General features: G+C 41.8%; 3 protein-coding genes, 2 pseudogenes and 5 gene segments (V, D, J or C); 7 read left to right on the forward strand and 3 right to left on the reverse strand.

Moving 5' to 3' along the window:
- Positions 1-3,150: 3,150 nt before the first annotated feature.
- LOC129819840 (transmembrane protein 79-like) lies at positions 3,151-12,013 on the reverse strand. The gene is made up of 5 exons (XM_055876471.1): positions 11,855-12,013; positions 10,438-11,334; positions 9,603-9,797; positions 9,161-9,389; positions 3,151-4,585 (listed from the first exon to the last, which is right to left on the reverse strand). The coding sequence occupies exons 2-5, from the start codon at positions 11,144-11,146 to the stop codon at positions 4,393-4,395; spliced, it is 1,326 nt and encodes a 441-aa protein (XP_055732446.1). The 5' UTR covers positions 11,147-11,334; positions 11,855-12,013; the 3' UTR covers positions 3,151-4,392.
- A 2,039-nt stretch (positions 12,014-14,052) lies between these two features.
- Positions 14,053-20,564, forward strand: LOC129819474 (protein misato homolog 1-like; annotated as a pseudogene).
- A 797-nt stretch (positions 20,565-21,361) lies between these two features.
- On the forward strand, positions 21,362-23,027 carry LOC129819841 (leukotriene B4 receptor 1-like). Its single transcript, XM_055876472.1, has one exon. It carries the CDS (start codon positions 21,781-21,783, stop codon positions 22,666-22,668), a length of 888 nt encoding a protein of 295 aa, XP_055732447.1. The 5' UTR covers positions 21,362-21,780; the 3' UTR covers positions 22,669-23,027.
- An 18,620-nt stretch (positions 23,028-41,647) lies between these two features.
- LOC129819475 (C3a anaphylatoxin chemotactic receptor-like) lies at positions 41,648-46,745 on the forward strand (annotated as a pseudogene).
- Positions 46,746-56,294: 9,549 nt separating this feature from the next.
- Positions 56,295-58,006, forward strand: LOC129819847 (immunoglobulin kappa variable 3-11-like). The segment is given in 2 exon segments: positions 56,295-56,400; positions 56,599-58,006. Coding segments are annotated over 2 exon segments (372 nt in total).
- Positions 58,007-58,148: 142 nt separating this feature from the next.
- On the reverse strand, positions 58,149-60,440 carry LOC129819845 (Ig kappa-b4 chain C region-like). The segment is given in 2 exon segments: positions 58,149-58,748; positions 60,199-60,440. Coding segments are annotated over 2 exon segments (528 nt in total).
- Positions 60,441-70,002: 9,562 nt separating this feature from the next.
- LOC129819846 (immunoglobulin kappa variable 3-15-like) lies at positions 70,003-71,778 on the forward strand. The segment is given in 2 exon segments: positions 70,003-70,110; positions 70,302-71,778. Coding segments are annotated over 2 exon segments (417 nt in total).
- Positions 71,779-71,864: 86 nt separating this feature from the next.
- On the reverse strand, positions 71,865-87,186 carry LOC129819843 (Ig kappa chain V region Mem5-like). The segment is given in 4 exon segments: positions 71,865-72,465; positions 73,501-73,542; positions 86,661-86,960; positions 87,120-87,186. Coding segments are annotated over 4 exon segments (717 nt in total).
- On the forward strand, positions 76,556-77,302 carry LOC129819848 (immunoglobulin kappa variable 1-39-like). The segment is given in 2 exon segments: positions 76,556-76,653; positions 76,831-77,302. Coding segments are annotated over 2 exon segments (372 nt in total).
- Positions 87,187-90,376: 3,190 nt separating the features above from the next.
- LOC129819842 (uncharacterized) lies at positions 90,377-100,576 on the forward strand. 3 transcript variants are annotated; one of them, XM_055876474.1, is made up of 3 exons: positions 90,377-91,422; positions 91,515-96,593; positions 97,124-100,576. In XM_055876474.1, exon 3 carries the CDS (start codon positions 98,431-98,433, stop codon positions 100,048-100,050), a length of 1,620 nt encoding a protein of 539 aa, XP_055732449.1. In that variant the 5' UTR covers positions 90,377-91,422; positions 91,515-96,593; positions 97,124-98,430; the 3' UTR covers positions 100,051-100,576. The 3 variants fall into 3 exon arrangements, with proteins under 3 accessions (XP_055732449.1, XP_055732450.1, XP_055732448.1); XM_055876475.1 differs by having other exon boundaries at positions 90,377-91,110; positions 91,181-96,593; XM_055876473.1 differs by having other exon boundaries at positions 90,377-96,593.
- The last annotated feature ends 24,592 nt before the right edge of the window (positions 100,577-125,168 follow it).

Genomic DNA, 125,168 nt, shown 5'->3' on the forward strand with positions numbered 1-125,168 from the left:
TTGAAGTCTGAAGTTTACATACACTTAGGTTGTAGTCATTAACTCATTTTTCAACCACTCCACAAATTTCTTGTTAACAAACTATAGTTTTGGCAAGTCGGTTAGGACATCTACTTCGTGCATGACAAGTAATTTTTCCAACGATTGTTTAGACAGATTATTTCACTTATAATTCACTATCACAATTCCAGTGGGTCAGAAGATTACATACACTAAGTTGACTGTGCCTTTTAAACAGTTTGGAAAATTCCAGAAAATTGTCATGGCTTTAGAAGCTTCTGATAGGCTAATTGACATCAATTGGAGGTGATCTGTGGATGTATTTCAAGGCCTACCTTCAAACTTAATGCCTCTTTGCTTGACATCATGGGAAAATCAAAAGAAATGTCCAAACAATTGTAGACCTCCACAAGTCTGGTTTATCCTTGGGAGCAATTTCCAAACGCCTGAAGATACCACGTTCATCTGTACAAACAATTGTACGCAAGTATAAACACCATGGGACCACGCAGCTGCCATACCGCTCAGGAAGGAGATGCGTTCTGTCTCCTAGAGATAAACGTACTTTGGTGCGAAAAGTGCAAATCCCAGAACAACAGAAAAGGACCTTGTGAAGATGCTGGAGGAAACAGGTACAAACGTATCTATATCCACAGTAAAACGAGTCATATATCGACATAACCTGAAAGGCCGCTCAGCAAGGATGAAGCCACTCCTCCAAACTTGCCATAAAAAAAGCCAGACTACGGTTCGCAACTGCACATTGGGACAAAGATCGTACTTTTTTGAGAAATGTCCTCTGGTCTGATGAAACAAAAATAGAACTGTTTGGCCATAATGACATCCTTATGTTTGGTGGAAAAAGGGGGAGGCTGCAAGCCGAAGAACAAAATCCCAACCGTGAAGCACGGGGGTGGCAGCATCATGTTGTGCTGGTGCTTTGCTGCAGGAGGGACTGGTGCACTTCACAAAATAATGGCATCATGAGGCAGGAAAATTATGTGGATATATTGAAGCAACATCTCAAGACATCAGTCAGGAAGTTAAAGCTTAGTGACCCCAAGCATACTTCCAAAGTTGTGGCAAAATGGCTTAAGGACAAAAGAATCAAGGTATTGTAGTGGCCATCACAAATCCCTGACCTCAATCCCATTAAAGATTTGTGGGCAGAACTGAAAAAGCATGTGCAAGCAAGGAGGCCTACAAGCCTGACTCAGTTACACCAGCTCTGTCAGGAGGAATGGGCCAAAATTCACCCAACTTATTGTGGGAAGCTTGTGGAAGGCTACCTAAAACGTTTGACCCAAGTTAAACAATTTAAAGCAATACACTCAATTAGTATTTGGTAGCATGTAAACTTCTGACCCACTGGGAATGTTTTGAAAGAAATAAAAGTTGAAATAAATCACTCTACTATTATTCTGACATTTCACATTCTTAAAATAAAAAGTGGTGATCCTAACTGACCTAAGACGGGGAATTCTTACTAGGATTAAATGTCAGGAATTGTGAAAAACTGAGTTGAATTATATTTGGCTAATGTGCATGTACTTTTCTGACTTCAACTGTATATGTACACTACCATTCAAAAGTTTGGGGGTCACTTAGAAATGTCAGTTAGAAGCTGCCAGTTGAGGACTTGTGAGGTGTCTGTTTTTCAAACTAGACACTAATGTACTTGTCCTCTTGACTAGTTGTGCACCGGTGCCTTTCACTCCTTTCTATTCTGGTTAGAGCCAGTTTGCGCTGTTCTGTGAAGGGAGTAGTACACAGCTTTGTACGAGATCTTCAGTTTCTTGGAAATTCCTCGCATGGAATAGCCTTCATTTCTCAGAACAAGAATAGACTGACGAGTTTCAGAAGAAAGGTCTTTGTTTCTGGCCATTTTGAGCCTGTAATCGAACCCACAAATGCCGATACTTAACTAGTCTAAACGCTGACAGTTTTATTCTTTCTTTAAATCAGAACAACAGTTTTCAGCTGTGCTAACATAATTGCATAAGGGTTTTCTAATGATCAATTAGCCTTTTAAAATGATAAACTTGGATTAGCTAACACAACGTGTCATTGGAACACAGGATTGATGGTTGCCGATAATGGGCCTATGCCTATGTAGATATTAAAAAAAAAAAATTAGCTGTTTCCAGCTACAACAGTCATTTACAACATTGTCTACACTGTATTTCTGATCAATTTGATGGACAAAAAAAAAGTTGCATTTCTTTCAAAAACAAGGACATTTCTAAGTGACCCCAAACTTTTGAACGGTAGTTTATATATATTTTTTAATCCCATCCCCCGTCCCTGCAGGAGGACTTTTGCCTTTTGGTAGAACATTATTGTAAATAAGAATTTGTTCTTAACCATCTTAAAGGTTAAATTAACAAAAATGTTGAACTTCCATCCTCTCAGGCGCACAATGTATTAATTTATTGTTGGATCAGAATCGCTGTTATAATCATTGGCCAGTATTGAGAATTAAGTAAAACCACAAGTCCAAATCCCTATCTCCATCCATGGCTAATTCAGGAAAGGGCCAATTTTAGCTAGCCATCGGAGGACAACGAGATGCAACAATTCAAGTTTTACTTCTGTCAATGACGTTTGTTTTCTGATGTGATTGGTCTGAAGCCAAATCCAAACTGGCTTCCCTTAACACTTTTTTTGGGGGCGTGCAAGGACCATTCACAGCTGAGCTCACTCAGTTTAGCTCAACACTGATTGGCTATTATTTTATACTTTTATCAAGGGGGGCCAAATGCTTGTTGACTTCCCTTGCATTCAATGCTATGGGCTGCAACAATGTCATACTCTTTTTGACAATACAGCATCATATGCTACGCATACTGAGAGAGGGGCGCTGTCTCGTTCGCTTTCTCCAGTGAGATACATTTCCTTCGATTTGCAAGAGGCTGAATGTATGAAACACAGACTAAAGATACAACATAACGTATGTTTTTCTTGGTCAATTCCTTGGGGGAGCATGGCTTCCCTTGGCAACCATGGTATTCATGGTTGCCAAGGGAAGCCATGCTCCCCCAAGGAATTGTGTGGCTTCCCTTGGCAACCATGAATACACACCACTGCTTTTGAACTAGTTACGGTCAATCCTTGTCTCATCCTTTGGCTTCATGATGTCATGACAAAATGCAAGATTAGTAGCTGCTTTATTATGTGAATCACATCATTCCATTAGGACAGTGTAAACATTGAAAGATAATATCCAAAAGGAATACAACAATTTATGAGCTGTCTGCCATATACAAACAGGACAATGTATGTGCATTGGTTATGGTACTGTACAGACATAATTAACATAATGCATTCTTAAATAGCTATCAATAAAATATTCTTCCTTCCCATTCATTGTGGGGGTAGTAAATGCTGTACTATTGTAGAAATTAAAGAAATGTAAACATTGCACAGTTGAAGAAATAATAATATCCACATTGATTTGATGTTTTATAAATTAAAAAAAAAGTCAACTCTGCAATAGGTTCATACTATAATGTTGGTAGTTAAGTCTTCATACATTTTAATAACTTGGGGAAAACCACCCCCTTCAGGATGTACTGTATAGTGCAGACTAGTCATGTCATCATAGCTCATTATGAAACCTTTCAGTGAGGCTCTGGACCATCCTTCACCAAAGACATGAGATTAGAATAAAACAATTCTAGTTCGTAAGGATGTACTGCACAAAGTTGTGTTTTAGGCAACAAACGGAGAAAAACAGACAAACAAGAATAATTATGTCCAATAATAATTATTTTTTAAATGCTAATTTTTCTTTGCTACATTCAAAAAAAAAAAGTTTGACGTTGTGTGCCTAATGAACACAACCCAGGCCTTACATGTCTTATTTCATGGATGGTCCATTCCTCTTTGGCTCATGTATGGCATAAGACACTTTATATCACAATCCTTCAACTACAGGTAACTTCATTGGGTTGGCTAACTGTTACTAGCCTCACGTCATCTTAATGCATTGCCCAGCTCTTCATAAACCATTGTTCAATGTGGTTCCAGATGAAGGACATGAAATCCAAGCTGAGGCACTTGATTCTTCTTCTTCCAAACAAACACCATGACAATGAGTGGGTGCCAACAATTGTCTAACTATTCAGTAGGGCAAACCACTGGGGAACTTGTGTGTTATATTGTTGAGAACAGACTTACATCTCGGCATGTAGAGTAAGGAATACATTCCTATCTGCAAGGTTGCACAACGTTTGTCTAAGGAACGTGCCTCTGGTCTATCAGAAGGCAAAGTGTACATATACCTACAGTATCATAAGTTACATGGTAATATCTAATCGTTTCAGTTCTAAGTGTCTAGGGACTGGGGGTCCATTTAATCTTCAGGATTGGGCGTATCTACTCCTCTTCCCCCTAGCCCCACCAACTCTGCCTGGGAGGTGGGGCGGTGGTGGCTGGGGCCACATCAAAGACAGCCCCTTCACTGAGTGACGAGCACACAAAGTAGAGGTTGGCGCCCAACATGACCAGTATGGGCAGGAAGGAGAGGCCGAAGCCCAAACCCCTCACACTGCTGCCTAGGGACAAGCACACCCAGTAGATCAGCCTGTAGGGTGAGAGATCACAACAAGGTCAGCCACTTGGGTCACACACACCCAGTAGATCAGCCTATAGAAGAAGTGACATTGGGTGAGTTTGTTTTGCATGGTCCATGGAGATAAAATACAGAGAATGTATGTAAAACCGTACAGTACCAGTTAAAAGTTTGGACACACCTACTCATTCAAGGATTTCTTTATTTTTACTATTTTCACATTGTAGAATAGTGAAGACATCAAAATAACACATATGGAATCATGTAGTAACCAAAGAAAAGTGTTAAACAAAACAAAATATTGTATGTTTGAGATTCTAAGTATCCACCCTTTGCCTTGACAGCTTTGCACATTCTCTCAACCAACTTCATGAGGAATGCTTTTCCAACAGTCTTGAAGGAGTTCCCACATATGCGGAGCACTTGTTGGCTGCTTTTCCTTCACTCTGCGGTCCAACTCATCCCAAACCATCTCAATTGGGTTGAGGTCGGGTGATTGTGGAGGCCAGGTCATCAGATGCAGCACTCCATCACTCTCATTCTTGGTCAAATTGCCCTTACACAGCCTAGAGGTATGTTTTGCATCATTGTTCTGTTAAAAACGAATGATAGTCCCACTAAGCACAAACCAAATGGGATGGTGAATCACTACAGAATGCTGTGGTAGCCATGCTGGTTAAGTGTGCCTTGAATTCTAAATGAATCAGGGTGTCACTAGCAAAACACCCCCACGCTCCACGGTGGGAACCACATTTGCGGAGATCTAACGTTCACCTGCTCCGCCTCTCAAATTTGGACTCAACAGACCAAAGGACAGATTTCCACCTGTCTAATGTCCATTGCTCATGTTTCTTAGCCTAAGCAAGTCTCTTCTTATTGGTGTCCTTTAGTAGCGGCTATGGAACCCTGACCTGTTCACCGGACGTGCTACCTGTCCCAGACCTGCTGTTTTCAACTCTCTAGAGACAGCAGGAGCGGTAGAGATACTCTTAATGATCGTCGATGAAAAGCCAACTGACATTTACTCCTGAGGTTCTGACTTGTTGCACCCTCGACAACCACTGTGATTATTATTATTTGACCATGCTGGTCATTTATGAACATTTGAACATCTTGGCCATGTTCTGTTATCTCCACCCGGCACAGCCAGAAGAGGACTGGCCACCCATCAGCCTGGTTCCCCTCTAGGTTTCTTCCTAGGTTTTGGCCTTTCTAGGGAGTTCGTAGAAGGTGTAGAAGCCACCGTGCTTCTACACCTGCATTGCTTGCTGTTTGGGGTTTTAGGCTGGGTTTCTGTACAGCACTTTTAGATATCCGCTGATGTAAGAAGGGCTATATAAATACATTTGATTTGATTTAGTGGTTTCTTTGCAGAAATTCAATAATGATGGCCTGATTCACACAGTCTCCTCTGAACAGTTTATGTTGATGTGTCTGTTACTTGAACTCTGTGAAGCATTTATTTGGGCTGCAATCTGAGGTGCAGTTAACTCTAATGAACTTGTCCTCTGCAGCAGAGGTAACTCTGGGGTCTTCCTTTCCTGCGGCAGTCCTCATGAGAGCCAGTTTCATCATTGCGCTTGATGGTTTTGGCGACTGCATTTGAAGAAACCTTCAAAGTTCTTGAAACTTTCAGGATTGACTGACCTTCATGTCTTCAAGTAATGATGGACTGTCGTTTCTCTTTGCTTATTTGAGCTGTTCTTGCCCCAATATGGACTTGGTCTTTTAACAAATATGACTATCTTGTCACAACACAACTGATTTGCTCAAACGCATTAAGGAAAGAAATTCCACAAATTAACTTTTAACAAGGCATACCAGTTAATTGAAATGCTTTCCAGGTGACTACCTCATGAAGCTGGTTGAGATAATGCCAAGAGTGTGCAAAGCTGTCATCAAGGCAAAGGGTGGCTACTTTGAAGAATCATCAAATATAAAATGTATTTTGATTTGTTTAAAGCTTTTTTAGTTACTACATGATTCCATGTGTCATTTCATCGTTTTGATGTCTTCACTATTATTCTACAATGTATAAAATAGTAAAAATAAAGAAAAACCCTGGAATAAGTAGGCGTGTCCAAACTTTGACTGGTACTGTAAGTGTTTACAAACATTATTAGGTTAGAAAAGATAAGGATAACAATGTTGGGTGAAGGTATGGATCGGTGATAAGCAATGTTCCCTCTGGGACTGGCACGCAGAATAAATATTAGCCCACAGAGAGAAGCACGAGATTAAACTTCACTCTAGAGCAGTGGTCACCTACCGGTCGATCCAAGGCATTCCTAGTCAAACATTTCTGCAAAAAAACAACGCAGTAACGTAGTAACGCAGTAACGTAGCAGGCAAAAAAGAAAGCTACAGCAAAGTTTATACTGTGAGATTTCAAGATGTGTAAAACCATGACTAGAGAGACACTCAACAAATACAGCAAAGAGCTGCTGTTTGAGTGAGTTCATGTTTAACTTCTTACTCAGCACTGTCAACACTTCTATAAGCCATAAAATGCACATTCTTCCTATTTCCACTCAGTGCTCCAACAAGCACTGCAGCAGTAATGAATGAGTAGGAAAGTGTATCTATAGGCTTGCGCTGTTGTTATTATTAGCGGATTGGGTCATTTTTAGTATCGAGGAATATTTAACTTTCTCTGTTCATAGGAGTGACATGAATTTGTGCATGAGGCAGAAATTATGCAGTGCTACTGGAGTTGCCATCAGCTGGAAGACTGTCCCTTTTTGGTCAGTGTCAGTGAAGGAAAGGGAGAGCGGAGGGATGTTGATAGGCAGACCCTCGAGTCTGCTGCTCTCTCCCTCTGCTGACCATCAGATGTAGGCACAATCAGCTCAGTAAAATACAAATAAAAAGCGAATTATTTGGTTGTGCCTCACAGGGTAATATAACAACAGATCTATTACAGGTGTTATCATATAGCATACCTCAAATTTTTAAATATACATTTTTTAAATGGCCCGAACAACAATCCCTTGGCAGGGCAACTCATTGCTTCAGTACTCTTTTTAATTGGTTAATGTTGCATAGGCGTACATTTTTTAAGTCATGTGTAAAAATAATCTGAGTGGTAGATCTCAGCTTGCATTTGGACTCAGAAAGTGGTCTTGACTCAGAAAAGTTTGGTGACCACTGTTCTAGAGTTTTCCCTGTTAACACGATCAATGTTTCCCTTTACTGTGGCAATTGTGATCTAATCAATGGAATATTAGTCACTTTCAATGCAACATACTGAAACAAAAAACTTTGCAAGAGATTTTATTGTAGGCAGAACACATCGGAATAGGATTCTATTGCATTGACAAGTGGCATAAACAATCAGAGCTGCAGTATCCTTATATGCAAATAGACCATTGCCATATATGGATCTGTGCCATTTACTTTGAACTGGACTGTGTCTACAGCATGAGCGGTCGTGAGTAGATGTGCTCGTTTTGAGATCAGCGAGAGAGCTGCACATAGCCACATGCACATTTTGTTCATATCCTTTGCTAGTTTGTGAGTTATTAGCCCAGTTTTTGATCATTTGTAGTCAGCGACAGGGGAGTGATTTCCTCATACATGATCATAAAACATGTACATTTCTTGAAAAGCGAGTCAGGTAAAAAGCGAGTCAGGTAAAGAGCTTTTTTATTTGTCTTAAAGGGGCAGTGTTGTATTTTGAGAAAGGTTTGAATTAGCTAAGTAGCCAATAGGCAGAGGGTAGCATAATTTGTCTGATTCTCTGTAATAATGATTTGGGATTAATAATGCATTTTATTTTGTAAAGTGGTTTCTTGCATCAAACTACATTTTCAGTGGATAAACAGGTTCATGTCAAGCCCTGCATGTTTTTTTCCCCCAAAAGTCTCATGGAATGTAGGTTTACACTGAACACCAAACATTGGCTGCTACTGTGGGCTGAACATGTATGATGAAATCCTGGTTGAGATTGAACAACGAAACAGCACAGCAAGTAAGTGAAAGAAATAGGTTTTGATTATGTTTTACTGGTAATGGGGACATACGTAAATGCCAACAAAATAACTTTTTGGTCAGTGTGTGTTTCAGCTATTTAACTGTACTAGAATGCTTAAAAGGCTGCTACATTTTAAAAATATGTTACCGGTATAATTTTTTGGGACAAGGAACATATCGGTCAAAAATGTCATACCGGTGCATCCCTATGCGCAACACAACCCATTCCGCACCCACGAAGCAGGGTTACCTATCCCTCCACAAAAGCCATGTCCCTTGTTGAAAAAGGGGAACAATGGCTGCATTTTAGGCTGACTGGGCATGCAGTACAATCTCAAAACTATCTAGTGATTCCACATCGGCTACATCTCTGCTAACTGCACAGTGAATGCACATAACCAGAATACACAGGAATAATTATCATTGAACTACCACATCGAATTATGGTAATGTTTGTGTGTCAATTCATCCCGTAAGGGATGGGATGAAAATTGGCGATTTGACATGAAAAATAACATTTTCATTCATTCATTCATACAAATAAACATAAAACGCAGAACGCACTGCCACCACTGAGACTGAGTAGTGAACACACACACACACACAGGCACTCACCTGCCGAAGGCAAAAACGATGGTGAGCAGGGGCACCATCTTGAGCAGGTCCTGGCTGATGTAGGTGGCCATGACGGCCAGCTGCAGGAAGTAGAGTAGGAAGAGGGAGAGCGAGTCGCCCACGTAGTGCCGGTGGACTGCCACCTCCCGGCTCTCCTCCCCCACCTTGGCCTCGTAGAGGGGTGTCAGGGCGCCGTAGCGCAGCCGCGCCAACCCCTGCACCAGCACACCTGGGAGTTGGGAGGGGGGAGAAGAGATGGGTGGAGGGAAGAGGAAGACAGTGCAGGGGGGAGACCGAGGTAGAGGAAGATTGGGAGAGTACCAAAAGTGATAAAAACATTAGCATTGCCAAGAGCAAAGAAGTAACACACATTTAGTCTATTCAATCATCTCTAATAGGTGATAACATATCACAGCCCAACTCTAACAGTCCACAGTCTTACCTAGCATAATGGGTATGACAGCAAAGAAGGAGCAGCGCAGTGTGTACACCAGTCTGAGAGGGGCGCTGTCCAGGGGTGGGGCATCAAAGGGCAAAAGGGCATAGCCGCCCCACACAAGTAGAGGGAAGAGAACAGCTGCAGCACCAATGCCCAGGCCAAGTTTCAGAACATCCCCACAACTACCACCACACATATCTAAATAACAGAGGAATCTGGGGTCAATAAAACTACAGCCAAACCTGGGGAAAATTGTGTTTTTAAGATACAATAACTTGAAAAGTATGGATAAAATAAAATAAAACAGCCATTTCTTTGGTCGATGACGATAGGAAATATATGTAGACTTCTTATTATGCTGCCTCATATTTTACATGACAATTTTCATACCAATTTCTCACAACAGGAAAGAGATTCATTTTTACATTTTATTCACATAGCTGACACTCTTATCCAGAGCGACTTTCATCTTAAGATAGCTAGGTGGGACAACCACATATCACAGTAAGTACATTTTCCCACAATAAAGTAGCTGTCAGGGGTGAGGAGGGAGTGCTGTGGGATTATTTCAGATACTCTTTGAAGAGTTAGGGTTTCAGATGTTTTTGGGAGATGGGCAGGAACTCTGTTGTGTCCTAGCTTCAGGAGGAAGCTGGTTCCACCATTGGGGTGTCATTAGATCTAAAACATGTCTAATCAGAGAGGAAAAGATCAGATAAAACGATAATGTAATCTACATTTTTTAGAATCCAGTTGTGTTGATATACTGTTTATTGAACTACTATACCCCAATTACCCCAATTAGTATTAATGGTACTGGTTCGGCACTGGTACGTACGTGTGTAGTTGTCCGGCTCCTCTGTCCACTGTGGGTAGTAGAGTACTGGTGGGGCTGTTGGTGTCTGGGGCTCTAAGAAAGGTCTCTTCTCAGTATCCATCTCCCCATATTTGCTATTTTCGAGTGGGAACTCCTCCCCTTTGCTGGATGGACGCACTATCACTGTCGGAGTGAAGACCTGCGCAACCTTCTCTGGCATCCAATTCACTGGGCCGTCCTCCCCCTCTTCCTCATCATCTGCAAGCGAACCATCCATGTCCTCACCTTTGCCTCCCTCCACCTCATCATCTCTCCATCGCTCTCCCTCTGGCATGCTCTCTCTCCATTTTGCCTTTCGCTCACTCTCTGGCTGGCTCTCCTGTCCCTCCAGAAGCTCTGTGCTCCCTCCTATCCTCTCTACCTCTCTCTCCTCCTCCTCCTCCTCCTCCTCCTCCCCTTCAGCTCCCTCACTCTCGGACACCACACCTCCTTTCTCTCCCTCTCTGTCACCCAGCCACAGCAAAGTGCTAGGCTCCAAGGCAGCTGAGCTGGTTGCCTTTTTCGCCTCTTGCTTCTCATCCTCTTCCCCCTTCTCTTCTTCCATCCTCCTGTGCTCTAGGCCCTGTTGTTCTGCTCCAGGTGTTTGAGGTCCTGCAGCAGTAGACCCACTGGTTTTAGAAGGCCCTCCGGCTCTGTCTTCATCTGGATTTAAAGTCAGGTGCACGGACATCACCGTTTCTCACCCGTCTCTGTCTGTATGATATTCCTGTCTAGGCTGTGTTGTGTGTGCAATTATTGGCCAGTGTGTCTTTCTGCAAACTAACTATTTACTTTTCAGTTTCAACATTTACAATTATATTCCATAAAACAAGTTGGTGCCAAACCTCATTCTCATAAGGTCAAGTCCTATTGATTCACCTGAAAGGGAAGAGTGATAAAACAATGGTTTTCCGGCACACAGTAAAACAATCCATTTGATAAGCTAATGAGCTGAGAGTCATCAGTGAGCATTGAACTTTGAATCTTTAAATGGATGAAGTGTACCTTCCTCTACGGAGTGCGATTTATCAACATTCTAATGCCCACTGCACGCACGAGAGACATTTTGATTTATATTCTAGATTTATACTACTAGTAGCCTACCAATGAGATGCAGTTGAGATAGGAAAAACCTATTCCTACTTGAATTTAGGCCTAGTACGGAAACAGATTACTTTAAAATGAAGCAATGTCGCAATAACTTGTTTTGTGGGTCTGGTTTAGAGTATCTGATTTTGCGACAACATTGCGTTCTCCGTTTCCTCACTATGTCCATATCGCAAAAACGTTTTTGTGGGTCTCTGGTCTCCAGATACTGGACCTTATCCGACCTATCCAGTGCCATCAAATCCATGACATAAGGAACTTTGAACTGATGTAGTTAGTTAGACTGACTTACCCGACGTCTAGGCTGCATGCTGCTCCATAAGATTAAAATAGCAAAAACGTGGAATTGGCCCAGGAAGTGTTTTTCAGACTTTTGTAGTAATGTGAAACTCGAGTAAGGTTGGGTTGTTTGACAGGTGCGGCAAGGTAAATCATTGCAGGAAAGTTTTTGTGGTTGCTCATATCATGTGATAACTCCACCCACGATGACGTTTCGTTTTGTAGTAGGCCACAGCGCAATTTCTTTTTTATTATTTTGTTATTTTTAAACAATGGCGATGCCTCTCATAATTAGGCTGTATAGGCTACCCATAATTGTATTATAGCACTGCCTATTTCATTGTCTAAATACATATTAAATACATATTCTCAACATGCATTTATAATAATTACACTATTCAAACATAGATTTTCATAAATCGCAGGTAGGTTTATTACTATACCGCTTGTCTATCGACAGTCTACTGTACAAGGAGGAGACTGTCCCACTGCGGTCCTGTAATCCATACTGGGGCGGCAGGTAGTTTAGTGTTTAGAGCGTTTGACTACTAACCGAAAGGTTGCAAGATTGAGTCCCCGAGCTGACTGTTCCTAGGCCATCATTGAAAATAAGATTTTGTTCATGACTGATTTACCTAGTCAATTAAAGGTAAAATACTAAAGTGCTGCACGTTTGCCTCCACGGCGATACCGAACAATTATTTTAATTTAACCTTTATTTAAACAGGCAGTCACATTGAGACTAAACATCTATTTTACAAGAGAGCCCTGTATACATTAATATAAAACAAGATAATAAAACATACACATATGTGTATAAAACAATATAATTCAGCACACAATGACAAAATGAACACTATTTTGAAAAACGGTTCAAAGAGCGAATCATATTCGTTCATGTACTTCTTATTAGCCAATAGTAGACGCTATTGCCTTCATCAAGGGTGGGCTCCTTCTGAAACTTGCACCTGTTAAAGTGATCTATAAATCTGTTGTCATGTTTGCTTGCCATGATGGAGCATCATATTCCATATTCTAAGAAATCTTTTAAAATTAACAAATTTATGCATTTGTGATTTATTTTTGATTAGAAACTGGATGGTTCGAGCCCTGAATGCTGATTGGCTGATAGCCGTGGTATATCAGACTGTATACAACGGATATGACAAAAGGTTTAGTTTTACTGCTCTAATTACGTTGGTAACCAGTTTATAATAGCAATAAGGCTCCTCGGGGGTTTGTGATATATGGCCAATATACCACGCCTAAGAGTCGTGCATAAGAACAGCCCTTGGCCGTGGTATATTGGCCATATACCACACCTCCTCGGGCCTTATTGCTTATTTACCTCATAGACCTTAGGATGGGTAGCATGTTTAGAGAAGTCAACTCGGGCACTATTCTAACTTCGTCTGCACACATTGGTGGAATTTACAGGTTGATACCCATCTGCATGTGTTCTATGGCAATTCTGGAAACTGATGATTTTTTTTGCAAGCTAGCTACCTACTCTTTTAGCTAATCACATGTGCAGTATAGTCTATAGTTTATGCCTGCCCATACCATAACCAAATCGCCAACATGGGGCACTCTGTTCACTTTGTTCACAACGTTGACATCAGCAAACCGCTTGTCGACACGACACCATAAACGTGGTCTGCGGTTGTGAGGCCAGTTGGATGTCCTGCCAAATTCTCTAAAATGACTATGGTAGAGAAATTAACATTACATTCTCTGGCAACAGCTCTGGTGGACATTCCTGCAGTCAACATGCCAATTGTACCCTCCCTCAAAAGTTGAGACATCTGTGGCATTGTGTTGTGTGAAAAAACGACACATTTTAGAGTGGCCTTTTGACGCCAGCACAAGGTGCTCCTGTGTAATGATCATGCTGTTTAATCAGCTTCTTGATATGCCACACCTGTCAGGTGGATAGATTATCTTGCCAAAGGCGAAATGCTCACTAACAGGGATGTAAACAAATTTGTGCACACAATTTGAGAGAAATAAGCTTTTTGTGCATATGGAAAATCATGAGGATCTTTTATTTCAGCTCATGAAACATGGGACCAACACTTTACATGTTGTGTTTATATTTTTGTTCAGTGTAGATTACAATAATCCAAGTAGCTAGCTAACACAACAAGGAGAGAGAGAAAAAATAGCTAGATGTTTTGGTAGAAATAGCTATGTAACTCTGCTGTGAGGGCGATGGCAGTGATGGTATGTTTATTATGCAGGGACCTTCATGTTTTAGTATGGTCAGTTTGTCTGTCTTCTTAAAAATGGACAATTGGTGTTCAGTGCACCTCTCTTTGCAACATGGGAGGTGACACATTGAATAACCATTTGTCTTTGCATGAGTTGACAGTATACATAACAAATCATATGCTATGAATGTAAATCTTGACATCATACCTTTTCCTCTTGCTCCCTCTCTCTCCTTCTGTTTGTATTGCACCAGGATGTCTCGCGGACCTACGACCCAGACGTGCCCCCAGGTCCTTCTGTGTTTGAAGAACAGCAATTATTGGGCAGGTGTAACAGGTCGAGCTCCAGAATGATGTTCTCACCTACACCCCCTGCCTGATCACCATGGACCTCAAAGGTAACCCATGGTAACCAGCAGGGCATCATTCAGAAGAGCACCACGTTGCCGAAATGTTCTGAAGCACTCAACTTCTTCCTTGAAATGTCACACAGATGGTTTGCTGAATGTCTCTTAGAGGTCACAGATTGAGTAAACATGTTGTGTTGAAGGTTTTTACAAAGTTTGCCACAATTACAGTGTACATCTTTAGGTATGACAGGGACATTTTTACATTTAAGTCATTTAGCAGACGCTCTTATCCAGAGCGACTTACAAGTACATACATGCATATATATTTTTTTTTGTACTGGTCCCCCGTGGGAAACGAACCCACAACCCTGGCGTTGCAAGCGCCATGCTCTACCAACTGAGCCACACGGGACATAAATGGACACTAGAGGTGCATATCATTGGAGTAAGAGGATAACTACAGGGGTAGATATAGATTGAAAAACAAGGTTGGTTACATTTAAATACTACATAAACATCCTCTCTGTCCATTCTACTGGTAGCCTTCAGATGCTGAAACAGGAGGGGAGTCTCTATGAGCCTGGGAAGGATCCCACCGCTGTCACATGGTGCGTTTGTCTGTTTGTGTGTGTGTGTGCCTGCAATGTAATGGTGCACAAAGAGAGCCCGCCAACAAATGACTCCTTCCTCCCAGACCTGGACAAGCTAGACGTATGACACACAAGCACCATGCACACTACGTCTCTTTCCTAACGTTTAAAAAAAAATAAGATAGCCCAAAAACAACCCCTAGCCTTTAACCCCTTAGCCGATTGCATGTCTGAAGGAACCAGATAGGTGTAAACAATATTGCCGAAACTCCCTGAATACTGTTGGAAGGCTAGGTGGAGCCGCCTCCATATTACTTACACCTGCCCAATAATTGCTGTTCTTCAAACACAGAAGGGTCGGGGCTCAGTGCAAGAAAATTGGAGTTGTTCTTGGACCAGGCATAACACTTCTCATTAAAGTGTCTCATTCTGACAGTTCATTCTCTGTCCAGAAGGGAGAGTTATTGGCTGAGGTTGATTTTGACCCAACTCCAGTGCCTCACTGTTCCGGTAAGGGTCGAAAAACAAAGCGTTTTGCCACAGTGCAGGTGCTCTGTGGCAAAAAAAAAGTGATTTATAAGTTAGCATACTATTATGGGTGTAAACCTGTATGACCAGAAATGTGGTAAAAGAGGATCAGACCAAGAAACGAGCCACTCTCTGTCACTCACACACTTCCTTTTCACCGAACCGTGTTTCCTGTGTAGTGGCTGTTGCCATGGAGACGTTGAACAGCCGCTTGGAGCGCGCTCAGAAGGGCTACCGGCTGGAGAGCAATGTGAGGGTATGATCGGACTTCTTGAGGATCCACCTGCACCCTCACACAATCTGTCATCCACGAGTACAACCACGATGGGTGAGAGCAAATAGTAACAGCCAAAAATAGTAACAGCCAAAGATACACACCCAAAGAGTTGACGAGGTGGAGAACAGATAATGGACTTGAAATATTATTAAGAAAGTCACACACGCTACATTATTCTCAGTGCCTTTCTTAGGGTACATACAGTCATTATGTGGCTGGGTCGACTCCAATTATTTTACACTGAGTACGTTTTCCGCCTACCATAGAGCTAAAAACATTAAAGACAGTGTTGTCCAATCAGACATTAGCCAAGGTGCAAACAAGACCAGCCTCCTGCATATTCCTCCGGCAACAACAAGTGTGGCAATTGTACTCAATGCCAGTACACCAAACGTATGAAAAGTCCCAAGACTGGGTCGAGACATAAAAATCTACAGTACCATCAATTGTAATTCTCGCAATGTGATCTATGTGATTCGCTGCCTGTGCGGCTTATTTTACGTTGGAGTTAAGCACTAGGTGGCAAAATTGACTACAGCACACCACAGCCTGAGTACCAACCTGCATGGTCTACCACACTGTCGCCCATTAGCACCACCAGCTGAAGAGAGTTTTCTCCCTAATTGTCATCCCCATGCCCTATATGAACTTGTCCATTCCCTTTGTGATTATTCTGAAGAAGGTATTTTAATCTTTTAAACGTGTCTAATAAAACGATGTATTGGTAAGCGAGCGTTGCGCCTTTTCCTGTCCAATGATGTCCACACAGAGTGTGTTTCCCATATACCACAGCAGAACTAACTTGGAATTCTTAGGAAAATAACTTCATTTTGGCATTGTGTCTCTAGGGAGGCCCACAATCTGGACGCGTTTGGCCAGGGGGAGGCTCTGCTTCAGGGCTCAGTGCTGGAGGATCTAGAGGACAGACTAAACTTCTTCATAGAGGGCTACCTACAGGTAACTGACTGGTGATCCTCTACACTGACTCTCCATTACGGGTTATCACCAACCCTCGTTCTGGAAAGTACAAGACTGGAATATCTAAAAAGACCCATATCCATCCAAATATACTTTGTTCTTTACAAAGGCCCCATTTGGTACAATCACTCCTTGAATTACTGATTTTCATCCGTTTGTCATCTCTCCTTTCTCCCTTCCTTCTGCCATCCCTCTCCCTCCCAGCGGTTCCAGGTGCTGTGTGACCTGGCCGATGGCTACTCAGGCCTGGGTTCAAAGGTCACGGAGATGCTGCAGGACTCCTATGGGGGACGGGGCATCCTGAGCTGGGGACTTGCACCTGTTAGTCACCCAGACACAGTGAGTGACAAGAGGGAGGTTGTTTGCAGTGTGTTTTCAGGCAGTTCCTCAGTTAGCGCTGTTTTTTTCAACAGGGTCATGTTCATCAGGGCATACAATGAAAAACACTTTGCAATGGAAAATTAGCATTTCTTATTGTCCAGGTAATCCCTTCCTGTTTCAATCAACTTTCTTCCGTTTGGTGCCTAATGAACATGACCCAGGTGTTTGCCATGTAATGCCATTGGTCTTATTCTCCTTAAGCTTGCAGATAGAACTGTCATTCATAGAGCTCAGCTGAGATCTGCGGTTGTCTTGTTTTTATTTCACAATTTGCTACTGATTTAATGTAATAAGGTTGTCCGTCTCTCATAGAGTATTTGGGTTTTATGCGCAACTATTGTCTGGTGTTGTGAATAAGTACAGCTGCCAAAGCGCTCGTATAGTGCTATGACATTGTGTAGCTTTCCTCGGACCCTGATGGAGCTCTACCACCTGTTGAATTACTCCTTAGGCATGGTCCACATGGCCAGTAACAGCTCCTTCTTCTGCCCTTTAACCCTGAAAGGTGGGCTAGGCAGAACCTAGGAAGAAACCTAGAGAGGAACCAGGCTATGAGGGGTGGCCAGTCCTCTTCTGGCTGTGCCGGGTGGAGATTATAACAGAACATGGACAAGATGTTCAAATGTTCATAGATGACCATCCGGAACAAATAATAATAATCACAGTGGTTGTAGAGGGTGCAACAAGTCCTCAGCAGTCCAATCCCTGTACCTTTTGCAGAATATCAGTCTGTCCCTGATGTTTTTCCTGGAGAGAAGTGCCTTCTTTGCTGCCCTTCTTGACACCAGGCCATTCTCAAAGTCTTCGCCTCACTGTGTGTGCAGATGCACTCACACCTGCCTGCTGCCATTCCTGAGCAAGCTCTGTACTGGTGGCGCCCCAATCCCGCAGCTGAATCAACTTTAGGAGACGGTCCTGGCGCTTACTGGACTTTCTTGGGCGCCCTGAAGCCTTGTTCACAACAATTGAACCGCTCTCCTTGAAGTTCTTGATGATCCGATAAATGGTTGATTTAGGTGCAATCTTCCTGGCAGCAATATCCTTGCCTGTGAAGCCCTTTTTGTGCAAAGCAATGAGGCCGGCACGTGTTTCCTTGCAGGTAACCATGGTTGACAGAGGAAGAACAATGATTCCAAGCACCACCCTCCTTTTGAAGCTTCCAGTCTGTTATTCGAACTCAATCAGCATGACAGAGTGATCTCCAGCCTTGTTCCTTGTCAACACTCACACCTGTGTTAACGAGAGAATCACTGACATGTCAGCTGGTCATGTCAGCTGGTCCTTTTGTGGCAGGGCTGAAATGCAGTGGAAATGTTTTGGGGGGATTCAGTTCATTTGCATGGCAAATGAGGGACTTTGCAATTAATTGCAATTCATCTGATCCCTCTTCATAACATTCTGGAGCATATGCAAATTGCCATCATACAAACTGAGGCAGCAGACTTTGTGAAAATTTATATTTGTGTCATTCTCAAAACTTTTGGCCACGACTGTAGTGCAAATGATTGACATCGCTCTCTCCCATTGTTGCTTGAGAGGATTTTTACTGTTTTTATATGCCACCCTGAAGATGTCCGACAACCCCAGAAATGAGTGTGTGTGTGTGTGTTTCTTTCTGTCTCCTCCAGCCGTCACTCTGGTACCACTCCAGTTCTGTTCTGGCTCTGGACTCCCTCACTGTGCCCTACTGGCTGCAGTACGACAGCGCACCCATGTGGGAGTTTGCTGACGCACGGGAGAAAGGTGAGCGCTGGGCGCTTTCTTTGACCAGGTCTCTACTATATGTCAGAAAATGCTGTATCCCAATGAGACTAATCTCGTTAAATAAAAAACTAAGGTTTAATCAGGTACAAGTACTGGTTGGCTTCAGTTATCCCCCTCAAAGAACATTTTGAAGGGATTGTCCAGGACACAAGATAATCATTATGTCTTCCCCACATAGCCTACTATACATTTAACAGGTTTACTGTGTGTGTGAGACATCCGGGTTGTAGTCTGTTCTCTTCCGTTTGGTGCCTAATGAACATGACCGAGGTGTGTGTGTTTGTGTGTGTGTATGTTTCTCAGGTGGTGGCTGCATACGGAGCCCTCCCCTTTCCTATGGCGCAGGGCAGCTCTCTCCCTGACACCCTGGATGACTGCGCAAACGCGTTGCTGTGGCTACCCCTATCGGCTTGCCCCGAGCAGGGCGACGGCCACTGCTTCGGTCAATCGGTGACCCTCAAGGGTTTAGAGTTGCAGTGTCTGGTTAGGTGAGTCAAAGAACATGGCTGTTATGTTACTGTTGCATTACTCTGTCGACTGCAAGTGTATTTCTGGGGCATGGAGGCCTATGTGTACCAGTGGAGGCTGCTGAGGGGAGGACGGCTCATAATAATGGCTGGAACGGAGCGAATGGAATGGCAAACACATGGAGACCATGTTTGTATTTGATACCATTCCACTAATTCTGCTCCAGCCATTACCACAAGCCCATTCACCCCAATTAAGGTGCCACCAACCTCCTGTGATATGTACATCTGGGTATTCCAACACATTCCCCCAACTGTAACTGTAAATCTAATCCTGATGTTTCTGGTCCGTTTATCTTACTGTGGTTTGTCCTGTCTCTCTCACTCTCTGGATCTCTGTCTGCCCTTATCAAAGTCTGTCTCTATCTGACTCGGTCCAAGCCTCTGTTTCTGCTATCAAGTTTTATTAGTGGTATGTACAGGATACACATGGTGTACACTTTCCAATGAAATGCTCACTTGCAGGTTCCGTCTCGACAATGTAACAACAATTATAATAAATAGCAATATGAACATAAAGTAAATGGCTCAGTAGAATGAAATATATGTTTTTTTGTATAATACAGGAAGGCAAAATCTATAGTACAATATTTACACATGTATCAGGGAAGGGGGATTGGGGGTCAAGTGTTTTAGATTTGGTAGTAGTATAATAGTAAAAGCCCTGTTATCTGGCTACACAAGTGATTTCTATGTGGATATTCAACCCTTTGTCTTTCTCCACGTCAGTCAGTTCTATTTCTCTCACTGTGCCCAGATCTCTGCCTCACAATATCTATCACTAAATAAGTCTATTCTATTTTCATGCCTCACTATGCTTGTATCCAACAGTCTCTCTCATTATTGGCAGGTCCTTCCCTCTAACATTATCTTACTCTCTTCCGCAGCGTGGTCCCTTAGTCTTCTCCCTCCAGGTGCTCACCTCCCTGCAGTCGTCTCCGGCCCTGGGCCCGTGGCTGTTGGAGCTGCAGCGCGGTGCCAGCGCCCTGGACCCCCGCCGCATTTCCCCCAGCTTCCTCTCCCGGGGGCCTGAGCTGGCCGACTTTCAGGAGTCTAGGGAGCAACTCGGTCGACTGGTTCGCTGTTACCGCGACGATAGCAGAGGCATGATGCGATGATCAATTGACTGACATCCACAAGAGTCATTTTCTCTTTTCTGTCTTCTGCATTGTTAGCCCAGAACGATTCTGCACACTCCATACCATCCGAATAGATGGGTCTTGATTGACCGCGACTGGAATTGACAGACCCACCCGTCCACATTGTATAGTGATCATACAGACTCACTGAGACTTTATAAGGATTGTGAATTCTGGTTGGAAACAATGGACTCGCTGTTTGAGATGGTGACAGAACTTTTAAGATAAAATATTGAGATTTTAATTGACAAAGGATAATAGTTGGACAGTGAAACTAAATCCGTGTGAAATAAGAGAGAAAATAGGGTGATAGAATAAGGAAAGGTCGATGAAGGGAGAATATGGTAGATTATATATGAGAACTGATAGTCACTTCCCCATAAGGTTTCAGAGTTTATTCGCCATGTGCACAGGATACAACAGGTGTAAAACATTAGTGAAATTCTTACTTTGATCTCTTTCCCAACAATGCAGTGATAAAATAATAAAAAAAACACAAGAATGTAAGTGTGTGTATACATGAATGTTAATCATACAAATGTCCAGTTGTCAATAGTTTCCCATATTGGGATAACATAAGATGGCAGTCATGGTAAATGTATGCTAGAATCTGTGGCAGGGAGGAAATTAAGTGCAATTATGTTTGAAATGTAGTTTTTCTATTCATGCCACTAGCTGGCAGCATTGAAGTATGGACATAAATTCACGGACAGGTAAGAAAAAGCTGTTCCTTTAAGCACCAGCAACACCGAGATGGATTAAATCCATTACGCATTCATTTCTGTAAAAAGTTCAAATCATTTACACAATTTAAAATAATTAACATTAAGAATAATTTAATGGGGGGAAAAAATATTGAAAGATCTGTGTGGCTGGCCCCTTACATCTACAATCGGCGTTCGATGTTTTGCCTATAGCTTGAAAATATCTTCTCTGTCGTGTCTATTTGTGAGACTCGGGTTCGCTATAGCCTGAATGACAAAATGGAAAGTATCTGACTGTTAACCACACACCCACACCTCATTCGGAGGAAGCTGGCCAGAAGCAGTTAACCCATATCGCGTTTCATATTATCACGATGACAAGAGATCAAGAGAAGAGAAACTTGCGAGGATTTCAAAAACGAGAAACAAATAATTAGATGCCTAAAGTCTGTCTTCCAGATAGCTATTAGATCTATTATCTTTCACCGACCATGGACAACCTCAACTCCTCCAACACCTCCAGCTTGGACCCCACCTCCCCGGATTCGGGCCGCCTGATTTCGAGCATTGTCCTGGGGTTGTGCTGTGCGTTGGGCCTCCCTGGTAACATAGCTGTCCTGGTGTTCATCCTGCGCGGCTCGTCCCGACGCCCCAACTTTACCCTGTGTCTCATACTGAACCTGGCGTCCTCCGACATCTTATGCCTGGCCACCGTGCCCATGTGGATTTATACTCTCCTGCACGGCTGGACTCTGGGCAGTGCCACCTGCAAGCTAGCCACCTTCCTGCTCTACCTCAGCCTGTACGCGAACGTGCTAACGGTCACTCTACTCGGTGTCCAGCGCTATCTCCAGGTGTTATACCCGCAAATGTGGAACCGGCTGGGGCGCAAGGGGAAGGCGGCGCTGGTCCTGGCTCTGTGGGGGCTCGCCTGCGCCCTGACTGCCCCCGCCGTGACCACTCGCTATGTGGGTGATGGAGAGCTCAAGTGCCGGAGACACAGTGGATCCGATGCTGAAAGAGTAGCGGTCCTCATCTTGGAGACCTTTCTGGGGTTTGTGGTCCCATTCTTTGTGCTGGTCACGTCCTACTGCTGCCTCCACCGGCGGGTGAACCAGACGGCGCTGTTCAACAGCGCCAGGTTGACGCGGCTGGTCACCAGTGTGCTGGTCGCCTTCTTAGTCCTCTGGGTCCCCGTGCACATCGTCAACATGGTGGACATTGCCGGCATGGTGCTGCGGGCTTCCCGGCCAGAGGCGTCGGCAGCGCTGCTGCGCCACAGGAGCGCGGCAGCACGTGTCGTCCGGAGCTTCACATTTGTCAACAGCTGCCTGGACCCCTTCCTGTACGCCTTCGCCTCACGGAGGAACTGGAAGTAGCCCAAGTGGGAAGCAGGCCACAAAAATCGGATGTCTGAAGTCGTCCTCTGCAGGTGCGACTAAAGGGATGTGACTGGCATGCCAACCCATAACTCTAACCCTCACCCTACCTATAACCAAACCCCCTAACCGTAACACGTCCTTTCACCCCTGCTATTTGTCCTCAACAAAATTCACATTATTTGGTTGCTGAATCTGGGTCTGTATAGCCTGAACTTTCTGTGTATCCATAGGGTAGCCTAGATTAGTCCCTTTGGTGATCCATCTCCCTTCAAGCTTGACCACCATTGGTGAAATCCTAAATGATATTGCTTCTGTGAGCTTTCTCATGCATAAATAAATTGGTAATGTTTTCATGATTAACTAGATTTTTGGTTTCTCTTGCAGTACATGTCGGCTACTTTTGCTTTGGTTCAGAGGAGCCCCAATTCCCCAATCTAAAAAAATCAACTAGGGCATGTTTGATTAGCAAACTAAAAATATGTTTGCATTAAATGAATTAATCGTGTTTATGTTCATTTAAATGATTCATTGTTTGTTGTACATGACTCAAAGAAAATCCTGATGAATTAAATTTATTCATGTCAATCCAATGAGAATGAGGTCCCTCAAAACAATGACTCTGGTATGGTTAGCTATTGCGCATGCTCCAAGCCCACCGGATGCACAAAAAGTTCGTACAAGCGGGAGTGTGACGTTTCATGGACGAATAACCAGGACGTGCAAGAGTACTTTCACCTAATCATTTGGCATCCTTGATATTAAGGGTAAGTAATTCAGACATATCTACATGCATTTATTTAGTTCAATAGGGTGAGTGATAAATAGTTATTCGACATTTGTGAGACATTTCTCAGTTAGGGGGTGTTTAAGTTACTGTTAGTCATTCTTCAATGTCCAGAGAAGCTGAAGTTATTGCGTAACACGAATCAACGGACCCATATGTTGCGTTTCCTGCCTAAGAAATAAATGTTAATGTATGACGACGTCTCTCTACCGGCGTTTTGTGATGGCTCTTCAAGTTTTTCAGCTAGGAGCCAGGCTAAATAGCTTAATAACCAGAGGACCGTTTTCTGCCTCTGTGACATCACATTAGCTCATCAGTAGGATATTTTCCTTTGTATTTGGTCAGTCATGGAAATCATATTTGGCCTTTTTTACAATTTTTGAATATTGAATCTATTTAATTAGGTGAAATATTGCATGTTGTTTTTCTGCTCTCTGGTCCTATATATTAAGGTTGAGTAACAGTCTTCACATTTCAGTGTATGTAATTATAGATATTGTAATACTTATTCACAATATAAATATTACTTCTGTTGTATTAACTTTTTAAAATAATTTCTCTTTTTACCAGATACATCACAAAATATAGCAGTGTACTCATGCCCTGAGATTTGTATGCACCTCCTCGACAATACATGGTAAGTTCATATTTTTGTCTATTATTATCTGTTATCATATTTACACTTGAGTTTTAATGATTTAGCTGAAATGCCATGTTAAATATTTTGTTAACTTCTTTATTTTGTATTTGAGGAAATACGGTATATTTATTTTTATCATTTGCTAGACTAATTTTGCTAGGCTAATTGACATAATGTGGGTCAATTGGAGGTGTACCTGTGGATGTATTTCAAGGCCTACCTTCAAACTCAGTGCCTCTTTGCTTGACATCATGGGAAAATTAAAAGAAACCAGCCAAGACCTCAGAAAAGAAATTGTAGACCTCCACAAGTCTGGTTCATCCTTGGGAGCAATTTCCAAACGCCTGAAGATACCACGTGCATCGGTACAAACAATAGTATGCAAGTATAAACACCATGGGACCACGCAGCCGTCATACCGCTCAGGAAGGAGACGCGTTCTGTCTCCTAGAGATGAACGTACTCTGGTGCGAAAAGTGCAAATCAATCCCAGAACAACAACAAAGGACCTTGTGAAGATGCTGGAGGAAACAGGTAAAGTATCTATATCCACAGTAAAACGAGTCCTATATCGACATAACCTGAAAGGCCGCACAGCAAGGAAGAAGCCACTGCTCCAAATCCGCCATAAAAAAGCCAGACAATGGTTTGCAACTGCACATGGGGACAAAGATCGTACTTTTTGGAGAAATGTCCTCTGGTCTGATGAAACAAAAATAGAACTGTTTGGCCATAATGACCATCATTATGTTTGGAGGAAAAAGGGGGATGCTTGCAAGGCGAAGAACACCATCCCAACCGTGAAGCATGGGGGTGGCAGCATCATGTTGTGGGGATGCTTTGCTGCATGAGTGACTGGTGCACGTCAATAAATAGATGAGGGAGGAAAATTATGTGGATATATTGAAGCAACATCTCAAGATATCAGTTACGAAGTTAAAGCTTGGCCGCAAATGGGTCTTCCAAACGGACAATGACGCCAAGCATACTTCCAAAGTTGTGGCAAAATGGCTTCAGGACAACAAAATCAAGGTATTGGAGTGGCCATCACAAAGCCCTGACCTCAATCCTATAGAAAATGTGTGGGCAGAACTGAAAAAGCGTGTGCGAGCAAGGAGGCCTACAAACCTGACTCAGTTACACCAGCTCTGTCAGGAGGAATGGGCCAAAATTCACCCAACTTATTGTGGGAAGGTTGTGGAAGGCTACCCGACACGTTCGACCCAAGTTAAACAATTTAGAGGCAATGCTACCAAATACTGATTGAGTGTATGTAAACTTCTGACCCACAGGGAATGTGATGAAATAAATAAAAGCTGAAATAAATCATTCTCTCTACTACTATTCTGACATTTCACATTCTTAAAATAAAGTGGTGATCCTAACTGACCTAAAACAGGGAATATTTACTAGGATTAAATGTCAGGAATTGTGAAACTGAGTTTAAATGTATTTGGCTAAGGTGTATGTAAACTTCCGACTTCAACTGTATATGTAAATTGTCCATGCACATTCAAGACGTGGAGTGGACTCAACACCCATGTCTATAAAGCTCATTCATCTCAGTTTACACAGACAGCTTCCAGTTCAGTAAATCAAATCAAATCAAATCAAATTTTATTAGTCACATACACATGGTTAGCAGATGTTAATGCGAGTGTAGCGAAATGCTTGTGCTTCTAGTTCCGACAATGCAGTAATAACCAACAGTAATCTAACCTAACAATTCCACAACTACTACCTTACACACACACACAAGTGTAAAGGGATAAAGAATATGTACATAAAGATATATGAATGAGTGGTGGTACAGAACGGCATGGCAGATGCAGTAGATGGTATAGAGTACGGTATATACATATGAGATGAGTACTGTAGGGTATGTAAACATAAAGTGGCATAGTTTAAAGTGGCTAGTGGTACATGTATTACATAAAGATGGCAAGATGCAGTAGATGATATAGAGTACAGTATATACATATGAGATGGGTAATGTAGGGTATGTAAACATTGTATTAAGTGGCATTGTTTAAAGTGGCTAGTGGTACATTTTTACATAATTTCCATCAATTCCCATTTTTAAAGTGGCTGGAGTTGAGTCAGTATGTTGGCAGCGGCCGCTAAATGTTAGTGGTGGCTGTTTAACAGTCTGATGGCCTTGAGATAGAAGCTGTTTTTCAGTCTCTCGGTCCCTGCTTTGATGCACCTGTACTGACCTCGCCTTCTGGATGATAGCGGGGTGAACAGGCAGTGGCTTGGGTGGTTGTTGTCCTTGATGATCTTTATGGCCTTCCTGTGACATCGGGTGGTGTAGGTGTCCTGGAGGGCAGGTAGTTTGCCCCTGGTGATGCGTTCTGCAGACCTCACTACCCTCTGGAGAGCCTTACGGTTGTGGGCGGAGCAGTTGCCGTACCAGGCGGTGATACAGCCCGACAGGATGCTCTCGATTGTGCATCTGTAGAAGTTTGTGAGTGCTTTTGGTGACAAGCCGAATTTCTTCAGCCTCCTGAGGTTGAAGAGGCGCTGCTGCGCCTTCTTCACAACGCTGTCTGTGTGGGTGGACCAATTCAGTTTGTCCGTGATGTGTACACCGAGGAACTTAAAACTTTCCACCTTCTCCACTACTGACCCGTCGATGTGGATAGGGGGGTGCTCCCTCTGCTGTTTCCTGAAGTCCACAATCATCTCCTTTGTTTTGTTGACGTTGAGTGTGAGGTTATTTTCCTGACACCACACTCCGAGGGCCCTCACCTCCTCCCTGTAGGCCGTCTCGTCGTTGTTGGTAATCAAGCCTACCACTGTAGTGTCATCCGCAAACTTGATGATTGAGTTGGAGGCGTGCATGGCCACGCAGTCGTGGGAGAACAGGGAGTACAGGAGAGGGCTCAGAACGCACCCTTGTGGGGCCCCAGTGTTGAGGATCAGCGGGGTGGAGATGTTGTTACCTACCCTCACCACCTGGGGGCGGCCCGTCAGGAAGTCCAGGACCCAGTTGCACAGGGCGGGGTCGAGACCCAGGGTCTCGAGCTTGATGACGAGTTTGGAGGGTACTATGGTGTTAAATGCTGAGCTGTAATCGATGAACAGCATTCTCACATGGGTATTCCTCTTGTCCAGATGGGTTAGGGCAGTGTGGTTGCGATTGCGTCGTCTGTGGACCTATTGGGTCGGTAAGCAAATTGGAGTGGGTCTAGGGTGTCCGGTAGGGTGGAGGTGATATGGTCCTTGACTAGTCTCTCAAAGCACTTCATGATGACGGAAGTGAGTGCTACGGGGCGGTAGTCGTTTAGCTCAGTTACCTTAGCTTTCTTGGGAACAGGAACAATGGTGGCCCTCTTGAAGCATGTGGGAACAGCAGACTGGGATAAGGATTGATTGAATATGTCCGTAAACACACCAGCCAGCTGGTCTGCGCATGCTCTGAGGACGCGGCTGGGAATGCCGTCTGGGCCTGCAGCCTTGCGAGGGTTAACACGTTTAAATGTTTTACTCACCTCGGCTGCAGTGAAGGAGAGCCCGCAGGTTTTGGTAGGGGGCCGTGTCAGTGGCACTGTATTGTCCTCAAAGCGGGCAAAAAAGTTGTTTAGCCTGTCTGGGAGCAAGACATCCTGGTCCGCGACGGGGCTGGTTTTCTTTTTGTAATCCGTGATTGACTGTAGACCCTGCCACATACCTCTTGTGTCTGAGCTGTTGAATTGCGACTCGATTTTGTCTCTGTACTGAGACTTAGCCTGTTTGATTGCCTTGCGGAGAGAATAGCTACACTGTTTGTATTCGGTCATGCTTCCGGTCACCTTGCCCTGGTTAAAAGCAGTGGTTCGCGCTTTCAGTTTCACGCGAATGCTGCCGTCAATCCACGGTTTCTGGTTTGGGAATGTTTTTATCGTTGCTGTGGGTACGACATCGTCAATGCACTTCCTAATGAACTCGCTCACCGAATCAGCATATTCGTCAATATTGTTGTTGGACGCGATGCGGAACATATTCCAATCCGCGTGATCGAAGCAGTCTTGAAGCGTGGATTCAGATTGGTCGGACCAGCGTTGAACAGACCTGAGCGCGGGAGCTTGTTGTTTGAGTTTCTGTTTGTAGGCTGGAATCAACAAAATGGAGTCGTGGTCAGCTTTTCCGAAAGGGGGGCGGGGGAGGGCCTTATAAGCGTCGCGGAAATTAGTATAACAATGGTCTAGTGTTTTTCCAGCCCTGGTAGCACAATCGATATGCTGATAGAATTTAGGGAGTTTTGTTTTTAGATTAGCCTTGTTAAAATCCCCAGCTACGATGAATGCAGCCTCAGGGTGTGTGGTTTCCAGTTTACAAAGAGTCAGATAAAGTTCGTTCAGGGCCATCGATGTGTCTGCTTGGGGGGGAATATATACGGCTGTGATTATGATTGAAGAGAATTCCCTTGGTAGATAATGCGGTCGACATTTGATTGTGAGGAGTTCTAGATCAGGTGAACAGAATGACTTGAGTTCCTGTGTGTTGTTATGATGATCACACCACTTCTCGTTAATCATAAGGCATACCCCCCCGCCCCTCTTCTTACCGGAAAGATGTTTGTTTCTGTCGGCGCGATGCATGAAGAAACCAGCTGGCTGCACCGACTCCGTTAGCGTCCCTTGAGTTAGCCATGTTTCCGTGAAGCAGAGCACGTTGCAATCCCTGATGTCTCTCTGGAATGCTACCCGTGCTCGGATTTCATCAACCTTATTGTCAAGAGACTGGACATTGGCGAGTAGTATGCTAGGGAGTGGAGCGCGATGTGCCCGTCTCCGAAGCCTGACCACGAGACCGCCTCGTTTTCCCTTTTTTCGGCGTCGCACAGGGTCGCCGGCTGGGATCAGATCCATTGTATTGGGTGGAAGGCAAAACACTGGATCCGTTTCGGGAAAGTCATATTCCTGGTAGGAACGATGATGAGTTGACGTTAATCGTATATTCAGTAGTTCCTCCCGACTGTATGTAATGAAACCTAAGATTACCTGGGGTACCGATGTAAGAAATAACACGTAAAAAAACAAAATACTGCATATTTTCCAAGGAACGCGAAGCGAGGCGGCCATCTCTTTTCGGCGCCGGAACTTAAATGCGTTTAAATGCGAGGTATGTGAATGCAGTGACCTCTCCACAGAGAGAGATTTTTGTTGTTGTTGTTGTTCATATTGGAACACATCTGCGAAGTAACGAGACTGTGTGTTTCTTGGTTGCACATTCAAGATAAATATTTAGAGTACATTTTATACACACAAAAAGAGGAAGCATCATCCACACACAGAAACATTTAAAAGCCAGTGTAGTTGTGTTTGTGCAAGTGTCAGATACCTCTGATAATGTGAGGGCTGGCTGTTCTGCTGATGTATCATATGGTAAAGTTGAAACTGAGTCAGTGACAGAAAGTGATGACGGTGCTGTTGAAAATCTGCCAGAACTAATTGAGTGGAAAATAGCAGTAATATTGTTGAAATTTAAACGTATATTTCATATTCCAGCAAAAGGATTAGATTAGTTATTGGAAGAGTTGCATTTTTAAAAATTCAGCTTGTGTGCCTGTCACAAAGCGTACAGTTACAGAAATGTTCAAAAGCCATAACCTCCATATGGGTCAGGCTGTTATTGAAGATCTTGCTAATTCTGCGTGTGTTTCTAACCCTGTGGCTAAAATTTTGGGAAAGTGCGTCCCTCTTGCCACTTATAAAAGAGAACATTACTACAAGCAATTTTTTTAATCTGTTTACCAAAGGAGGTCATTTCAGTACATCCCTTTATTGCAGGAAATACTGAGTCACAATACATTGCTGGATAAAGTGAAGGACAAATAGATCAGCGGGTTTACAGGTCTTTTCGAGATGGTGAGCATTATAAAACAAATAGCTTTCTAGCTGTTGAGGAGTTGATCATTTGTCCTGGCTAAATTCCCAATCTGGCCCTCAACCATCACGGTCACCTAATAATCCCCAGTTTACAATTGGCTCATTCATCCCCCTCCTCTCCCCTGTAACTATTCCCCAGGTCGTTGCTGCAAATGAGAACGTGTTCTCAGTCAACTTACCTGGTAAAATAACGGTAAAATAATTTTTTTTTCTTTTTTTTTTTTCTCCATAACTTTATATTGATGATTTTGAGGTTTTGTAATCCTCTTGGGACCTCACGCAAAAAGCATAAGCTTTGTTGTGCATATTGGGTCTTGGACAATTTGCCTCCTGGCTCTCATTCTGCTCATTCATTTATTTGGCTGTTCTTTGTAAAAGGGAAGATTTGAGGACATTTGGGTTTGAAAAAGTGTTGGATCCACTTGTGAAAGATCTGGTAATTTTGGAGCAACATGGTGTGTTCATCAGTCAGTTGAACGAGTGTATCAAAGGCACTGTGAGTTGCGTAATCGCTGACAACCTAGGAGCCCATGAACTGGCAGGTTTTGTAGAACGGTTTTTCTGGTGAATACATCTGTAGATTCTGCACAGCTAAGAAATCAGAAGTTCAGTCATTGTCTGCTGGTGTTTTTGAGCGTAGAACACAGGAACTTCATGAAGCACTTTTGAAGTGTTCACTGGAAACAGCATGTGCGTGCTGTGGAGTTAAACAGGATTATATTGTGAGTAGGAATCTCACCTATTTTCATGTCACTGCAGGCTACCCTTCAGATGTAGCACATGATCTATTTGAGGGCATAATACCGGTGGAGCTTGCTCATTGTTTTTCTCTTTTGATCTCAAAGTATTTCACCTTAGAAAAAACGTATCAATTTGATCCAAATGTTTGAGTACAAATGGGAAGATAAAACCGATCGGCCTCACGCAATACCACAGACTTTCTCAGTAAAAAAGAATTGGTGGAAATGCACATGAAAATTGGTTCTCTGCTTCGATTGTTGCCTCTGATTATCCTCTGGAACAAGTGGACCCATAATCAGAGGCAACAATCGAAGCAGAGAACCAATTTTCATGTGCATTTCCACCAATTATTTTTTACTAAGAAAGTCTGTGGTATTGCGTGAGGCCGATTTGGTTTTATATTCCCATTTGTACTCAAACTTTTGGATCAAATTGATACGTTTTTTTTCTAAGGTGAAATACTTTGAGATCAAAACTAGACTCAGAAAATGTATTTATTGTCAGATTTTACTCCACAGAACACAGACCTTGAATCCACACTTCCATGGAGCAAACTGTGATGGGAGTGTATGTCATACAGAAGGAGGGTGCGGAGCCTGGAGGTGACCCCGAGGTCCTCGGTGGTTTGGGGAACATTGCGATGACTTGTTTATTTGGACTGATATAATGTTTGGTCCTAAGCTACCCACCAGAGCTCAAATGCACTTTTGAACTCCTGCAGAAGATTCTTCTAAATCTGGACGGGCAGAGGTTGTCGTCCAAGGCACAATTCCTAAAAAAAACAAGCTTCTGGAGTGAGTAAGCTTGAAGAAGACTGATAGAAGCCTGGTATTTGTACATATCTCTGCAATGCAGATTTTTTTATGTTTAACTTTGAAAGTTCAAAATTAGAGGTCATAAAAATGTTCAAAAGGACTATTTCATTTAGTTTGCTCAAAGGAATGAGAGTAAGATTGTCTCATAGGTTGAAGTCTCCTACGTTTTGTGTGTGGGTGGAGCAGACACAGAGCAGTGTTGTTGAACACATGTTAAATAGGATGAATACATCATTAATGGTTATAGCCCCCTTAAAATGTAGTATTTGTATTTACAATGATTTGAATATTTTTTTTATCAACATAGCAAAAAATTTTGCAAGCAACATTACTGTAATGCTTCACTACTTCTGATTCATAAAAAAAACAAAAAATGCAATGCACACGTGTAGATTGTAATAATTCAGTGTTTTAAAACGGTGTTAAAATGCATATTGTTGCAGTCATGCACACATCTTTCTGGATTATTTGTCAACTTTGTTTTTATTATGGGCCAAGTATATTTTGTAGGTTCCAATGTATATTTTATTGCATTTTTATAAATGTGTTTTAAGAAGTTTAATTGTTGCATGACAGAAGTCATGCTCAAATCCTAAAAGATTGTTTTAAGGCTGTTTTCTTAATGAGCCTCGATTTATTTGTTGGAAAAATATTCTACATGCATTTGTTACAAAAGTTGAAAAAAATTGTTGAACCTTAAATGACAGAAGTGCACACATTTTGCAAGACTATTTGTAAACTCGGTTTTCTTGAAGCCACTGCGCTTAGGATTTGGAAGTGAATACAGCATTCCCAATTGCATAATTATATGGTTGATATTTGACACAAACAAAAAATCTATGTGGTGTTCAAATAACACAATCAAGACAAATAGATTTTTTCAGTAGTAACTGACATATTGTGGAGATGTGTAAAAAAAAAAAAAGACTGTAGAGATAATGATGGTAAAGATCTGGTGTAATGTTAGGTCCACAGGAGGTCAGTGTCTCCATTTGTGTAATCCTTCTCCACTGAGTGAACATCGTTTTGGAAGTTCTATAGTCTCCTACATGCATTGCTGTGGGTGGAACGGTTCAACATGTACCCGCTATTTACGCAACTCATTTAATCCTCTTGGTCTCTTAGCTTTGAAGTTTGCGTCAACCATCCTTCAGAACAGTGTGTTTGCAATTAGGACTGTTGGTTTGTATTCTCAGGTGGCATGGAGGTAAATTGAGGTCTGCTAATATAACTAAAGGGACGTTTAGCATGAGATGGTTAAAGGGGAGAAAGCTGAGAAGAACAGGGATCTTGGCAGCTATATGTTAAAGTCAAATATTAAATAAAATATCAAATGGTTTTGCATGTTGTCCTTTTTTATGTATGTTAGTGTATCTTTGGTAATTTAATTACAATGAATGCTTACTTGCAATGAAAACAACACTAATTGAGACATAAGATTGACATTAGTTTAACAGACAACCTATACTAGTTCATACAACAAGCCTGAATGTTGTTGTACTGAAGTGTTTGACCCATGTAAACTGAAATTAATTTCACTAGACTAAGTCAAAATATTGTTATTCAATAAAAGGCTAATTAGTTGAATGTAAATATTAACATGACATTTCACCCACAAATCTATGTGGTGTTCAAATAACACAATCAAGACACATTGATTTTCCTTGATTTGTTTAGATGTAATATCGGTAGAATGATTAAATTACTTTCATCCAATGATAATTTTTTTTGAGTGCATAAAGTGTCAGATTATTTTGTCATACTTGTGAAGTTGACTCATTTGAGCACTGAGCACAGTGGAGAAACACTAGTTCTAATGAACAACATTTCTGCCTAAATAGATCAATAAGAGCATGCAATTCAAACCTTGCACCACTCTGATGTCCAACATGGGTTCAACCACGTCAGTTTCAGTCTAAGCCACAACAAGAAGTGAGACAACTTGCCGAAACTGCCAAACAAAATTGTTTGGAGAACTTGGTAGAACTTGTGATGTCAGATGTAGCAACACATTTGGTGAACGGGCAGACAACTTTATCCCCACCCAAAGAACCAATTTTTTTTCAAAATGAGAGAAAAGGCTAAATCCTCAACATATGCGGATACTGTAAACCACACTGTAAACCGTATTCAACACTATAGGCTATATTTCCTTATAAATGAGAAGCCCTCAACACCTCTGATATGAGGTATGACTGTCAGTCCTGCCTCCTATCTTTAGTCCCCAGTGTAGATGCAAGGATTGACACACCATGAGATTGACATGATACTGTAGTTTAAAACATATTTTGAAACTAGAAACAGTTTTTTGGGGTTATGATAGGGTGGTGAAAAGCATGAGCTGACACCCCAAAATTGTTTGTAGAGGTGCTGACTAATGGAAGGTAAACTGTATAAAAATAAGTTACACACTACATATGCTCCCAACAATTGAATGGTTATATAGAATGTGTGACTTTCTTTTTATACGGTTCTGGGGGACCTTGAAGATATTTTTTCTTTGAAAATCATTTTGGCACATTTCTTCAGATGTTAAGTGGTATATTTTCAAAACTAAGTACAAAACCCCATTATCTATTTTTTTTATTTTTTATTTATCCATTATTTTACTAGGTAAGTTGACTGAGAACACGTTCTCATTTGCAGCAACAACCTGGGGAATAGTTACAGGGGAGAGGAGGGGGATGAATGAGCCAATTGTAAACTGGGGATTATTAGGTGACCGTGATGGTTGAGGGCCAGATTGGGAATTTAGCCACGGCACCGGGGTTAACACCCCTACTCTTACGATAAGTGCCATGGGATCTTTAATGACCTCAGAGAGTCAGGACACCCGTTTAACGTCCCATCCAAAAGACAGCACCTTACACAGAGCAGTGTCCCCAATCACTGCCCTGGGGCATTGGGATCTTTGTTTAGACCAGAGGAAAGAGTGCCTCGTACTGGCCCTCCAACACCACTTCCAGCAGCATCTGGTCTCCCATCCAGGGACTGACCAGGACCAACCCTGCTTAGCTTCAGAAGCAAGCCAGCAGTGGTATGCAGGGTGGTATGCTGCTGACATACGTTCAGATCTTGTTCAGAACTTGTTTTGATTATCCAGTCATTGGGGTTTCATACATTTAACCTGAGTCATTCATGCAAAATCAAAGTTTTCCGTGACATACCATGAGAACATTTTGTTGAGTCACCAATACATCAGATAAGAAGGCTCAACATTTAGTCATTTAACTATGATTTAATCAAATAGCAAAACAATACAATATGCACATTTCTAAACTGTTCTTTTTGAAATGCTGAATAGAAAGAATAGTAGATATAGTCATTTCCACACAATATTTGACTATAACTTGACATGCACAATGTTTTAAATCATTTGTATCCAATGGCAGGATGTGAGCATGTTGGGAAATGCCAGTCTTACAGTTTTATCCTAATACAGTACATACTGTATGTAGGACAAATCATCAGAAAAAGGGTATTGTGAAGCAGTTGGCCGATGTAAAACTAGCACAGTGTTGTATGCCATTTCTGACCCATGCAACATTGTACAAGAACACCTTTTCTACTGATACAGTATCGCCTGTCTCTCTGCTTGAAATTCCTCCGTTTACAGTGTAGCAATGATATTCAGATAATGAGTGGAATATATTGTTATATACAACTCAGGTATTTCAGTAGTGCATTGTACACTACACTATCATTTCAAATGGTAGCACATAGTGATACTTTCCACTGTCCTATTGAAGTACGCTGGCTGATAGAGAATGCTGATGTAGTATTTACAGCCACATCCATGTATGGTTAGGTTTTACCTTCCAACGTAAATTGATGTCAAATTGATACATTTATGAGGTCGAAATCTAGAAATGTTCAGTGTTCAGCAGTTATTAAACTATATAAGTACAACTAGGCGCTACATCATTTTGGTTTGGTAGTTTTCAGTTTTGAGAAGTTTGATTAAGTGATAGTTAATTGTATTGTTGAACAAGTGACAAGAAAATCATATCAAAAGTAAGTGAATTTTGCAGTTTGAAAAGCAGATACTTACACTGAAGAACAAAAATATAAACGCACAACATGTAAAGGGTTGGTCCCATGTTTCATGAGCTGAAATAAAATATCTCAGAAAATGCACAAAGCTTATTTCTCTCAAATTTTGTGCACGAATGCGTTTACATACCTCTTAGTGAGCATTTATCCTTTTCAAAGATAACATTAGCCATTTTGATGATCTGTTTAGATGTTTGTGCGTGGAGTTGTGAAAATGTACCACATTTGTGAAAATTGCACCAAAGTGATTGAAGAAAACTTAAGTAAAACACCAACTATACACGTCAGCTAGACTGCCATTACACACTGTGGTCAGAGGAGGGCGACAGAGCTCCACTACTGTCCCTCATGAGAAGGTTTGAAGGAAATAGAGGCAGAAATACTACTGCTCAGCTTCATTGACCTTCTCCTGGGACTGACACCCACTGTTGAGGGACATCAAACACTGTGTGGGCGAGTCAAACTAGGCCCCATTTAATAAAAAGTTCTTACAATGTGTGGTTTGTCTATGATTTTAGTATTCTCAGATTTGATACAATTTAGGCTGCCTCCATATTCTTCATACCTTTTCATAGAGGACAGTTGTGGAGCTCTGTCACCCTCCTCTAACCACAGTGTGTAATGGCAGTCTGTGTGATGTTTTTTATTTTTATTTTATCTTTATTTAACTAGGCAAGTCAGTTAAGAAAAAAATCTTAATTTCAATGACGGCCTAGGAACAGTGGGATAACTGCCTTTTTCAGGGGCAGAATGACAGATTTTTACCTTGTCAGCTCAGGGATTCAATCTTGCAACCTTTCAGTTACATGTCCAACGCTCTAACCACTAGGATGCCGTTTTCTTCAATCACTTTGGTTCAATTTTCACACGTATGTGGTACATTGTCACAACTCTAAGCACAAACATTTAAACTGATCATCAAAATGGCTCATGTTTCAAAACTCTAAGCACATTTTTAACTGACTGAGTACAACTGGAACACGCTGTCGTACACGTCGATCCAGATCATCTCAAACATGCCATCTGAACAAGATGGCTCTGACGGAGATGGCAGCATCGCGACAAGCTCTTAGGAATCTTTGCAGTATTTTTTTTTTTTTATGTACTATTATTTGCTTAGGAAATGTTTTGTGTCATTACATATAGCAGGGAAGAACTATTGGATATTAGAGCGACAGTATCTTACCAGAAGTACCAGCATTACGACCAGGAATACGACTTCCCTGGAGCAGATCCTTTGTTCGGCGGAGGAGAGGCCCTCGAGGCGGCCTGCTGATTCAATTTAGGAGACACGCACACCCCCCACTACTTCCGAGTATATTACTCGCTAATGTTCAGTCTTTGGATAAGAAAGTTGATGAGCTTAGAGGAAGGGTTTCTTTCCAGAGAGACATTGGGGCCTGTAACATACTTTGTTTCACGGAAACATGGCTCTCTCAGGATACTCTGTCGGAGTCGGTAACGCCAGCAGGATTCTCACTACATCGTGCAGACAGGAATAAATATATTTCCGGGAAGCAGAAGGGCGGAGGGGTGTGTTTCATGATTAACGGCTCATGGTGTAATTCTAGGAACGTACAGGAACTCAAGTCCTTTTTGTTCACCCGATCTAGAATACCTCACAATTATATGCCGACCATATTATCTCCCAAGAGAATTCTCCTCTGTCATTGCCACGGCCATTTACATCGCACCTCAAGCCGATACCTCGACAGCCCTCAAAGAACTTCACTGGACTTTATGCAAATCGGAAACCATATATCCTGAGGCTGCATTTATTGTAGCTGGGGATTTTAACAAAGCACATCTGAGGACTAGGCTGCCGAAGTTCTATCAACATATCGACTGTACTACTCGCCCTGCTAAGACTCTCGACCATTGCTATTCAATCTTCCGGAATGCTTACAAGGCACTCCCCCGCCCTCCTTTCGGCAAATCTGACCACAACTCCTTCTTGCTCCTCCCGTCCTATAGGCAGAGACACAAACAGAAACTACCTGTGCTTCGAACTATTCAATGCTGGTCTGACCAATCGGAATCCACTCTTCAGGATTGTTTTGATCACGTGAACTGGGATATGTTCCAGGTAGCTTGCGAAAATAATCTAGACGCATACACGGATACGGTGACTGAGTTTATAAAGAAGTGTATAGGAGATGTAGTACCCACTGTGACTATTAAAACCTACCCTAACCAGAAACCGTGGATAGATGGTAGAATTCGTGCGAAACTGAAAGCACAAACCTCCGCATTTAACCACGGCAAGGTGAATGGTAATGTGGCAGAATATAAAGAGTGCAATTATTCACTCCGCAAGGCAATCAAACAAGCTGTACGTCTGTATAGAGTTAAAGTGGAGTCGCAATTCAATGGCTCAGACATGAGACGTATGTGGCAGGGACTACAGACAATCACGGACTACAAAAGGAAAACCAGCCACGTCGCTGAGACCAACGTCTTGCTTCCGGACAGGCTAAACACATTCTTTGAGGATAACATAGTGCCACCGACGCGGCATGCTATCAAGGACTGTGGGCTCTCCTTCTCCGTGGACGATTTCAGTAAAACATTTAAATGTGTTAACCCTCGCAAGGCTGCCAGCCCAGGCGGCATCCCTAGCCGCGTCCTCAGAGAATGTGCAAACCAGCTGGCTGGTGTGTTTACAGGCATGTTCAATCTCTACCTATCCCAGCCTGCTGTCCCCGATGGCCACCACTCTTCCTGTACCCAAGAAGGCAAAGGCAACTGAACTTAATGGCTATCGCCCCCTAGGCACTCACCTCTGTCATCATGGAGTGCTTTGAGAGACTTCAAGGATCATATCACCTCTACCTTACCTGCCACCCTAGATCCACTTCAATTTGCTTACCGCCCCAATAGATCCACAGACGATGCAATCGCCATCACACTGCCCACTGCCCTATCCCACCTGGACAAGAGGAATACCTATGTAAGAATGCTGTTTATTGACTATAGCTCAGCATTCAACACCATAGTACCCTCCAAGCTCATCATTAAGCTAGAGGTCTGAACCCCGCCCTGTGCAAATGGGTGCTAGACTTTCTGACGGGCCGCCCCCAGCTGGTGAAGGTAGGAAACATCACCTCTACTCCGCTGATCCCACAAGGGTGTGAGCTGAGCCCCCTCCTGAACTCCCTGTTCACCCATGACTGCGTGGCCAAGCACGCCTCCAACTCAGACGACACAACAGTAGTAGTCGTCCTCCTGGGTGGCGCAGTGGTCTAGGGCACTGCATCGCAGTGCTAGCTGTGCCACCAGAGTCTCTGGGTTCGCGCCCAGGCAGGGCTGGGTTCGCGCCCCGGCTCTGTCGCAGCCGGCCGCAACCGGGAGGTCCGTGGGGCGATGCACAATTGGCATAGCGTCGTCCGGGTTAGGGAGGGTTTGGCCGGTAGGGATATCCTTGTCTCAGTATGTAAAATGTAATAAAAAATGTATGCACTCTACTGTAAGTCGCTCTGGATAAGAGCGTCTGCTAAATGAATAAAATGTAAATGTAGTAGGCTTGATAACCAATGATGACGAGACAGCCTACAGGGAGGAGATGAGGGCTCGGAGTGTGGTGCCTGGAAAACAACCTCTCATTCAACGTCAACAAAACAAAGGAGATGATTGTGGACTTCAGGAAACAGCAGAGGGTGCACCCCCCTATCTACATCGATGGGACCACAGTGGAGAAGGTGGAAAGCTTCAAGTTCCTTGGCGTACACATCACTGACAAACTGAAATGGACCACCCACACAGACAGTGTGGTGAAGAAATTGCAACATATCCTTTGCAACCTCAGGAGGCTAAAGACATTTGGCTTGTCACCTAAAACCCTCACAAACTTTTACAGATGCACAATTGAAAGTATCCTGTCAGGCTGTATCACTGCCTGGTACAGAAACTGCACCGCCCGCAACCACAAGGCTCTCCAGAGGGTGGTACGGTCTGCACAACGCATTACCGGGGGCAAACTACCTGCCCTCCAGGATACCTACAGCACCTGATGTCACAGGAAGGCCAAAAAGATCATCAAGGAAATCAACCCGAGACACTGCTTGTTCACCCCGCTATCATCCAGAAGGCGAGGTCGGTACAGGTGCATCAAAGCAGGGACCGAGAGACTGAAAAACAGACTGTTAAACAGCCATCACTTGCACATTAGAAGCTGCTGCCTATAGGCATAGACCAGAAATCACTGGCCACTTTAAGGAATGGAACGCTAGTCACTTTAATAATGTTTACATATCTGGCATTACTCGTTGAATATGTATAAACTGAATTCTATACTATTCTACGTTATTTTAGTAACTTAATGTTTACATAAGTGGCATTGCTCATCTCATCTGTATATACTGTTTTTTGCTGTATGAATATAGTCTTCATTAATTCCTACTTAGATTTGTGTGTATTGGGTATATGTTGTGTAATTTGTTAGAAATTACTTGTTAGATATTACTGCACTGTCGGAGCTAGAAGCACAAGCATTTCGCTACACCCGCAATAACATCTGCTAATCACGTGTATGCGACCCAATTTTTTAAATTTGATTTTGATTGCATTTAGGCCTACTATTGGAAACTTGACTTATTTCATCTCTCTCTCTCTCTGTAATGTGCACATGTGTGCACACACATACATTTGCATAAAATATGAGATATTTGCATAGTTGTCCTGCCTCATTGCTCCACATACTTTTAAAACCCCAGTGTTGATCAGGGACTGTTCACTCCTTTCAGAGCCACTGACACGCAGCACAATGATGATGTCACTGATTCTACTGCTGGGAACACTGGGAGTTACACATTCATTAATTTAACATTTAGATTGATAGGCTATGCTTTACAATATGCTTGTTGTTATGATAACCTTACTAATCAGCCTTTCTTCACTCTTGTTTATTTTTCAGAATCATCAGCAGATATAATTCTCACCCAGTCTCCTAAATCTCAGTCTGTTAGTCCAGGAGAGACTGTCTCTATCAGCTGTACAGCCAGTTCAAGTACTGGTAATCATCTCCACTGGTACCTGCAGAAACCTGGAGAAGCTCCTAAACTCCTGGTTTATTCTGCTACAACCCGTCAGTCTGGGATTCCAGGTCGTTTCAGTGGGAGTGGATCTGGTAGTTCATATACTCATTACACTCTGACCATCAGTGGAGTCCAGGCTGAAGATGCAGCAGATTATTACTGTCAGCAGAGTAACAGCTTTCCATTCACACAGTGTTAGAACGTCGTACAAAAACCTCCTTCAGCTAAAGAGGAACTGTTCTGACTCAACAGCTGCAGAGCTACAGAGTCTCCTGTATTCTACAGTATTCTAAACTCCAAATAATCTAAATATGAAACTACAATACAATAATGTAATTGGTTAGACTATGGATCATGATACTGTACATATCTCTCATTATATTAAACAAACATTTTCAATCTTTGTTTACACACCAGGACCATTAAGGATACAGAGCTGTAGAAAATATTGTTTTTAAGGACATGTTGAACAAAATTCTGAATAGGTTTAGATTTTGTGCCCATTTCAGTACACAATAGCATGAATGTTGAACCTGCCCAAACCCAACTTCCCAACTATTCATGCCCTACTCAACTTCTATACCCCTCCAACTCTGAGAGTGAATACAGTCATATCGATTGCATTCAAGAAGTACTATTTTGACATTAATAAGAGACAGTATATCTGTCACAAGTAAATTTAGTTCACGTAGCCATATAAAGACCTGAGAGTGAAGTCCCCAATTTGCATGTTATGCAAAGTCCAGCGTGAAGTCTGGTTTCCCCAGCCCTAGTCAGCCCTAGTCAGACACACAGCTGCCCCAGTCCCAGAGGGTTGAGGCTGGGAGATTGTGAGCTGTGGTGGGGTTGAAACTCAGATTTGGATGAGCAGGGTAACACTCCCAGAATAGAGCAGTACCATGGCCAGATGTTTACCTGTCCCCAGAGTGTTCCATTGAGCTTGGAGCAATTGGCTTCAGTATTGGCAACATCCAGAGCCATATATTTAGAGTTAGGCCAACTTTTAGAATTTGCAATATTGTTCTAATTAAGTGATAATGCTTGGGAAGCCGGTGTTTGGAGGATATTTTGACACAACTGTTGTTAGGGCCGAGATGAAGGTGAGATAACAATGCTGTGTAACTGTAATATTCAGTTACATAGCATTGTTTAAATATCCCCCATGTAATGTTAATGGGGAGCTACTATGCCTGCCACATAATGTTGAAGTGTCATGTAAATGCATCATAATGCAGAAACCTCAGTGTCCTCTTTAAAACATGGTTCTGGTAACATCATAAAGACTGGGGAGTCTAGAGAACATGTCTTCAGTATTAGTATCACTGTAGATATCATTTTGACTGGTATTATATTTGGCCCAATCAGTCAAGCTTTCTTGGAGAGAGGTTCATTAACTGAAATGTATCAGTAACATTATTTTCCATGGCAGAGCTCTCCATTTCCTATAGTCCACGACCAGCTCCTGTGTCTTGCTCACATTGAGAGAGAGGTTGTTGTCCTGGCACCATACTGCCAAGTCTCTGTCATCCTCCCTATAGGCTGTTTCATCGTTTTCAGTCATCAGGCCTACCAATGTTGTGTCGTCATCAAACTTACTGATAGTGTTGAAGTCATGCCCAGCCATGCAGTCGTGGGTGAACAGGGAGTACAGAAGGGGACTAAGCATGCACCCCCAAGGGGCCCCAGTGTTGGGGAGCGTGGCAGATGTGTTGTTACCTAACCTTTCTACCTGTTGGCGGCCAGTCAGAAAGTCCAGGATCCAGATGCAGAGGGACGTGTTTAGTCCCAGGGTGAGGAGCTTTGTGGGCACTATGGTGTTGAATGCTGTGCTGTAGTCAATGAACAGCATTCTCACATAGGTGTTCCTTTTGTCCAGGTGCGAAAGGGCAGTGTGGAGTGCGATTGATATTGCGTCATCTGTGGATCTCTTGGGGCTTTATGTGAGTTTGAGTGGGTCTAGGGTTTCTGGCATGATCGTGTAGATGTGAGCCATGACCAGCCTTTCAAAGCACTTCATGGCTACCGACCTGAGTGCTACAGGGCGGGAATCATTCAGGCAAGTTAACTTCGCTTTCTTGGGCGCAGGGACTATGGTGGTGTGTTTGAAACATATAGGTATTACAGATTCAGCCAGGGAGAGGTTGAAAATGTCAGTGAAGACACTTGGTCCACGCATGCTTTGAGTACACGTTCTGGTAATCCGTCTGGCCCGCGGCTTTGTGAATGTTGACCTGTCTAAAGGTCTTGCTGACATCGGCTACCGAGAGCGTGATCACACAGTCGTCCGGAATAGCTGGTGCTCTCATGCAAGCTTCAGTGTTGCTTGCCTCGAAGCGAGCATAAAAGGCATTTAGCTCGTCTGGTAGGCTCCCGTCACTGGGCAGCTCACGGCTGGGTTTCCCTTTGTAGTCCGTAATAGTTTTCGGGCCCTGCCACATCCGACAAGCATCAGAACCGGTGTAGTAGGATTCAATCTTAGTCCTGTATTGACACTTTGCCTGTTTGATGGTTCGTCTGAGGGCATAGCGGGATTTCTTATAAGTGTCCGGATTAGTGTCCCGCTCCTTGAAAGCGGCAGCTTTAGCCTTTAGCTCGGTGCGGATGTTGCCCGTAATCCATGGCTTCTGGTCATAAAGATCAAAATGTCTAATGGTAAAACTCATTAAATAATGATATCCAGGCAAACAATTTAAAATATTGAACATCTTTATTATTTCAACATGTCAGAACCAAGAGCATTAAAGCAATAAGGCACGTGATACATGTGATATGAAAGCCAAACAGATCTATTTGACATCAGTATCAGATATATATTCTGTTGTTTGTTCCACTATGATAAAAGCTCCAGCTGGAGGAAGGATTCCTACCCAGGATCCAGCCCAGCATTAGACCAGTGTGCCTGTATTGCTGGAACAAACAGAATCAGAGGTGCAGTATAAAAGCCACGGTATAAAAGTGATAATTCGGAGGTCTGTGTTCTCTGGAAAATAATACAACTCCATAAAAGGTAAGTTCCACTCCACTAGCGTATCGTGAAAGACACCATCCAAGTCATTCATTATTTTCCATAGAACACATAGCTCTTCGTTGATTCTCTTAATCACACCTTGTAGCACAACAAAATGTGCAATAAGCCACACAAGTCCACATTTGATCATAGTTATTGATAAAAAGATCAGTCAGCAGTATTTGTCAAAGGTGGCACCCTTACAGGACCAGGTAAAGAGTGCCCCCACCTCCGATTCTCCCTAGTAACTGGTTCCTTCTCGGGTGCACCACGGAGCAAACACATGCTAGGCAGGATGCTACATACTCTCGTGTGTACAAACAATATCATCAGTGGTGGAGAGAGAGAGTGTCGAGTGAAACACACAGCGGTAGATTTTATTTTAGCTGCTGGTGATGGGCAGGACTAGCAGGAGTGGTTGGGAGATTGAGAACCTATCCAGCTGGCTAGCTAAAGCCAACTTAATAACAACTTAATAATTAGGTAGGTTTGTAAATGGATTTGATCAAGCTATGTAGCCTATTGATTCCTTCTTGGATAAATACAAAAATGTTTTGTTTCTTTGTTATACTAGCCACTTAGCAATGTTGTTAAGTTGGCTTTAGCTAGCCAGCTGGATAGGTTCTCAATCTCCCAACCACATAATTAGCTAACAAGTTAGAGTAGCTTGTCTATCTTTGCTGGCATGCCTGCTGCCAAGGTTGCTAGACTTTAGAAAATGCTTAATTCTTGGCTTATGACACTATAGGCTACATGTTGACTCCAATGCTTCACACAGACATCAGTGGCATTGTGTTGTGTGACAAAACTGCACAATTTAGAGTAGCCTTTTATTATCCCCAGCACAAGATGCACCTGTGTAATGATCATGCTGTTTAATCAGCTTCTTGATGTCACACCTGTCGGGTGGATGGATTATTTTAGCAAAGGAGAAATGCTCACTAACAGGAATGTAAACAAATTTGTACTGAACATATTAGAGAGATAAGCTTTTTGTGCGTTTAGAAAAGTTCTGGGATCTTTTATTTCAGCTCATTAAATGTTGTTCAGTATACACGGAATTAGGCAGAATGATTATGGCTCTAGATTACAGGAAAAAGCTGATTCAGGTGTTTGAAAAATGCTCCATTTCCTCACATACTTCATGCCCCGTCTAAAATAATTGGTGCCTGAGACAGTAGAGTCAGAGATAATGTTAAGCCCATAGAGACTGACGACATCATCTCTTGGTGAGGATGATGGTCATGGAGCTAATAGTGTTCCTCTGTGGAGGAAGGCCTGCTCTGGTGATGCTGGGAAACACTAGCAATAACATGACTCTCTTCAGTCTGTGCTGCTGCTCACCTCCAGCTGCTACTGGAACGGTAATTAATGCCATTTACTGAAGCAGACACTTCTATCCAAAGCGACTTACAGCCATGCGTGTTTCAAAAGGTGGAAAATGACAGGTTCTTTTGGATCTGGGTTGAGCAGGCAGAGTTAAGTAGAGACCAAACACAAAACCCCCAGTCTCAACATGAAATAAATAATTGGGCATTGTTTACAAGTTTACATTTTCAGCATAATGCCCATAATGCAACACACTTTGGAAAACGTGAACAATGATGGTCATGGTCTTGATGAAACTGGTCCGCTCGAACGTGCTCATTTCCTGTCTTCTGCATTGTCAGCCTAGAACGAATAGATTGGTCTAGATTCACTGTGACGAGTATTGACAGACCCACCCATCCACATTGTATAGTCATCAGAGGATCTGATCGAGATCATACAGACTCAATGAGACTTGATAAGGATTGGGGATTCTGGTTGGAAAGAATGGACTGGCTGTTTGAGATGTTGACAGTTACTGTAAAAGGTTGAGGTTTCAACTGACAAAAGATAATATTTGGACAGTGAAACTAACTCAATCATGAAATAAAGGAGAGAAAAAATAGAGGGATAGAAGAATGAAAGGTCAATGAAGAGATGAAGGAAGAATGTCGGTAGACTATATATGAGAACTGATAGTCGCTTCCCACTCTTTATACAAATGAACAGTTATTGTCAATAGCTTCCCAAATTAAGATAACATAAGATAGCAGTCATCATGGTAGATTTATGCTGGAATCTGTGGCAGGGAGGACATTTAAAGCGCAATCATTGGTTCTTATGGTTCACCACTAACACAAAAATCCCTCTCTCTCACTCGCTGGCTTGCACACACAGACACACAGACACACGCACACACACACACTCAGCTCAGCTTTCTAGTGTACAAATGTTTTTATGCCGGGAAACAACGAATTAGATGTCTGAAGTCTGCTGTCTTCCAGATAGCTCTTAGATCTCTTATCTTATTCTTTCACTGACCTTGGAGAACCTCAACTCCTCCAACATCTCCAGCTTGGACCCCACCTCCAAGATTTAGAGCATTGTCCTGGGGCTGTGCTGTGCACTGGGCCTCCCTGGTAACATAACTGTCATTGTGGTCATACTGCGCCACTCACTCCAACGCCCCAACTTTACTCTGTGCCTTATGCTGAACCTGGCGTCCTCCGACATCCCGTGCCTGACCAAGGTGCTTGTGTCGATCTATACTCTCCTGCACGGCTGGACTCTGGGCCATGTAGCCTGCAAGCTAGCCACCTTCCTGCTATCCCTCAGCCTGTACACTAACGTGCTAACGGTCACTCTATTCTGTGTCCAGCGCTACATCCAGGTGCTATACCCGCAGATGTGGAACCAGCTGGGGCGCAAGGGGGAGGTGGTGCTCCTCTTGGCCCTGTGGGGGTTCACATGCGGCCTGACGTGACCTCTCCCCGCCGTGACCTCTCACGAAGTGCGTGATGAGTGATGCCGACACACGGGCTCCGATGCTGAAAGACTAGCGGTCCTCGTCTTGGAGACCCTTCTGGAGTCCATGGTCCCGTTCTCTATGCTGGTCACGTCCTACTGCTTCCTCCACCGGTGGGTGAACCAGACTGCGCTGTTCAGCAGTGCCATGTTGACGCGGCTGGTCACCAGTGTGGTGGTTGCATTCTTCATTCTTTGGATCCCTGTGAGCTAACCCTCACTCTACCCATGACAAAACCCCTTAACCCCAACCGCAACAAATTAGGGTTCTCCCAAAAATAAAACATTTTAAAGTGTTTTTGCTTGGTTTTTAGAGCAGCCAATTTAGCTATTTTGTCCTCAATAAAACCCACATTTTGGGTTGCTGACTCTGGGTCTGTATAGCCTACTTTCTATGTATCCATATGGCAGCCTAGATTTGTTATTTTGGTGACCTATCTCCCTTCAAGCTTGACCTCTATTGGTCAAATCCTAAATTGTAATGCTTCTGTCAGCTTTCAAATGCATAAATAAATACACTTTATTTCACAAATACATTGATTTGTTGTTAGAGTACATGTACTTCTGCTTTGGTTCAGAGGAGCTCCAACTTCCCATAAAGTGTTAAACTACTTCAAAATCTTGACAGGTATTTTAGCATTGAGCACAATGGAGAAACACTCTAAATGTATGTAACAACATTTCTGGCTAAATAGATCAATAAAAACATGCATTTCATACCTTACACCACTCTGATGCCCAACATGGGTTCAACAATGGCCGTTTCAGTTTGAACTCCAACAAGAAGTAACCAACACTGCCAAGCATTTTGCATCATCATGATGATGTGGCTGGAGACACATTTTTGTTAAAAAGTCCAATACTTTGACAACTTGACTACTGACACTCAAACATTTTGGGACTGTATCAACAGTGGGCTAATGAAATAAATAATATATATATACACTGCTCAAAAAAATAAAGGGAACACTTAAACAACACAATGTAACTCCAAGTCAATCACACTTCTGTGAAATCAAACTGTCCACTTAGGAAGCAACACTGATTGACAATAAATTTCACATGCTGTTGTGCAAATGGAATAGACAAAAGGTGGAAATTATAGGCAATTAGCAAGACACCCCCCAAAACAGGAGTGATTCTGCAGGTGGTGACCACAGACCACTTCTCAGTTCCTATGCTTCCTGGCTGATGTTTTGGTCACTTTTGAATGCTGGCGGTGCTCTCACTCTAGTGGTAGCATGAGACGGAGTCTACAACCCACACAAGTGGCTCAGGTAGTGCAGTTCATCCAGGATGGCACATCAATGCGAACTGTGGCAAAAAGGTTTGCTGTGTCTGTCAGCGTAGTGTCCAGAGCATGCAGGCGCTACCAGGAGACAGGCCAGTACATCAGGAGACGTGGAGGAGGCCGTAGGAGGGCAACAACCCAGCAGCAGGACCGGTACCTCCGCCTTTGTGCAAGGAGGTGCACTGCCAGAGTCCTGCAAAATGACCTCCAGCAGGCCACAAATGTGCATGTGTCAGCATATGGTCTCACAAGGGGTCTGAGGATCTCATCTCGGTACCTAATGGCAGTCAGGCTACCTCTGGCGAGCACATGGAGGGCTGTGCTGCCCCACAAAGAAATGCCACCCCACACCATGACTGACCCATCGCTAAACCGGTCATGCTGGAGGATGTTGCAGGCAGCAGAACGTTCTCCACGGCGTCTCCAGACTCTGTCACGTCTGTCACATGTGCTCATGTGCTCAGTGTGAACCTGCTTTCATCTGTGAAGAGCACAGGGCGCCAGTGGCGAATTTGCCAATCTTGGTGTTCTCTGGCAAATGCCAAACGTCCTGCACGGTGTTGGGCTGTAAGCACAACCCCCACCTGTGGACGTCGGGCCCTCATACCACCCTCATGGAGTCTGTTTCTGACCGTTTGAGCAGACACATGCACATTTGTGGCCTGCGGGAGGTCATTTTGCAGGGCGCTGGCAGTGCACCTCCTTGCACAAAGGCGGAGGTACCGGTCCTGCTGCTGGGTTGTTGCCCTCCTACGGCCTCCTCCACGTCTCCTGATGTACTGGCCTGTCTCCTGGTAGCGCCTGCATGCTCTGGACACTACGCTGACAGACACAGCAAACCTTTTTGCCACAGTTCGCATTGATGTGCCATCCTGGATGAACTGCACTACCTGAGCCACTTGTGTGGGTTGTAGACTCCGTCTCATGCTACCACTAGAGTGAGAGCACCGCCAGCATTCAAAAGTGACCAAAACATCAGCCAGGAAGCATAGGAACTGAGAAGTGGTCTGTGGTCACCACCTGCAGAATCACTCCTGTTTTGGGGGGTGTCTTGCTAATTGCCTATAATTTCCACCTTTTGTCTATTCCATTTGCACAACAGCATGTGAAATTTATTGTCAATCAGTGTTGCTTCCTAAGTGGACAGTTTGATTTACCAGAAGTGTCATTGACTTGGAGTTACATTGTGTTGTTTAAGTGTTCCCTTTATTTTTTTGAGCAGTGTATATTTTGAGTGAAGTTCCCCTTTAAGTAAAACACCCACTCTACACATCATACAGACTGCCATTATGTACTGTGGTCAGAGGAGGGCGACAGTCTGAAGGAGACAAAATCAGCTATTCTACTTTTAAAGGGGAAATCAGCAGTTGCTTCATCTTTTTTTGGACTCATAAATGAATTAAATGTTCCCATTGATTCTTAAAGAGTATACTGTAACTTACAAATGCCTCATGAGCTTAGTTTAACTGTTGTACCCCATCAGAACAGAAAATAGAAGCTTGTTGTATTCCACTATATAGCCAACATTTTTTCATTTTATTATAATTTTGTTATCATGAATGGCCAGTCCTTTCTCCTTTCTCCAGCCACATCCCTCAGCTTTTTACCGAAAGAGGAGAGTAGAAAACTTTTTGTGATTGTTTCAACTTCTGATTTCCGCTTTAAGCTTCATTTACCTTCTGAGACTGACAACCACTTTTGAGAGACATCAACCACGGTGTAAGTGGATCAAACTAGGCCTCATTTAAGATAAAGTTATAGTATATATTGTGTGGTTTAGGATTTTAGTATTCTCAAATCAAATCAAACTTGATTTGTCACATGCGCCGAATACAAGTGTAGACTTTACCGTGAAATGCTTACTTACAAGCCCTTAACCAACAGTGCAGTTCAAGAAGAGTTAAGAAAATAATTACCAAGTAGACTCAAATAGAAAGTAATAATAAAAAGTAACACAGTAAGAATAACAATAACGAGGCTATATACAATGGGCACCGGTACCGAGTCAGTGTGCGGGTGTACAGGTTAGTTGAGGTAATTTGTAAATGTAGGTGTGGGTGAAGTGACTATGCATAGATAATAAAACAGCGAGTAGCAGCAAAAGGGAGGTGTACAAAAAGGTGGTGTACAAAAGGGAGGGAGGGGGACCAATGTAAATTGTTCGGTGGCGATTTTATTAATTGTTCAGCAGTCTTTCTTATGACTTGGGGGTAGAAGCTGTTAAGGAGCCTTTTGGTCCTAAACTTGGCACTCCGGTACCGCTTGCCGTGCGGTAGCAGAGAAAACAGTCTATAACTTGGGTGACAGGGGTCTCTGACAATTGTATGGGCTTTCCTCTGACACTTCCTATTATATAGGTTCTGGATGGCAGGAAGCTTGACCCAGTGATGTACTGGGCCGTTCGCATTACCCTCTGTAGAGCCTTACGGTCAGATGCCAAGCAGTTGCCATACCAGGCGGTGATGCAACCGGTCAGGATGCTCTCGATGGTGCAGCTGTAGAACCTTTTGAGGATCTGGGGACCCATGCCAAATCTTTTCAGTCTGCTGAGGGGGAAAAGGTTTTGTCGTGCTCTCTTCACGACTGTCTTGGTATGTTTGGACCCATGTGGACACCAAGGACACCAAGGAACTTAAAACTCAAGACCGGCTACACTACTGTCACACCCTGACCTTAGAGATCCTTTTTATGTCTCTATTTTGGTTGGTTAGGGTGTGAGTTGGGGTGGGAATTCTATGTTGTGTTCTATGTTGTCTAGTTCTATGTGTTTGGCCGGGTGTGGTTCTCAATCAGAGGCAGCTGTCTATCGTTGTCTCTGATTGAGAACCATACTTAGGTAGCCTTTTCCCACCTGTGTTTGTGGGTAGTTGTTTTCTGTTTTGTGTGTTTTCACCTTACAGAACTGTTTCGTTGTTTCGTTCACTGTCTTTGTTGTTTTTGTTGTCATTCAGTGTTCAGTTTATTTAATTAAATTACAATGAATACTTATCACGCTGCATGTTGGTCCGATGATTCCTATTCCTCATCATCAGATGAGGAGAGTCGTTACAACTCCAGCCCCGTCGATGTAAATGGGGACCTGTTCGGCCTGCCTTTTCCTGTAGTCCATGATCAGCTCCTTTGTCTTGCTCACATTGAGGGAGAGGTTGTTGTCCTGGCACCACACTGACAGTTCTCTGACCTCCTCCCTATAGTCCGTCTCATCGTTGACGGTGATCAGGCTTACCACTGTTGTGTCGTCAGCAAACTTAATGATGGTGTTAGATTCGGGTTTGGCCACGCAGTCGTGGGTGAACAGGGAATACAGGAGGGGACTAAGTACACACCCCCGAGCGGCCGGCCCGTCAGGAAGTCCAGGATCCAGTTGCAGAGAGAGGTGTTTAGTCCCAGAGTCCTTAGCTTAGTGGTGAGCTTCGTGGGCACTATGGTGTTGAACGCTGAGCTGTAGTCAATGAACAGCATTCTCACATAGGTCTTCCTTTTGTCCAGGTGAGAAAGGGCAGTCTGTAGTGCAATTGATATTGCGTCATCTGTGGATTTGTTGGGGCGGTATGCAAATTGGAGCGGGTCTAGGGTGTCCGGGAGGATGCTGTTGCCAGCCATGACCAGCCTTTCAAAGCACTTCATGGCTACTGACGTGAGTGCCACAAGGCGGTAATCAATTAGGCATGTTACCTTCGCTTCCTTGGGCACAGGGACTATGGTGGTCTGCTTGAAACATGTAGGTATTACAGACTCGGTCAGGGAGAGGTTGAAAATGTCAGTGAAGACACTTGACAGTTGGTCCACGCATGCTTTGAGTAAACGTCCTGGTAATCCATCTGGCCTAGCGGCTTTGTGAATGTTGATCTGTTTAAAAGTTTTGTTCACATCGGCTACTGAGAGCGTTATCACCAAGAACAGCTGGTGCTCTCATGCATGCTTCAGTGTTGCTTGCCTCGAAGCGAGCATAAAATAAATTTAGCTCGTCTGCAAGGCTGGCGTCACTGGCCAGCTCGCGTCTGGGTTTCCCTTTGTAGTCCGTATAGTTTTCAAGCTCTGCCACATCCGACGAGCGTCAGAACCGGTGTAGTAGGATTCAATCTTAATCCTGTATTGACGCTTTGCTTGTTTGATGGTTCATCTGAGGGCATAGTGGGATTTCTTATCAGCGTCCAGATTAGTCTCACAGTAGGCCTAACTTTGAAAATTGCTGACTTCATTTATCTGTGTGTGTGCACGTGCACGTTGCGTGTATTTGTGTAAATGATGAAAGCTTTGCATATCTGTCCTGCCTCACTGCTTCTCGAACTTTTAAAACCCCAGTGTTGATCAGTGACTGTTCACTCCTTTCAGAGCCACTGACACGCAGCACAATGATGATGTCACTGATTCTACTGCTGGGAACACTGGGGCTCCTTGTTCAGGGTGAGAAACACTTTGACTAACTTTGATTCATGATGGGTTTGGCTTCAGATTTAAACTTAGCTTGTGAATATTGCAGATCATTTTTTTTAATCTTCTGGTTTTGCCTGATATATTTCATGATAGTATTTGGAAAATTAGCCATCTCTATTTGTTTTGATAACCTTACTAATCCGCCATTCTTCACATTTGTTTTATTTTTCAGAATCATCAGGAGATATAATTCTGACCCAGTCTCCTAAATCTCAGTCTGTTAGTCCAGGAGAGTCTGTCTCTATCAGCTGTACAGCCAGTTCAAGTACTGGTAATAATCTCCAGTGGTACCTGCAGAAACCTGGAGAAGCTCCCAAACTTCTGGTTTATCATGGTACAACCCGTCAGTCTGGCATTCCAGGTCGTTTCAGTGGGAGTGGATCTGGTAGTTCATATACTCATTACACTCTGACCATCAGTGGAGTCCAGGCTGAAGATGCAGGAGATTACTACTGTCAGCAGGGTGGTTATTCTCCATTCACACAGTGTTAGAACGTCGTACAAAAACCTCCTTCAGCTAAAGAGGAACTGCTCTGACTCAACAGCTGCAGAGTCTCCCATATTCTAAAATACTCTTAACACCAATTCTTCGAAATATGACACATACTGTACATATCTCTCAATATATTCTCCAAAAAATTGTAATCTTTGTAAACACACTGGGACCACTAAGGATACAGAGCTGTAGAAATGCTTTCTTTTGAAGGACATGTTAAGCAAAATTCAGAATAGGTTTATATTTATGCTTTGATATCATATCGGAGGTAGCACCCATTTCAGAATGCAATAGCATGAATGTTAAACCTGTCCAAAACCAACTATTCATGCCCTACTCAACTTCTATACCCCTCCAATCTTGAAAGAGTGAATACAGTCATATCGTTTGCATTCAAGAGGTACCACTTTGATATCATTGTGATACAGTATATCTGTCACAAAGAAATGTAGTTCACGTAGCCATATAAAGACCTGAGAGTGAAGTCCCAAACTTGAACGTTATGCAAAGTCCAGCGTGAAGTCTGGTTTCCCCAGCCCTTATCAGTCCTAGTCAGACACACACAGCTGCCCCAGTCCCAGAGGGTTTGAGGCTGGGAGATTGTGAGCTGTGGTATCGCTAAAAGTAATATTTGCTTGAGCAGGGTTACTGCAACACTCCCAGAATAGAGCAGCACCGTGGCCAGATGTTTACCTGTCCCCAGAGAGTTCCTGTGAGTTTAGAGAACATGTCTTCAGTATTAGTAACATCATGTAAACCAGTGTGTTTAGAGCACATGGTTTCAGTATTAGTAACATCATGAAAACCAGTGGGTTTAGAGCACATGGTTTCAGTATTAGTAACATCATGAAAACCAGTGGGTTTAGAGCACATGGTTTCAGTATTAGTAACATCATGAAAACCAGTGGGTTTAGAGCACATGGTTTCAGTATTAGTAACATCATGTAAACCAGTGGGTTTAGAGCACATGGTTTCAGTATTAGTAACATCATGTAAACCAGTGGGTTTAGAGCACATGGTTTCAGTATTAGTAACATCATGTAAACCAGTGGGTTTCGAGCACATGGTTTCAGTATTAGTAACATCATGAAGACCAGTGGGTTTATAATATGTCTTCAGTATTAGTAACATCATGTAAACCAGTGAGTTTAGAACACATGGTTTCAGTATTAGTAACATCATGAAGACCAGTGGGTTTAGAGCACATGGTTTCAGTATTAGTAACATCATGAAGACCAGTGGGTTTATAATATGTCTTCAGTATTAGTAACATCATGTAAACCAGTGAGTTTAGACCACATGGTTTCAGTATTAGTAACATCATGAATACCAGTGGGTTTAGACCACATGGTTTCAGTATTAGTAACATCATGAAGACCAGTGGGTTTAGACCACATGGTTTCAGTATTAGTAACATCATGAAGACCAGTGGGTTTAGAGTACATAGCTTCAGTATGAGTTGTACTGTAGATATCCTTTTGACTGGTACCAAATGTGGCCCAATCAGCTAAGCATTCATTCAGAGAGGTTCATTAACTGAAATGTATCAGTAGCATTATTTTTCACGATACCTGTGTGGATCTATACTCTCCTGGACGTCTGGACTCTGCAAGCTAGCCACCATCCTGCTCTACCTCAGCCTGTACGCTATCATGCTATTTGTCACTCCAGGTGCTCTACCTGCAAATGTGGATCCGGCTGGTGCGCAAGGGGGAGGTGGCACTGCTCCTGGCCCGGTGGGGGCTCGCATGCGTCCTGACTGCCCCCGCTGTGACCACTCGTGAAGTGGTCGATGAGTGCCACTGAGACACAGGCTGGGGTTCATGATTCCGTTTTCTGTGCTGGTCACATCCTACTGCTGCCTCCACAGGCTGGTGAACCAAGTTGACGCAGCAGATCACCAGTGTAGTGGTTGCATTCTTCATCCTCTGGATCCCTGTGATCCATCAACGTAGTGGACATCGCCGGAATGGTGCTGTGTCTGTCTGAAGTTGGTCTCTGCAGGTTTGACTAAAGGAATGTGGCGGGCATGCCAACCCATAACTCTAACCCTCACCCTACCCATAACCAAACCCCTTAAGCCTAACCGTAACAAATTAGAGTACTCACAAAACAAAAACAAACGTAAGGTGTTTTGGTTTGGTGTTTAGAGCAGACAATTTTGCTATTTTGTCCTCAACAAACCCCACTTTTTGGGTTGCTGACTCTGGGTCTGTATAGCCTAGAATCATAGGATAGCCGAGATTAGTTCCTTTGGTGGTCTACCTCCCTTCAAGTATGACCTCCATTGGTCAAATCCTACATTCTATTATGTCTGTCAGCTTTCAAATGCATAAATAAATGGATTTAGTTTTCATGAATATATTGATTTGTTGTTTATCTTACAGTACATCTACTTCTGCTCTGGTTCAGAGGAGCCCCAACATCCCATAAAGTGTTGGACAATTTCATCATACTTGTGAAGTTGCCTCATTCTATGTCAAAATCTTGACAGGCATTTGAGCAGTGAGCACAATGGAAAAACCCACTCAAGATCTATGCAACAACATTTCTGCCTAAATAGATCAATAAAAGAACGCATTTCAAACCTCAAACCAGTCTGATGCCCAACATGGGTTCAACCATGTCAGTTTCAGTCTAAACCTCAACAAGAAATTACCAACACTGCCAAGCATCATGATGATGAGGCTGGAGACACTTTTCTTCTTAAAGTCCATGATTTTGTCAACTTGACGACTGACATGCAAAACATTTTAGGACTGTGTCAATAGTGGACTAATGACAAAATGTCCAAAAGATAATTTTTGAGTGAAGTTCCCCTTTAAGTAAAACACCACTCTACTCATCATACAGACTGTCATTACACACTGTGGTCAGAGCAGGACGACAGAACACCAGTACTGTCCACCATTAGAAGGTTTGAAGGATACAGAAGCAGCTGTTCAACTTTTAAAAAGGCAATCAGCGGTTCAGCTACATTTAAAAGGAAATCAGCTACATTTATTTTGTACTCATAAATTAATTAAATGTTCCCATTGATTCTTGAAGAATATACTGTAACTTATAAATGTATAAATGTCTCATGAGCTTAGTTTAACTGTCGTACCCCATCAAAATGGAAAATATAAGCTTGTTGGATTCCAATGTTTGTAAACAAATTAAATGTCAACAAACACCATATAGCCTAAAATAAATCTAATTGTATTATAATTTTTGTGTCATGGAAGGCCAGTCCTTACATCCATAACCCTGTCGATGAATTTGAGAGTGGTTACATTTCTCCAGCCACATCCCACAGCTTTCTACCGAAACAGGGACGTTGAAAATGCTTTGCTATTGCCGTTTTAAATTTGATTGACCTTCTGAGACTGACAACCACTGTTGAGGGACATAAACCACTGTGTCAGCGGGTCAAACTAGGCCTCATTTAAGGCATAGTTGTTCAAATCTGTCGTTTTTTATTTTAGTATTCTCAAATTTGATATATAGTAGGCATACCTTTGGAAACTGATGACTTCATTTATCTGTGTGTGTGCACAGGTGCACAGTGTGTGTATTTGCGTAAAAGATGAACGATTTGCATAGCTGCCCTTTCTCATTGCTCCACAAACTTTTAAAACCCCAGTGTTGATCAGGGACTGTTCACTCCTTTCAGAGCCACTGACACGCAGCACAATGATGATGTCACTGATTCTACTGCTGGGGACACTGGGGCTCCTTGTTCAGGGTGAGAGACACTTTGACCAACTTGGATTCATGATTTGGCTTCAGAATTAAACTTAATTTGTGAATATTGAAGATAATAATAAAAACAAATCATCTGGTTCTGCCTGAAGTTTCATGATAGAATTTGGACGATTAGCAATGTCTATTTGTTGTGATAACCTTACTAATCTACCTTTCTTCACTTTTGTTTATTTTTCAGAATCATCAGGAGATATAATTCTCACTCAGTCTCCTAAATCTCAGTCTGTTAGTCCAGGAGAGTCTGTCTCTATCAGCTGTACAGCCAGTTCAGATATTAGTGGTTATCTCAACTGGTACCTGCAGAAACCTGGAGAAGCTCCTAATCTCCTGGTTTATTATGCTACAACCCGTCAGTCTGGGATTCCAGGTCGTTTCAGTGGGAGTGGATCTGGTAGTTCATATACTCATTACACTCTGACCATCAGTGGAGTCCAGGCTGAAGATGCAGCAGATTACTACTGTCAGCAGAGGAAAAGCTTTCCGTTCACACAGTGTTAGAACGTCATACAAAAACCTCCCTCAGCTAAAGAGGAACTGTTCTAAACCATATTCTAAAGTATTCTAAACACCAATTCATCACAATATGACACTACAATAATGTAATTGGTTAGACTTGTCTATGGACTATGATACTGTACATATCTCTCAGTATATTCTGCAAAAATGTTAAATCTTTGTTTAACACACTGGGACCACTAAGGATACAGAGCTGTAGAAAATGCTTTCTTTTAAAAAACATGTTGAACAAAATTCAGAATAGGTTTAGATTTTTTTTTCACGCTTTGATTTTTCTTGATATTGTAAGAAGCACTCATTTCATTACACAATAGCATGAATGTGGATCCTGTCCGAACCCAACTATTCATGCCCTGCTCAACTTCTATACCCCTCCAACCTTGAAAGAGTGAATACAGTCATATTGATTCCAATCAAGAAGTACTACTTTAATAAGATTATTATACATGTGTCACAAATAAATGCAGTCTACATACTGTATACGAAGCCATAAAAAAAAGGTGAATTCCCCAATTTAAACGTTATGCAAAGTCCAGTGTAAAGTCTGCTTCCCCAGCCCATGTTCAGTTCTTTAGTCAGACACACAGCTGCCCCAGTCCCAGAGGATTTGAGGCTGAGTGATTGTGAACTCTGGTTGGGTTGAAACTCAGATTTGCATGGGCAGGATGACCGCAACACTCCCAGAATAGAGCAGTACCATGGCCAGATGTTCACCTGTTAACAGAGAGTTCCATTGAGCTTGGAGCACATGGCTTCAGTATTGGCAACATCCAGAGTCGAATATTTAGAGAGTTAGGCCAACTTTTAGAGTTTAATATTGTTCTAATTATAGACATTCAGTTACACAGCATTGTTGTAATGTTAATGGGGAGCAACTATGCCTGCCACAGAATGTTGAAGTGTCATGTAAATACATCATAATGCAGAAACCTTAATGTCCTATTTAATACATGGTTCTGGTAACATCATAAAGACTGGGGAGTCTAGAGAACATGGCTTCAGTATTAGTATCACTGTAGATATTATTTTGACTGGCACCAAATGTGGCCCAATGAACCAAACATTCATTGAGAGAGGTTGATTGAGCAAAATGTTCTTGTAAAATCACTTTCCAAGGTAGAGAGCTAACCATTCTATATGAAACTGCAATAAATCAAAAGATCTCAATGTCTAATGGTAAAACTCATTAAATAATGATATCCAGGCAAACCATTTAAAATATTGAATGTCTTTATTATCTCAACATGTCAGAAGCAACAGCATTACAGTAATAAGGTTCAGAACACATGTGATATGAAGCAGAGCAGATCTATTTGACATCAGAATAAGACATATATTCTGTTATTTGTTCCATTATGCTAAAAGCTCCAGCTGGAGGAAGGATTCCCACACAGGATCCAGCCCAGCATTAGACCAGTGTGCTGGTATTGCTGGAACAGTAAGAAGGAGAGTGCAGAGTAAAAACAGTGGAGTCAGAGGGGGGAACTCATTAATCAGAACACTGGTCTCTCCTCAGTGTCTCAGAGAGAGGAGACTGGGAGCCCTGGGTGGCCTCACAGGTCACAGAGCCCAACTTCTTCCACTGGTCAACAGGGAGGGTCAGGGTGCTGCTCCAGCTGTAGTGGCCGTCCTTCTCCAGGACCCCGGGGCTCCCGGTCACCTCCCAGGTGTTGCTGCTGCTACCGTCCACCTTCCAGCTCAGCTTCCAGTCTGAGGGGAAGCCCTTGTTGGCCAGGCACATGAGAGTGGCCTTGCCCTGCTGCAGCTCCACACTGGAGGGGGGCAGGACTGTCAAGGTGGGACGAACATCCCCTAAAAGACAGGTAGGAAGTTAAAGAGAGGGGAACTTTCAATCAATCATCAGACTGATATGACAATAATGATGCAGTAGTTTTACATCTCAGATGTAAATGAAGGCTTTGTCCATCAGTGTGTTTCTGTTCCTCAAACAAACAGACAGTTAGTTTATCATTCTTTATGTCACTCTTTCACTTCCCTTTGAGTAGCTACTGAAGCATATTAGAACTACATGAGATGACTGAAAATACATTGAACTATCTTCAAAATGGAACTATTTAAAATGTGAAATATTTCAGCACACTCCTCCATTGTAATGGAATAAACTCCTAGGAATCAAACTGCATTTCATTATTATTTATTATTATCATTATTTTAAAGAACATTTCACAGAATGTATGAAAAATTCTTAAATTATGAATTAAATTACAATTGGTTGATAATATGCCTATGCTGAAGAAATAAATTCCAGTTGTCTGTAAACATCTAACAATGATATACATTTAATTTAAAAGACACACTAAAACATTTCGTTTTAATTTATCGAAAGAAAATGAATAAAGTTATGTGTAATTTACAAGATATTATATCAAATTGTAAATAAACCTATATTCATATGAACAGCAGAAAAGCTGGACTTCGCAAGACAGCAAGTATTTTCAATAGACTGCAAATAGAAAATAAAACAGCAAATGTGATCAAGTAAGATAGCAAAATAGTAAATAGCAAATAGATAGCAAAGCTAAGCAAAACGTTGCAGCTGAATGCTGAAGGAGTACATTTAAGTTGAATATAACCATCTTACAACAATTATTTACATTTAAAAGACACATTTAAATGAATTGAATAGTGATATTATTTACGAGAATGTGTCTGTAAACCAAAAGTAATAGCTTCAAATTTGAGGTTTAACTAAAATATATTTTTACACAAATGGGGACTCATATGAAGAGAATAACTCTTTTACCAAAAACATAACTATGCATAGCATTTATTTCAGTTTTAATCTTAGTTTCTTCTCTCACAAGATCATCAATGCATCTATATGCAAGGTCAGAACATTTTCTTTATTAGAGGTAGGTAAACTTACTTCCAACATCCAGTCTAGTGCCTCCACCAAAAGTGTACCACAGTGATACAATCTCATTCAGCGGTCGTACAAAAACCTCTGACACTCTAAAGACACTGCTTTTGCTCTTTGTAAATATACATTTATCTAAACCACTCTGATTTCAACAGTATCCCTGTTCCAAATGAATACACACTGTATTACCTTGTTTGATATATTACATCTTGAATAGGCATTTTAATTTAACTCAATTTACAACTAAGGAAAATAAATGCGAAACAAATTCTCCAAATATATATATACATTTCTACTTTCTATTTAAGGGAGTTGTAATATTGTTAAGAAAAGGTATTAGATTTTGATACCAGAGGTCAAGATATAGAACTGAATACTTACTGCCAACACTCAGTTTGGTCCCTCCACCGAAAGTCAACCACAGTGATGAAGTCTGATTGACTGGCTGTACAAAAACCTCCAGACAGACACAGAGGGGAATGATAACAGAGACATGGAGCTGAACACTGAATTCTGCATTGTAACTGATGCCCCCTACTGGTACACTCTGGAACTCCAGTAGACTGGACACATTCACGTTCCCCATTAAACTTCCAACAGTATGAAAACTGCTGTGGATTATGCTGATATACAGTGACTTCAGAAAGTTTTCACAGCCTTTGACTTCTTCTACATTTTGTTGTCTAACAGCCTGAATTGAATGGGGACTTTTTAAGATAGTTAAAGAGTGTGATGGCTGTGATAGGAGAAAACTGAGCATGGATCAACAACATTATACGGTAGTTACTCCTCAATACAGTACTAACCTACATGACAGAGTGAAAAGAAGGAAGCCTGTGCAGAATACAAATATTCCAAAACATTCATCCTGTTTGTAATAAGGCACTAAAGTAAAACTGCAAAAATGTGGCAGAGAAATTAACTTTATGTCCTGAATACAAAGTGTTATGTTTGGGGCAAATCCAATAAAACACATCACTGAGTACCACTCTTCATATTTTCAAGCATGGTGGAGGCTCCATGTTATGGGTATGCTTGTCATCGGCAAGGACTCTAGAGTTTTTGGGGGGGATAAATTAAATGGAATAGAGCTAAGCACAGGCAACATCGTAGAGGAAAAGTTGGTTCAGTCTGCTTTCCACCAGAAACTGGGAGACAAATTCATCTTTCAGCAGGACAATAACTTAAAACACAAGACCAAATATACACTGGAGTTCCTTACCAAGATGACATTGAATGTTTCTGAGTGGCCTTTAAGTAGTTACAGTTTTGAACTTAGATCGTTAACAAAAATATGACAATCCAGTAGAATCCCATCTTGTTACAAAACAAAATGTGGAAAAAGTCACATAAGTCCTTATTTTTTACATTATTATTAATAAAAAGATCTGTCAGCTGTATTTTGCGGAGGAGTCACACTGTCTGGAACATTCTCCCTAGTAAGTGGTACCTGCTCCACGGAGCAAGCATATGTTAGGCAGGACGTTAGATACTCTAGTGTGTTCAAACAGTATCGTCAGCGTTTGATTGATTTTAGCTGCCGGTTATGGGCGGGACATGCAGAAGGTATGTTTGTATTTTAATTTGATCAAGCTATGTAGCCTTTTGATTCATTCTTGATGAATAAATACAACGGAAATGTTTTGTTGATTCTTTGTAATACTCGCCACCTAGCAATTTTATCAGGTTGGCTTTAGCTAGCCAGCTAGAAAGGTTCTCAATCTCCCGTCCTCATAATTAGCTATCAATCTCTTGCCCTCAGAACAGCCCAGCCTCAATTCGTCGGGGCATGGACCCTACAAGGTGTTGAAAGTGTTCCACAAGGATGCTGGCCCATGTTGACTCCAATGCTTGTCACAGTTGTGTTAAGTTGGCTGGATGTCCTTTGAGTGGTGGACCATTCTTGAAACAAAAGTTGAGCATGAAAAACACAGCAACGTTGCAGTTCTTAACATAAACCGGTGTGCCTGGCACCTACTACCTACCATACCCCATTCAAAGGCGATTCAATCTTTTGTTTTGCCATTCACCTTCTGAATGGCACATAATACACAATCCATGTCTCAATTGTCTCAAGGCTTAAAAATGCTTCTTTAACTTGTGTCCTCCCCTTCATCTACACGGATTGAAGTGGATTTAACAAGTGACATAAATAAAGGATCATAGCTTTCATCTAGATTCACATGTTCAGTCCTTATCATGGAAAGAGCAGGTGTCCTTAATGTTTTGTACACTCAGTGGAAGGTGATTTGTAGATCTGTCAGTCGGCATTCGCCTGCACTGTCTGCTGCAATGTCGAACATGTAAGGATCGACGCTGGAGATGAGAAGCAGATACAGGGAGTGAACATTTAATAACCACGGACAGGAACAGAAAACAGAAACAACAATAATGCTGACACGGGGACAAAACAGAGCAAACAGACAGATATAGGGAAGGCAATGAAAACGTGAAGGAGTCCAGGTGAGTACAATGCGCGCTGATGCGCGTAATTATGGTGACCGGTGTGCGTAATGAAAGGCCTGGCGCCCTCGAGAGCCAGAGAAGGAGAGCGGGAGCAGGCGTGACAGAACAAACCCAAGGAGGAATGTTGTGGGAGGTGCCTCTGCGACAGTTGAAGTAAGCATGTCTCCAACCCCCATATCACACACTCACAAACTGAAAAGATGTGTGTACATTGAACAATCAATTGGTGAGAGAGGGATTTAAGTATCACATTTATTTGTACATATCCACTGTGTACATGATTTGTGGCAAATCTGTTTCAATCATGTCTCTGGTCACTTTCACGTGGGTCAAACAAAAACATCCTAATGATTGGTAGATAATAGAGTCTCCCGCATTGCAGGCGATGGCTGCAAGTTACAACTGGTGAGGAGGAACTGCAGAAACTTGCAGTCGACTACAGTCAAAACTTCATGACCTTTGATGATATGGTTTTTGTAAAGTTCATGCAGTTGTTATGTAGGCTCAAGTCAGAATTTTGCAATGTTGAACAAACCCAAGGAGTGAAGTTGTGGGAGGTGACAGATGCACCTCAGTGCAACATGGCAGTGTTGTCATTGTTTATAAATGTTTTTCTTCATAATGTTGAAATGAACATGTCTCCAAGCCCCAGATCACACACTCACAAACTGAAAAGATGTGTGTACATTGAACAATCAATTGGTGAGAGAGAGACTCAAGTCTCACATACATTTTTATGTGTCCACTGTCTACTTGATTTGTAGCAAAGCTGCTTCAGTCATTGCATAGTCGTCTGAGGTTCTGATCACGTTCATAAACACTCAGTGAGACTTCAGAAGGATTATGAATTCTGCTTGGAATGAATGGACTGGCTGTTTGAGATGGTGACAGTTACTGTAAAAGGTTGAGGTTTCAACTGACAAAAGATAATATTTGGACAGTGAATCTAACTCAATCATGAAATAAAGGAGAGAAAACTTGAGGGATAGAAGAAGGAAAGGTCAATGATGAGATGAAGGGAGAATGCCTGTAGACTATATATGAATACTGATAGTATCTTCCCACTCTGTGTATCTGCAGATAAATGTGCTTTATACAAATTACCAGTTATTGTCAATAGCGTCCCAAATTAAGATAACATAAGACAGCAGTCAATTACAGTTGTTTCTGAATGCTTAAACACTAACAGTGATTCTTAAAGCACTATCTCTGAAACCATTAACACTTGTAGCCAATGCATTTACCAAGTGAGCCAAACTGAATGCACGTTCTCTGCTTACACTCAGGTTGTAATTTTATAACACACTTCTAGCAAAACTGTATACATTGGTCTCTACATTGCTACACTATTTCACCAATTGCCTTTCCACATTGACACATGTGAAAAACTTTCAGACAAGGAGTTCACTTACAAGTCAGAGCTTGAGCATTATAAATAGGCCACATGTAAATATTTGGTTTAGACAACAATGGAGGCCAATATTACGTGTCAGAGATTGTTTTAAATGGTATCTGTGAAAGACAAACAATTTAGTTTCCATTTTGTTTACTTTCTGTTCACTTTATTGCATTAGTAAGCCCTCAAATGATACTTTAGCCTTTTTTTGCTACATAGGTCATTTTTTCAATTATTTTCCATTGGACAAAAGATTTAACCCACATGTTGGCTTAGTTTTTTTATGCCAAACTAACAATGTCTTACTGTATTTAAATTATTTTATTTGATTTCAACTAACTTATGTTTAAATTCAATTATTACTATTGGTATAGTAAGAGGGGTGAGAACTAGAGGATGAGGAGGTGAAGAAGTAAGAGGAGGAGGAGGTGAAGTAGGACGGGGGAGAAAGAGAGGACGGGGAAGAAGAGGAAGCAGAAGGGGAGTCAAGAACACAATAACTGATGAAATCAGAGCAACTGTGGTTGACCATGTTGTCAACCATGGGATGAGCAGGAGGGAGGCTGGGCAACAGGTTCAACCAAATCTGAGCCGTTATACTGTTGCAGGTATCATCCAGATATTTCTAAATGAGAACCAGTAAGTAACTTAGTGCTGTCGTCTTACTGGTACAGTAATATGTACTGTACTTTCATAATGAGAAGGTACTATCACTAAAACCATTCAAATGTTTTTACAGAACTGCAGCAAAACCAGTATCTGGTGGTCGACTGTTCCCCCCAGAGCAGGAGACCCCCATTGTAAATATGGTCATTGTAAATAACTGCATCAGACTGAGAGAACTGCAGGACCACATAATGGCAGATAACACCCTATTCCAAAATGTCAACAGAGTGAGTCTCTCTGCACTGTCTCGTCTACTGAAACATAATACACTTAGGATGAAGCAGCTGTACAGAGTACCTTTGGAAAGAAACTCAGACCGTGTAAAACAACTGAGATATGAATATGTAAGCTATACTATCTTATCATTGGTGCTGGATCTGGAAGTGTATGGTGCTACATCATATTGACTGATCCCTGTCTTTTCCTATTGTGCTACATTGTTTTTGGAGCTAGAAGCAGATGCAGTGCATCATGAGCTAATATATGTCGACGAGGCAGGTTTCAACCTTGCAAAAACAAGGGGCCGCGGCAGAAATATAATCGGACACCGTGCCATCATCAACGTCCCGGGACAACGTGATGGCAACAAAAGAATGTGTGCGGCTATTAGTCAAAACGGCGTCCTTCACCATCATGTAATCCTAGGCCTATACAACACTGCACACATTATCACCTTTCTGGACACCCTCCACAACAGACTAATCCCTAATGACCAGGGGCCAGATCAGCCCAGGTACGTTATCATCTGGGACAATGTTAGTTTCCACCAGGCTGCTGTGGTCTGCAATTGGTTCACAGGTGAACCTCTTTTATCGCACTGAATCTCCCCCCATAATCTCCGTTCTTGAATCCTATTAAAGACTATTCTTCTCTGAATGGCGTTGGAAGGTGTATGATAGCCAGCCCCACCAACGCATACCCTTTCTACAGGCAATGGAGGAGGCTTGTGGAGAAATCGATCAGGGGTCATGCCAGGCCTGGATACAGCACTCCAGGCGATACTTTCTATGCTGCCTAGCTCAAGACAACATCACATGTGATGTGGATGAAGTCTTATGGCCAGACCCATAAAGAAGGCGAGATGTAGCCTCATTTTCTTCTTTCCTTTTTTCCCCTAGCACAAATGTTTTTGTTTTCTTCTACTGCACTTTTGGTGTTTGAGGAGTGTTAGAACATTTTGAGAACTTTTCCCCCTTATTTGTATTGATAGTGTGTTACGTTCGGAATACACATCCATACTTTACACATTTGGATACCTGTGTGTATGTGTGTTTACTACATGTATGACAAAACTTTATTGCAAACTGCTATGCCCTGCACACAGAAAAAGAAAAAGACACAAGTGTTTTTAATTTATATATCAGTGCGTAGTTGGTGCTTCGTGCTTATTCAAATGATGGTATGTGTGTACTGTATTGACGCAAAAAAATGTTTTTAAGAGTTTGAAGAGCTTTGCAAGAATTGTTTGCTTTTCAAGAGATGTATAATGTTTTGCTGGTTTGGTGTAAAGTTTTGTGGTTAGTGTGTAGAGTTTAGCAAAAAATAGCCTATGGTTTCAAAGATAGTGACTAAGCAATCAGATAAAAATGCAAAAGCAATCATCCCACTGGGCACAGATGTCAATTCAATGTCTGTTCCACGTTGGTTCAACTTAATTTCATTGAAATAATGTGGAAACGTGGCGCAGCGGTCTAAGGCACTGCATCGCAGTGCTTGAGGCATCAATACAGTCCAGGGTTCGATCTGGGCGTACAGTTGGCCTAGCGTTGTCTGGGATAGGGGAGAGTTTGGCCTGCCGGGATTTCCTTGTCCCATCACGCTCTAGTGACTCCTTGTGGTGCGCCGTGCGCCTGCAAGCTGACTTCGGGCGCCTGCAAGCTGACTTTGGGCGCCTGCAATTTGACTTCAGTCACCAGCTGGACAGTGTTACCTCCAACACGTTGGTGCGGCTGGCTTCTGGGTTAAGCGAGCAGTGTGTCAAGAAACAGTGGGGCTTGGCAGGGGTGTGTTTTGGAGGACGCATGGCTCTCGACCTTCGCAAGAATGTAACTACCAATTGGATATCACAAAAATTGTGGGGGAAAAAATAAAACACACACAGACAGACAGACAGACAGCTCATCAGGAGGAATCTGACCAGAGGTAGTTAACCCACACCTTTCACTTATTATCACTCTATGACATGAGATCAAGAGAAGAGAAAAACGTTTTTTAAATTCAAGCAGACTCTGTTTTCTAGTGCAGAGACTGTTTTAACAGTATAACTTTTCCTTGAGAAACAAAGAATTTGATGTCTATAGTCTACTGTCTGCCAGATAGCTCTTAGATCTCTTATCTTTCATCGACCATGGAGCACCTGAACTCCTCCAACACCTCCAGCATGGACACCACCTCCCCGGATTTAGGTCGCTTGATTTCGAACATCGTCCTGGGGCTGTGATGTACACTGGGCCTCCCTGGTAACACAGCGGATCTGGTGGTCATTCTGCGCAGCTCGTCCCGACGCCCCAACTTTGCCCTGTGCCTCATGCTGAACCTGGCGTCCTCCAACATCTTGTATATGGCCACGATACCTGTGTGGATCTATACTCTCCTGCCTGGCTGGACTCCGGGCCACCTGCAAGCTGTCTGTATAGCCTGTACTTTCTAGGTATCCATAGGAAAGCCTAGATATGTTCCTTTGGTAATCCAACCCACATTCAAGCTTGACCTCCATTGGTCAAATCCTAAATTGTATTGCTTCTCATATTTCCCATTCATGAATAAATAGATTTTGTTTTCATGAATAAAAATATATTTTATTTCTCTTACAGTATGCTACATAGAGGCTACTTCTGTTTTCGTTCAGACGAGCTACAACTTTCCAAAAAGTGTTTAACTACCTCATCACACTTGTTAAGTTGCCTCATTCTATGTCAAAATCTAGACAGGTATTTTTAGCATTGAGCACAATGGAAAAACATATTAGATCTATGCAACAACATTTCTGCCTAAATACATCAATAAAAGCATGCATTTCCTACCTTACACCACTCTGATGCCCAACATGGTTTCAACAATGTACATTTCAAGAAGTGAGACAACTTGCCAACACTGCCAAACAAAATGTTTCTGGACCAAAGAAAGGTAGCAATTGCCCATATACTGTATGTCAGATGTAACACATTTGGTACACGGACAGACAACTTTATCCCCACCCAAAGGACAATGTCTTTCGGTTCAAAATGAGAAAAAGGCTAAATGGTGGAGCTCCACTACTGTCTACCATGAAAAGGTTTGAAGGACGTAGAGGCAGCAATTATTATTATTATTTACCTTTTTTTAACTGGGCAAGTCAGTTAAGAACAAATTCTTATTTACAATGACAACCTACCGGTTACAGTGGGTTAACAGCCTTGTTCAGGGGCAGAACTAAATATTTGTAGCTTGTCAGCTCAGGGATTCAATCCAGCAATATTTTGGCTACTGGCCCAACGCTCAAACCACTAGAATACCTGCCGCCCCAATTCTACTGTTAAGCTTCATTTAATTCTTGCGAATATAGGGGGTGCTGTTTTGACTTAGCATAAATTGGTCTCCAGATTAAACTGCCTAGTACTCAATTCTTGCTCGTACAATATGCATATTATTATTATTATTGGATAGAAAACACTCTATAGTTTCTATAACCGTTGGAATTATGTCTCTGAGTGAAACAGAACTCATTCTACAGCACTGTTCATGACAGGGAGTGAGATTTCAGAAATCTTGTTCCCAGGTCAGTTGTAATGTCCCTGTGAATGCTATGGGGATACAAACACTGCCTACGTCTTCCTCTAGATGTCAGTAAGTGGTGACAATTTGAATGGAGTCGATTGCGCAATCAGGGCCTGTATAAAAGACCAAAGACCGGAAGTACATTTCTTTTCGTCTCTGCGCCTGACGCACGATGGACGTCGGACTGGCCTCATTCCAAGCTGTTGTTTAGCCAGTAATATATCTCCGGTCATGTTTTTACTCGTTATAGGTGTTAAAAACATCATAAGGTAGTTAATTTAAACCGTTTTATAGCAATTTATATTCGTTTAGTGCGATTTTATGGCATTTCTGTGTGACGCACTTCGAAGAGCTGGGCACTTTTCTAGTACATGCTGAACGTTAGTGGCCATTTCGACGGGACAAGAGGACATCTTTCGACCAAAAGACGATTAGACCGGAGAAAGGATTCATTGCCCAAGATTCTGATGGCAGTTCAGCTAATAGTAAGAACTATTTATGATGATAAATCGTTGTTCTGTCGAAAAATGTTAAACGCATATGCCGCCATTTTCTTTGGGGTAGCTTTGCTTTGGCGCACCCTGTATTGAACAGTAAGGATAATTTTAAAAATGTAATTCAGCGATTGCATTAAGAACTAAATTGTCTTTCAATCGCTGTCCACCCTGTATTTTTTAGTCAAGTTTATGAGTATTTATGCATTAGACTAGATCACTGTCCAATATGGCGCCCGACATTTTCTGACCAGCTTGGCTACTTTTCTCATTGTATAACCACGATTTTGGTGGCTAAATATGCACATTTTCGAAAAAACTCTATATGTATGTTGTAATATGATGTTACAGGAGTGTCATCTGAAGAATTCTGAGAAGGTTAGTGAAAAAATTAATACATTTTGGTGGTGATAATGCTATCGCTCTTTTTGCCGTGAATCAATGCTGGGGTAATGTTTGGACATGTGGTATGCTAATATAACGATTTATTGTGTTTTCGCTGTAAGACACTTAGAAAATCTGAAATATTGTCTGGATTCACAGGATCTGTGTCTTTCAATTAGTGTACGCTGTGTATTTTTAAGAAATGTTTTATGATTAGTAATTAGGTAATACACGTTGCTCTCTGTATTTATTCTAGTCAAGTTGTGATGGTGGGTGCAATTGTAAACTATGATTTCTACCTGAAATATGCACATTTTTCTAACAAAACCTATCCTATACAATAAATATGTTATCAGACTGTCATCTGATGAGTTTTTTTCTTGGTTAGTGGCTATCAATATCTTTATTTGGCCGAATTGGTGATAGCTACTGGTGGAGAGAAAAAATGGTGGACAAAGAAAAATGGTGTCTTTTGCTAACGTGGTTAGCTAATAGATTTACATATTGTGTCTTCCCTGTAAAACATTTTACAAATCAGAAATGATTGCTGGATTCACAAGAAGTGGATCTTTCATCTGGTATCTTGGACTTGTGATTGAATGATATTTAGATGCTACTATTTACTTGTGACGCTATGCTAGCTATGCTATTCAGCTTTTTTACTGGTGGGGGAGGTGGGGGTGCTCCCGGATCCGGGTTTCTGAGTCGGTAGAAGTTCATTTAACTTCTCCTAGGACATCAAACATTGTGTGGGCGAATCAAACTAGGCCCCATTTAAGAAATAGTTGTTACAATGTGTGGTTTGTCTATGATTTTAGTATTCTCAGATTTGATATACAGTAAGCATACTTTTGGAAACTGGCGACTAAGTTTATCTGTGTGTGTGTGTGTGTGTGTGTGTGTGTGTGTGTGTGTGTGTGTGTGTGTGTGTGTGTGTGTGTGTGTGTGCGCGCGCACACATTTGCATAAAAGATGAAAGCTTTGCATAGCTGTCCTGCCTCATTGCTCCACATACTTTTAAAACCCCAGTGTTGATCACTGACTGTTCACTCCTTTCAGAGCCACTGACACGCAGCACAATGATGATGTCACTGATTATACTGCTGGGGACACTGGGGCTCCTTCTTCAGGGTGAGATACACTTTGACTAACTTTGATTCATATTTGGTTTGGCTTCAGATTTAAACTTAGTTTGTGAATTTTACATGACAGTAGTTTTTAAAACATTCTAACATTTAGATTGATAGGCTATGCTTTACAATATCATTGTTGCTGTGATAACCTTACTAATAAATCTTTCTTCGCTTTTGTTTATTTTTCAGAATCATCAGCAGATATAATCCTGACCCAGTCTCCTAAATCTCAGTCTGTTCGCCCAGGAGAGTCTGTCTCTATCAGCTGTACAGCCAGTTCAAGTACTGGTAATAATCTCCAGTGGTACCTGCAGAAACCTGGAGAAGCTCCTAAACTCCTGGTTTATTCTGCTACAACCCGTCAGTCTGGGATTCCAGGTCGTTTCAGTGGGAGTAGATCTGGTAGTTCATATACTCATTACACTCTGACCATCAGTGGAGTCCAGGCTGAAGATGCAGCAGATTACTACTGTCAGCAGGGTGCCAGTTATCCGTTCACACAGTGTTGGAACGTCGTACAAAAACCTCCCCCAGCTAAAGAGGAACTGCTCTGACTCAACAGCTGCAGAACTACAGAGTCTCCCATATTCTAAAGTATTCTAAACACCAATTCATCACAATATGACACGACAATAATGTAATTGGTTAGACTTGTCTATGGACTATGATACTGTACATATCTCTCATTATATTCTGCAAAAATGTTAAATCTTTGTTTAACACACTGGGACCACTTAGGATACAGAGCTGTAGAAAATGCTTTCTTTTGAAGGACATGTTGAACAAAATTCAGAATAGGTTAAGATTTTTTTTCACGTTTTGATTTATCTTGATATTGTAAGAAGCAGTCATTTCATTACACAATAGCAGGAATGTGGATCCTGTCCGAACCCAACTATTCATGCCCTGCTCAACTTCAACCTTGAAGGAGTGAATACAGTCATATCGATTCCATTCAAGATGTACTACTTTATTAATAAGATTATTATACATGTCACAAATAAATGTAGTCTACATACTGTATACAAAGCCATTAGAAGACTGTGAATTTCCCAATTTGAACATTATGCAAAGTCCAGTGTAAAGTCGGCCAGCCCATGTTCAGATCTTTAGTCAGACACACAGCTGCCCCAGTCCCAGAGGATTTGAGGCTGAGTGATTGTGATCTCTGGTTGGCTTGAAACTCAGATTTACATGGGCAGGGTGACCGCAACACTCCCAGAATAGAGCAGTACCATGGCCAGATGTTCACCTGTTAACAGAGAGTTCCATTGAGCTTGGAGCACATGGCTTCAGTATTGGCAACATCCAGAGTCATATATTTAGAGAGTTAGGCCAACTTTTAGAGTTTGATTATTGTTCTAATTCTAGACATTCAGTTACACAGCATTGTTGTAATGTTAATGGGGAGCTACTATGCCTGCCACAGAATGTTGAAGTGTCATGTAAATATATCATAATGCAGAAACCTCAGTGTCCTCTTTAAAACATGGTTCTGGTAAAATCATAAAGACTGATAAGTCTAGAGAACATGGCTTCAGTATTAGTATCACTGTAGATATCATTTTGACAGGCACCAAATGTGGCCCAACCAGCCAAACATTCATTGAGAGAGGTTGATTGTGTAAAATGTTCTTGTAAAATCACTTTCCTGGACAGAGAGCTCACCATTCTTTATGAAAATGCAATAAATCATAAATATCTCAATGTCTACTGGTAAAACTCATTAAATAATGATATCCAGGCAAACCATTTAAAATATTGAATGTCTTTATTATCTCAACATGTCAGAAGCAACAGCATTACAGTAATAAGGTTCAGAACACATGTGATATGAAGCAGAGCAGATCTATTTGACATCAGAATAAGACATATATTCTGTTATTTGTTCCATTATGCTAAAAGCTCCAGCTGGAGGAAGGATTCCCACACAGGATCCAGCCCAGCATTAGACCAGTGTGCTGGTATTGCTGGAACAGTAAGAAGGAGAGGTGCAGAGTAAAAACAGTGGAGTCAGAGGGGGGAACTCATTAATCAGAACACTGGTCTCTCCTCAGTGTCTCAGAGAGAGGAGACTGGGAGCCCTGGGTGGCCTCACAGGTCACAGAGCCCACCTTCATCCACTGGTCGACAGGGAGGGTCAGGGTGCTGCTCCAGCTGTAGTGGCCGTCCTTCTCCAGGACCCCGGGGCTCCCGGTCTCCTCCCAGGTGTTACTGCTGCTACCGTCCACCTTCCAGCTCAGCTTCCAGTCCGAGGGGAAGCCCTTGTTGGCCAGGCACATGAGAGTGGCCTTGCCCTGCTGCAGCTCCACACTGGAGGGGGACAGGACCGTCAGGGTGGGACGAACGTCACCTAGAAGACAGGTGGGACGTTAGGGCAAGGGGAACTTTCAATCAATCACCAGACTGATACGACAATAATGATGCAGCAGTTTTACATCTTAGATGTAAATGAAGGCTTTGTCCATCAGTAGGTTTCTGTTCCTCAAACAAACAGACAGTTAGTTTATCATTCTTTATGTCACTCTTTCACTTCCCTTTGAGTAGCTACTGAAGCATATTAGAACTACATGAGATGACTGAAAATACAATCAACTATCTTCAAAATTGTACTATTTAAAATTTGAAATATGTTAGCATACTTTCCTTATTATAATGGAATAAAATCCTATGAATCAAACTGCATTTCATTATTAATTAATATGATTGTTGTGTAGAACGTTCAACAGAATGTATGAACAATTCTTAAATTATGAATTGATTTAAAATCAGTTGATAAAATGCCAGTGCTGAGGAAGTAGATTCCAGTTGACTTTAAACATCTAACAATATTATACATTTAATTAAAAGACTCACTAAAACATTTAAAAGTTTTAATTTAAATTAATTCATTATAGTTGTGTAATTTAAAAAGACAATCTATCACAAAATGAAAATAAACGTATATTGATATGAACAGCAGAACAGCCTGATTTCGCAAGACAGCAAGACTTTTCAACAGATAGCAAATAACATATAAAATGGCATATAAAATAGCAAATGAGATCAAATTTGATAGCAAAATAGGAAATAGGAAAATTAAAGCAAAACTAAGCAATAATTTGCAGCTGAATGCCGAAGGAGTACATTTAAGTTGAATATAACCACTTTAAAACAATTTTATACAATTAAAAGACATGAAAATAAAATGAATACTGATATGATTTACGAGACAGGGTCTTTTAATCCAAATGAATAGCTTAATATTTGAGGTCTAACGAAAAGGTATAATCAGCTATTCACACAAATTGTGACTCGTGATCATGCATAGTATTTATAACATTTTGTATCTTAGTTTCTTGTCTCATAAGATCATCGATGCATCCATACAGTATGCAATGCAACTTACTTCCAACATCCAGTCTAGTGCCTCCACCGAAAGTGAACCACAGTGATACAATCTCATTCAGCGGTCGTACAAAAACCTCTGACACTGTAGAGACACTGCTTTTGCTCTTTGTAAAGCTACATTTATCTAAACCACTCTGATTTCAACAGTATCTCTGTTCCAAATGAATACACACTGTTCTACCTTGTTTGATATATTATCCCTTGAAAAATCATTTTAATTTAACTATATTTACAATTAAGGAAAATAAATTCAACAAAAATTCTCCAAAAATAAATATACATTTCTACTTTCTATTTAAGGGAGTTGTAATATTGTTAAGAAAAGGTATTAGATTTTGATACCAGAGGTCAAGATATAGAACTGAATACTTACTGCCAACACTCAGTTTGGTCCCTCCACCGAAAGTCAACCACAGTGATGAAGTCTGATTGACTGGCTGTACAAAAACCTCCAGACAGACACAGAGGGGAATGATAACAGAGACATGGAGCTGAACACTGAATTCTGCATTGTAACTGATGCCCCCTACTGGTACACTCTGGAACTCCAGTAGACTGGACACATTCACGTTCCCCATTAAACTTCCAACAGTATGAAAACTGATGTGGATTATGTTGATAACAGTGACTTCAGAAATTTTTCACAGCCCTTTACTTTTTCAAGAAATTTAAGATTTGAGATGTTGTGTACCTGGCAAGCACACAATACCCCATAATATCAAAGTGGAATTATGTGTTTTGAATTGGTTTACTAATTAATAAAAAATGAAAAGCTGAAATGTCTTGAGTCAATAAGTATTCAAGCCCTTTGTTATGGCAAGCCTAAATAAGTTCAGGAGTACAAATGGGCTTAACAAGTCACATAATACCTTTCATGGACTCACTCCGTGTGCAATAATAGTGTTTAACATGATTTTTAAACAACTACCTCATCTCTGTACCCCACACATACAATTATGTCCCTCAGTCGAGCAGTGAATTTCAAACACAGATTTAACCAGAAAGACCAGGGAGGTTTTCCAATGTTTCATAAAGAAGTGCACCTATTGGTAATGGGTAAAAATAAAAAAGAAGACATTGCATATCCCTTTGACCATAGTGAAGTTATTAACTACACTTTGGATGGTATATATTTTTTCAGGATAAATTAAACGGAATAGAGCTAAGCACAAACAAAATCCTAGAAGAAAACCTGTTTCAGTCTGCTTTCAAACAGACACTGGGAGAAAAATGCATCTTTCAGTAGGAAAATAACCTAAAACACAAGGCCAAATATACACTGGAGTTTCTTGCCATGTTGACTGAATGTTTCTGTGTGGCCTACATGTAGTTACAGTTTTGACTTAAATCTGATTGAAAATCTATGGCAAGACTTGAAAATGGCTGTCTAGCTATGATCAACAACCAACTTGACAGAGCTTGAAGAATTTATGAATGAATAATGTGCACATATTGTAAAATCCAGGTGTGCAACACTCTTAGAGACTTACCCAGAAAGACACCCAGCTGTAATCACTGCCAACGGCCAAAGGCATGTATTGACTCAGTGATGTAAATACTTATGTAATCAAGTTAAGAGCGTTTGCTAAACGAGTCTGCTAAATGACTAAATGTAATAGTAATTTTTCATTTTTCATAAATGTTTTACAAATGTTAGAATTCTTCTTCCATTTTGACATTACAGTATTTTGTGTAGATCGAGGACCAAAATGACAAAACCTTTTTTTATACCACTGCACTGTTGAATACATGTTTCTGATTGGCTTGAAGGGCATTCTAAAGCTTGCATTATTTAATTGATTACGCCCGAGAAGCCGGTGTTTGGAGGATATATTGTCACTGGTGTTGTTAAGAATTCGAATTTGAATATTGAAACAATGTTGCAAATGTCGAAGAGACACACAGCAAGGTTTTACAAATCTCTGCTTTTAAAAACGAAATGTTAGTCTGAAATAAATGTGAGACAAAGTCTAGATACTTTTTATAGTGGTGATCAAGTTTATAAATTGGCTGGCTGGGCTGACGAGACAATGGGTTGAGCAGTCAGGTGGAACAGAGTAAAAGGCACCACTCTGATGCCCAACATGGGTTCAACCATGCCAGTTTCTGTCTAAGCCACAACAACAAGTGAGACAACTTGCCGACACTGCCCAACAACATTACCATATACTGTATTTCAGATGTAACAACACCTGGTACACGGACAAACTACTTTATCCCCACCTAAAGGACAATGCCTTTCGGTTCAAAATGAGAAAAATGCTAAGTCCTCAATATTTATACTGTAAACCTTGTATTCAACACTATAAGCTATATTTCTTTGTGAAAGAGAAGCCCTCAAGACCTCTGATATGACTCTGTCAGTCCTCCCTCCCTCTGCCACCTATCATTAGTCCCCAGTGTTGATGCAAGGAATGACAATACATGAGATCGACACGATACTGTAATTTAAAACATACTGTTTTTGATTATGATAGGGTGACGCACACCCCAAAATGTTTTGTATAGGTGCTGAAAGTCCAAAGTAAACTGTATAAAAAAGAAAGAAGGAAAGTTGCTCACTGCATATGCTCCCAACAATTGAATGGGTATATGGAGTGTGTGACCTTCTTTTTAATACGGATCTGGGGGACCTTAAACTTAAAGTAAAACACCCGCTCTACACATCACACAAACTGCCATTACACAGTCTGGTCAGAGGAGGGAGACAGAGCACCACTACTGTCCATCTTGAGAAGGTTTGAAACATATAGATGCAGCAATTCTACTGTTAAGCTTAATTGACCTTCTGAGACTGACAACCACTGTTGAGGGACATAAACCACTGTGTAAGTGAGTCAAAGTAGGCCTCATTTAAGATATAGTTGTTACATTGTGTGGTTTACGATTTTAATATTCTCAAATATGATACAAAGTAGGCCAACCTTTAGAAACTGCTGACATCATTTATCTGTGTATGAACACAAGCACAGTGTGTGTATTTGCATTAAATATGAAAGCTTTGTATAGTTGTCCTGCCTCATTGCTCTTCATACTTTAAATAACCCAGTGTTGATCAGTGACTGTTCACTCCTTTCAGAGCCACTGACACGCAGCACAATGATGATGTCACTGATTCTACTGCTGTGGACACTGGGGCTCCTTGTTCAGGGTGAGAGACACTTTGACAATTTTGATTCATTAACGATTTGGCTTCAGAGTTACACTTCATTTGTTAATTTGACAGTTTTTTATTTAACATATTGCATAAAAAGCTATGCTTTACGATATGCTTGTTGTTGTGATAACCTTATTAATCAGTCATTCTTCACTTTTGTTTATCTTTCAGAATCATCAGCAGATATAATTCTGACCCAGTCTCCTAAATCTCAGTCTGTTAGTCCAGGAGAGACTGTTTCTATCAGCTGTACAGCCAGTTCAAGTACTCGTAATTATCTCCACTGGTACCTGCAGAAACCTGGTGAAGCTCCTAAACTCCTGGTTTATTCTACTACAACCCGTCAGTCTGGGATTCCAGGTCGTTTCAGTGGGAGTGGATCTGGTAGTTCATATACTCATTACACTCTGACCATCAGTGGAGTCCTGGCTGAAGATGCAGCAGATTACTACTGTCAGCAGAGTGGCAGCACTCCATTCACACAGTGTTAGAACGTCATACAAAAACCTCCCTCAGCTAAAGAGGAACTGTTCTGACTCAACAGCTGCAGAGCTACAGAGTCTCCTGTATTCTAAAGTATTCTAAACACGAATTCTTCGAAGTATCACACCCTTTGTAATCACACTCTTTGACCTTTTCCACATTTTATTGTTTAACAGACAGAATTTAAATTGGAATAAATTGAGATTTTGTGGAACTACACAAAATACCCCATATTGTCGAAGTGGAATTATGTATTTAATTTTTTTTACAAAAGATTTAAAAATGAAAAGCTGAAATGGCGTGAGTCAATAAGTATTCAACCCCTTTGTTATGACAAGCCTAAATAAGTTTGTCAGTAAAAATGTGCTTAACAAGTCACATGACAAGTTGCATGGACTCACTCTTTCTGCAATAATAGTTTTTCAAATGTTTTTTAAATGACTGGCTCCTCTCTAACTTTATGTCCTGAATACAAAGTGTTATGTTTGGGGAAAATCCAACAAAACACATCACTGACTACCACTCTTCATATTTTCAAGCATGGTGGTGGCTGCATCATATTATGGGTATGCTTGTCATCGGCAAGGACTAGGGAGTTTTTGGGGGATAAATGAAACGGAATAGAGCTAAGCATAGGCAAAATCCTAGAGGCAAACCTGGTTCAGCCTGCTTTCCAACAGACACTGGTAGACAAATTCCCCATTCAGCAGGACAATAACCTAAAACACAAGGCCAAATATACACTGGAGTTGCCTACCAAGACGACATTGAATGTTCCTGAGTGGCATACATATAATTATAGATTTGACTTAAAATTACAATTAAATCTATTTTTCACTTAGATAGTCGACAAAAATGGACAATTAAATCCATCTGAGTCCCACCTTGCTACACAACAAAATGTGGAAAATGTCACACAAGTCCAAATTCTTACATAGTTATTTATAAAAAAGATCTGTTAGCGGTATTTTGCGGAGGAGGCACTCTGACTGCAACAGCCAAATAGTCCCCCCCCCCCCACCATTGTCCCTAGTAAGTTGTTCCTGCACAACGGAGCAAACATATGCTAGGCAGGACCCTAGATTCTCTACAGCGTGAAAACAGTATCATCATCGTTTTATTAGATTTTAGCTCTCCTGTGATGGGCAGGACTCGCAGGATATATGTTTGTAAATGAATTTGATCAAGCTATGTAGCCTTTTGATTCCTTAATGGATGAATAAATACAACTAAAATGTTGTATTGTTTCTTGGTAATACTAGCCACCTATCAATTTTATTAAGTTGGCTTCAGCTAGCCATCTTGATGGGTTCCTCATCTCCCAACCTCATAATTAGCTACCAAGCCAGTTCAGGCTATCAATGAAGATAGAGCAGCTAGTCTAACTACCTTAGCTGGCACGCCTGCTGGCAAGGTTACTGGACATTAGAATTGCTTTCATTCTTGGGTTATGACACTATACACTGAGTGTACAAAACATTAAGGACACTTTCCTAACATTGAGCGGTAAGGCAACAGCAACCAACTGTAAACAAAAGTCAAGGGGATTGTTCGAGAGGATCAAAACCGTAATGTATCATGGGTAAATTGTGACTGACTGACCTACAAATAATAATGAGACGTTATTTATGACGGAAGGTGATTTGTAGATCAGTCAGTCGCCTAAATGCCGAACAAGCCCAAGGAGTGAAGTTGGGGAGAGGTGCACCTGCAAAAAAAAAATCTTCATAATGTCGAAATATACATGTCTCTAACCCACATATCACACAGTCACAACCTGAAAATGTACAATCAATTAGTGAGAGAGAGACTCAAATAATCACATGAATTGTGGAAAGGCTGTTTCAGTCATGTCTTTAGTCACATTCACATGGGTCAAACAAAAACACCCTAATGATTGGTTGACAATAGAGCCTCCCACAACGCAGGCGACGGCTGCAATTTGCACATTTTGAGGAGTAACTGCAGAAACTTACAGTCAACTACAGTCAAAACCTCATGACCTTTGATCACATGGTTTTTGTAAAGTTTACCCAGTAGGCGGAAATCTGATTTTTTTATCCCCGTAATACAACACACTTTGGATGGTCACCGAGATCACAAAAGTGATACGCTCGAACACACATATGTTCTCTTTTCTGTCTTCTACATTGTTAGAACGAATAGATTCACTGCGACTAATATTGACAGACCCACCCATCCATATTGTATGTGGATCTGATCGCCTTCATACAGACTCAGTGAGACTTGATTATGAATTAAGGATTATGAATTCTGGTTGAAAATAATGGACTGGCTGTTTGAGATTTTGACAGTTACAGTAAAAAGTTTTAACTGACAAAAGATAATATTTGGACAGTGAAACTAAATCATGAAATATAGGAGAGAAAGAATAGGGGGATAGAAGAAGGAATGGTCAATGAAGAGATGAAGGGATAATCCCTGTAGACTAAATATGAGAACTGATAGTCGCTTCTCCCTATATGTGTATCTGCAAATAAATGTGCTTTATGCAAATGTACAGTTGTTGTCAATAGCTTCCCAAATGAAGATAACATAAGATAGCAGTCATGGTAGATTTATGCTTGAATCTGTGGCAGGGAGGAAATTCTATCATCCCACTGGGCACAGATGTCAATTCAATGTCTGTTCCACATTGGTTCAACATAATGTCATTGAAATGACATGGAAACAACGTTGATTCAACCAGTGTGTGACCAGTGGCATGTTTGAAATGTTCTTCTACCCTTATCACCCTTATCTTACCACTAGATGGCAGCATTGAAGCATATCCATACATTCACGGACACAGATGGATGAAATGCATGAAGAATTCATTACTCATCCATTTATCCGTCAAAAGTTAAAATCAACTTTTTACACACTGTTAAAGTCAAAGGAAAATGATGAATTCATAATGATGGTAAAATATACAAAACGTAGAGGCTGGCCCCTAGACACATCCACAATCTGCAGTAGAAGTTTTGCCCCTTATACTGTATACTGAACAAAAATATAAATGCAACATGCAAAGTCTTGGTCCCATGTTCAATGAGCTGAATTAAAGGATTCCAGAAATTGTCCATGAGCACAAAAAAGCTTATTTCTCTCAAATGTTGTGCTCAAATTTGTTTACATCCTAGTTAATTAGCATTTCTCCTTTACCAAGAGAATATATCCACCTGACAGGTGTGGCATAACAATAAGCTGATTAAACAGCATGATTATTACACAGGTGCAGCGTTTGCTGGGGAAAATAAAAGGCCACTCTAAAATGTGCAGTTCTGTCACACAACCAAATGTCTCAAGTTTGGGGGACCGTGCAATTGGCATTCTGACTGCAGGAATGCCCACCAGAGCTTTTGCGAGATAATTAAATGTTCATGTCTCTACACTAAGCCGCATCCAATGTAGTTTCAGAGAATTTGGCAGCACTTCCAACCAGCCTCACAACTGCAGACCACGTGTATGGTGTCGTGTGGGCGAGCGGTTTGTTGATGTCAACGTTGTGACAGAGTGCTCCATGGTGGCAGTGGGGTTATGGAAAAGGCGTTCCCCAACCTTTTGCCAAAAAGTTGGAATCACAGAATCGTCTAGATGTCATCATTGTATGCTGTAGCGTTAAGATTTCCCTGGAACTAAGGGGCCTATGCAGAACAATGAAAAACAATTCCAGATCAGTATTCCCTCTCCACCAAACTTTACAGTTGGCACTCTGCATTGGAGCAGGTAGCATTCTCCTGGCATCCGCCAAACCCAGATTCGTTTGTCGGACTGCCAGATGGTGAAGTGTGAGTCATCAAATCAAAATCAAATCAAATCAAATTTATTTATATAGCCCTTCTTAAATCAGCTGATATCTCAAAGTGCTGTACAGAAACCCAACCTAAAACCCCAAACAGCAAGCAATGCAGGTGTAGAAGCATGGTGGCTAGGAAAAACTCTCTAGAAAGGCCAAAACCTAGGAAGAAACCTAGAGAGGAACAAGGCTATGAGGGGTGGCCAGTCCTCTTCTGGCTGTGCCGTTTGGAGATTATAACAGAACATGGCCAAGATGTTTAAATGTTCATAAATTACCAGCATGGTCAAATAATAATAATCACAGTAGTTGTCGAGGGTGCAGCAAGTCAGCACCTCAGGAGTAAATGTCAGTTGGCTTTTCGTAGCCGATCATTAAGAGTATCTCTACCGCTCTTGCAGTCTCTAGAGAGTTGAAAACAGCAGGTCTGGGACAGGTAGCATGTCCTGTGAACAGGTCAGGGTTCCATAGCCGCAGGCAGAACAGTTGAAACTGGAGCAGCAGCACGGCCAGGTGGACTGGGGACAGCAAGGAGTCATCATGCCAGGTAGTCCTGAGGCATGGTCCTAGGGCTCAGGTCCTCCGAGAGAGAGAAAGAAAGAGAGAAAGAGAGAATTAGAGAGAGCATACTTAAATTCACACAGGACACCGGATAAGACAGGAGAAGTACTCCAGATATAACAAACTGACCCTAGCCCCTCGACACATAAACTACTGCAGCATAAATACTGGAGGCTGAGACAGGAGGGGTCAGGAGACACTGTGGCCCCATCCGATGATACCCCCGGACAGGGCCAAACAGGAAGGATATAACCCCACACACTTTGCCAAAGCACAGCCCCCACACCACTAGAGGGATATCTTCAACCACCAACTTACCATCCTGAGACAAGGCCGAGTATAGCCCACAAAGATCTCCGCCATGGCACAACCCAAGGGGGGGGCGCCAAGACAGGAAGATCACGGTAGTGACTCAACCCACTCAAGTGACGCACCCCTCCTAGGGACGGCATGAAAGAGCACCAGTAAGCCAGTGACTCAGCCCCTGTAATCGGGTTAGAGGCAGAGAATCCCAGTGGAGAGAGGGGAACCGGCCAGGCAGAGACAGCAAGGGCGGTTCGTTGCTCCAGTGCCTTTCCGTTCACCTACACACTCCTGGGCCAGATTACACTCAATCATATGACCCACTGAAGAGATGAGTCTTCAGTAAAGACTTAAAGGTTGAGACCGAGTCTACGTCTCTCACATGGGTAGGCAGACCATTCCATAAAAATGGAGCTCTATAGGAAAAAGCCCTCCAGAGAACGCTTGGAATTGCGCATGGTGATCTTATGCTTGTGCTCCATTTCATGAATCTCCCCAAAAACAGTTATTTTGCTGACATTGATTCCAGAGGCAGTGTGGAATTCCGTAGTCAGTGTTGCAACCGAGGAAAAGACGAATTTTATGCACTACGCGCTTCAGCACTCAGCGGTTCCTTTCTGTGAGCTTGTGTGGCCTACCACTTCGCGGATGAGCTGTTGCTGCTCCTAGACGTTTCCAGTTTACAATAACAATACTGAGCAATTGGGGGAGAAGGTGGTGACCAAGGTGGTCAGGGTGGTGACCAAGAACCCAATGGTCACTCTGACGGACCTCCAGATTTCCTCTGTGGAAATGGGAGAACCTTCCAGAAGGACAACCATCTCTGTAGCACTCCACCAACTAGGCCATTATGGTAGAGGGGCCAGACGGAACCCACTGCTCAGTAAAAGGCACATAAAATTAAAAACTTGGATTAGCTAACACAACGTGCCATTGGAACACAGGAGTGATGGTTGCTGATCATGGGCCTCTGTACACCTATGTAGATATTCCATTTAAAAAATCAGCCGTTTCTAGTTACAATAGTCATTTACAACATTAACAATGTCTACACTGTATTTCTGATCAATTTGATGTTATTTTAATGGACAAAAAATGTGCTTTTCTTTCAAGAACAAGGACATTTCGAAGTGACCCCAAACTTTTGAACGGTAGTGTATGTTTTTTCAGCAATAGGTTATGATTAATGAGCCCTGCACTCAAACACCTCTCCCTCTTACTGATCCAGCACTACTACCACACTGGTCTGGTGCTGGGCTGGGCCTTACTCCAGAAAATCTGTCTGATTCGGATGTCAAAGATCTGCTCTGCTTTCTTACATTTGTTATAATCTGTATTCCTGTAATGTTGTTGGATCTGACATGTTGACATAATAAATACTTTTTCCATCCTTAATATTGTTGCCTGGATATCCTTATCAAATGAGTTTTACCATTATACATGGAGATATTTATGACCCATAGTAAATTGTTTTACTAATACATTTCAGTCTATAAACCTCTCTCAAAAAATACATGGCTTTTTGGGCCAAATTTGGTACCCCTCAAAATGATATCTGCAGCGATAGTAAAGCTATGTGCTCTAAACTAGATGTTCATGAATATACCAAAACATAAAGCCATGTGCTTTAAACTCACTACAACCCATACAAATCAGCTGGGCTTGACAATCTGGACCCCCTATTTCTGAAACTGTCCGCCGCCATTGTGGCACCCCCTATTACCAGCCTGTTCAACCTCTCCTTAAGTATCATCTGAGATCCCCAAGGATTGGAAAGCTGCCGCTGTCATCCCCCTCTTCAAAGGGGGAGACACCCTGGACCCAAACTGTTACAGACCTATATCCATCCTGCCCTGCCTAGCTAAGGTCTTCGAAAGCCAAGTCAACAAACAGATCACTGACCATCTCGAATCCCACCGTACCTTCTCCGCTGTGCAATCCGGTTTCCGAGCCGGTCACGGGTGCACCTCAGCCACGCTCAAGGTACTAAACGATATCATAACCGCCATCGATAAAAGACATTACTGTGCAGCCGTCTTCATCGACCTGGCCAAGGCTTTCGACTCTGTCAATCACCATATTCTTATCGGCAGATTCAATAGCCTCGGTTTTTCTAATGACTGCCTTGCCTGGTTCACCAACTACTTTGCAGACAGAGTTGTTGGTGTGTCAAATCGGAGGGCATGTTGTCCGGTCCTCTGGCAGTCTCTATGGGGGTACCACAGGGTTCAATTCTCGGGCCGACTCTTTTCTCTGTATACATCAATGATGTTGCTCTTGCTGCGGGCGATTCCCTGATCCACCTCTACGCAGACGACACCATTCTGTATACTTCCGGCCCTTCCCTGGACACTGTGCTATCTAACCTCCAAACGAGCTTCAATGCCATACAACACTCCTTCCGTGGCCTCCAACTGCTCTTAAACGCTAGTAAAACCAAATGCATGCTTTTCAACCGTTCGCTGCCTGCACCCGCACGCCCGACTAGCATCACCACCCTGGACGGTTCCGACCTAGAATATGTGGACATCTATAAGTACCTAGGTGTCTGGCTAGACAGCAAACTCTCCTTCCAGACTCATATCAAACATCTCCAATCCAAAATCAAATCTAGAGTCGGCTTTCTATTCCGGAACAAAGCCTCCTTCACTCACGCCGCCAAACTTACCCTAGTAAAACTGACTATCCTACCGATCCTCGACTTCGGCGATGTCATCTACAAAATAGCTTCCAATACTCTACTCAGCAAACTGGATGCAGTTTATCACAGTGCCATCCGTTTTGTTACTAAAGCACCTTATACGACCCACCACTGCGACCTGTATGCCCTAGTCGGCTGGCCCTTGCTACATGTTCGTCGTCAGACCCACTGGCTCCAGGTCATCTACAAGGCTATGCTAGGTAAAGTGCCGCCTTATCTCAGTTCACTGGTCACGATGGCTACACCCACCCGTAGCACGCGCTCCAGCAGGTGTATCTCACTGATCATCCCTAAAGCCAAAACCTCATTTGGACGCCTTTCCTTCCAGTTCTCTGCTGCCTGCGACTGGAACGAATTGCAAAAATCTCTGAAGTTGGAGACTTTTATCTCCCTCAACAACTTTAAAAATCTGCTATCCGAGCAGCTAACCGATCGCTGCAGCTGTACATAGTCCATCTGTAAACTACCCACCCAATTTACCTACCTCACCCCCATACTGCTTTTATTTACTTACTTTTCTGCTCTTTTGCACACCAGTATCTCTTCTTGCACATGATCATCTGATGATTTATCACTCCAGTGTTAATCTGCTAAATTGTAATTATTCGATTTATTGCCTACCTCATGCCTTTTGCACACATTGTATATAGATTCTCTTTTTTCTACCATGTTATTGACTTGTTTATTGTTTACTCCATGTGTAACTCTGTGTTGTTGTCTGTTCACACTGCTATGCTTTATCTTGGCCAGGTCGCAGTTGCAAATGAGAACTTGTTCTCAACTAGCCTACCTGGTTAAATAAAGGTGAAATAAAAAAATTAAAAAAATAGTCTTCATGATTTTACAAATACGGAAGCCATGATTGATACCTATATTGAAGAATTCACTGATTACTCTCTGGGGACAGGTGAACATCGGGCCTCGGTACTGCTCTATTCTGGGAGTGTGGCAGTCAATTTGGCCATGCAAATTTGAGTTTCCACTCCACCACAATCCCCTGAAGTCAAATCCTCTGCGACTGGGACAGCTGTATATTTGACTAGAGAACTGAACATGGGCTGTGGAAGCAGACTTTACACTGGACTTTGTATAATGCTGAAATGGGGAAATTTACTCAAGGGTATTTTGATGGGTTTTATACTGTATGGTTAACTTTGTGCATTTATGTATGTACTGTTTAATCATTTGAAAGGGGTGCTTCTTAAATTGGAATGAATATGACTACTGTCACTCTTTCAGGGTTGAAGGGGTGTAGAAGTTGGGTAGGGACAGTGTCATGAATAGTTGAGTTGGGTCAGACAGGTTCAACTTTCAGAGATCAGTCATGAACAGCGGTAAATCAGTACCTGATGTCCTGAACATAACAGGCAATTTATCCCAATCTTTACTTATAACACTTCATTCAGCATCTTCTTCAAAAGAGAAGCTTCCTCTACAGCTCAGTATCCTCCGTGTTCCAGTGTGTTTGTGAATGAAGCTCCAGAGAGAAGAGTGTTCCAAACTAGAGTTGCAATCCAGCAGGACTCCACTGGAAGTCTCCCTTCCTCATACTGACCAGAGATCAGAGGAGCCCCAGCCATGAACACAACCAATAGGAGATAGAAACACACAGACAGAGACAAAAACACACTTTACAACTCACAGTTAAGACATGTGTTAACATTAGGAGATAAAATGTATCACATAACTGACTTTAGTTGTGAATACAAAAACATAAACCTTACTTGTTTTATTTTCAAATTCAAATATTGATTCAATGTGTAGGACCTATCTGGGTTGGGGTCAAATAGATTTCTATGTATTAAATTCAACACTGATATTCATTTACGTTTTATAATTCAAAATTATATATTTTTTTAATTAATGAGATGTGCAGTATTCATTTTAATTTTCCAAATTATACAATTATTGAATCTATGAAAATAAACTATGAAAATAGCCTGATTGCAATGCTTTACATTTTTTTGCATAATACCTTGAAAGAGAATCCTTTATAGTCTAGATGCTAAACAAGTTTAATCGTATGATTGATAATGTGTCATATTTTGATGAAGTTCTCTACAGTTTTAGTAGTTCTGCAGCTGTTGAGTCAGGGCAGTTCCCCTTTAGCTGAAGGAGGTTTTTGTACGACGTTCTAACACTGTGTGAACGGATTGCTGTAACTCTGCTGACAGTAATAATCTGCTGCATCTTCAGCCTGGACTCCACTGATGGTCAGAGTGTAATGAGTATATGAACTACCAGATCCACTCCCACTGAAACGACCTGGAATCCCAGACTGACGGGTTGTGGCAGAATAAACCAGGAGTTTGGGAGCTTCTCCAGGTTTCTGCAGGTACCAGTGGAGATGATTACCAGTACTTGAACTGGCTGTACAGCTGATAGAGACAGTCTCTCCTGGACTAACAGACTGAGATTTAGGAGACTGAGTCAGGATTATATCTGCAGATGATTCTGAAAATTAAAGTGAAGAAAGCTGATTAGTAAGGTTATCACAACAAATAGACATTGATAATCTTCCGAAGCCTATCATGAAACATATCAGTCAAAAATAAATCATTAAATCTGAAGCTAAACCAAACATGAATAAAAGTTGGTCAAAGTGTCTCTCACCCTGAACAAGGAGCCCCAGTGTCCCCAGCAGTAGAATCAGTGACATCATCATTGTGCTGTGTGTCAGTGGCTCTGAAAGGAGTGAACAGTCACTGATCAACACTGGGGTTTTAAAAGTATGTGGAGCAATGAGGCAGGACAACTATGCAAATGTCCCATATTTTACACAAATGCGTGCGTGTATTCATGCACACACTCTAATGTCCTCATGTAGTTACATATGCTGCTTGCTTGATTTGAGCAAAGCAAGTCCAGACAGAGGTATGAAGCCGGCCACTTAATGTTGCCTCGTCCTTGAGCTCCCTCTCTAGCGTGGGTCCATTTGGTCAATCTTTAGCCTTGCATATAGAGGTTATTAAAAATGTGTTTTAACATAGATTTTTCATGAGTTTGTAAAGCCACAACCACTTGGAGTCAGTGAGAATACAGCACTTGTTTACACTGTTTCGTTTAAGTGTGTTTGTTTAAGCAAACAGATACAGAGTGTAGCTGAGTCAGTAACACCACAAGTCTAGTCCACATATTGTCCCTGAGCCGGAGGCCGGAGTTCACTTCCCCATTTCTGAACCCCCTCTCCTCCCTTATCTGTGTTCCCAACTGTCTGAATAGAAAAAAAGAAACAAAAAGAAAAGAGGGAGAGGTGTGTTTGTTTGTTTAAGAAACAAGAAGAGGTATGAGCCTGGCACACTGATGACAGTTTCAATCTGAATTTCAAATGAAACGACTCTGGATGAAAGTACAAACTTCAGACACTTCAGAGTTTATGCCCACACGAGCTGACACACAATTTATATCGGGTGTGATTAATGGCACCCTGTGGCACAGGCAAATGTAGCATGACAGCAGGTCAGCTGATGGAGGATTCAAAATTGTCCAGGGGAATCGGACACAAAGGCAATCGACTCAGTCAGACTGCTCCAAACTCTTGTTCACATATAAACTATGGTACTGAATCGTCCCATGTTTCTCCAATATAAATGGACCTTTAAACATGTTCCAGATTCGGTCCTTAAAAGAAACCTAAGAGCAGAAGATCAGCTTGGGTTTTCCTTGTGCTTTTTGAGACACCTATAAATAGACAGTTCATCTCATCTACATTCTCATGATGTCAAATGGCCTTTAATTGCAAGTTGGATCACAAAAATGTACCCTGAGAAATGTAGGCCTATGTCATAACAAATACTTCACACAATGTTCTAATGAAACTTGGCATTGTCAACGAGTCAACATTTAGAAAGATATAATTTTTAGATAAAACTATACTAAATATAACCAAATAACTGATTAAAACAAGCTGTTTTGCAATGGTCCACAGTAGCCTCAACAGCACCCTCTAGGGTAGCACCATTGTGTAGCCGGAGGACAGCTATTTTCTGTCCTCCTCTGGTTACATAGACTTCAATATTAAACCTAGGAGGCTCATGGTTCTCGCCTCCTTCCATAGACTTACACAGTAATTATGACGACTTCCGGAGGATGTCCTCCAACTAATCAGAGCTCCTGCAGCATGAACTGACCTGTTGACCATCTAATCAAAGGATCATAGAATGAATATAGTATTGAAATTATAAGCTACAGCTAGCTACCACTGCAGTGCATAAAGTGTGGTGAGTAGTTGACTCAAAGAGAGAGAAAGAAAATAGTTGAACAGTTTCTAAATGCATTTCTTCAAAATTAAGGAGAAGCAGAGACAGAGAGAGAGAGAGCGAGCGAGAGAAAGATAATTATATTCTGTTGTACTTTAGTTTACCTCTCATTTACTTAGCTAGCTAATGCAGCTAATTTGGCATACTATTTAACAGAGAGGAATGCTATTTATGTTAGCTAGCTGGTTAAGGGTATCCAAAACTGCAACTCTTCCAAGTCAAGGTAAGCTTTAGGTTTTATAAATGTATTGCCACCGGGGCCCACCAATGTAACTGCTAAACTGCTTGCTGTACTGCGTGATTGTACACATGGATTGGATTTGGGTTTACTAAGTAGTTTTGTTAACTCTGACATTAGCTAATATGATTACAATGATGCAGTCTGTGTAGCAGTTATGGTATAAAGGTTTGGCTTGGAGAGGTCTTTTTGGCCTGGTCACAGACAGCTGTTTTGTAGTGCGCTGAACTCCACAAGCAAAGGGAAAAGGTGAGAGGTAGAGAGTGCGCAGATACGAGAAGGAATTATACAACAAGCAAAGTGATTATGCTGTATGGCAGCTGCTGTATGAAAGTGAACTGTGTGTGGGGTTATCAGGGGTGTATTCATTCTGCTGATTGTTGCAAAACGCTTCTTTAACAAATGTGGTTTCTACTGGCAACTTAGATATACAAACTATGGCATAAGAGGATGACAAGTGGATACGAGTCAATCTGTGATTTTGATTAAGACATTGATGAGTGAGCTAGGACGGACATAGTCAATATAACAATTTGTTCAGCACTTTTGAAATGTACAGCGACAGAATTCAGAACATGGGCCGTTCTTACAGTGTCCTCCCGGTACACCAAGTCAGAAGTTCTTGCCATGATATGGACTTGGTCTTTCACCGAATTAGGCTATCTTCTGTATACCACCACTACCTTGTCACAACACAACTGATTGGCTCAAACGCATTAAGAAGGAAAGAAATTTCACAAATTAACTTTTAACAAGAAACACCTGTTAATTGAAATGCATTCCAGGTGACTACCTCATGAAGCTGGTTGAGAGATTGCCAAGAGTGTGCAAAGCTGTAATCAATGGGTGGCTACTTTGAAGAATCTCAAATATGAAATATATTTTAATTGTGTGTAGATTACTGAGAATTTTTTTAGATGTAATTTCTTTAGAATAAGTCTGTAATGTAACAAGGGGAAAAAGTCAAGAGGTCTGAATACTTTCCGAAGGCACTGTATATACCGAGTGTACAAAACATTAAGGAAACCTGCTCTTTCTGTGACTTAGACTGACCACGTGAATCCAGGTGCTATGATACTTTATCACCTGTTAAATCCAATTCAATCAGTGTTGATGAAGGGGAGGAGACAGGATAAAGAAGGATGTTTAAGTCATGAGACAATTGAGACATGGATTGCGTGTTAGTATCATTCAGAGGGTGAATGGGCAAGACAAAAGATTTAAGTGCCTTTGAACGGGGTACAGTAGTTCGTGACAGGCACACCAGATTGATTGTGTCAAGTACTGGGTTTACACGCTAAACAGTTTCCTGTGTGTATCAAGAATGGTCCACCACCCAAATGACATCCATCCAACGGCAGGCCAGTGGTCGAATATGGTAATTGATGAAAGAGGACAAAGGAGGCTGACACGAATTGTGCAGAGCAACAGACGGGCTACAGTCCAGTACAACAATGGTGCCCAAAGACCCATAAAAGAATGCACAATTCGTCGAGTATGGCAGCCGACGACGTTACAGAGATCCACTTCTTTCAGCTAAAAAACAAGAAACTGCAGTAGTAGTGGGCTGAGGAATGAAAACACTGGAGAAGTGGAAAAACTGCTGTTTCACTCTGATGGGAGGACTAGGATATGAATTCATGCATCCATCATGCCGCTTGTCAACATAACAGGCTGGTGGTGTGATGGTGTGGGGTGTGTTTTCATGGCACACATTGGGCCCCTTGATACAAGTGGAGCAATGTTTTAATGCCTCACTATATCTGAACATCAATGCCAATCAGGTGCATCCCTTCATGGCAGCAGTGTATCCATCTGCAAATGTATTTTTTAAGCAGGATAATGCCCCATGCCACAAAGCTAGGATTGTCCAGGAATGGCTCCATGAACGTGACACTGAATTCATCTTACTGCAGTGGTCTGCCCAGTCACCAGATCTCAATCAGGTTGAGTTACTGTGGGATGAGTTGGAACGAGCTATTCGGATTAGGGATCCACTACCAGCCGACTTGACACAACTCTGTGAAGCATTGGAGTCAACGTGAGCCAGCATCCGTGTGGAACGCTTTCGATCACCTTGTAGAGTCCATGCCCCGAACGAATTGAGGTAATTGTGATGGAAAAGGGGGTGCAACTCAATTTTAGAAAAGTGATCCTAATGTTTTTTATACACTCAGTATAGATCCACACAGGCACCGTGGCCAGGCCACAGGATGTCGGAGGACACCAGGTTCGGCATGAGGCACAGGGTAAAGTTGGGGCGTCGGGATGAGCGGAGCAGAATGACAACCAGGACAACTATGTTACCAGGGAGGACCAGTGCACAGCACAACACAGCCCCAGGCTCAAAATCAGCTGGCCCTAATCCGGGGTGGTGGTGTCCAAGCTGGAGGTGTTGGAGGAGTTGAGGTTCTCCACGGTCGGTGAAATAATAATATAAGAGATCTAAGAGCTATCTGGAAGACAGTAGACTTTAGACATCTAATTCTTTGTTTCTCGTTTTTTTTGCAGGTGCTTGACACCCCAAAATAGATACAGTTGAAACAGTCTGTACACTGCTTGAAATCCTCTCAAGTTTCTTCTCTTCTCTTACCATAGCAATGATATGGGTTAACTGCCTCTGGTCAACTTTCTTTCAATGAGGTGTGTGTGCGTGACAGAGAGAGAGAGAGATTTGTTTGGTGTCTAACCATAAACAGTTAGATGCATCCTATTTTGTCATTCAGGCTACGGCCAACCCGATTCTCACAAATAGATATTTTAAAATGTAGCACACGACACTGAGACCCCCCCAAGAGGTGCACGTTTCGGTTTTTGCACTAACAGCTGAGTCAAATTATGAAAGCTTGATGATTAGTTGATTATTTGAATCAACTGTGTAGTGCTAGGGAAAAAAACGAAACGTGCACCACCTGTGGTCCCGAGGACCAAATTTGGGAAACACTGACATAGGCAAAACTTCTACTGCAGATGTCTCTGGGGGCCAGCCTCTCAGTTGAAAAAAAATATTTTACCCCCATAGAAAAATCTAAAATGTTCAGTGATTTTAACTACGTGTAAAAAGTTGATTCGAACTTTTGACGGATAAATGGATGTGTAATGGATTCTTCATGCATTTCATCCATCTGTCCGTGAATGTATGGACATGCTACGATGCTCCCATCTAGTGGTAAGATAAGGGTGATAAGGGTAGAAGAACATTTCAAACATGCCACTGGTCACACACTGGTTGAATCAACGTTGTTTCCACGTCATTTCAATGACATTATGTTGAACCAATGTGGAACAGACATTGAAATGACATCTGCCCAGTGGGATGATTGCACTTTTAATTTCCTCCCTGCCACAGATTCTAGCATAAATCTACTATGACTGCTATCTTATGTTATCTTAATTTGGAAGATATTGACAATAACTGGTCAATTGTATAAAACACATTTATTTGTAGATACACATAGAGAGTTCTCATATATAGCCTACCTGCATTCACCTTCATCACTTCATTGACCATTCCTTCTTCTATCCCTTTATATTTCTGTCCTATATTTCATGTTTGAATTAGTTTCACTGTCCAAATATTATCTTTTGTCAGTTAAAATCTTCTACTGTAACTGTCACCATCTCAAACAGCCAGTCCATTCTTTCCAACCAGAATTCACAGTCCTTTATAAACTTGATCAGATCCACAGACAACTATACAATGTGGGCGGGTGGGTCTGTCAATACTAGTCACAGTCAATTGAGACCAGTGGAGCCTCCTCAGAGGAGGAAGGGGAGGACCATACTCCTCAGTGAATTTCATAAAAATAAAATTGTAAAGCATTTAAAAAAAATCCTTTTAAGATATAACTATACTTCACCAAATAATTGTTTAAATAAAACACACTATTTTGTAAAGAAGGTCTACAGTAGCTTCAACAGCACTCTGTAGGGTAGCACCATGGTGCCACTAATTTGTTTTTTCGACCTGTATGCACCTACGTTGTAAACTGTCATTCATAGGCTAGGTTGTAGCAACCTCATGATGGGTATAGGGACAATTTGAGTATCATATAATAGCCTAAACATATCGCTGTTACATTGACAGTCATCCAATTTGAGGTAATAACGCCATGCTCATGAAAAACAAATTGTCCTCCCTCATCTTAAACGGCACTGACCGCCACTGATCGAGACCCATCTATTCAGATGGTATGCAGGATGCGGAATCGTTCCAGGCTAACAATGCAGAAGACATAAGAGAAAATGGGCGCGTTCGAGTGGATCACTTTTGTCAAGTCGATGACCACGGTTGGTCAGAACCTTCCAAACTGTATTGCATTATGGTGACAGGAATTGTCTGACTTGTGACTTGCACCTACATAATGACTGCATGAACTTTACAAAAATCATGTGATTGAAGGTAATGAAGTTTTGACTGTAGTCGACTACGAGTTTCTGCAGTTCCTCCTCATAAGTGAAAACTTGCAGCCATCACCTGCATTGTGTGAGGCTCTATTGTCAACCAATCATTAGGATGTTTTTGTTTGACCCATGTGAATGTGACCAAAGACATGACTGAAACAGCTTTTCCACAATTCATGCATACAGCGGCTATGTACTGTACAAATGAATGTGATATTTGAGTCCCTCTCTCACCAATTGATTGTACAATGTACCCACACCTTTTCAGTTTGAGTGTGTGATATGGGGGTTGGAGACGTGTTTATTTCTACATTATGTGACACACGGGCTCCGATGCTGAAAGAGTAGCGGTCCTCATCTTGGAGACCCTTCTGGGTTTTGTGATCCCGTTCTCTGTGCTGGTCACATCCTACTGCTGAGGGTGCTGTTCTACTAGCCAGCCGAGTCAGTACTCGACATCCATCCATGTCTGAGAACATCAGGAGATGACATGGAAACCGGCCACTAGGAGCAATAGTGAGCGCTGTTACCTTGAAGTTGGTTTCAGTTTTGCTAGGGCATTGTGGATGGGGATGGCAGATGGGTGTAAGCATCTGCCTCTGAGGATCTGATCACGTTCTGAGGATCTGATCACGTAAGCATCTGCCTCTGATTTCAAAGGTTGCAAGTTCAAATCTAGCGAACAAATGTTGTTTTTGATCATGTTTGTTTAAGCCTATCCCAAAACCCTTACCTTAACCGTTCTTAGTTAATGCCTAACCTTAATACATTTTTGGCTTGGTTTTCAGAGCAGCCAAATAGAGTCCCACAATTTTTGGGTTGCTGATGTTGTGGCAGAATTTGGGGTGAGCCATTGTAACTTCTCAAGGCATATGTTCTGTGTTGAACTGTGATTTTATGCCTTGCGTAGACTCCTAGATGTCTGTACCCTAACACAAGGCCTTTGTGTTCTGGAACTGTTGCGTTCAGAAAATAACTGTTGTGTAACAATATGATTGTGTTATCACCTCCCACTATATAAGGGACATGTGCCGTGGCGGAGATCTTTGTGGGCTATACTCGGCCTTGTCTCAGGATGGTAAGTTTGTGGTTGAAGATATCCCTTTAGTGGTGTGGGGGCTGTGCTTTGGCAAAGTGGGTGGGGTTATATCCTGCCTGTTTGGCCCTGTCCGGGGGTATCATCGGATGGGGCCACAGTGTCTCGAGACCCCTCCTGTCTCAGCCTCCAGTATTTATGCTGTAGTAGTTTATGTGTCGGGGGGCTAGGGTCAGTCTGTTATATCTGGAGTATTTCTCCTGTCTTATCTGGTGTCCTGTGTGGATTTAAGTATGCTCTCTCTAATTCTCTCTTTCTCTTTCTTTCTCTCTCTCGGAGGACCTGAGCCCTAGGACCATGCCTCAGGACTACCTGTCATGATGACTCCTTGCTGTCCCCAGTCCACCTGGCAGTGCTGCTGCTCCAGTTTCAACTGTTCTGCCTGCGGCTATGGAACCCTGACCTGTTCACTGTGATTATTATTATTTGACGCTGCTGGTCATTTATGAACATTTGAACATCTTGGCCTTGTTCTGTAATAATCTCCACCGGCACAGCCAGAAGAGGACTGGCCACCCCTCATAGCTTGGTTCCTCTATAGGTTTCTTCCTAGGTTTTGGCCTTTCTAGGGAGTTTTTCCTAGCCACCGTGCTTCTACACCTACATTGCTTGCTGTTTGGGGTTTTAGGCTGGGTTTCTGTACAGCACTTTGATATATCAGCTGATGTAAGAAGGGCTATATAAATGCATTTGATTTGATTTGATTTGATGAGCGCGACCTGACTTTTTTATCAGTTTCGCTCGGCTTGGACCCAGACATCCCTCGGCTTGGACCCAAAACATAAGAGACCTTATTCAAAAAGCTCTGTGAAGGACTGTCTGTTTTGTGGAAAATCTCTTATCCTCCTCATCCTCAATTTTGCAGAACTATTTGAGTCTGACCGGTTAACATTGATCAATGGGAGCACAGCAGTGTCTCCAACAGTAGGGATTGGTTACCTATTAACATGTGAAATATACTGTTGGACCTGTACATTAGCAGGAATTGGATAGCCTGCAAGTAGGAATTGGATAGCCTAAAAGTCGTATTTGTGTAGCCTACAACTAAATAAGTATTATAATATATATAATCTGTTTGAAAACACGAGAGAGAGTTACCAAGTCGTATGTGTGTGTATAATGGGTTACTAGAGATTTGTTGCAATAATACTGGACTTAGAAAGCAATTTTGAAATCATGGGTCATAAACTTACTACGTGTACCGCTGAAGGTGCTGATCCAGTGGGGAAAACACAACTTGCACACCCACATGTACAGTACCAGTCAAAAGTTTGGACACACCAACTCATTCCAGGGTTTTTCTTAATTTTTTACTATTTTCTACATTCCATAATAATAGGGAAGACATCAAAACTATGAAATAACACATATGGAATCAAGTAGTAACCAAAAAAGTGTTAAACAAATCAAAATATATTTTATATTTGAGATTCTTCAAAGTAGCCACCCTGTGCCTTGATGACTGCTTTGTACACTCTTAGCATTCTCTCAACCAGCTTCATGAGGTAGTCACCTGGAATGCATTTCAGTTAACAGTTGTGCCTTGTTAAAAGTTAATTTGTGGAATTTGTGGAATTTCTTTCCTTTTTAATGCATTTGAGCCAATCAAATGTGTTGTGACAAGGTAGGGGTGGTATACAAAAAATATCACTTTTTGGTAAAAGACCAAGTCCATATTACTGCAAGAACAACTCAAATAATGAATTATACTGTTAAGCTTCATTTACCTTCTCCTGGGACTGACAACCACTGTTGAGGGACATGAACCACTATGTAGGTGGGTCAAACTAGGCATCATTTAAGATATAGTTGTTACAATATGTGGTTTATGATTTTTGTATTCTCAAATGTGATATACAGTAGGCCTACCTTTGGAAACCGCTGACTTCATTTATCTGTGTGTGTGCGCGTGCGCGGTGCGTGTATTTGCATAAAATACATAGCATAGCTGTCCTGCCTCATTGCTCCACATACTTTTAAAACCCCAGTGTTGATCAGTGACTGTTCACTCCTTTCAGAGCCACTGACACGCAGCACAATGATGATGTCACTGATTCTACTGCTGTGGACACTGGGACTCCTTGTTCAGGGTGAGAGACACTTTGACCAACTTGGATTCATGATTTGGCTTCAGAATTAAACTTAATTTGTGAATATTGAAGATAATAATAAAAACAAATCATCTGGTTTTATCTCATCTGGTTTAAATGATTCATCTGGTTTTATCTCATCTGGTTTAAATGAATCATCTGGTTTTAACTCATCTGGTTTAAATGAATCATCTGGTTTTAACTCATCTGGTTTAAATGAATCATCTGGTTTTAACTCATCTGGTTTAAATGAATCATCTGGTTTAAATGAATCATCTGGTTTAAATGAATCATCTGGTTTTAACTCATCTGGTTTAAATGAATCATCTGGTTTTAACTCATCTGATTTAAATGAATCATCTGGTTTTAACTCATCTGATTTAAATGAATCATCTGGTTTTAACTCATCTGGTTTAAATGAATCATCTGGTTTGATCATGTTTCATGATAGAATGTGGAATATTTGCAATGTCTATTTGTTGTGATAACCTTATTAATAATTTCCTCTTCACTTATGTTTTATTTTTCAGACTCATCAGCAGATATAATAATGACTCAGTCTCCTAAATCTCAGTCTGTTAGTCCAGGAGAGACTGTCTCTATCAGCTGTACAGCCAGTTCAAGTACTGGTAATTAATTCCACTGGTACCTGTAGAAATCTGAAGAAGCTCCTAATCCCCTGGTTTATGATGCTACAAACCGTCAGTCTGGGATTCCAGGTCGTTTCAGTGGGAGTGGATCTGGTAGTTCATTAACTCATTACACTCTGACCATCAGTGAAGTCCTGGCTGAAGATGCAGCAGATTACTACTGTTAGCAGGGTGGTTATTCTCGTTCACACAATGTTAGAGCATTGTACAAAAACCTCCTTCAGCTATAGAGGAACTGCTCTGACTCAACAGCTGCAGAGCTACAGATTCTCCCGAGTCTTCTGTATTCTAAAGTATTCTAAACACCAATTCTTCACAATATGACTCTACAATACAATAATGTAGATTATTGGCTAGACTTGTCTATAGACTATGATACTGTCCATACAGTATCTCTCAATATATTACGCAAAAATCTTTGTAAACATACTGGGACCAGTAATGATACAGAACTGTAGAAAATGCTTTATTTTAAAGGACATGTTGAACAAAATTCAGATAAGGTTCATATATATTTTTTTACATATATTTATTTTCTTATTATAAGGAGCACCTGTTTCAGTACACAACAGAATGAATGTTGAACCTGTCCAAACCCATCTTCCAAAATATTCATGCCCTAATTCTATACCCCCCAACTCTGAAAGTGAATACAGTCATATCGATTCCATTCAAGAAGTACCACTTTCATATCATTATTCTACATATATGTCACAAATAAATGTAGTTTACATACTGTATACTGTATACACAGAGGGTTCTACATGGAACCAAAAAAGGTTATCCAATGGGGACAGTTGAAGATTAATTTTGGAAAGGTTTTTTTGAAGTGTAAAGTCTGCTTCCTCAGCCCATGTTCAGGTCTTTAGTCAGACACACAACTGCCACAGTCCTGAAAGTTTTGAGGCTGAGCGATTGTGAACTCTGGTTGGGTTGAAACTCAGATTTACATGGGCAGGGTGACCGCAACACTCCCAGAATAGAGCAGTACCATGGCCAGATGTTCACCTGTTCCCAGAGAGTTCCACTGAGTTTTGAGCACATGGTTTCAGTATTAGTAACATCCAGAGACATATATTTAGGGAGTTAGCAGAAACCTCAATGTCCTAACTCTCTAAATAAATGGCTCTGGTAACATCACAAAGACCAATGATTTTACAGCACATGGCTTCAGTAGTAGTAGTACCATGATAAAGAACAGTGAGTTTAGAGCACATGGCTTCATTATTAGTACCATGATAAAGAACAGTGAGTTTAGAGCACATGGCTTCAGTATTAGTACCATGATAAAGAACAGTGAGTTTAGAGCACATGGCTTTATTATTAGTACCATGATAAAGAAGAGTGAGTTTAGAGCACATGGCGTCAGTATTAGTACCATGATAAAGAACAGTGAGTTTAGAGCACATGGCTTCATTATTAGTACCATGATAAAGGCCAGTGAGTTTAGAGCACATGGCTTCAGTATTAGTACCATGATAAAGAACAGTGAGTTTAGAGCACATGGCTTTAGTTATAGTACCATGATAAAGAACAGTGAGTTTAGAGCACATGGCTTCAGTATTAGTACCATGATAAAGAACAGTGAGTTTAGAGCACATGGCTTCAGTATTAGTACTATGATAAAGAACAGTGAGTTTAGAGCACATGGCTTCATTATTAGTACCATGATAAAGAACAGTGAGTTTAGAGCACATGGCTTCATTATTAGTACCATGATAAAGAACAGTGGGTTTAGAGCACATGGCTTCATTATTAGTACCATGATAAAGAACAGTGAGTTTAGAGCACATGGCTTCATTATTAGTACCATGATAAAGAACAGTGAGTTTAGAGCACATGGCTTCAGTATTAGTACCATGATAAAGAACAGTGGGTTTAGAGCACATGGCTTCAGTATTAGTACCATGATAAAGAACAGTGAGTTTAGAGCACATGGCTTCATTATTAGTACCATGATAAAGAACAGTGAGTTTAGAGCACATGGCTTCAGTATTAGTACCATGATAAAGGCCAGTGAGTTTAGAGCTTATGGCTTCAGAATTAGTACCATGATAAAGGCCAGTGAGTTTAGAGCACATGGCTTCAGTATTAGTACCATGATAAAGGCCAGTGAGTTTAGAGCTTATGGCTTCAGAATTAGTACCATGATAAAGAACAGTGAGTTTAGAGCACATGGCTTCAGTATTAGTACCATGATAAAGGCCAGTGAGTTTAGAGCACATGGCTTCAGAATTAGTACCATGATAAAGACCAGGGAGTTTAGAGCACATGGCGTCATTATTAGTACCATGATAAAGGCCAGTGAGTTTAGAGCACATGGCTTTAGTATTAGTACCATGTTAAAGAACAGTGAGTTTAGAGCACATGGCTTCAGTATTAGTACCATGATAAAGAATAGTGAGTTTAGAGCACATGGCTTCAGTATTAGTACCATGATAAAGAATAGTGAGTTTAGAGCACATGGCTTTAGTATTAGTACCATGTTAAAGAACAGTGAGTTTAGAGCACATGGCTTTAGTATTAGTACCATGTTAAACAACAGTGAGTTTAGAGCACATGGCTTCATTATTAGTACCATGATAAAGAACAGTGAGTTTAGAGCACATGGCTTTAGTATTAGTACCATGTTAAACAACAGTGAGTTTAGAGCACATGGCTTCATTATTAGTACCATGATAAAGAACAGTGAGTTTAGAGCACATGGCTTCATTATTAGTACCATGATAAAGAACAGTGAGTGGATAAAAACCGCAGACCCCGGATGCATTTATGCTTTCTGGAACCTAGCTCAAAAAAATCACTGACAAAGACATTGGCATTGATGTTCACAATGTTTTCCGGTCAGATCGCAAATCTAAGGATGGTGGTGTTGCTGTATGCATAAAATACATGTTTTTATCAACCATTCTGACTTCTGTTACCGAACCCAAGCAATTTGAATATCTGTCTTTGAATATAAATCTCTGCGCATCCTTGAATCCTGTAATTATAGAGCCCCATCTGCTGTTGCTGGCTCTCTGGATTGTGTTTTTTATATTATTATCACAGAATGGCAAATCTGAACTTGTGCTTATGGGTAACCTGAACCTAGATTTGCTGACAACCAACTCTGATCAACTCAATAATCTATGTAATACCTACACTCTTACTCAGATTGTAAACAATGTAACAAGGTTGAATCCAAAGTGTCCTCTAAAATCCTCTTTGATCGATCTTATTTTAACTAACACTCCACATCGTTTTAATGCTTCTGGTGTTTTTGCAAATCATATAAGTGATTACTTGCCTAGTTAAATAAAGGTCAAAAATCAAATAAAACAATTTTTTTAATTCCTGCGCTGTGGCCTGTGTAAGGGATGGTAAAATTCCTAAACTACATTATCTCCACGTATCACCATGAAAAGAAAATGGAAACGGTTTGATACTCAGAGCTTGTTACATTATGTTTTTAACATTGCCTGGAATAGAGTTGAATTCCTCCCTGATGTTGAATTAGCTTTTCTTTACTTCCATAAAGCCTTCCAGGATGTGTGCAACAAGCATGCCCCTTTCAAACAATACAGAATTAAGGGCAGAGACAACTCTTGGTTCTCAAATGAACTAGCAGAAATCATAAGGATTGCTATGTAGGCTAAAGCAAGAAGGTCTGACTCAGTTGATTGTATGGCTTTTAAATGCCTTCAGATTCAGGGTGTGCCTATAACCTGAAAGCAGACCACTACCTCAAATCTACTGCTGATAATCAGAATAATCCTTCAAACATGTTAAGAGTGCCCAAAAAATGCACAGCTCTCTAAACAACGGATGGTTGACTAACAGGTGGTAACTGAGAGAACCTCTATTCTGAACTCTTTTAATCAAAATTTTCTTGATGCAGGCAGATTATTTGATAGGGTTAAAGATCAACATGAGCCCCTGTGAAATTACCTGACATTCCCAAGCACTGTCTCAGAGGTGTGTAGAACCCTGAAAGCAATTGATTGGAAAAAAAGAAAATCCCCTGGCCCTGATAATCTAGACCCCCTACAATTAGCTGCTCCCCTCATTTAACATGCATCTTGAACCTCACTCTAGAATGTAATGAAATCTCCAGATTGTGAGAAATCATCATTTGTCCTACTTCTTTTGAAATGATGTGATCCCACTTTACTGAATAACTATCGGCCCATATCTAAATTGTCTATTCGGGCCCCTAGTCAATAAGCAGCTTAAGGCCTATCTCCAGGAAAACAATGTTTTGAGTGGTGTGCAATCAGGTTTCAGGTCTGGCCACAGCACTGTCACAGCAAATTTGAAGGTTTTGAATGATGTTCACTGTGCCCTGGATAGGAAGCTGCATTGCGTATTTGTATTCATACACTTGTCAAAGGCGTTTGACACTGTGGACCATACTGTCTTGGTGCAGAGATTTGTTGGGATTACTGGTCATGCTCTTGAGTGGTCTGTGCTACCTGTCAAATCAAACCCAGTGTGTTAAGGCAGATGGTTGTAAGTCAGACACTGTAGAGTTGTGCTCGGGTGTGCCTCAAGGATCAATTTGAGGTCCTCTGTTGTTTATTATCTATATCAACAACACTGGGAGACATATTGAGACAGCTGATGTACATTTTTATGTGGATGATGCTGTTCTCTAGTCAAGTGGCAGCAGTTTGACTTCGGCTTTTGAAAAAGATCAAACAGCTTTAAACATCAACAGAATCTATACAATTTGTTGGCCAGGCACATGTAACCTTTATTGATCTAGGTAAGTCAGTTAAGAACAGGTTCTTATTTACAATAATGGCCTACCCCAGGCCAAACCCGGACGGCGCTGGACCAATTGTGTGCCGCCCTATGGGACTCCCAATCATGGCCAGATGTGATATACCCTGGATTAGAACCAGGGACTGTAGTGACACATCTTGCAATGAGATGCAGTGCCTTAGACCGCTGCGCCACTCGGGAGCTCTTGAGAGTGGCCTTCCCCTGCCGCAGCTCCACACTGGAGGGGGGCAGGACTGTCAGGATTGGGCGAACGTCACCTAGAAGACAGGTTTTTAGATATTCAGCAAATATATTAAATATTAAAAACAGAAATACCTTGCCTACATAAGTATTCAGACCGTTTGCTATGAGACTCGAAATTGAGCTCAGGTGCATTCTGTTTCAATTGATCATCCTTGAGATGTTTCTACAACTTGATTGGAGTCCCCCTGTGGTAAATTTAATTGATTGGACATGATTTGGAAAGGTACACACCTGTCTATATAAAGTTATACAGTTGACAGTTCATGTCAGAGCAAAAACCAAGCCATGAGGTTGAAGGAATTGTCCGTAGAGCTCCGAGACAGGATTGTGTCGAGGCACAGATCTGGGGAAAGGTACCCATAAAATGATGCAGCATTGAAGGTCCCCAAGAACACAGTGGCCTCCATCATTCTTAAATAGACAAAGTTTTGAAACACCAACACTCTTCCTTGAGCTGGCCACCCTGCCAAACTGAGCAATCAGGGGAGAAGGGCCTTCCTCAAGGAGGTGACCAAGAACACGATGGTCCCTCTGACAGAGCTCCAGAGTTCCTCTGTGGAGATAGGACAACCATCTCCGCAGCACTCCACCAATCAGGCCTTTATGGTAGAGTGGCCAGACGGAAGCCACTCCTCAGTAAAAAGCACATGACATCTAAAGGACTCTCAGACTATGAGAAACAAGATTCTCTGGTCTGATGAAACCAAGATTGAACTCTTTAGCCTGAATGCCAAGCGTCACGTCTGGAAGAAACCTGGCACCATCCCTACGGTGAAGCATGATTGTGGCAGCATCATGCAGTGGGGATCTTTTTCAGTGCCAGGGACTGGAAGACAAGTCAGGATTGAGGGGAAGATGAACGGAACAAAGTACAGAGAGATCCTTGATGAAAACCTGCTCCAGAGCACTCAGGACCTCAGACTGGGGACGAAGGTTCACCTTCCAAGAGGACAATGACCCTAAGCACACAGCCAAGACAATGCAGGGGTGGCTTCGGGACAAGTGTCTGAATGTCCTTGTGTGACCCAGACAGAGCCCGGACTTGAACCCAATCAAACATCTCTGGAGAGACCTGAAAATAACTGTGCAGCGATGCTCCCCATCCAACCTGACAGCGCTTGAGAGGATCTGCAGAGAAGAATGGGAGAAACTCCCCAAATACAGGTGTGCCAAGCTTGTAGTGACATACCCAGGAAGACTCGAGGCTGTAATCGCTGCCAAAGGTGCTTCAACAAAGTACTGAGTAAAGTGTCTGAATACTTATGTAAATGTGATGTTTTTTTGTGTTTTTTTATACATTTGCAAAAATGTATAAAAACTGTGTTTGCTTTTTCATTAGTGCGTAGATTGATGATGAAAAAAAACTATTTAATACATTTTAGAATAAGGCTGTAACACAACAAATTGTGGAAAAAGTCAAGCGGTCTAAATACTTTCTGAATACACTGTACTTCCAAGATCCAGCCTAGTGCCTCCACCAAAAGTATACCACAGTGATACAATGTCATTCAGTGGCCATACAAAAAAAAGCTCTCACTGTAGACACAGCTCTTTGAAAAGATACATTTAGCCAAACCACTCTGAGTTCAACAATAACCGTGTATGAAATGAACGCACTGCATAAGCACCGTTTGATATATTACATCTTTAATATACATTTGATTTTTAAGTGTACTATTCTAAAGGTAAATAAAGGCAACTCAAATTCTCCAAAAATAAATGGAACCTACATTTCGACTTTCTATTTGAGGTAGTTGTAATACCGTTAAGAAAATGAATTGTGACGTTGATATCAGAGGTCAAGATCTAGAACTGAATACTTACTGCCAACACTCAGTTTGGTCCCTCCACCGAAAGTCAACCACAGTGATAAAGTCTGATTGACTGGCTGCACAAGAACCTCCAGACACAGAGGGGAATAATAACAGAGACATGGAACTGATGCCCCCTACTGGTACACTCTGGAACTCCAGAAGATTGGACACATTCACATTCCCCATTGAACTATCAACAGTATGAAACAGTTAATATAGCAAATCATATTGTGTCATATAATCATACTATTTCATTATGGGGACCATAGCACATATAGTAACATCAGTTAAGACTTGGATAGATCAACGAATCAACTAGAGCTTAATACAGCAATGAGGGAATGTGTTAGCATAAATGCGTTTTTGCAATAACTTTCAGACAACACACGGAAGGGGATTAAAGAACTTTTCTTAATGGCAGTGTCATACTTTGCCCAGGACAAATATTTCCATAGAGAGACATTTTGCATTGGCAGCACATGCTTTATCGTTCTGGGAGTGTTTACAGCCCTGTGAGTTGAACACTTCATGACTGAGAGCTGTCCTTCCTGACCACAGAAACCCACGACAACAACGTCTTTGACCACCATCTTTCATGTGCTGTCTAAAAATCGTAACAAAAAACATATGTATACAGACAAGATGTATCTCTTTATGCAGAAAACGTCATAAGGACGTGGATTCCCTCCTTGAAGTATCACATGTAAGCTCCTGTTGATGATTTGATTTGCTCAAGTGAGTTGGAACTGATATTCATTGAATCGATATCGTTCCATAATAAAATACAATATGTTACAGATATCAACATAGCACTTTTGTAATGTTGAAAGTTCAACAGCAAACATGAATGTGTCCAGTCTACTGGAGTTTCATACCAGCAGAGGGCATCAGTTGTAAAGCAGCATTCGGTGAGCTGTTATTGTTGAGATCTGACTGGTTTGGCTAAATGTAGCTTTTCAAAGAGCGAGAGTCGTGTCTCTATAGTGTTAGGGGATTTTACTGCGGCTGAATGAGATTGGATCACTGTGGTAGACTTTTGGTGGAGGCACCAGACTGGATGAGGAAGTAAGATCATCCACATCTTATTTCTAATTGGATAATTTGTTCTGACCATTTTGACACTTTCAACCTTTTGGAATATCGATCATGAAGGTGTTTTTTCTAATTTTTTTGTTGATTGAAAGAGTTTCTGCGTTTGCAGATGCATCTATGATCTCACAAGACAAGGGAAAAAATGCATTCTATAGTTTTTTGGTTATACATGATTTCATATGTGTTATTTCATAGTTTTGATGTCTTCCTTATTATTCTACAATGTAGAAAATATTACAAATAAATAAAAACCCTGGAATGAGTAGGTGTTTCCAAAATTTTGACTGGTACTGTGTATATATATTTATACAGTTGAAGAAGTCGGAGGTTTACATACACCTTAGCCAAATACATTTAAACTCAGTTTCACAATTCCTGACATTTAATCCTTGTAAAAATTCCCTGTCGTAGGTCAGTTAGAATCACCACTTTGTTTTAAGAATGTGAAATGTCAGAATAATGGTAGTGAGAATGATTAATTTCAGCTTTAATTTCTTTCATCACATTCCCAGTGGGTCAGAGGTTACAACACACTCAATTAGTATTTGGTAGCATTGCCTTTAAATTGTTTAACTTGGGTCAAACGTTTCTGGTAGCCTTCCACAAGCGTCCATAATAAGTTGGGTGAATTTTGGCCCATTCCTCCTGACTGAGCTGGTGTAACTGAGTCAGGTTTGTTGGCACCCTTGCTCGCAAATGCTTTTTCAATTCTGCCCACAAATTTTCTATAGGATTGAGGTCAGGGCTTTGTGATGGCCACTCCAATACCTTGACTTTGTTGTCCTTAAGCCATTTTGCCACAACTTTGGAAGTATGCTTGGGGTCATTGTCCGTTTGGAAGACCCAAGCTTGAACTTCCTGACTGATGTCTTGAGATGTTGCTTCAATATATCCACATACTTTTCCTTTCCTCATGATGCCATCTATTTTGTGAACTGCACCAGTCCCTCCTGCAGCAAAGCACCCCCACAACATGATGCTTCCACCCCCGTGCTTCACGGTTGGGATGGTGTTCTTCGGCTTGCAAGCCTCCCCCCTTTTCCTCCAAACATAACAATGGTCTTTATGGCCAATATGGCCATTTTTGTTTCATCAGACCAGAGAACATTTCTCCAAAAAGTACGAACTTTGTTCCCATGTGCAGTTGCAAATTGTAGTTTGGCTTTTAATGGCGGTTTTGGAGCTGTGGCTTCTTCCTTGCTGAGCGGCCTTTCAGGTTATATTGATATAGGACTCGTTTTACTGTGCATATAGATACTTTTGTACCTGTTTCCTCCAACATCTTCACAAGGTCCTTTGCTGTTGTTCTGGGATTGATTTGCACTTTTCGCACCAAAGTACATTCATCTCTAGGAGACAGAACGCATCGCCTTCCTGAGCGGTATGACGGCTGCATGGTCCCATGGTGTTTATACTTGCATACTATTGTTTGTACAGATGAACGTGGTACTGTCAGGCGTTCGGAAATTGCTCCCAAGGATGAACCAGACTTGTGGAGGTCTACAATTTGTTTTCTGAAATATTGGCTAATTTCTTTAGATTTTCTCATGATGTCAAGCAAAGAGGCACTGAGTTTGAAGGTAGGCCTTGAAATACATCCACAGGTACACCTCCAATTGACTCAAATTATGTAAATTTGCCTATCAGAAGCTTCTAAACTCATGACATCATTATCTGGAATGTATACTTCTGACCCACTGGAATTGTGATACAGTGAATTATTTGTGAAATAATCTGTCTGTAAACAATTGTTGGAAAAATTATTTGTGTGATGCACAAAGTAGATGTACTAACCAACTTGCAAAAACTACAGTTTGTTAACAAGACATTTGTTGAGTGGTTGAAAAACGAGTTTTAATGACTCCAACCTAAGTGTATGTAAACTTCCGACTTCAACTGTGTGTGTATATATATATATATATATATATATATATATATATATATATATATATATATATATATATATATATATATATATACATATATATATATATATATATATATATATATATATATATATATAAACTCAGCAAAAAAAGAAATATCCCACTTTCAGGACTCTGTCCTTCAAAGATAATTAGTAAAAATCCAAATAACTTCACAGATCTTCATTGTAAAGGGTATAACACTGTTTGCCATGCTTGTTCAATGAACCATAAACAATTAATGAACATGCACCTGTGGAACGGTCGTTAAGACCCTAACAGCTTACAGACGGTAGGCGATTAAGGTCACAGTTATGAAAACTTAGGACACTAAAGAGGCCTTTCTACTGACTGAAAAACACCAAAAGAAAGATGCCCAGGGTCCCTGCTCATCTGCATGAATGTGCCTTAGGCATGCTGCAAGGAGGAATGAGGACTGCAGATGTGGCCAGGGCAATAAATTGCAATGCCTGTACTGTGAGATGCCTAAGACAGCGCTACAGCGAGACAGGATGGACAGCTGATCGTCCTCAGAGTTGCAGACCATGTGTAACAACACCTGCACAGGATTGGTATATCCGAACATCACATCTGCGGAACAGGTACAGGATGGCAACGACAACTGCCAGAGTTACACCAGGAATGCAGATACTGACTGTTACCCCCCCCCCCCAGGATGGCAACGACAACTGCCAGAGTTACACCAGGAATGCAGATACTGACTGTTACCCCCCCCCCCCCCCCCCTGTTCAGAGATACATTATTCAATTTCTGTTAGTCACATGTCTGTGGAACTTGTTCAGTTTATGTCTCAGTTGTTGAATCTTGTTATGTTCATACAAATATTTACAGATGTTAAGTTTGCTGAAAATATACGCAGTTAAACAGTGAGAGGACATTTATTTTTTTGCTGAGTTAAATATAACTAATAATTAAACGTTTTAATTCTGATTTAAATCCCATTCCAAAAGGGGAGAAATAAAATGTAGTTCAGTTTTGATGACAGTTGAATGTACACTGCCTTACAAAAGTATTCACCCCCTTGGCATTTTTCCTATTTTATTTCATTACAACCTGTAATTTAAATGGATTATTATTTGGATGTCATGTAATGGACATACACAAAATTGTCCAAATTGGTGAAGTGAAATGAAAAACATTACATAAAAAAAAAATGTAAACAGAAAAGTGGTGCGTGCATATGTATTCACCCCCTTTGCTATGAAGCCCCTAAATAAGATCTGGTGCAACCAATTACCTTCAGGAATCACATAATTAGTTGAATAAAGTCCACCTGTGTGCAATCTAAGTGTCACATTATCTGTCACATGATCTCAGTATATATACACGTTCTGAAATGCCCAAGTGTCTGCAACACCACTAAGCAAGGGGCACCACCAAGCAAGCAGCACTATGAAGACCAAGGAACTCTCCAAACAGGTCAGGGAAAAGTTGTGGAGAAGTACAGATCATGGTTGGTTTATAAAAAATATCAGAAACTTTGAACATCCTACAGAGCACCATTAAATCCATTATTTAAAAAATGAAAAGAATATGGCACCACAACAAACCTGCCAAGAGAGGGCCGCCCACCAAAACTCACAGACCAGGCAAGAAGGGCATTCATCAGAGAGGCAACAAAGAGACCAAAGATAACCCTGAAGGAGCTGCAAAGCACCACAGCGGAGATCTGTGTATCTGTATCTGTCCATAGGACCACTTTAAGCCGTACACTCCACAGAGCTGGGCTTTACGGAGGAGTGGACAGAAAAAAGCCATTGCTTAAAGACAAAAATAAGCAAACACGTTTGGTGTTCGCCAAAAGGCATGTAAGAGACTCCCCAAACATATGCAAGAAGGTACTCTGGTCAGATGAGACTAAAATGTAGCTTTTTATCAAGGAAAACGCTATGTCTGGCGCAAACCCGACACCTCTCATTACCCCGAGAACAGCATCCCCACAGTGAAGCATGGTGATGGCAGCAGCATCATGCTGTGGCGATATTTTTCATCGGGTGGGACTGGGAAACTGGTCAGAGTTGAAGGAATGATGGATGGCGCTAAATACAGGGCAATTCTTGAGGGAAACCTGTTTCATTCTTCCAGAGATTTGAGACTGGGACAGAGGTTCACCTTCCAGCAGGACAATGACCCTAAGCATACTGCTAAAGCAATACTCAAGTGGTTTAAGGGGAAACATTTAAATGTCTTGGAATGGCCTAGTTAAAGCCCAGACCTCAATCCAATTGAGAATCTGTGGTATGACTAAAAGATTGCTGTACACCAGCGGTACCCATCCAACTTGAAGAATCTGGAGCAGTTTTGCCTTGAAGAACGGGCAAAAATCCCAGTGGCTAGATGTGCCAAGCTTATAGAGACATACCCCAAGAGACTTGCAGCTGTAATTGCTGCAAGAGGTGGCTCTACAAAGTATTGACTTTGGGGGGTGAATAGTTGTGCACGCTCAAGTTTTGTTTTTTTGTCTAATTTCTTGCTTGTTTCACACAAAAATATATTTTGCATCTTCAAAGTGGTAGGCAATGTGGTGTAAATCAAATGATACAAACCCCCCAAAAATTCATTTTAGTTCCAGGTTGTAAGGCAACAAAATAGGAAAAATGCCAGGGGGGTGAATACTTTCGCATGCCACTGTATTTTCAGTCATCTAAAGGTGAAGTATGTCATTATGCTTCAGTAACTACTCAAAGAGAGGTAAAACTGAAAGACTTCAGGTGAAACAAAGATAAACTGTTTGAGGAACAGAAACTTACTGATGGAATAAACCCTTCATTTACAGTTAAGATGTAAAACTGCTGCATCATTATTGTTGTATCAGTCAACTCCCCTCTCCCTAACTTCCCTTAATTTAGGTGAGATCTGTCCCACCCTGACAGTCCTGTCACCCTACAGTTCGGAGCTGCAGCAGGGGAAGGCCACTCTCATGACCAACATGGGCTTCCCCTCAGAGTGGAGGCTGAGCTGGAAGCTGAATGATAGCATCAGCAGCAGAAGCACCTCATCGGTGTCTCCGGATGATGTCATCAGAAACACTTCTCTTCATCTATCTTTTTGAGTAGAAAACATAGAAACCTGTTGGGTTAGTGCTGGAAATGACAAATTTGATGTTGAAAAGGGTGGAATTTACCTTTAACAAGAAACTGAGGCAACAAAGTGCCAATTCTAAATGGAGTTACAGAGATTTTTGAGGTATTCCCCTTCAACATGAAGTCAAAGTGAACTCTAATAGGACCTTTCCCATCCCCAACCCACAGAGTTTTCCATTGTTGTCCAGGTTACAGCTCTTGCAGGGGTGATCAACCAGTTATGGGGCAAGACTTTCTTCTCTACTTGACATTCAAAAGTGATGGATCTGCATTTTGCACTAGGTGTGAGATCTGTATAGAGCCCCACAGTGGAGGTGTTATAATACCCATAAAACCTAGCGGTCAAACAGGGAAATGGTTCTAATTGTTTTTCCACCATTCATTTTTCCCATAGGGAATTTTAGAAACACTTAAAATAAGGGCTGTGTTTCGTCTAGGTTTACCCCGGCGGGACTTTTTGATAACCATGTAAATCTCTCTCAGACAAGGTGACTTTTATCAATATATTCAGCTCTATTCACTTTCAGATTCAAAAATGCTAATTGTTAGAACACGATGCACGAAAAATACTAATAAAAGACACTAGCATTTGAAAACAGTGCCATGAAACTAAACCAATGCATGGCTCGCTGTCAATCACATCTTGTCCATAGATTGCTTACAGGGTAAGGACACCAATATGTAATTTTGTGTTTTTGGGTGAACTCTCTCTTTAAATGGATAGTTCACCCAAATTACAAAATAACATACTGGTTTCCTTACCCCGTAAGCTATGGAGAAGGTATGACATCAATTAATGCTTTGGTTAAGTTTGCCTGGCACTTTCCAAATGTTAAAGTTTTAGAATTTGTGGCAAAAATCCCATTCAAGTCCTGTTACCAATATTAGCATTTTTCATGCATCCATGTTCAAATAATCTATAATGACTTTGTTGAGCTTCACAATCAATTTCAAATACCTTTTGGACATGATGCGCGTAAAAATGCTAATATCAGTACCAGGACTTGAATGGGATTTTTGCCACAAATGCTAAAACGTCAGCTTTAGAAAACAATGCCAGAGAAATATCACCAAATATTTATTTATTTTATTTATTTAACCTTTATAAAGAATGGACTGCTGTCATACCCTGTCCATAGACTGCTTAGAGGACAAGGAAACCAAAATGTCATTTTGTAATTTGTCATTTCCATTTCAGAATGAATAATGTTAGAACTAAATGACAGAGTATTTAACTCTTGATATGGTTGTTGACAAAAAAACGAAAGTGAACTGAGAAAATATGACACTCACTTCTTCAGAGTTTTAACTTTGATACTAGCAGAACAGAGATCTGGGTCACAATCACCCAGATGATCCTTGAATAAATAAAGCCAGCGTGTCTCTGTTATAGAGTGACCTCCCTAATACAAGGTTTTTCAAATGTTATGAGCAGATAAGCCAGCCAGTATATAGTTCAACCGGCTGGTGCATGGGTTATAGCCTCTGGTCAACAAACAGCCAACAATCTCAAAGTACTTTATAACACTTTATAAACACTGTAAAAAACATTAGGGACACCTGCTCTTTCCATGACATAGACTGACCAGGTGAATCCAGGTGAAAGCAACGATCCCTTATTGATGTCACTTGTTAAATCCACTTCAATCAGTGTAGATGAAGGGGAGGAGACAGGTTAAATAAGGATTTTAAAGCCTTGAGACAATTGAGACATGGATTGTGTATGTGTGCCATTCAGAGGGTGAATGGGCAAGACAAAATATGTAAGTGTCTTTGAACGGGGTATGGTTGTAGGTGTCAGGCACACCGGTTTGAGTCTGTCAAGAACTGAAACGCGGCAGGGTTTTTCAATCTCAACAGTTTCCTGTGTATCAAGAATGGTCCACCACCCAAAGGACATCCAGCCAATTTGACACAACAGTGGGAAGCATTGGAGTCAACATGGTCCAGCATTCCTGTGGAATGCTTTGGACACATTGTAGAGTCCTGTCCTGACAAATTGAGGCTGTTCTGAGGGCAAAAGGGGGTGCAACTCAATATTATGAAGGTGCTCCTAATGTTTTGTACACTCAGTGAAAAGTAAGAACAGATGTAGGATCTTAATTTGAGCCAGTTTGCTACAGCAGGAAAATAATCCTGCATCGACAGGAAATGTGAATTATGTGGATTATAATTAATAGACATTTTTATAGGCAATACTTTTTTCGTTATAACAAATCAAGTCTGAAATTTCAACATTGAAATTAAAAATTTAGAAGCATTTTTGCATTTCCTAGATATCTTAAGATGAATGCACTAACTTTACGTCGCTCTGGATAAGAGTGTGTGCTAAATGACTAAAATGTAAAAATGTAAATGTATTGTGACAAGTCCTCAGGCTAGGAAAGTCATCAGAGGAGACAATACAAAAAACATGAGGACATATTACTCCTTTGAGTGATGATCACTTCACTTCCCCCGGGTCCCTTTTTTCCATTCTTTACAAAGAGATTTGCCAGTGAAAGATTTTCCCTAAAGAACACTGTTCTGCATCCATGCAATCTTTCTTGTTCTCACAAAACTACCTTCCAGGGAAATGCATCTGGTTGGGCGATAAGGGGCTTCTGTTGGAGAGGAGCAACAGATCAAGTTTGGATGATTACATCTTGTGTCCAGATTCCAGGCATGTGTGTGTCAAGGTTGGGCTCTTAGAATTGAATTGAGAATGCCTCATACATTTTCATTACATTCATGAATTTGAATTGGAGTAGTAAACAGGATACAGAATTGCAATTCGAATTTGAAAGGAAATAGAATTGAATTCAGTGAAATTCAATTAAATTCAAATGCCTCTTCTATTCTAATTTAACCTGAAAAAAAACTATAAATGCAACATGTAAAGTGTTGGTCCCATTTTTCATCAGCTGAAATAAATTATCTCAGGAATGTTCCGCATGCACAAAAAGCGTATTTCTCTTGAATGTTGTGCAGAAATGTGTTTACATCCATGTGAGTAAGCATTACTCCTTTGCCAAGATAATCCATCCACCTGACAGGTGTGGCATATCAAGAAGCTGATTAAACAGCATGATCATTACACATATGCACCTTGTGCTGGGAACAATAAAAGGGCATTCTAAAATGTGCAGTTTTGTCACACAACACAATGCCACAGATGTCTGAAGTTTTGAGAGAGTGTGCAATTGGCATGCTAACTGCAGGAATGTCCAACAGAGCTGTTGCCAGATAAGTTAATGTTAATTTATCTGGCAACAGAGGGGGTGCTGTGGAGTATTTCTGTCTGTAATAAAGCTCTTTTGTGGGTAAAAATCCATTCTGATTGGCTGGGCCTGGCTCCCCAGTGGGTGGACATGGCTCCCAAGTGGGTGGGCCTAGTCATATGAAATACATAGATTAGGGCCTAATGCATTCATTTCAGTTGACTGATGTCCTTCTATTAACTGTAACTCAGTAAAATCATTGAAATTGTTGAATGTTGTGTTCATATTTTTGTTCAGCATAGATATACAAATATACATCTTATACATGAAACAATTGATTTTCAGGACAAACTCTTAAAACTAATTATAAGTTATTATATTTCATTAATCACTTACATCTTATTCAATATGGGGAATATACTACTTTTCCCAGAATGCATTAGCTTAACACTCAAGTTGACCCTTAGTCCTTCAAAAATAAGCCAAACAAATGATGTGATTATTGGGAATATAAAGTACAGCAATTGGCTATTCTAAGCACTAAGGTTAAAAGAGTATATGAACATTGTTTCCAGAGAAAAGTGATATATTCTTTGGTATCTGGAAGTGTGAACTGTCAGATACAGTGAAACTCTCATGTTCTATGACTGAGTGGAATTTATTTGAATTGCACTGAATTCAATTCTACTTCCTGTCACTCAAACTGAAATTCTACATCCTGTGGGGTGTGACCAATTCAATTCAACCCAACCCCACTGTGTGTGTGTGTGTGTGTGTGTGTGTGTGTGTGTGTGTGTGTGTGTGTGTGTGTGTGTGTGTGTGTGTGTGTGTGTGTGTGTGTGTGTGTGTGTGTGTGTGTGTGTGTGTGTGTGTGTGTGTGTGTGTGTGAGAGAGAGAGAGAGAGAGACAGAGAAAGAAAGAAAGAGATGTGATGGTGGTTGGAGCTACTGCCCCTCCCCCAATGAGGACCAGCTTCCTCCACGCATCTTCAAAAAGCCCTGAACTTCCATGTGGGCATCCGTTGAAAAAAAGTGAGACGTGAAAAAACAAGACCAAATGTATCTAAAGGAATATGCAAACTGACATGTTACATACCATTCAAAGAGTAACTACATTTCCTACATTGCTACTGATTATGTAGGAGTGATATCCAGATCTGTTGGGGAAAAAGTGAGAAAACAAAACTGAAAAATATATGGATACATGCACCTGAACTGATATACATTTATGACATGCTACAAACCATTAGAGTTACAACACTATCTACATACTACTGATATTGTAGTAGATACAGTAATGGATTCTCCATATGAGTCTCAATGTAGTGTCAGATATACAGCTGCAAAACTACGCTCTACAACAGGGAGGTAGGGACGGGTGGGCGCGGGCCCACATCAGATTGAGAGAAAAAAAACGGGACATTATTTGGGATATACATTCACCGACCAGTTTATTAGGTAAACTATCCCCTTCACTAAAATGGATCGCTCATGCAGACAGGGAAGCACGTGGCCGTGGCTTGTTATACAAAGCAGGCAGACAGGCATTGAGGCATTACGCTACTGTTCGATTGAACGTTAGAATGGCCAAATGAGTGACCTAAGCGACTTTGAGCGTGGTATGATCGTCGGCAACGGGTCCATTATCTCAGAAATGGCCGCCCGACCAGGCTTTTTACGCACAACATTGTTTAGGGGTTTTCCAAGAATGGTGCGACAAACAAAAAAACATTCAGTCAGTGGCAGTCCTGTGGGCGAAAACAGCTCATTGATGAGAGAGGTTTAATAAGGAGAATAGTGCAAGCTAACAGGCGGGCCACAAACAGACAAATAACGGCGAAGTACAGTGGTGTGCAGAAAGACATCTAGGAACACACAACTCATTGATCCTTGTCACCGATGGTCTATTGCAGCAGAGGACCACACCACACAGGGTTTCACTCCTATCAGCATAAACAAATTCAGTTTACAGCAGTGAATTAAGTTTACTTGAGTGGCCAGTACAGACCTAAACCCAATAGAGCATCTATGGGATTAAACGGAACAAGCTGTTTGCAGCATTACTATACAGCCGTCCAATCTGCAGCAACCGCGTGATACCATCGCATCAACATGGGCCAACATCCCTGTGGAACGTTTCCGGCACCTTCACATACCCCTAAGAAGTCAGACTGTTCTGGAGGCAAAGGAGGATCTGACCCAGTACTAGATGGGGGTACCTAATAAAGTGTAAATTGACAATAACAATAATCAATTTTATTTGTCAGATGCCTTTCAGGATACTCAAGGACATCTTACATAAAATATAGTGCTGAACATGAAATAAATTTCATTTAGGCCTATGTAATGAATTAGAATTATGCTTGATTATTTACTGGTGAAAAAAAACAAAAAAACAAATTATAGCAAATTAACTTACCAATTTCAAAATAATGGGCGGGTTCTGGCATGTGTCCCTTTGCACTGATACCATATGCAGAAAACAGTAGCTATCGCTGTGTAGGCTAGGTTACACTGTGTAGGCTCCTCATCATTAGCTACAGTTGCTACTGTAGCTAAGACTCAATAGCCAACTCTGCTAGCAAAAACAAGTAAAATGCCAAAACAAAGCTAAATGTAAACAAAATTCAAGAGACCGTGTATAGAATAGGAGGTTGGAGCATTTGCAAAGTAATTTCATAGAAGTGATTTTGCCATGAAGGGCCTCCAGTACTCCTCTATATCAATCACTGACTACTTTAATCTAATTGAGGGCCTTAAATAAAGTTTCAATAGATTCAGAGACAATGATCAGCACTACAAGCACTTTTAGAAATCATGAAACACACTTCTCCACTTCGACTCACATTCTCTCCCTCCATCCGCTGAGACATGACCATCAATCCAGTGAAATGTCAATTTATGCTCCAATGTGCCTCGCAAGTAATAGGCTAAAACGAATGACCTATTAGCAGTGTTATCATGTAGCCTAGCTTGAGACTCAAGTTTTGAAATACTACGTTCTTTATAATAAATCAGACCTGTCTTAATATACAGTGCCTTCAGAAAGTCTTCATACCCGTTGACTTATTCCACATTCTGTTGTGTTACAGCCTGAGTTCAAAATGGATTAAATGTATTTTTTCTCTCACCCATCTACACACAATACCCCATAATGACAAAGTGAAAACGTGTTTTTAGACATTTTTGCACATTTATCTAAAATGAAATACATAAATATATAATTTACATCAATATTCACACCCCTGAGTCAATACTTTGTAGAAGCATATTTGGCAGTGATTGCAGGTGGGAGTCTTTCTGGGTAATTCTCTAAGAGCTTTCCACACCTGGATTGTGCAACATTTGCCCACTATTCTTTTCACAATTCTTCAAGCTCTGTCAAGTTGTTTGTTGATAATTGCTAGACAACCATTTTCAGGTCTTGCCATAGATTTTTAAGTAGATTTACAGTACAAGCCAAAAGTTTGGACATACCTACTCATTCCAGGGTTTGTCTTTATTTTTCTATTTTTCTACATTGTAGAATGATAGTGAAGACATCAAACCTATGAAATAACACATATGGACATAAATAACATATAATGTTTTTGCAAATTTGTTTACATCCCTGTTAGTGAGCGTTTCTCCTTTGTCAAGATGATCCATCCACCTGACAGTTGTGGCATATCAATAAGCTGACTAACCAGCATGATCATTACACATGTGCAACTTGTGCTGGGGATAATAAAAGGCCACTAAAATGTGCAGTTTTGTCACACAACACAATGCCACAGATGTCTCAAGTTTTTAGGGAGTGTGCAATTGGCATGCTGACTGCGGGAATGATCACCAGAGCTGTAGCTGTATAAGTTCATGTTAATTTCTCTACCATAAGCCTCCTCCAACTTTAATTTAGAGAATTTGGAAGTTCGTGCAACCAGCCTCACAACCCCAGACCATGTGTATTGTCTTGTGGGCGAGCGGTTTGCTGATGTCAACGTTGTGAACAGAGTGCCCAATGGTGGCGGTGGGGTTATGGTATGGGCTGCCATAAGCTACGAACAACGAACACAATTGCATTTTATCAATGGCAATTTAAATGCACAGAGGTAATGTTACGAGATCCTGAGGGCCATTGTTGTGCTGTTCATCCGCCACCATCACCTCATGTCACCCATTGAGTATGTTGGTGAGACTCTGTATCGACGTGTACAACAGCATGTTCCAGTTCCCGTTAATATCCAGCAACTTCGCACAGCCTTTGAAGAGGAGTGGAACAACATTCCACAGGCCACAATCAACAACCTGATCAAATATATGCGAGGGAAATGTGTCACGCTGCATGAGGCAAATGATGGTCACACCAGATACTGACAGTTTTTTTTTATCCACGCTCCTACCTTTAAAAAAAAAGGTATCTGTTACCAACAGATGCATTTCTGTATTCCAAGTCGTGAAATCCATAGATTAGGGCCTAAATAATTTATTTCAGTTTTCTGATTTCCTTATATGAACTGTAACTGAGTAAGATCTTTGAAATTGTTACATGTTGCCTTTATATTTTTGTTCAGTATAAATAGCCTATAATTTTTACCAATTTAATTGAATTAGAAATATAACTTCTCTGCCCATGCACTATAATTCCTAATTTAATTAATATCATTCAAGACATTGTAGGCACACTTGATCTCTTGCGCCCTACAGAGAATTGCACTCACTTGCATTTTGACTCATGAAGTGATCTCGACTAACATGCTGACCAGACCGCTCATGTGCGTGCGTGCATCCGTCATCGCGCGCATGTTCATTTTGTCCACCCACGCCAGACGTGACAAACAGGTTGAAAAATCTAACCAAACTCTGAACCAACTATATTAATTTGGGGACAGGTCAAAAAGCGTTAAACATTTATGGCAATTTAGCTAGCTAGCTTGCTGTTGCTAGCTAATTTGTCTTGGGATATAGACATTGGGTTGTTATTTTACCTGAAATGCACAAGTTCCCCTACTTGAACAATGAATCCACAGATAACAGGGTAAACCAAGTTTGTTTCTAGTAATCTCTCCTCCTCAGGCTTCTTCTTCTTCTTTGGACTTTATATGGCGGTTAGCAACCAACTTTAAGGTGCATTACCACCACCAACTGGACTGGAGTGTGGACCTCAGTTCATCTTTCAATCACCCATGTGGGTATATGCTCCTAAAAAACAATGAAGAGATGGGAGAGGCAGGACTTGCAGGGTGTCAAGCTTCACAAATTGAACCAAGTTCTATTTTAGCACCTGGCTACACAGACGCTCATTGACGCGTGTGAGCATTGTGGGTGCAATGATTGAATAACATGTATGTGTACATTTATTTTGCAACACTCGCGCACGCGACGTGAGTGGTGTGGTCAGCATGCTTCCCCAGGATGATCAGGGGGTTCTTCTCGTCATGTCCAAGTTTTGCTCCTGTGTTGCGACCCCACATTCTCAGAAGGCCGTCTTAATCAATGAATGGATCTAAGGCTCTCAGAGAGCTTTCTTTGGGAAATGTTTCCTGGTTCCTGATGCACTCAAACTCTCCTGGTTTCCTCTTGGACTGTCCGTATTATGATATCCTTTGACTGAGAGAATCCGTCTGGTGTGCATGCTGTCTGACAGTAGTGCCAGCCCTTACAGTTGCTGTTTTTTTCGTCACTGTAGTGTTGTTGAAGAGACAAGCGATGTGGACGAGGTGAGTGATGGCACGAGGCAGCGACTTCCATGTGGAGAACCTTGAAAAGCGTAAGGATCCAAGCTGCTTGGGTGAAGTTGTTGTCTTCAGTGTTGACACTAAGGTGGCGAACGTTAGCATCTGAGGAGGGGTTGATGAGCTCAAAAGCATCCCTTTCAAGGATGAATGTCGTCACATGATCTGCAGGGTTCTGATCTGTAGGTACATAGCTCCACTGTTCTGGATGAGTAGATCTCCTTATCCGATGGACTCGATTGCTGACATAGACGTAGAAACGTTGGGTCTAGTTGTAGATGTAGCCTAACACCACCTTGCTGTCTGTGTGGAAGGTTGTATAATCAAGCTCGATGTCTATTTCTGAGGTGATAAGCTTGGCCAACTCGACTGCCAAGACTGCTGCGCAGAGTTCCAACCTTGGAATCGTGTGTTCTGGGCGTGGCGTCAGTTTTGCTTTACCCATAACAAAGCCCATGTGACTCAATCCTTTGACGTCTGTCACTTTGAGGTAGGCAACTGCGGCTACTGCCTTCGTGGATGCATCCGGGAATATGCATAGTTCTCTTCGTCCTTAGTGAAACCTTAGTGTAGGCCCTAGGGATATGGCGGTTACATAGCTCTTTCAAAGACTCTCCATGGCTCCTCGATTTCTGGAAGCAGGGGGTGTCACATTCTCCGTTGGCCATTGTGATCTCCCTGAGAATAGACTTGCCTTGAATGGTGACAGGGGCCACAAATCCCAGTGGGTCATACAGACTGTTCACAGTTGATAGCACTCCTCGGCATGTGAAGGGCTTCTCATCTTCAGCTATCTTGAAGGTGAAAGTGTCAGTCCTGAGGTCCCAGTTGAGACCCAAGCTGTGCTGCATAGGCAGAGTGTCTGACCCTATGTTGAGATCTTTGAGGTCGTTTGCGCGATCTTGAGATGGAAATGCTTCCATTACCTCCTACTTGTTCGAGGCAATCTTGTGTAACCTCAGATTAGAGTTAGCGATAATCTCTTGTGTTCTCTTGAGCAGGGTGACTGCATCTTGGACTGCAGGAAACAACTTTAAGCCATCGTCGACATAGAAGTCACGTTCCACAAACTGTCTGACATCAGGATCGTAGTTTGTTTGTCCTTGTTGAACAGACTGTCTGAGGCCGTAGATGGCCACTGCTGGAGAGGGACTGTTGCCAAAGACATGGACCTTCATGTGGTAGTCGATGGTGTCTTTGGACAAGTCGTTGTCCTGGAACCACAGGAATCTCAGGAAGTTACTGTCTTCTTCCTTCACCAGGAATCAGAGGGACATTTGTTGGATATCTGCTGTCACAGCGACAGATTCCTTACGGAAACGAGTAAGGACCCCAAGGAGTGTGCGGTTGAGGTCGGGCCCAGTCATGAGAACATCACTGAGGGATACTCCATTGTATTTGACACTAGAGTCAAAAACCACATGGATTGGACCAGGCTTCTTTGGGTGATAGACACCAAATGTAGGTAGGTACCGCCATTCTTCTTCTTCTTTCATGGGCGGAGTCCCTTCAGCATGACCATTCTCGCAAAATCTTCTCCACGAAAGAGACAAACTGGTCTTTCATCTCAGGCTTCCTAAGGAAGCTGCATCTAAGGGAGGATAAGTGTTTCAGCGCTAGAGGTCTATTGTCGGGGAGACAACGTCTTGATGACTTGAATGGTAATGGTGCCACCCAGCTGTTGCTGTCGTCCTTCCTCATCCCTTCCTTCATTATTTTCAGAAAAGAGCTGTCTTCAACAGAGAAGGCCATTTTATTGTTGCTTCTTGTTTGCTGGAACACATTGCAGCCCAAGTGAACTTCCTCTTTGTCGCAAGGAAGACTTTTGTAGCAGCATAATGCAGGTTGATCGGGAGCTTGGGCATTCTGGACTCTTTCTTTCCTCAAGAAGAGGTTGAGACAAGGCTCGAAGAGAGTAGGGCGTCATTTCTCCAAAGTGTTTGTGTAAAAGGTACTCACTGAGAGAGGCTTGTGAACGCTCCCCAGGCAGAGCCGAGGTCAAGCTTCTGGGCATATGGTGAGTCATGGGGCCCATTAACTTGCTTGCGCACCTTATGGACATTATCGGAGCATGATGGGAGCCTTGGGTTCGAGTTCTGAGATGAGGTGAGCAAGGGGCTTCAGGTGAGCATGGTAGAGTGTTGCTCTCGATGAGAGTTGGCAGCGGAAGACTGACTTGCCCATCCATAGATTCTACCTGGTAGCCGTTGGCTCATCTTCCTACTGTCTCCATCACCCTGGCGCAGGTCTTAAGGGAGTAGGGAGAGCTGGGGCCTTGTACCCTGAAGATATCGAAGAACTCAGAACTAACCAATGATCTGTTGCTTTGCTCGTCGAGGATGGCATAGAATTTCACTGCTCTATCTCGGTAGCCTGTTAAGTAGATTTAGACGAAGCAGATCTTAGAGCAAGACCTGTCGGTGATGTTCCCACCGCAGACTTGCGTACACTGAGATGTTACGTCGAAAGGAGGTGTGAGCTCTTCCTCCCCACCGGGCTCTGTAGAAAGGTCTGCTTTTTTGACCCAGGGGGTGGTCCTGGATGAAGGGAGGTGTTATGACTCTCGCTCTTACATTCTGCGCAGCTAACGCTTGACTTGCAATTCTTGGCAATGTGAAAGGAGGATGAACAACATCTAACGCATATGCCATTCTCTTTCAGCCTTGCGTTGGTCCAGTGGTTGCTCGCGGAAGGCGCGGCACTTCCGTAAGGGGTGAGGCTACTTGTGGATAGAGGACTGCCGTTCGGAATTCTCGGCTTTCTTGATAGGCTTGTCTGATTAAGAGGAGGTAGTGGGGAATACCTCTGTTTTGTGAACTGAGGCTTATCACTGTCTGCTTTGCATCCAGGGAACTTTGTCTGCTTTAGCAGGAACGTCGGCAACAAGGTTGAAACTGGGGTCATTCCTAATTCTGACTTGCTGGATGACGAAGTCAACAAAGAAGGAGGCAAAAGGAGGGAACGGAACATCTCCAATGGAGATCCATTTCTCTTGTAACCCGAAGGGCAGTTTCTGGACTATAGGGTTAACAACTTGAGCTGTATCGAGAAAAGCTAGACCACGGAGGTCTCCTTCGGCCTTGGCGGACTGAAGCTCCATAAGCAGGTCGCCCAACTCCCTCACCTTTGGGTAGTCCTTGTTGGAGATCTTGGGGAAACTGTTGATTCGTTTGGTGAGCGCACTTTCTATCACCTCTGGTGAACCGTAGCATTCCTCAAGTCTATCCCAAACCATCCTCAGACCTTGTTCTGGATAGTTTACATAAACGGCTCGGATTTGTTTTATATGTTCAGCAGACTCTTTTCCAAGTCACTTAACTAGAAGATCCATTTCTTCACTGTAGGTTAAGTCTAAGCCTCTGATGGCGTTGTGAAAGGAGCGCCGCCAAGCCCTGTAGCTCTCCGTTTTTGGGGTATTTTGGTATTTTATTAGGATCCCCATTAGCTGTTGCAAAAGCAGCAGCTACTCTTCCTGGAGTCCGCACAAAACATGAAACATAATACAGAATGACACAATACAGAACATCATTAGACAAGAACAGCTCAAGGACAGAACTACATACATTTTTAAAAAGGCACACGTAGCCTACATATCAATATTCTTATTATCAATTTCTTTAAACCAATCATCAATCATTTGTGTCAATGCAGTACATGTTGAGTGCCCTTTTCTATAAGCATGCTGAAAGTCTGTTGTTAATTTGTTTACAGAGAAATAGCATTGTATTTGGTCAAACACTATTTTTTCCAACAGTTTGCTAAGAGCTGGCAGCAAGGTTGGTCATCAAATTGGAGTAGACCCGTGGTGATGAGCTCACGACGAGCGAAGTACCTCACAAAGTTGGTAACGTTTGGGTTCTCACTTTGGGGATCTTCCCATGTTCGCTTGTAATGTGGAGCGGGTGGATGACTTCCGTCATTGTGCATATCTCTTTGGGTCCAGCTCCTGTTCTGGCCTTCTTGAAGGGAACCATGTATGCTAGGGGTGAGGTGAAACTTCGGGGCTGGCCTTGACTCCGGATTAGGGAAGCAGCGGTCTACAGCGGCAGTGGTGTCAACAGGAGGAGAACTGATCTCAGGCTTGAGATGTTGTAAGAGGGTGTTACGTCCGGTCTCTGGCCTGATATATCCCGGTCTTGTCTCGTCATCAGAGGACGGCTCTACTCCTGTGATTGGCTTGGGAGTGTAGTAGGATTTAGCTTGCTCCATGAGAAACTCCTTAGTTCGCTGTGTGGGGTCGAGTTGGGTGGAGTCGAGCTTGAGTCTGCAGCTACTTTTCTGACTGCCAAAATCAGCAGCGGCCTCTAGAGCCTCAGCTTTAGCCACTGCTGCTGCCGCTTCCTTTTCCTCTTTCAGCACATCCATAGATGCTTCTAATTCTGCTTTTTCTATTTTCATTCTCCTTTCTTTCTCCACAAAGGAGAGGCAAGCTTTTGCAGGTTCTGCTTTTGCCCTTGCTATAGCGTCTGTGGCTCCTGTAGGTGAGCTGTTTGAATGGTAGGATGAGGATGAGGCACGAGACCTGGTCTTGAAGGTGCATGCCTGCTCCTCGGCCATAGTGTGTTGGAAGTTGTCTGTACACTGTCATAATTATCGTAGGCCTCTCTTGGCGTTGTGATGGGTTAGCGGTGTCTGTTGCTTGATCCAACTTGTGGTCCTGCCCACTAGAGACCTGTCATTTCATGATAGGCCAATGTTTTATTATGTGTAGGTGTACTGTCCTCCATATGCGTTACTGTGCATATTTTGACAGCAAGATAAACGCCTTCACATCAATAATCCTCAAAGCACGATCTCCATGTTCACAAGATTTATTGAGTTGAAACAGCGTGAAATGACAAAGCTTCCTAGGGCATACAATGTAAAGGATGGATGAAAATTGTAAGCGGATAACTAAAACAGAGCACTCTGAGTGTAACAGTATTGCTTCCGTCCCTCTCCTCGCCCCTATCTGGGCTCGAACCAGGGACCCTCTGCACACATCGACAACAGTCACCCTCGAAGCATCGCTACCCATCACTCCACAAAAGCCGCGGCCCTTGCAGAGCAAGGGGAACAACTACTTCAAGGTCTCAGAGCGAGTGATGTCACCGATTGAAACGCTGTTAGCGCGCACCCCGCTAACTAGCTAGCCATTTCACATCGGTTACATGAGCTCTACATGAGGCAACAATGACCAACTTCCTCCTAACAGGTCACATGACGGGTCATTTTCTAGCTAAAGGAAAATCTCCAGATCAACACTAGAGGGCGCCAAATTCAAGTTAAGTAATATAGGTAAGTGTTAGAACTAAAACAGAACAGTAGGTCTATGTGAGTTGCATTTTAAATGTTATGTAGGCCTACAAGTCTATTTGGTCTGCAATGCAAAATCACATGTTAGATGGTTTCTTGTGTGTGATCGATTACAGTAGGGTAGGCTTTTATGTTAATTTAATAATAATTTGAGTCTCCAAATTTTTGCCCACATCTACATTTTTGCTGGCCCTGCCATCAACAGATTTCTGCGTATGTCACTGCCTACCTCTACCAAAACATGGTTACTTGGAAGCATATAAAGACATTTTATGGTATATTTGATGGTACGATAAAGTAATCGAAACCACTATTGATTACTATTGATTATGACCAATGTGTGATTCTTGTTTTGTTTGACCCTCTACATGGGACCATGGGTAACACTCCCAGCTATTTGCCCAGTGATTGGGGGGTGGCTGGTGGGGGAGAGATTATGTTTCTGTGGGGTAATTGGAGATTAGGGGATCGTGTGGCATGTCTTTTCAGACACACACACAAAACTGGAGCATTTGCTTAATGGTAGGGCGAGACAGCGGAGTAGGCTTTGTCCTGTTCAAGCGACAGCTGTTGCCCACATTGGTGAGATGATATACTCAAATCTGTACACTCCCAACTGACATGGCAACCTCAGAAGGTTTCATGGACATTCTAGTTGTTGTGGTGTGTTACTTTCATTATTGGATTGTAACTTTGTATGTAACATAATAGCTTCATACTCACATAGACAATTTTATTGTTTCGTAAAATCTAAGTTGGAACCAAATTTATC

This window comes from Salvelinus fontinalis, chromosome 22 (assembly GCF_029448725.1).
Source record: "Salvelinus fontinalis isolate EN_2023a chromosome 22, ASM2944872v1, whole genome shotgun sequence".
In the NCBI taxonomy this organism is placed as follows: Eukaryota; Metazoa; Chordata; class Actinopteri; order Salmoniformes; family Salmonidae; genus Salvelinus; species Salvelinus fontinalis.

Coding starts and splice junctions, on each gene's coding strand:
- LOC129819842 (XM_055876473.1), top strand. CDS start 98,431: ATGATAAAGAACAGTGAGTTTAGAGCACATGGCTTCATTATTAGTACC.
- LOC129819841 (XM_055876472.1), top strand. CDS start 21,781: ATGGACAACCTCAACTCCTCCAACACCTCCAGCTTGGACCCCACCTCC.
- LOC129819840 (XM_055876471.1), bottom strand. CDS start 11,146: ATGTCCGTGCACCTGACTTTAAATCCAGATGAAGACAGAGCCGGAGGG. Junction 9,390..9,602: donor TGTCATACCCATTATGCTAG/GTAAGACTGTGG, acceptor CCCAACTCCCAG/GTGTGCTGGTGCAGGGGTTG. Junction 4,586..9,160: donor ATCGTTTTTGCCTTCGGCAG/GTGAGTGCCTGT, acceptor CTCACCCTACAG/GCTGATCTACTGGGTGTGCT.